The sequence below is a fragment of the Neopsephotus bourkii genome, unplaced genomic scaffold (genome assembly GCF_033783945.1).
Source record: "Neopsephotus bourkii isolate Nb327-2 ecotype Australia unplaced genomic scaffold, CSIRO-AGI_Nbou_v1 NB_1589, whole genome shotgun sequence".
Lineage (NCBI taxonomy): Eukaryota > Metazoa > Chordata > Aves > Psittaciformes > Psittacidae > Neopsephotus > Neopsephotus bourkii.
The window spans coordinates 3,953,565-4,086,774 of record NW_026902065.1 but is presented as its reverse complement, the minus strand read 5'-3'; the positions used below and the strand labels follow the sequence as shown (position 1 = coordinate 4,086,774).

Genomic DNA, 133,210 nt, shown 5'->3' with positions numbered 1-133,210 from the left:
TTATTTTGATTTAATAGCATGCATAGGCTTAATATACCTGACATTTTGAACCTGAAAATTGCTCTCAATAAGGCAAATATTTTAAAACAGTAGAGCCATGAAAATAGAAAATGTAATAAAAAGAGGGAAAGCTTTTTTTTGTGTGTCGATACCCACTAAATATGTAAAAGGTATGTTAACTCTGTGAAGCGGTGTATTTTATGCAAGGATGCCACTGTTTTCCAAATATTACATCATATCTATTCAGTATGACAGTAGATTTAGGTATGAAATAAAACTTTGATTGCCAGTATTTTAAACTTATTTGGAATGATGTTTATGGTACTGCTGGAAATACTGCATTGAATTGCACTTATTTCCTAGATTTATATTGGGCTGAAAGAAGTCATTAGCAACTTGCATTTTGAGAGCATTGTTGGTACAATATGGTGGTGTGAGTCACCAAAAGCTTAGTGACATAAATTACAGCCTGAAGGAAAAAAAGAAACAGTTTGCCCGAAGTGCAGCATCTGCTTTAGTATATTATGATCAGAGATTTGAATTGCTTTTTTATATCTTGTTTTTCAAAATATGAATTTAGTATTGGTAAAGGTACTGACTCAGATTCCTCTGTGACCTTGAACAGACATAGCACAGGCAGCAGAATTGTGATTTTCCCCACAGGTTCCATGGGATATAGCCCTAGAGGGCAGGGGGGCTCAAGACTCTTGGTTGGTCTTCAAGGATCACCTGCTACAAGCTCAGGAGTGTTGCATCCCAACTAGAAGGAAGTGCAGCAGGAGGACCAGGAGACCTCCTTGGATGGATAAGGAGCTGCTGAGGAAAATTCAAATGAAAAAAGAGTCTTATAGAAAGTGGAAGCAGGGACAGGCAGCCTGGGAAGAGTACAGGGATGTTGTCCGGGAAGCTGGGGACCAGGTTAGGAAAGCCAAGGCCCAGTTAGAATTAAACTTGGCTAGGGGTGTTAAGGATAACAGGAAGGGATTCTACAGGTACATAGCGAATAAAAAACAGATTAGGGAGAACGTAGGCCCCCTCAGGAAGCTCTCGGCTGAACTGGCTACACAGGATTTGGAGAAGGCTGAGGTTCTGAATGACTTCTTTGCCTCAGTCTTCTCTGGCAAAGGCTCTGACCGCACCATCCAAGTCTTGGAAGGCAGACGCAGGGACTGTGAGAATGAAGACCTTGGCCCCACCGTAGGAGAGGAATTGGTTCAAGACCATCTTAAAAATCTGAATGTGCACAAGTCCATGGGTCCTGATGAAATCCATCCGCAGGTCCTGAAGGAGCTGGCGAATGAAGTTGCTGAGCCACTGGCCATCATATTTGAAAAATCATGGCAGTCAGGTGAATTTCCCAATGACTGGAAAAGGGAAATATAACCACCATTTTCAAGAAGGGGAAAATGGATGACCCGGGCAATTACAGACCAGTCAGTCTCACCTCTGTGCCTGGCAAAATCTTGGAGCAGGTGCTCCTGGAAGGCATGCTAAGGCACGTGAAAATCAGCAAGGTGCTTGGTGACAGCCAGCATGGCTTCACTAAGGGGAAATCCTGCCTGATCAATTTGGTGGCCTTCTATGATGTGCTACAGAACTGATGGACAGGGGTAGAGCAGTTGATGTCATCCACTGGGACTTGTGTAAAGCGTTCAACACTGTCCCACACGACGTCCTTGTCTCTAAATTGGAGAGACATCAGTTTGATGAATGGACCACTTGGTGGATAAAGAACTGGCTGGATGGCTGCACACAAAGAGTTGTGGTCAATGTCTCAATGTATGGCTTGAGACCAGTAACGAGTGGTGTCCCTCAGGGATCAGTGTTGTGACCGGTCTTGTTCAACATCTTTGTCGCTGACATGGACAGTGGGATTGAGTGCGCCCTCAGCAAGTTTGCTGATGACACCAAGCTGTGTGGTTCCGTTGATATGCTGGAGGGAAGGAATGCCATCCAGAGGGACCTTGACATGCTTGTGAGGTGGGCTGATGCCAACCTCATAAAGTTTAACCATGCCAAGTGCAAGGTCCTACACCTGGGTCAGAGCAATCCCAGACACAGCTACAGGCTGGGCAGAGAAGAGAATCAGAGCAGCCCTGTGGAGAAGGACTTGGGGGTGCTGGTCAATGAGAAAATGAACATGAGCCAGCTTCAGTGTGCGCTTGCAGCCCAGAAAGCCAACCGTATCCTGGGCTGCATCAAAAGGAATGTGACCAGCAGGTCGAAGGAGGTGATCCTGCCCCTCTACTCTGCTCTTGTGAGACCTCATTTGGTGTATTGTGTGCAGTTCTGGTGTCCTCAACCTAAAAAAGGACACGGATCTGTTGGAACAAGTCCAGAGGAGGGCCACGAGAATGATGAGAGGACTGGAGCACCTCCCATATGAAGACAGGCTGAGAAAGTTGGGGCTGTTCAGCCTGCAGAAGAGAAGGCTGCATGGAGACCTCATAGCAGCCTTCCAGTATCTGAAGGGGGCCTATAGGGATGCTGGGGATGGACTCTTCATTAGGGACTGTAGGGATAGGACAAGGGGTAATTGGTTCAAACTTAAACAGGGGAAGTTTAGATTGGATATAAGGAGGAAATTCTTTCCTGTGAGGGTGGTGAGGCACTGGAATGTGTTGCCCCGGGAGGTTGTGAATGCTCCATCCCTTGTGGTGTTCAAGGCCAGGTTGGATGAAGCGTTGGGTGATAAGGTTTAGAGCAAGGTGTCCCTACCCATGGCAGGGGGGCTGTAACTTGATGATCTTAAGGTCCTTTACAACCCTGACTATTCTATGATTCTATGATTCTATGAATATGACTTTAGAGTAGTGATGGCAAGCTTCTGGGTTGCATGTAAAAATTGCCAGGAGTTTCCACTGTCAACAGAACACGGAGGTGCCTTTACTCCTGTGCCAGAGTTCACTTTTCCGTTGTCTGTTGCTTTAATGGGCTAGGAAGTGCAGGAAATGGACTGGCATGATGACAATGGCAGTATTAGCAGGCGATTAAAAACCATTTAGTTGTTGTTTAACCCTTAGTTTCTTTAAGAGGCAAGGTAACCCTTTAGGGAGACTGGGCATATCTCCATTTCTGACTTACTGTTTTCTCCTTAGGGAGCCTTAACCGGGAATATAAGAAGTGTAATCTCCAATGCTTTCTGAAATACATTGTTCTTTCTTCAGAATTCACTATGTATATTGAATATATGAAAGGAAAAAAGTAAGCACTTTTAAAATAGACCATCATAAGCAAAAATCTATCTTTGATTGTTTTTGGTTTAGGGTTACTGTGTAGAACTTTATTAGAATCCTAAGTAGTTCTTTGTTTTATTGCTGTTGAGAATCACCTAGGTTCTTCCTTGTGATCTGATTTTGGCTTGCATCATGGCGACTAGGGTTTGCAGGTGGAGGATGAGTTCTGTACTCATACTATATTTGAGAAAGAATCCCATGGAAAAGTTAATTAATATCAGAAAGCAGGTAAAGGGTTTAATAACCAGGGTTCATTTTTTTAATCAGCTATTTTACTTCTAGAATTTAGGAAGTAGCCCCCCTGTGAAGAGGGAAGTCAGCAAGATGGAGCTTGTGCTTTGAAATCCTTCAGCTGGTGATTCAGCTGGAATTTTCCTGGGTCACTGAAGTTTTACTGCATCTCTTAAATTATCAGCAGATGGAAGAAAGACTGTCAGGAAAAGAGGAACATAAGGTCGAGTGAGCCGTATCAAAGAGCATCTAGAGCAATATGATGGCCAAGGTTAGTCTTTACAACTCAGAGGTAGAATGAAGTTGTAAGACCTTAAATCAAGGCTCATCTTCTGCTTGCACCTGTATATGTAAGGCTTTGTATAAAGTCTGGCAGTACCTTTGGCCTCAGTAATAGTGGAAAAAGACCTTCAGACCCATTAAAACTGATCTTATTTTGGGAGGCTCATATATAATATAACTAGCCACAGACAGCGCAGAGAGGTGATAGATGTCTCTGTACAGTTGCCTCTCATTTCAGCACAGAGGGTCTCTGACACTTTTACCTGTTGTCAGGGCTAGTGAATTAAGTGTTAAAAGATTGAAACTGCAGGAGCAGTGAGATAATTCAGTGACAACAAAGTTGAAAGAGTCTTTTCTTGATCTAGCATTCAACTACTAGTGAGAACTGTATCTCAGACTCCAACAAGCTTTAAAGGCTATCTGTTTTCAGGTTTGTCAGTAATCTCAAAACTGGTTTTTGGCAAAAACTGTCGCTCTTCCTTTTTTTACCTGCTTGTTTCTCCTTAAAAAGTTTAGAATCAGTGATGATATTCTATGATTCTATGATATTGCTCAGTCATGCAGTTCATCCCATGAGTTTTGAGTAATATAAACTTGATTAAACATACGTTCAGGAATTCTAATTGTAGTTTATATCAGAATTCTAAGAGCCTAGGTGATAAGCAGATAAATTATTTACATGCCTTTTGGTGACATTTGTTCTTGGGGATTCAACTTTGTCTTAAATACATGTTCATTTATTTCTGTTTTTTACCCTCCCTTATTGTTATTAAATGCATTTCTCTCGAGTTTAGCCAATAGTCCTTGACGATTCAAATAGAGGTGATCCAAACTCTCTCACCAAGGAATGTGAACTTCTTTTCTATAACACTATTTACAAAACTATGTACCTACCCAGTGATTCACTTCTGAAACTTTTTCTTTCTATAGAATATAAAATCTATGGTTGGAAACATTTCATCATTCCCAATTTATAAGTTATAGATCTGTTCAGAGAACTGTCATGTAAAGCAGCAGTTGTAATTACTGCACATCTACATTCACTGTATGAATGTGATAAATTTTGAGAGATTCCACAAAGGATTTTAGTTCAGTATAAATGATCATTTTCTTAAAAGAAGGTGTCACTATCAATGTCAGTATTTGCATATGCATAAAATTTGTCAGTGAGTTTCAATGACTTCTTTCTTCTAAGATGTCTCAGCATCCTGTATTTCCTCCAAGGTAAGTATGATTTCATTCTCTACCATGTCAAATTATGTTTCTAATCTAGGCCAAAAAACACTGTGTAAGAATACCTTTTTTCCTCTAATGGAGAAATGAAATCTTGACTAATTCTTGACTAGAATTTATTTTGCTTTTACCTGAATTTTTTAGTTGGTTTTTTTGTTTTTCTTTTTTTTTTTTTTTTTTTTAGTGTTGACATTTTCTGTGCAGCAGGAAATCTTCAGTTCTCAATCAAACATACTTGCATGCTCTAACAGCAATTGGTAGCTCTTTCAGAACTAAGGAAGTTAGCTTTGTTTAAATGTAAGATCTGTAGCTGTCAGTGGAAATTAGTCTCCAGCAGCAGAAGTTAAGGAAAATTAAATAACTGTAGTAAATTAACTTAAATTTAAGAAATCTGTACTTGGATGTTGTCTGATTGCAATTCCTATTTCCTATGAGCTAACTGAAATCTTTGTGTAATTGCCACTAACACAGGAGTCTCAACTCATATTGTTTGGCCCTTAGTTGGATGTCTTCTAATTTCTTTTCAATTTTAGTCAGAAACCCGTTGGCATTTTAAGAGATTTGCAGCCTCTAGCAGTCATATTATACAGAACAAGAGGAAGAGTCTGTGCTTGGTCTTCTGTTTAACAGGAAGGCTGTCTTCAACAGAAGTGCTCCACTGCTATTGCTTTGGCAACATATCATTACAATCAGTATCATTTGTTCCATGCTTTTTCAGCATCTGTGAAGCAGCAGCTGGTTATTGCTTTCTTCATCATCAAAGTGCTTTCAAGGACATTGGACTAGAAACTTCTAGGAGAATTTTATTAATTTGCAAACACAGGAATATGAGTATTTTAATGTTGGTTTCAAGCGTAGGTCAAGTAAGTGTTAAAAAATATTGGGAAAGGCTCATCCACCATGGAAATGTGTGTGTTGATCAAATTTGAAAAGTCTTCTTGGAAGAAACAGTGCTTTCTTCTTAGAATTTTGATGACTTTTTTTTTTTTTTTTCCCTAGGGATAAATAACTATAAATAAAATTGGTCCCTTTAAATCTTCATGTTGAAAAAAAGTGTCTGCATTTAATACACTTCACTCCTGGGATTTGCACAGCTTTAACACAAATACATTTCCTTCTAACAGAAATCTAGGCACATTCTAGCAACCTCTAATCCTTCTATGGCGTTAAACATCTGTAAGTTCCACTTAACTAGCCTACATTTCACTTCAGTGAAGTCTGGCAATAGAAGCAAACAGATTTGGGCATCTTGATTTAGAAGACATCATGCTATTGGCATGTCCTTTGCTTATTTGGTCATACATGTAAGTGGGATTGCATTTTTATGTTAAAGTTATCAAGGAATGCATCATGAAGGGACAGTTGTCTTAGCTAATCAGTAAATTCTTTTCAGTAATAATTCAACATAAACCTGGGGCAAAGCAGATCCAGAATGATCAACACTTAAATGTTTTAAATAGGTAAGAAATGGTGGTAAAGGCTCCATGGCACATAAGAATATTATATCATATCTGTGCTAAGTCATATTCTTCAGTTATTTAAGGCCAACCCATTGCAGATCTTAACAATATCTAAGGCCTAATAAAATGAAATATGCAGCTAAAATAATTTGATAATATCTTAAGATGAGATCTGTATGCTATTTGTTATAATTACATATGCAAATTAATTTTTGCTTTCCAGGTTTGTTTAGAATGGGTGAGACTGGTGATTTTGGAAAAAGACATAACAAACTTTGTGTTCGTATTTTTCCATCAACATACTGTTGAAGTATTTGTAATTCCATTGCAATTCCTTTGGTATATATAAATTCAAGGAAGTACTTTAATTAGGTACTATAATTTCCCCCCTAGAACCTTATTTATTCTGTTCTGTTATTGAGAAATCGTAGAATGGTTATGGCAGGAAGGGACCAACCTCCGTTCACAAAGCAGGGTTACCTACAGCACACTGTTCAAGACCATTTCTAGTTGTGTTTGAAAATCTCGAACTTGTTCTGGTATTTGACTACCCTTACAATAAAAATGTCGGGTTTTTTTCTTATGATTGAGTGTAATTTCCTTAATTTTACATTCCATTGACTCTTTTCCCTTCACTGGTTGTCACTGAAAATAGGCTGGGTCTTTCTTCAATACTGCCTTGCACCTGATACTTAGACACACTTGTGAGATCTCACCTGAACCTTTCTTCTCATGGTTAGCAGTTCCAGATCTCTCACCCTCATCTTGTATGTCAGAAACTGGAAATATTTTTGGATAGGTGAGAAAGCCATCTTTTATACCTTTGTAATAAAATTCTAAAGCTTATTCAGCTCCCTTATTAGGATCCAACTCCGTTATTGTTGCACTGCTGATCCTAACAACATGACATTCTTCTCCCCCTCCTCACCTATTAAAATATCTCCTGTGACCTCTGCATGTTTCTTTAGTGTGTAATGTGAAAGGATATGTCTAATCATAGAATCATAGGTTAGGTTTGGAAAGGACCTTAAGATCATCAAGATCCAACCCCCCTGCCATGGGCAGGGACACCTCACACATATGACATCATATCACCGAAGGCTTCGTCCAACCTGGCCTTGAACACCACAAGGGATGGAGCATTCACAACCTCCCGGGGCAACACATTCCAGTGCCTCACCACCCTCACAGGAAAGAATTTCCTCCTTATATCCAATCTAAACTTCCCCTGGTTAAGTTTTAACCCGTTACCCCTTGTCCTATCACTACCGTCCCTAATGAAGAGCCCCTCCCCAGCATCCCTATAGGCCCCCTTCAGATACTGGAAGGCTGCTATGAGGTCTCCATGCAGTCTTCTCTTCTCCAGGCTGAACAGCCCCAACTTTCTCAGCCTGTCTTCATACAGGAGTTGCTCCAGTTCCCTGATCATCCTCGTGGCCCTCCTCTGGACTTGTTCCAACAGATCCATGTCCTTTTTATGTTGAGGACACCAGAACTGCACACAATACACCAAATGAGGTCTCACGAGAGCAGAGTAGAGGGGCAGGGTCGCCTCCTTCGACCTGCTGGTCACGCTCCCTTTGATGCAGCCCAGGATACGGTTGGCTTTCTGGGCTGCAAGCGCACACTGAAGCCGACTCATGTTCATTTTCTCATTGACCAGCACCCCCAAGTCCTCCTCTGTAGGGCTGCTCTGAATCTCTTCTTTGCCCAGCCTGTAGCTGTGCCTGGCATTGCTCCTACCCAGGTGTAGGACCTTGCACCTGGCATCAACCTTGCACTTGTCATCAACTAATCATCAACTACTGCTCATTATAGAGAGAAAACTTCAAAAATTACAGTAAGTTTAAGGTGTAGTGATTGGAACTAATACTGTGGATTACTAAGGTACGTTTATTTAATAGGTCTATTTCACTTTTGATTTCAGCCACTAGGAGGTGAAAGTGGTCCTTTCACATAATCAGTACTAAGAATAGGTCTTGCTCAGTGCCTTTTTTAGCCTTCCACCATTTGGTAGAATAGCAATGTATTGTGTTTGGTTTCTGTTTTATAAGTCTTCCTTAGTGTTTGCGGCTCACCGTCCTCACACAATGATTTCCTCTTGGTTGATAATGTGTTCTTCTCTCCCTCAAAATGGTCTAAAACATTTCCTCCCTTTGCCTTTTCCAGTATTTCTGCCTGACTTAGAAAAAGATCTCCAAGCTGGCCTTTCCAACCTGGCAGCCTGGTCACTGTAGCCCTGAAATCCATTGAAGCCAGATGCTTTAAGGCCACTTGAATTCAGGGAACTGAAATTGCCTGGTAAATGCCAAGATCGAAGGTTATTCAACAGATGTTGTGAGGACATCACCTCTGGTTTTTGGCTCTTCAAATTTTTCACTGTTTGTTAATACTTATGAAATTGATCTTTAATTTAAGTGCCTTAAAATTCCAGCAAAACTACTGACAGAAGCTATCTGTTTTTTTCCTAATTTCTTTTTTCCAGCAATACTATCATATTTCTAAGTAGCTTTCCTTCTTCAAAATTTCTCTACCCTGAATTATTCTTAACTTCTCATGATAAATATACCTCAATTGCAGTGTTAAACGCTGCAAGTGTGCACTCTTGTCTTCTCTCTGCTCTGTCTTTCAACAGATAAATGTCAGTGAGGGTCAAGAAATGTGATCTCAACTGAAAAAGACCAGAGAAAAGGCATTTCATCGGGCTTGAATGCAGTAGCAAGTGCTAAATGTTAAGATTTTTACTCAAATTCAGGTGCTTACTTGGAGATGTCTCATTCTGGTCAAGCTACATAGAATCTCAATCTGCAGAAATGTGTAAGAGACTTTCAGTCTCTTTATTGCAAGCTTTTACACCCACAAATGGAAACATAGAAAGATCAGCATCAGAACCATTTGCTTTTTCATTGAAATATGCCTTAAAAAGAGCCATTATTTTATGCAAGATAGACATAAATAATAAAATACAGGACTATGACATAAATCAAGGTATTGTGGTTTCATAAGGACTGAGGATTAGGGATACCGCATCCTCATTTTTTTTCCCCCATTGATTTGAAAATGAAGATATATGAACTCCATATCTTTTTGCTGTTGATACATTCCTTCACATTCTGATAGTGACTGAAATGAGGTTACTTAACCATATCCCTGCCATATGTTTTCATGGAACATGGCGAGGATAAAATAATGTAGTAAGAACTTTCTTTTTCTTATTCTTGAAGTGTAAAATCTATAGCAGATTATTAGAATTTATCATTATCTTCCTATTTTTTTTGTTTTTCGATAGTGATTCCACTTTTCCTTTTGCTGAAGTGAAGGATGTACATGCTGTAAGCAGACCAAAACAATTTTTTTTTTCTTTTTCCAAATCTTTTTAAGTCCATAGTGTCTCCCCACTCCCATGGTGGACTTTCCTATCCTTACTTTTTAAAATCACAGTTTTATGATTTCATTAAGGTTTTTAATTAATTAAATTTAGCTATGGAGATAAAGGTCTTTTTTTCTAATTTACTGGTTTCTGCCATGTGCTGTGCTTTATGTTAACTTTCAGGTAGCATTTTAATTTATTGGAATCAATTATTTGGAAACCCACATAAGTTAACACTTATATTCCTTTCCCCACCACCACCCCCCTTCCCTTTCCCATTGCCTATGTGTTTATGAGCCTTGTTATTGTAGGAAATGTTATGATGATATTATTCATGTAAAATTTTTCAGTAACTGAATGATACTTCAGATCTGTCTTGCATCAGTCTTATTCAGCCAAGATTTATGATTTCTAATCAATAAGGTTCTTGACTATTGTGGGAGTTTTGCTCAATTTAAGACCTGCAGTATTTGGCCTGTAGTTTTTCCTGTACTAAAAGATCTTGATCATGTTTTCATGTAGTACTCTTTTCTATTGGTTTTCCTTTCCAGGATCTCATTTCCCCAAAGACATCTGGCATGTAAAATTGGCTGACAGGACTGTTGCCTGGTGTATGAGCCTTGAAGTATTAGCACTGTAAAGCTCAGTGCCATGTCATAAGTGTGGTTTTCATTATGTTGGGAAGGATGAGTTTCCAGTTTCTTCTTGTGCACAGACTCAGGGTGTTTCTTATATCAGTGCCTGGACAGTTGAGTTGTTATAGGTAGGAGCTGACCCTCTAGCTGGTAATGTACAGAGAGCAATAACCTGTTCAAGTGACCAGTCTCGAGACACCAAAACTGAAAGGCTTGATTTTTCTCTCAGAATTGAATGACATGAATGCATTCAGAATGACTGTAGATAATTTTCCCCCCACTTGTGACTTTACTTCTTTGTAACCAGGTCGATGCACTGTAAAAATACTTGTTTTGCAGAATAGTCACACTTTATATTTTTTTAGCAAAACAGACCCAAACTCAAGTAAACCTAAAATCGTTCTCTGGTTCTATTAATATGAGAGGAGAGGTTTCCATTGATCATACTTAATTTTTGATAAGGCTCTTAGGCAAGCTTATAGCTGAACTATTTTTAGTTTTCTAATATAAGGAATGTATAATTGAAATGTTCCGAGCTGCTGTCACCTACTGCACATAGCATACATGAGTGGTATTATTCGTTAGTCAGACTTGCATCACATTTGAGCTGTCATACGTTCAGCTACACTGAAGTCAGGGAGCTGCAGCTTCTCTCTAAACCCTCTAAAGGTTGTGTGTCTGTCATATTAGACAGTCAGGTGAGTGCCAAATTCACTGAAGCTCACTGAACTGAATATATTGAGGCTACAGTTGCTGCAACAAGTTAGAGAAGTGAAGCTATAGAACAAGTGGAGGAGGGGTGAAAGAGAAGGCACAAAATGAGAAGCAACCAAGAAAAAAGGATTTCTTAAAAACAGTAAGGAGAGGAACCAAATCTGCAACAACTTAAGCTTCCTCAGAGATACTCTGGTCAGTCACTCCTGGTATAATTTCCCTATGCATCAGTTTCTTGGGCTGTTTAATTCTTGATCTCATGGTTCCTTTTTCTTCCTTGTAGCAGCCTGGTACTTTCTAATATGTAGGTTTCCACACCACTGGCATACTTGTCTTTCATTTCCCGTCTGGTTGTCCTTAATTCTGCATTATGCACAAATTTTGGGTTTTGGCTGCTTCACATCTCTGGAATTGTAAGGGGAGAAATCAGAATATTTCTTTCTAATCAACACAAATGTAACAGTGAAGTATCCCACTAGCTCTGAATATCTTCACATTGGCACTGTAATAAGTGTGTTTAGACTTCTAGGATTCCCATTGCTATGAAGATAGAGAGGTTGCCTTGATTTCTGTGTTTTTGAAAGATAGCAAGTCATCAAAACTATGCATAAAAAAAGACCCCAACACTTTATTTTAGAAAGCAGAACATGCTCCATGCTGAGCATAGCCTTGAGTGTCTGCTAAGAATCTGAAACAGAGGCAGAACCTAAAATAATATACCCATAGAAAGGATGGCGAATGAATTTAAAATCTGTGCCTGTTTTAATTTCAGTTACTGTTTTTTCACAAAGGAAATAGTTTCTCATTTTCCCAATGTAAAATAAGGTTTACTGTGTTACATATATGCCCAGTTTAGAGGAACTTCATTAAACCTTTTCAGGTAGTTTACTTACAATTTTCAGAAAATTAGGTAGTTTTGTCAGAATGTCATATGTGTAATGAATTTTAAAATTTACAGTAAAAAACAGATTTCAACATCTCCTATGTAAAAGTAAAAAGAAATGTGCAAAACAGAAAGAGGAAGAAGTTTTCTGTCTTTTCTCTAGTGAGTTAAGCAGGTGCGAAGGTGAAGTTAGAAGTTGAAGTTAGCAGAAATTAATTGTAACACAAAAATCAGAAATTGCTTGTTCCATGTCTCATGATGTCTAAATATCTACACTGAGGTAGGTGTGTGTTTGTTAATATGGATGACCAAAATTAGTACTTTAACCCCAAAGCTGTAACTTGACATTTAGATGTGTCCCTGGGTCGGCTGTTATTCCTCTTCAAGTTTCTACTGTGAATTAGCTCCTCTGCATGCCCTAGAATGTCAAAATCAGAATTTTGAAACAAATGTTTTCACCTGAAATCTGCTTTGTCAGTACATAAATTACACACATAGTATTTATATTTAAATGATTTTTTTAAATGACAAGTTTAAATTCTTGAAATGTCCCATAGTACATTACCCAACTATAAGTCTGAGTCAGTCTTCTGACTTGTTTTAAACTAGGAAAATATGGACTGAAATTTCTTATTTATGAATCTGATCTTCAGATCTTTCATTTAAAGTGAGATGAATGTCTGTCTTCAATCAATAGTGGGATGCTTACATTCTTTCACTGCTTTCTTCTTGACACAAGTTGCAAACACAAATTGTCATTACCAGGCCTTTAAAATAAGCAAAATCTCAGTCATTTTTTGAGCAAAGTGCATGGCAAATAATTGGCACATGAATTTGATGTATTGTCTTTTCCATATTCAAAACCTGTCAAAATCTTATTTGAATAAGCATAAAATCCCTCTGTGAATGCCATTTGGAGTATTGATGAATATTCAGTTTTTCATAGTCTCCATTTTTTTTTTATAAGCCATTGTTAAATAGCATGTTAGTTTTTCCTTTTATATGAATACAGTTTTAATCTCCAGAAACTGAAGGAATTGTTTTCACAGCAAGATTTTGTTTTAAGCACTTCCTTTTTCAAAAGTTGGAAACTGGTAAAATTAGTGTGTACTTGTTACAGCTTGTTTGTCTGATGCTCGTTTCCCTCATAAATATATTACAAGACTCTTAAATCTTACCACCCACGTGGTGATTAGAAGAGAGGTCTCAGTTACTAGTGATTCAGAAAGCATTGGTTTATTATCTTCTTGAAATGGTTCAATTTTCCTTTTTTTTCTGTTTTGAAGCTTTTGGCCTTTTGTCAGAGAGTAATGTCTGTTGTGCAGCCCTACTGACAGAAAAAGAGTTGAGAAATATGTAGCAGTTGCTAATTTCTCCTAATTTAATTATCACTTGTTTGTTTACATGATGTAAATTCTTGGTTTGGTCCCATATAGGCATCGATTTCTCAAGAGATTATTAGAGAGAGATAAAACCACCTCTTTTGGCAGCTGAGTTTCTGTGTATGTTTTTCCAGGAGACCTATGAGGCTACATTTTGGCAGAAGTATAATAAAAATAAACCCTTTAGGAGTACATATATATTTTAGATTGTAATAGAAACTGCTACACGTTAGTGTTTACAATGTTCATAGAAATCTATATGTAGTTTTGTTTGTAGGCCTTTTTAGAAGTCTCTGGTATCTGAGGACTGTACTATGTAGTGTTTTCAATAAGAATTCTGTGTTGATGTCAGGATACTGGCTTACTGTCTTTCACGTTCTGAATTTGCAGCCTGGTAGGTTCTGATATTTGACACTTCCATACTTTAAGGATAACATGTTGAAAGTAGGATAAATATATTCCCTGTGTATACACCTGATATGTTTATCTAATGCTATGTTCAAATGAATGAAATAGCTTAATTTTTCTTTGAAGTTACCCTGAAAATTCTGGATTGACTTTACATATTCATTTTAACACACAGGTTAAATTCTTCATCCACAAATACAGAATTTGAAGCAATGACTAGGAACAATTAAATTGCAAACTTAAAGAAATAGGCAGCAAGCTTAAGTGTATGAAGTAGCATTGTCCCGTGACATGTAAAAATAATCTCTTTGTAACTGGAAAAGGATGTCATAAAAATTTCAAAGGCCTTGACAGTACTTCTCATTGCTTTCAGTAGCTTTCTCATCAGATCTATCCTCCAGTTGATGCTAATTTCCCAAATCTAGAACAGTATGTCTGTAGAAGATGCTTGTTTTTAAACGTAGATAGAAAAACAGTTGGAATTACTGAGTGCTGCTCTTGGTTCTGTTATGGACTATCTGTATGTATTTTTAGCAAGTTAGCTAGAATTTGGTCTTTCGTTTCTGTCTGATGCAAAATTAAGATAATTCTGCTTCATTTTCTCCTGAAAAACACTGTGAGATGTTCCATAAGTAGAAAGAATTATTCATTCATGAACTCATAATGTAATTATCTGTACTAGTTACTGTCATTTTTGTATGTTATGCTCAAATTATATGGCATATCACCTTGATAATGTGTTCAGGCTCCAGTAATCTGAGGCACCACATGACACATTTCTAAACTGAGTTTTGGAGGGGCCTTCATCATAGAGTATTATATAATTGCTGTTATGCTTCAGCTTTTACATTTTTCCATTTGGCCTTGCAGCTTCCTGAAACTTTTGAGGTTAACATGTTGCAGATTTGTTCTCTTCCTGGGTAGTATCTCAGGAATTGCATATACACTTTGAAATAGGGCAAGTAATAGACATTTCTGTGTAGGCGGGCAAACTGGGTAGTAAAGAATCCACTGTATTGTTATAAATTACTGAATGTTGAATATTGAACAGATTTTTTTAGAATGGGAGAGACATTCCAAAGTAAAGTTGAGTTTGTGTGTTCCATTGTTTGTCTTCATAGATTTATGAACCCTTCAAAATTTTATATTGCACATTAAATCAGCTTTTTGTGCAGCTGGAAAATCCCTCATCGATTCAGGCTTATGCTGCATACATCCATGTACTTCTAATGGTTCTAACCCTTTCTGGTGCTTGAGAGAATTTAAGAAGCTAATGTAACAGGTCAGGAAGAAATCACAAGATGCTGGAGAAGCACGCTGGTGTCATTGTTTAAACTGATTGTTCAAGGTGCTGGGGACAATTTACCTGTATCTGACACTAGTGTGCTATGTGATATTGGAAAGGTTATTCTGTCCAAGCCATAATAAAATTAAAACATTTCCATTCCTTTCCCACTTTTGTGAGAGCCATAATGGGTGTGTGTGTGTTATAATATTTTTAGGAAATTTTCAGCATTAAGTAAATAAATTACTATGTTTATCTGCCGCTGGGAAGCTTGAAGTGAGCACTGCAAAGTGGAGGATGAGGTATCTTCCTCTTGGCCTAGACATACTCTCATACAGAAGCCGGATAGTGTAGCATATGCTTCCTGAGAGATTCTCTGGATGTAAAATTGCTAGAACATGAAGGATTGGGAAAGAATCGTAGAATGGTTTGAGTCAGAAGGGACCTTAAAGATCACCTAGTTCCAACCCCCCTGCCATGGACAGGGACACCTTCCAGCATACAAAAATACTCGTGCACACACAAAACAAAAAAAGAAACAGAGAAAGAAGGTGCTTACAGTACTAGTGAACGCTTAAGATATGCCGGAAAGGATAGTTTTAGAACCATGTATGTAATAAAAGACATTTCCTGAAGTAATAATTTGTCAATACATGGGAAAAATAACTTTCTGATGTAAATTTAAACACATATTTACAAAGTATTCTTATCTTGGATACATTGTGTTAGCTAAATGTGATTATATGGATGCAGTCTAGGAAGCTAACCTTAATAATGGTGATTGTAGCTCCTTAATTAACACTGTTACATGAAAAGCAAATATCCAGCTGCATAAAGAAGACCAGAGAGTCTGAGGAAATTAAGAATCTATTGTTAGGAGACAGTGAAGAATCTTACTCTTCTCAAACATCAGTGAGAGAATGTATTGGGTTTTGTATTAAATAAGGGAATTAAAAAAAGGAAGAAATAAAGGAAGAGAGAAAATAAGTAAGCCAGCATATGTGAAAAGGTCACTAATAGAATAAGATCAAATCAAGGAATTTGTATTCTGACACAGGAAAGAATCAGTACCTCATGAAATATAGGAAGCCTGAAGTTTATACTTTGCAATTTATTTAAAAGTCATGTACTAATTTTAAATCCTTAAATAGAATAAGATTTAGATATACCTCTTATAAAATATTATTTAAAAATATCAGTGAAGGAAATAAAAAGGGTACCCAGAGACAGAAATTGAAAAAGACTAAAACTCATTGCATAGCTTTCTGTTGAAGTAGCAAAAGGCATATCATGAGTTAATGAAGAAAATTTTAATAGTACATCTATATTAATAAACTTACATGGAAAAATAATTATGGACATAGAATTATAACAATATTCAGATGAAGATCTGCAGGAAAGGCAATGAAACAAATTATTTTCAGAGAAACAAGGGTTTGAAGAATGAGAAATGAAGAAAACTATACCCTTGCACAGTATGAATAGAGACTTTGGTAGGGATTCTGTAGTCAAGTAGTTTCAGTAAAATACATATGAATCCACATAATCTATTTGAAAGATTTAAGGAAAATTATATCTGAAATACCTAATAATGAAACAGCAAGAATTAGCAACTTCTCTGTGACCTGTTAGTGGTGGAAATATTTTATTTTCCCTGCTCTATCTGCTTTTAAATCTAAAAGATCTTAAGGTGATTAGAATTCTGTGGTTTAGTATGCCCAGAGCTCCTCCACTGTGCGGCAAGAATAGGTGATAGATGGAACAGAAGGAAAAAGGCAAACAAAAAGAGTCAAAACATTACTTAGTGTAGAGAGCACATGCTGAGCAGGGGAGTCCTGGAGGGCTTGGAGTCTGGTTTGAAGACAGTGCATTTTAATTTAAGTGATTGTTGCATTAAAGGTTATGTCCAAGCGCTCCTCAAACAAACAAAACCAACCCAGTGGTAATCTGGAAATCCTGCTTTAATCTTTGTTTTATCTCAGCTTGACTAACACTTTTCTTCCTGTTCAATTCCTTCTCAATGTTTGGGTTGTCAAAATACAGAGATGACAAATTACCTCTTTTCAGAAAGCCAGCAGAAAATCTGTGTACCACTGATGCATAGTGTAACATAAGCAAACTCTTCTGAATGTTAATAGCTCTGTCATGCTCTCAGTTGGTAAAACATACTTCTCAGGGGCCAGCCCTTTTCGCAGAGATGCAAGATTGGCTTAGAATCACCACTAATCTGACAAGTATGCATAAGAGAGAATCAGTAAAAATATATGGTCGTAAACCAAAAATAAGGCAATAATGTGTGAATAAAGGTTCTTTTAGGCAAATATAAAGCAGTATGAAAATAAAGGACAAAATCACATTTGGCTGAATGAAGTTGTCTAAATAAAAATAAAATAAAATAAAAAAAACAGTTATTCAGTTTAGTTCTCCACACACAATGTAAACTTTGTATTAATAAGAATTTTTTCCATTACATTTTTAACAGTTGCCGTAGATAGTCCTAATTTTTCCTGCTTTATGTTTTCTGCTTTTTAATCAGTGGTGTGTGCACATGAAGAACTTTCCACTAATTCCGTGGCTGTTTAGTGTTTCAGGGAAATTTGGATAAGGGACCTAATTTACAAGAATTTTGGGAATTTAAGGTTACCCTGATCTTCCTTGACTGCATGCTTATTCTTTCTTCCTGAGAAATCCCAACAGATTTCTGAGGCTTGACTTCACAAGAACCATCTTCCTTTACCTACGTGATACCTACGTGATATTTATCAAATAATATTTATTCACGTACTCACAGATTCTGTTCTTGAGAACAGTGTAAGTGATAGAAATAGAAGGCATAGTAATGTAGTTCCTTAAACGACCCTTGGAAAACTTTGAAAGAGGCAGTACAAATTAGCTACTCCCTAGTTCTTTTGTAGCAAAGACCTATTGAGTGAGTTGCCATATCAGAGTTCAGGTATCTTCATCTGTAGGTGAATACATTTTTTTCCTCATCATTACTATTAAGTTTATCTATAGGTTCCATAATTCCTTCTGCTGACAATTTTATCAAGGTTCTTGAACCACTGGTTAGATTTCCATGTCAGTCCTATCTTAGAAGTGAAGCCTGATCATCCTGTCAAGTACATGTATGTCCTGGTTTTGGTGTATTCTGAGAATTTAAATGTGTACGCCACAGAAGAGAAAGGAAAAATGCAATTTACTGCAGAGTCTATATGGATGAGGAATTTTCAACACATTTTTTATTAACCATAATCCTTTATTAGACCTCACAGAGGTGTAAACTATACATACAAATACATTAGAAAGATACCCTCTTAACAGTAATGCTTCACATTTTGGACCTGATACCAAGAGGGTTGCAAACATTTCAGTACATTCTACAAACCAAAGGGTGCATTAGCCTTTATGAATACAGAGTGACAAAGCCCTTTACTGAAATCAAAGTAGATAAAAGTGAAAATCAGTCAACTACCTCTTCCAACCTTTACCTACCATAAATGCATATAAAAGCCTTTAAAAGCATGAATACACTATTATTTATGGAGCAAAGTTTACTGTTCTAGACAGCTCATATAGAAAGGGGAAGAGAATGGTCAAGATGGCATTACATGAACTGCAAACTAGCAAAAATTCTTGATTTTTTTTTAATATTTGTACATATTCAGAGCTCCATTATTGATTTATTGGTTGTTACTAGAAAAGCTTATAAGTGCTAAATGGGGAGAATAGCGCAACAAAGACATTGTTGAGGTATTTGGGGGATTCTGCAACACAATGATGTTACATACACAGTATGAAATATTATTTGTCATCAAGTAGTGACATTGTATTATGAGTAAGCACAAGAAAATAGAAAGAAAGAATAAATCCAGTTAGAACTTTAATAGAGTGTTTGAATGGTTTTTAGTGAATGAACATTTAACACTTGTCACTGGTTATAATGACTTGAAATGTTAATAGTAGCATTATTCAGTAGTGAAATCAGAAATTCATGTATCCACATTCATGCTTGCATCACAGGAACCCCAGTTTTAGTCATGATACCAATTGAAATTGAACAGTGAAGAAAGGGAGGACAGTTAATATTGGAAAGGCCATCCTCCTGAAAGCCAAGTGCTATTGATCTCTTCAATGTAGCATTTTGGGGTTGCTTTGCTGATAATTCGGGAAGAGAGAAATCTCATATATAATTTGATTAGCAGCAGCAGGTGGTGCTGCTTCTTCTATTTTGTTTCCTAAAATCCTGAGTCTTGATAAACATGTTCAATATTCAACCCAAAGACTCCAAGGATTAAGAAACTGTAAAACAGAACCATCACATTCTGATAAAAGCAACATGAAGTATCAGATTACGGGTGAATCTGTTCAGGACATTATGGAGTACCAGTATGCTTTCAGTGGTGCATTTTATGACACATTTTGATGAGACTTAGTTTAATCAGGCAACTATTATCATTATATGTTTTCTACATTTTTTTTTTCATCTTGCACAGGATTTATATAGAATTCAGTTGAACTAATTCCTTAGAAATGATAAGAAGTGAAAAGGTACAATTTATATACTGTATCATGCAGTATAAGTTGCATGTGCTTTATTACATTCAAACTTGTCACTAAGTGGAAACAATGAAGAGTATTATTATGCAGTATTGATATAATTTTGATGTAAAATTCTAATCTAATCTAAAAAAAAAGAAAGACAAAATTTAGAATTCATCTCTGTGCACTAAATAAGGACACTGTACCACTTTCATTGGTAGCACTTTAGTCTATTAGTCTTGGATCCTTTATTATTGATCATTGTTAATGTGGTTTTTTCTTTCATATCATAAGCCAGGTTAATGCTAGCAAAAAAGGAATAGTGGAACATTATTTGATTTTAAAATTAGAAAGTTAAATATTTCATTACAAATTATGAATTTCATTAAATCTGTTGTAAATACAGTTATCTGGTTATACCTTTTTCTTTAACGCTTGTAAGTGTAGCATGATCCTATTTACTGTTAGAGTCCTTTTTGTTCTGCAGGTATTTTTTTGTTGCTTTAGATGAATGAGATGGTACTAATGAACATGAAGCACAGTAAGATGGAATGTCTTTAATTTAGTTAAAAAAAGGGTAAAGGTGGTTCACCCTGTTAAAATACGAAAAAAAATCCCCAACAATATTTGTGCTGTTAAGAACTTCAAACAAGTGTGAATATATAATATTGTAGATGGGTGTATGTATGTTAAATATTTATGGAAAAGAAGGTTTAGCAGCAGAAGTATCATGTTTATGCTCTTTATGACTTTCGTGATCCAAGCTGGAAAAATAAAATGTTACTGGAGAATACAGAGAGATGAAAAATCATTACAAGTAATTTGGGGTATAAGAATTTACAGTGCTGCATCTTTTCCACTTCTTAATTAGTTATGGGTATTACAGAGGGGCATGAATTATTCTTACAGAAAACACCTAACTGACAAATGAGATTATATTATTAAATGATAGGAATTTTCATTCTTCTCTCTATTATCCATTACTCTTACTTTGAAGGGATGCTTACACTTAAAAAGTCTCACTTAACAGAGCTTATCTGGAGAAGAATGATATAAAAGACAAATTTTAAATCAATGGTTTCATACCAAGGGCCTCAGAGTTAGTATTTTACATCTGCACTTAAACAGATAAATAGATTTGTCAGGTTACAGCAAAGAAGTGTCTTAAAAATCAGGTAATTTCTTTTGCTGTGAGGAACAAAGTCAGGATCCAACTTGTGACACCCATGTCATACAATGTTCTTCTAAAATTAGATTCCAATTGGATTATTGAATATAATCCAAGAGAAAAAATGTGTAAAAACAAGTTCAAATTTTACTTGAGAGGAATAAGAAAAGCATAAAATACACGTGCACACATACATGCACATACACATGCACACATTAGAACATTATATATACACATATACATACATATGTCTCTATATATGTATATATCTATATATACATACACACTTTATGCAACTAGCATAAGATTTCCTAATGTAAGCATCAGGGAGGTCCTTCTTGTTTAGGTCTCTGCTAGACTGGTATCTCTATACTGCACTATATGAAATCAAGTTTCAGATATTCCCATAACACCCTTCATGTAAAAAAACCCAAAAAAGATTTAGATATATCAGATACTGTGTGTATGGACAGGTACAGTTCAGTAGAATATTCCAATGCTGTGAGAAGAAAAATGTATCGTGTACGACCAGAATGAGTAAAAACTTTGTGTTAATAACTTTTTTCTTTCTTTCATGATACCTTTAATCTACTTGCTTTACTTAATGTTACTTCCACACATTAATTGGCTAATTAGTAATCTCATCAAGGCAAATTCTTTATTTTTTGTGGGTTTTGCTGAGAGGAAAATATCTCACTCACTTGAAAGCCTCATCTCCTCCTCCTTACCACTGCCTCCCAGTTCAGAACAAAGTGAATCAAACCAAAACACCCCCTACCCCAAACAAGGAGACAAACAGGAAAATTATGTTGTAATAGTGTTTTAACTAGGTTTGCTGGGGGGGGAGCGTGGGAGGAGGAATGAATGTTGGTTTTGAATAGAAGCTTAGTGTTCGGAAGAATTGTTTGCACTAAATAGTATCTTTCAAAGAGGGACCAGAATAGGTTGAGTCCCCAAATAAATTATTACTATTCCTTTTCAGACTAAAAATAAAACATTTTAAATATATTGATTATACCTTCATTGGAACATAAGTATTCTATCTAGCCTATAGTTTCCTAGAATCTCTATTTGGGCTTAATTTATCATCATTTCAAAACAAAACAATGAAATGTGTAACTTTGCACATTAGGATGTTTATAAAGACCACATAAAATAAAATAATAAAAAAAAATAATTCACAGACTCTTAGCCATATATTTCAACTTTTTTTCACAATTTGAAACTGGTGAGAGTTAAAAATAGCATCAGTTTCATGTTAGGATTTTTTTTTTATTCTTTCTTTATAAAATCAGATGCATTTCTTTATGCCTTTTTTTTTTTTTCCTTAAGAATTTAGACATTTTGGGGGCATGCCATGAGTGAAAAGGTAATTGGGTAAAAATGAAAGAACTATGCTCAATGAAAATTTCGAGTGTATCATGCCAATGACTTTAAGCCTAACTCAACACTGATCTCAGGCTACAGTGTGGCTTAGAAATTTTTGTTATGATAGAGAACTAGCATTACTCTGAACAGGCTTTCAGTCATATCCATTCTTCTGACTTGAAATGCTTTTCTTCACCTGTATTTCTGACATAGAATAAAGATTCAGAATTACATTTCAAGTCTGTGAATTTTTGTAGCATTTTGACTCTTTCACTCGTCCACTTCCATCTATTTAGGATTTTTTTTCTGTTGCTGAGTGACAAAAAGTTGAAAAGTTATGGCTACTTGTATTTCTATTTTAATAAGCATACCTATATAATTGACATTTTCATACATTAAAAAAATATTTATGCTTTCTTTTATATTTTAGTCAAGTACTTTCTTAAAGAAAACAATAGCACCACTTTGGCATTGTTGGCCAAATCAGTAACAGGTAAAGCAAATATGCATACACTTTTCTGAACTTGTCTTATCACACACTTGTTAAAATGGAGGGCCAAGAATACACGGTGCTTGGCCTACAGTCTTCATTAGTCAATTTTAACCATTAATAATAAGTCAACAATCAGCTCATGGGGCAGCTGAACACAGGTACTTATAGTATGTGGAATTTTGTTCTGTAAAAATCCTACCCTTTAATCTTAAAAAAGTAAAATAAAATTGATGCTGTAATCTGTCTTGGGCAAAAGGTGCCTGCTTTGATGTATCTACAAGGGCTGGATGCAATATCCCATTATTTGATTTTCTTTTATCTCTTGACAGATTGGTATGAATATGCCTCATATAAGTCTTTCATACAATTGTAAGCGTAGGTTTGTAAGCATGTTTTGAGCAGAATACAGAATTTATTCATTTTCCATTAAAACTTTTAATGATTATGGTTACGATGGAGGTGACTATCAAATTCTGCTCCCTTGGTGAAAAAGATATATTAACTTCAATGGGTTTAGATCTGTAATTATTTTTGAACTAACTGAAAATAATGAGAATTACTTCACATTTTTACTGCTGCACTTCAGTGACATTCTGTGTGGTAACTGGATTTTTATGTCTGTTCCAGAATGCAGAAGTCTGTGATTTCTGTCATGTGATTTACATGATATGGAAGGTTGGGACTGGAATTTTCCTTACCACTTAAGTGATTTATGAGAATCAACGAAATCCCGTGGGAGCCCAGTTCCTAAATATCTGGAGTGCTTTTGAAAATCCAGCTGAATCTTTCAATTTCTCTAATTAGAAGTTTTTCTAGTCAGACTACTTTGTACTTTTGGAAGGGAGATGTTTTGGCTCATGCTTCAGCTTCTTTAAGTAGCGGATTTACTGATATTATTGAGCTAATGCAGCCCTTTATCTTTCACACTGACTGGCATATCATGTGCTCCCTGCCATATGACTGGAGGTTTCCTATACAACTGCATATTTCCCATCTATGCATTTCTCAACTCTGTGGTGTTGAAGCTACTCTCCATTTTGTGGTACCATGTATTCTCTAGTAAAGCTAAGTGTTGCCTTTAAACCTTGTAACTATTCATTATTTATTGTAATGTCTTTCAAGGATTGTTCTAAATTGTTTAGACAGTTGTCAGGTTCTCGTGTTAGATATTGCTGTCTGAGTGACATTTTCTAATTATGATGTCTCAACAAGAGAAATATGGTGGCAGAAATGTGAGTGCATACATTCCAATATAAGTCCAAAATCTGAATTTACAGGGATTAAATAGCCTGATGATGTATGGCTATTTAGTTATATTCACACTGCATCTGTAAAATGTTGTCTACAAAGAAACTTGCCACCATTGAGATCTGTAAATTACTATTTGCTGTTACACCTTTCTTCCCTCTTCCCGTTAGAACTTCAGAGGAGATGGGCCAAAAAGAATCATGGGGCATGAAATGGAAATATGTATTATGTATGTGACATCCAAATAATGGCATATTCTAGAATGTGTTTCAGAATTCTTAACAGCCACTGAAGTAAAAATATTTCCCTCTCCATCTTCTCCGCTAAAAGAAAGTCAGTAAGAGCTGTGACAGATATCAGAATTGGTACCTCTGTTTATTGAATTGGTGGTAAACAATTTCATTTCCCCATCTGTTTCTCTGTACTTTCTTCCATTTCAACATAACTATCTCAGTCAGTGACAGCTGTGATATATTCTTTTTATTCATTTAGTGTTCTGCTTTTACATTGCAATGGCAGCCTATTGTGGATATAAACATGTATCTCACAGAAAACGAATGGTATAAAGAATTGCACAGGAGTCATAGAATCATAAAATACATTGCACTTTCCTTGGAAAAAAAATCTAACTTTCTACAGGAACCAAAAAGGAACTATAATTATTTGTTGGACTTTTAAGACTTAGTTTTCCTGCCTGTTTTACGAGAAACTACTTGAGTATCTGTAAAATATTCAGCCTTCAGGGATTCTTCTCTTGTGTTTCAGTAAGTCACCTGCTCCCATGGATGTAGTAGAAAGAAAGGCAGATTTGAGCCTTTAAAAAGAGATACTTCCTTTACAGCTCTGATCCAACATCTCCGTAATTGCTCCCTTTTCTCTGCCATCTTTGGGGCTGACCAAGGGATACTTTATCTCTTGTTTGAGCTTGCCATGTGCAGGGATATTTTTGGGGGAAAAAAAATTGAGTAGAACCATGTTGCAGTTTTAGACAGGGTAGAACAGTGAATTCTCTCCTGCCTTCTCTTCCACTCTCTCACCGATAAATTTATTGCTCACCTTGGAACGCTTGGCTACTTATCACTCCTTACTGTGTGGCTGATCCAGCACTGAGTTGACTTACGAAATGGAGCATAGGACACAGTGATATTCAAGGTAGAATCAGTGCAGTACCTATCAAGGTTACATGGCAGAGAAATATGTCTCCCACAAAAGTGCATGAAGGGTGATTGTAGCAGTTTGAAGGACATTCTGGTTCATCTCTTCTTGAGGACTCTTTCTACACTGTAATTTGGTGATTAGATTAGCTTTTGTGATTTACAGGATGTTGCAGCAACCTAATTAACAGTCAATTTAGTCACATCTGATTGTGGGGAGAATTAAAATGACAGAGAACTTGAGTAACCCTCTGTTACGTTTGAATAAAATGCCTATATTTCAGAAAGATTTAGGTCCTGATGGACTAAAGTCATTTGAGGGTTGTTTCTCAAACTGTCTTCTCTGGGCCTAGGAATCTACGAATTTGTGTTCCACATAACTGCAAATGAAAACACCACCATTCAAACATATAACAGAAGAAAGGTATCTGACTTTTCTTTTGGAGATGGGAAAGTTATTTCAGTGGTGGAATCTGAAGCCATTTTAGTTCATTTAAACTGAATATTGTTTAAACTGTTTTGTTATTTACTCTTTGGCTTGATCTTTCGATATTTGCTTTTGCTTATTACCATTTTGGCCAGACCCTTTCATGTAACAAACTATAAAATAGCACCGTTGTACTATAAAACAGAGATTTTTACATACTGTTTGATATATGTGTATTATTGATATGCTAAATTTTACATACTGCATTATATGGAGGAAGAAAGAAGTTACCTATACTGTTGCAAAATAATTACCTGGAAGAATCATTAATGGTTTGAGAGCCTATGTATGCTTTAACTGCTTTTAGAAATCTTTTGTCTCACAAATTGCAATAACTCGCATCTTTGCAAGAGAAGGAAAAATAAAACTGTCTTAAAACAAATGCATCTATAACCCATATTCTGTCAAAAAGCCACAGATGGAATTAATGGATGTTTAAAACTGTATATGTTACCTTACTGCTGCTGTTACTGGGAATGTCAAACTGTGCAAATATGAAGGGGTAGACAAACAATGTTATCAGACACTGTAAAACAAACAGCCTGTTGCTTGTATAGAAGTGCAAATAAAATAAAAACACCACTTAGACAAGGCTGATGAATGACTCCAGCAGCCTGTGTTCATAGGTTAATTTAGTGCAATTGGATCCATCAAAGGCCCATAAATTTGTAGGCTTTTGAGGGGCACAGGACTTTAAGAGATTTTGTGTGCAGGACATTTAAAACAGATTAACAAACAGTAATATATCAACCACAGAATTTTTTAGCTCTGGGCTTCTTAAAATGTTCTGTTCTCTAAAGACTTAGTATTGGAATGTTTAGTTGCATTGTTCACTGGGAGAATGCCCATTGGTTGAGATTGCATCAAGCTTATTAACCATAGGTTTTTTTAAGTCTTCCAATGTTTAACAAATAATTTATTTACAACAAAGTATCCTGCAGATGGCACATCCATTCTTCGTTCTTGTGGACGGCATGTTCTTACATTCTGTAGTTTCTGTTTCCTGTGTTCCCTCTACTTGTATTCTTCAAATGCACTTCCTGAAGGTGTAGAGAAAAAAAATTATTCCAGGTAGGTTTTAATGTGCTATGAAACTTTTATTAGTGGGAAAAATAGTAACAATGAATGAAGAAAACACGTATTCCTTCACTCATCTACACTGGTTTTTTCCATGCGGCAACAACAGTTATCCTGAATGCTGGTATTTCTAGAGCCTTTTTGCCAGTTCACAGACAACATAACTATACAAAACTTCTGTACACTAAATTCCTTGTTCTCCTAGACATAAACATTTTGATTGCTGTCATTGTTGATCTTGGCAGAAGAAACATCTACATACTGGAATGTGGATGGGCTTAAGCATACAGTGGGTACCAAAGATTTTCTTTCCTTCAGAACAAGGACATTTGCAAGCAGGATGTGTAGGGGCCAGGGAACTTTAGAATTGTAACTGCAGGATTTATGGAGCGCCCTGGGCTTTGGTACCCCGTGGTCAGAGGTTTGAAAAATTGCTGAGTAGGACTCTGTTACCTACATTTTGCGTAAATCACATACTAGATGTGTAAGGTTTTTGTTGGATAAGGCCGTTAGGAGTCTAAAAGGTGTGGGTTCACTGCAGGAGCTGCAGCCAAATAATTTGTATTTTCAAAAAGAGATCAGGTGATGTGCCAGGCAAATCAAAAGGGTTTTGAAATGAATAATGCACTGTTCCATGCATAGGTAAGTTTTCATCAGCAGTGCTGGATGTGGCATGTATCTTTGAGTTTGATTCCATATTTGCCATGCTGGTAAATATTACATGTTCCCAAATCTTTGCACATTTTGTACCAGACTAGAGGCAGAATTGTTAAGTGACAATCTTCATCAGAAGCTAAATTCTTAGTTAACTAAAATAATTTCTGTTGTCCTTAGAAAAGCCAGAAATAAAAACATGTCCCTGAGAAAGATGAGGTATGTGTACGCAGCTTTACCACTGCATTATTATCTGCTACTTAATCATGAGAAAAAAAAAAAAGGAAATGTGATCTCTAAAATGTATAAAGTAATGAAAGTTTTGTCTGATTTCCAACGGGCAGAAAGAAAATAGAAGCTGATTTGGTGCATTACACTGGGTTTTTAAATGATTGTCTACATAAAATACTGTTCTGTATCTAAATTTTTCATTTTCCTCCGGTATCTATCAGACATAAATCAGAAACTGGCAAAGGATCACAAAACTTGAGCTTGCATAGAGCTTATTAGCTTTCACTGGTTTGATTGAGTTCTGTTGGATATAAGTTGAATTATTCTTTTCAGAATATAAAAAACCCTCAACAAACAGTACTAGTAATTGTTAACTATATCACCAACAAGTAAGAACAGTGAGCCAAACTAAGATTTATCATCATTGACAAGACAAATTTGTTAATAGCAAAGTATTCCTAATGAAAAATTGTCTTTGTTAGGAACCTGCCATTCTAGATGCTCTTACTCTAAATGCAATACTAAACAAAGATGAGATTGACCATCTAGTCACTACTCCTGTGTTCAGTAAAGTACTGGCATGTCTTAATCAAGTTTTGCTAATATTGCTATAGAACAGATTCTTTAACATGGATCAAATACAGAAACAAAAATGTCAACAGAATTCTGCTTATCCATTCATTGAAATAGCTTTTGCTGTTTCACTCCTGTTTCTCTTCCAACTTTTTGAAAGCTTCCTTTTTTGTCTTTAGTTTTCCTTAAGTTGTATGTTAGTTTTCACCTTGAAGTACATATTCTGAATTAAACCTCCAGTTTCCACTGATTTTCACTATAATCATCATTGGTGCACTTCGCAAAAGTCTACCACTGTTAAGGATCCTGCCTTGTGTTACAAACACTTATATTAGTAATAATGAACTAAAAAACCAGGAATTCCTTGACTCATCTGCACTGCTTTTTCCTCATGGCAAGAAAACAAAATATCCTCCTCAATGCTGTTTCTAGGTTCTTCTCTTTGACAAGAGTTTACTGGCATATAGGAAAAATGATATGCTATATTTTATTTGAAAAAAGTCATATATATTTAAATGCTGCACACTCATGACCTATAAAATGGACAGTGAGAGCCTTATTATGAAACAACAGCCATTTTGCATTACAGTGGCTTAAACTGAAAATTAGCTACATGTTTCCCAAACAAAAATATAAATTCCCTCCACTACTGTTGTGGTCTGACTTTAAAATGGATTTATTATTCAAAGACAGCAAATAGTAAGTTGTAGCAGGGTTTCAGTTATAGCTTTTAATACTGACATTTAGCTTTGAGACTGGGGGAGGATGGTAGGTTATTTTCAAACACTTCCTCCTCTGGAATCAGTATTTTGATGAATAAAACTACAAAGAGGTGGCACTGATGGTGGCAGTAGTAACATGCATGCCAGAAAATGCTTTGACTCTGTTAACAGGTGTTTTCAAGTAAGCAGTGTTGAGACCATTGGAAAATAAATCAAGAAATGTGAATGCTTGAGCCAGGTTCTCAGACCTGCATTTGCACCGGTCTAGAAAAGCTTGCCTCATTTCTCAAGCCTTTGAAAAAATGGCAATTAGAAATTGAATTGTTATCTCTGATGCTTATTTCATTATCAGATACTCTTAGCTGATACTCAGACCCGTACAAAGACATAATCATTGTAAGATGACATGTAAAATGTCGACTTTGCATTAGTTAGTTAATGAACAGAGAAGCAAAGACCTTAACCTATCACCTTAAGGATGGTTCTTTGAGGACAACCCAGTCTTAAAGTAAGGATAACTACTACCTCAGGGAAAGTAAAGGTCATTAACAGAGATGGAGGGGTATTGGGAAGCATGTACCAGCATTCTTAATCCTGTTAGGATGGACGTTCAAACATATTGGCATTAAAAGATCTTTTGCTTTATTGGTAATAAGTGGAAAACCTAATGTTTATAGTAACAGGCATGACATCTTAGCTGTGAATTCTTTGGGGTTTCTTTGAAAGCTTTTTAGTTCTGTGGGCAGTGTGATCAGTAACATAATTACAAGGCTGTAAAATAAGCAATGGAAAGAAATAATTTTCTGAAGTGAAAAGGCCAAGTTCTTCTATCTGTTACACCTAAAGATTCTGTCATTGGCTTGCTAATGTGGCATGGCTGTAATAGAAATTAGGATTAGTGCCACTGTGCACATTTTGTCCTGTAATTGTATCTGTGAGTTTGATACTGAGCCAATTACAAAATAATCTGGGAATCATAGAAAGACTAATGAGAAATAATGCAACTCTTTTTCCTATTTCTTAGTGGCATTTTATTAAACTAAAAATATTAACATGTTTTCCCTCTCTCTCTTAGTCCCACGTACTATTTATTTAGATTTTGAAGAGTAGATGAAATATGAAAAGGATTTTTGAGAAAATCCACTTACTTTATTCTGTTAATCATCTGTTGATATATATTTATGTGTATTTTCCACATATTAGGCTTAAAGAAGAATGAGGACTAAAAATCAGAGGAAGAGAAAAAATATACCAAGATCCAACCCTAACTATTCTGTGATTTTATGTACACCTGTCAGATTCTTTTGCTTGGAGTGCAAGTGAATGGCATGTGCTATGGGTTTTTTGCTTTCCCTCTTGTTTATTTACTGGACTTTAAACTCAGCGTTACCAGTGTTCACATTCAGGTAATAATTTTCAAGATGCCTTGTAGCCTAAAATTGGTAAGCACTTTTGTGCCACTGGTTCTGTGAAACTGCTTCATTCAGAAAGGTCACAGTCTTCCCTCACAAACGCAATTGCTGTGGAAATAGCTCAATGAATTCCTTTGCTTGAACAGAGAGCAATTGTTTTTCCAAGTTCTATTCACTAGTTTTTCAAATTGCTGCTAAAACTTCATTCACTAAGGGTAAATAGACTAAATATTTATTAGCATTTCTCAGAAGAGAAAAAAAAATGAATGAAAGAAAAGCTAGATGGAACTCTGTACACTGAGGACAGAAGTTTAATTCCTCTTCTTTCTCCAGTTTTGCAGTTTAAAACGTTTCTAACTGCAGTTGAGGTAGAATTTTATAATGGGTTTTGTATTACACGGTTGATTAGTTTCTGGTTTTTATCAGTTCTGGCAAGATGAATACCTAAGTATCTCTCATATTTCAGTAAGAATTTTACTGAAAGCTTTCACCAGAGTCTTCAAATAACAAGCAAGTAAACAAAACAGGCTTTGGATGAGCATTATTGAGGAATGATCAGTAAATGAGTGAACAGCAGATCCTGCAGGTTGGTTGGATTTTTTCTCTTTTTCTTTTTTTTTTTTTTTTGTGACCCTGTTAATACCTCTAAGTATATAATAACCATGTGTTTATTTTTTATTTTTAATATACTTTCATATGTATTTGTGAATACAGGTCTTGGAACAGGGCAAATAATGGTCCTATAGAGAAAGAAACACTCAGAGGTTTAGCTACAAACAAAACTCTACATGTACAGTCTCTGTAATGGGCCTTATAACAGCAAATAGGCATTTTGTGGGTTCCCAGCCCACATCAATCATTCATTGTCTGGCCCTCATCATTCAGATTTGTGCATGTAGTGTAGCAATATTTATTTGTAATACAATGACTAAAGATCAGCATTAATGTAACCTATAAAAGAAAGAACAATTCTGCTCCATTGAGGTAAGTTATTCTACCAAATAGTGCACAGGACAAATTATCCACTCAAGGAATTGGGAAAGTAGAACACTTACAAAAACACTTAAACCAAAACCCAAATCCTTGATTTGTTGATTAAAATGGTTAAGAGAAGATGCCAAATAAAAACAACATTAGAAGTATGAAGGGTGTAAGCATCTGATTGTGCATGAAATCTGAGAGTAACTGTACATATTATGTATTCCACTTAATCCTGCCTTAAATCTTGTACCTAAATAAGAAAACATTAAAGAGGTCATATAGATTCACTTTAGATGTATAAGATATATATCTCATACATAGCATAATATTAAGAGGTAATATTCTAAAGCAGAAAAAAATTGCTCAACTGAAAAATAACTTTAGTATAATTATTTTTTAATCAAAATCAGTGACACACTATGAATTAGCTAAATGTGTCCATACTGTGGGACCCTATCCAAAGAAGAAAGTATGAACATAGCATTGTCTGGTTTAATGGAGGCATGTACAGCTGACTGCAAAAAGAAAAAAGGGATGAAAAAATAATTATATTTCATGTCGTTATTTTCAACATGTACTGGAGCTTTTCCAGATAGAGCTATGCTTAATGAATTCAGTTTCCCTTCTCATCCCTTCTCTGTATTTTCCTTCTATTTATTATAAAAATGAATAATAGTTTCTCCTACCCTTTCTATATTTTTGTTTCCTCAAACTAATTCCCTCCACGCACAGATATTGATGAAAATTTCAGTTTATTTTTCCCATCAGATTTTTGATATTTTATTGCCAAATTTCCATCAAGAAGCATTTGTGATTTTTCTGCTTCTGTTCACCTCTCTCCTCCTTTTCACATACATCTTCTTTGAAGGTGTTGGGATTTTTAAATTCTATTACTTTTTATTTTTTGTCCCCTTTTCTCAAAATCCTGTCTTTTCTGTGTGATACACCATGGTTCATATTTCTTATCTTCTCAGGCTCTTTCATCTAGTTCTCTTCCTTTTCTTTTCCTCTGCTCTTCGTTGTCCTTTTACTGCCCTTTTCACCTCTAGATTTTTTCTCCTTTTAATTTCCTGGATTTCTTCTGCAGCTAGATTCTCTCAATTACTACATGCTCTAATTTTTTTCTTCTTCCAGTATCCCCACTTGAGCATTACCTCCCCTGCTGCTGCAGAAAGACGCAAGGCCTTTCTTCTGCTCCTTCCTGTTCGTAAGAAAAGAGTTTTCTTGACTATCTTCTGGGAAAAGGACAGCTGCCTGAAGAACAGTGACATCATTCCTTAGCTCTCCAAGGAAATTGGTGTGGAGATCCATCAGAAAGCTGGCAGGTATCTTGTCTCCTTTTGCTTGAAGTTACAGAATGTTTTACCCATCACCTTAGCAACAAGTATGGGAAGGAGCACATGGGCCAAGCCTTTTTTTTCTTTTCCTGCAAGCCTCAAATATATGTGTGCCCAGACAAAAATAAACCACAGGGTTTTCTCTTCTATAGTTAAGCTCTACTTGAAGAAGACTCCACTTGTCTTGTGTGCCTTTTGAGATGTTCATGGCTAAGGTGATACTTCCAAGGAAGAATCATATAGCCACTACTTTAAAAAGCTGAAAACTCTTGAGGAAGAGGTGGAAGTATTCCATTCTATGGATTGACTTATGGAAAAGAAATGGATGCTGGAATGATTACAATTGTTCCTTACAGTTAGATGATATCAAGGAAATAAGTATATAGTGCTGATTTCTTGACTTTCTAGGAAATCTTATAAATTCATGCAATTCTTTGTTGCATAATTTCAGGATTGGGGCCAACGTATATGTAGGACAGACAGGGTCAACAGCAATAAAATATATCACTTGAGGCTTACAGCAGATGAATGATAACATGTAAAACGGATGCTCAGAACTCAAACAGGAGAGATAGTTGGATGTGAGCTTAATGGTAGCTTAGACTAAAATGGATTTTCTGAGCTATAGGCTGTGATGAGGAGAAATGAGATTTAACTACATATATATACAGGATATCTAGTATGACAAGAACAAAAATCTGAATACCCTGTACTCCACACCAATGAATATTTGAAGTGCTTGCAGAATATACATATAAAACATTAAATAGTTAAAATGAAGTGTGTAATTATTGCAGTGAGTATCCAGTTAATTTAGTTTTGATAAACAAATAAATAAAGCCGAAAAAACAAGGAAAGGAAAAAAAATAGAATGTTTTCATTTACATGTAAAATTGTTAGCAGAAAAACATTTTTCCCCTCTTGATCACTCACACTACCTCTTCCTGACAAGGCAGATGAGTGAGGAGGTTTTGGATAGATCAGTTGTTAAACATTCAGTGTTTGGTTTCTCTTTTGAAAGAAATCTTAGATGCTATTTATGACTCGATGATGTGAGTACTTGTCATTTACTACCCAGGACAAAGCCTAACAACTACTAGCTTAGCAATTCCATGTTTTATTCAGTGTTCTAAGAGATGAGATGAAACACATATTTTCCTACTTATTTCCTACTACAGAAAATATTTTCCAAAATTCCAGTAAATCTCAGTGTCCCTAGTAGGCAAAACACATCAGTTTGCAATGTTAGCAGCCTAGAGACAATTTTACTTCCCTAAAATAGGTAGGTTTGTTGTTTTGTTGGGTTTTTTTGTGGTTTTATTTGTTGGGTTTTTTTGTGGGGCTTTTTTCCCTTTTTTCCTTCTCCTTTTTTCCCCAGCCTGGCCTACCTTTTGTGCTTTTGGCATATCAGTGTGGCGCTGAGCACGTACAGAGCGTGCAGATTTAGGTGGCTTTATTGGAGCACAATACATCTCCAGCCTCCTCAGGTCACAACTCTGGAAGCAGCATTCGTCCACTATTCCCTTGTGGTGTAAGCGTCTACTGCTGGATCCATACCCTGTAGGCTTACCTATTCAAAACACAAATGGAAAATATTTATGTTAGAAAGAAAATGCAAAGATCTCAGAAGCAATCATATAAATTGCATTATTTTAACAGAATCACCAATGACAGTTGTAGAAGCTGCCTGCGTGTCTCAGTTCTAAGACCCCCTTCTCAGATACAGCTTTGAAAGTTATTCCTGGAAATGGCCACCTTTGATCTCTGTCTGTGGCTGGTTGCTATTTAAGCATTTGAGCAAAATTACATCTTCTTATAACAATATTATTAAAATATTTTCTTGAACTGTCTTGGCATTGAAAATGAAGCTGGAGGAAGTTGAAATCTGGCATTTAGAAGCCTTGCAAAGGAAATTTGCTCTCGGATGAAAACTGATTGTTGGGCTGACTGAGGTAGCTGGTGTTTAAAGATCATAGGTCATGCCTGTGCTATAGGCAAGTATTTTCTAATGAAACATTTACACTGAGCCACTCTGTGAAGTCAGTGTGTTCCAAAAGGGAAATAAATACCATATACCACTGCACCGGCTGTAAGATATACAAGCACAAAAGCTAGTAGGAATAAGAACTAAAGTAACAAAGTAACCCATGAAATGCAGTAAAAGTAGGAAGGTGCTTGATGGAAAATCTTAAAGAAGAATGTATTATATTCTATAGCTTTGCAGAAGGTAGGAAATGGGAATGACATAACATGTTGTTTCCTGCATTTTGAGTTTGCACTGGGCATCTGTAGAAATTACTAAATTGGCAGATGTTCAGTATTTTTCACTGAGCTCCAGTAAAGGGTGACATTTTCATTCATAGAACTATGCTTCTCTTTTTCTTTTTCTTTCAGTGATTTATGATTTCTTTAGTAACTATTGAATCTTCTGCTGTATTATGCAAAGATTACAGACCCATTATTTCCTAGGCTTGTTTGTGTGTAACCCATGTGAATGTGCAGTTGCCCTGTTATCACCAACTAGAAATGAAGGAACAATAAAGTCACAAAAATAAGTAGTTGCTTACTTACTACATCTATTTAAAAATTATGGTAGAATTTGGTTTCAGGCAGTAAAATTCTGAAAAGATTAAATGTTTTGTTTTGACATTTTCAGCATTAAGTGTTTCCATTTACAGAATGATCCACATTGGTTAAGAACACAAAAATATGGAAAAAAGGAAAGAAAACTGCACCAAGAGCCAAAAAATGAAGTAACTCAAATCAGTCATCCCTACCATTTCTTTTTTTTCCTTGCTTTTTTCTTTTTTTTTCCCCTGCTTCAGTTTTATCACTGAGACCAAAAATCTGTTATTCACAGAGTTTGGCAGGAGTTTACATTTTAAGAAATTACTCAAACTAGATAAAAGATAAGGGGACCAAAAAAAGATGAAAACTCAGTTTCTCTTTGGGAAATTATTGCCTTTAATGCTTATACAGCAAATTCTAGGTTAATATCCATATACTTGTCCTGCAGCTGTCAATTTGAAGACAACACTGCATTTTGCAGTTCTCTGTGATTAAAACATATGCCCAGTTGTGAAGAACCCTTGAGGCTTTAATGCATCTGTAAATGACAAGACCTCTAGTGGTACAGTGTGTCTAACATTTTAGCCAGCAATAGAGTCAGCTAGGAGCTAACTATCCCTATGAGCTTGGTAAACCCAGACAACAGGTTTTTAAATGTCCCTTCTTTTCAGGGACTATAAATTAAACAAAAAGAAAAACGTGCTTATTTCGTATATTGCAATCCACCAAGGGCCTCTATACTGTACCTTGTCTGCTAAACTATTTGTTTCATAAGCCTAAACAGAACGGCAAGCCAGGAGTAGATTACAGGAATATTTTGACTTGTCTGTGTGTGTGTGTTGTTTTCTCTGTTTCACTGGAAAGTGTTATAAATATTAAGACAGAGTTTCGGGGTTTTACTTCCAGACTATTTTCACTCACTAATTCACTCACTGAATTATCATATAAAGTACAAGATACTCTCTGGAGATTTTACTGGTCTGTAATCAGGTTGTCTTAGCCTAATACTTTTAAAATTTAGCAGTTATAAGAAAATGTGGAGTGCCCTTACTGTGTAGGATTTCACATTTTTTCTTACTCCTATGTAAGACATGAAAGGGCAAATTCTGTTCCTGGATATGCAGGTCTAACTCTTCCTAATAGACCCAGCTGAATGTTGAAATCAACAAACAGTTGATGAGTTAAGCTTTTCTCAGTCTGCCAATTTTTCATAAGAAAACATGCTAAAAACTACTGTTCAAGAATTTTCCTTTCAATGGTATTTCATAGCAGCCTAACAGGCATAGACATTTGTTTCATTCCTATTTTACTATTGGATACTGCTAATACTACAAATAAGGATGTACTGCTCATTGGTTAATTTAAAGTGGCTTAGCATGACCTTTCTACCTAGAGAAGAAATTACCTATTAAAAAACCAAAATATCTATCAATCCAATGGAAGATTTCAGGATTAGTAATATTTTGCACTTCTAAGAAACTTAACTATGTTAGCTCCCCATGACACAATACTACCTCTAAGTGACAAAATTTAGAATCAGCAAGATAAAATGTGTTGTCCAGGAACTTCTATGAGTTAACAACAGAACTTGATAGAAGAAATCTTCCTTCCATGTGCAGCAAGACTATAAATGTCTAATGACTGAAAGCTGCTGTTTTATAGGATCCATTCATATGCGTTATAAAGCAAATTGTCAAATGAAGTGTAAAGTTTGCAAGGTCTCAAAATTTTGTTGATTAATACGGTTAACATTTAGCTTTGTTGTGATTAAACCCAAAGATTAACTAGTTGATAGAGGTGATTTCTTTTTTTTCTTCAATCTTTCACCTCCTAACAATCTCCTAACAATCAATAGTTCTGTCCAATTTGTCTACGTTGAGCCTGTAGCTGTACAGCATTGCTTGCATTTTGAATTTTTAATTTAGCTCAATTATATAATCTGATGTTTTGTTTTCCTTAATTATTTTTTATTGAAGGCATAAGGTAAAACAGTAACGTGTAATGGGTTATATAGCATTCTACCAGATTATTGCTATCAGTTCTTTTAAAAAACTTATGACTTATTGGTAAATACAGTAATTTCAACAGGAATATATTTGGGATTTTTTACATACATAAAGTAGAGGAACTAGAGCCATTTAGTCTAACTTTTAATAACATCACTCCTTTATTTGTATGTGATGTCTTCCCGATAAGTCAAGCAGGAGCTTACACAATTTTTCTGTTGGTTGTAATCTGAAAATTCTGATTTTTATTCTTATCTAGTTACCATCTTGTGTGATTACATGGCAGTTATTTTGCCTCTTAGTGTTTACATTTAAGCACTTATCAAGTTTACAAAGTACCCATGACAAAATACCCATGACAAAATGATCCATGAAGCATTGTGTGCCTCAGTAGCAACCTTTCTCCTTCACTATCATATACATAAAGAGTTGAACCAAATCCTGAATCCTGGAATCTTTCAGATGAAAATCTCAGTTTACTTCAAAATTATATTTACAGTAGCCGTATCAAAGACATCTAACGAGTTGTTTACTTTCTGACAGAATAATAACTTTATGAAGGAGGATACAATATCTTATAGATCTTAAAAAACCTGTATGATAAATTTAACAAGTTTGGAATAGAATCACATTCAGTGATGTTGTCAGCAATGAAACTTGCTGTTTATTTACAAACTTAAATATGTATTACATGACACACTAAATTCTCATCCTTTATAAAAAGATAATATTAGTTTGGTGAAGTAAAATGTTTGATGTTTGGGCTGGTTTTGTTGTTTTGTTTCCCCAGGGTTTTTGAAAGACTAAAGTGATCCAGTATTCTTAAAATATGGATGAAATAGAAAGTGAGAATACAGGTAGAGCAAATAAATAGAAAAAAAAATAGGAAAAATTATTCTTTTTCAGTAATCGTGATTCTGGACTCTATTTCTAAGAAAGATCTGATGTTTAAATTAGTTTTAAGCTAGTAAACTTTAGATTGCTGCTGTCTTTGTAAGTCCTGCAGAATACAAAGAAAGGTGCTATCACAAAGATGAGAGAAACAATTACAAGGAGATACTGCCACTTCTACAGATATTAACAGTATTTGTCCCATCTTCTGGAATGACTGCAGGGTCAGATGGTCCCAGTTCATCGAGTTAACAAAGTATGCGCTTAGTTCTGGGCAAATGTTCAAGCTTCTACAAGGTCTGTTGGACTAAGGCACATATTCAACAGTAAGCGCATGCCTGAGTGCTGTCCTACGTAGGGACTGACGTAACTAAACACTTAAGTTGATTTCTAGACCAAACCCCTTATTTTTAGTAAATAAATGGCTGGTTGTTTTGCACATTTAATGCCACTTTTCTGTTTCTTATTTTTTTCTTATGATATTACCTTAAAATACTGACTGATCCTGCTCTGTCAGTATACTGGGCATCCATGTAGTTCTTTCCCATCTTTCTGACACAATTTGAGCACTACCTTCCAGCTGTTATCAAAAAGTCCCTTGTATTTAGTTGACCTTCAAAGTGCTGCCTGTGGACATGTAACAGTCCTAGGCATTCCTTTTTGCTGAGGTACTTTGATCTCCTTGGAGGTTACCTTCCTTTTTTGTCAGTTGCTGTCTCAAAAGAGGTTTCATATCATGTAGGTCAAAGTTCACTTAATAGAATTTTTGGCTCCCATTTAATCTACTGAACCGAACATGTGAATGTTTCCTTCCATGTGCTACAAGCAGATACGAAGTCTAGTCACACTGTTCTGAAGTCCCCTGAAAGCAGGCCAAGGTACAGCATTACAATAGTTAAACAGCTGACTTCTATACTGACAGCACTTCCTTCTAAATAATGGAAAGTAAGTGGAATAATTCAGCAGGGCTTGTTTACACTTTGTTTCTTTGTTCCCCTGCTTCCCTCTAAAATATCTCACTGGTGCTGCCATTGGTTCTGCTCTACCAATGGTTTCAAGAAGCACTGGTGTAGGTGGATTATGGAAGTTTCAATTGTTGAACCATCTAGGCGTTCTGTGGAGAATTATAATTATCATTGTAGCATTAATGGTAGAAATTACATGAGAAATAGCCCAGGATAAACACAAAGTTAATTTACTATTTAGAGGACTATAGGAAGAACTCAGGTAACATATACTGGAGCTTTTATGTGGCTCTTTATATTTGTTGTAGATACTGTTTCTTAGCCTAGCAGGAGAACCTGAGAATGCCATTTAACTGAGAAAAACATCATAAATCTGAAAACCAGGGTACTTATCACTAACCTAGTATTACAGTCAATCTTCATCTATAACTGCAACTATTAAATTTGGAAAGGCTATTGACCTGTTACTGTACTATAATATTTTACAGGGAAACTCAAAATGTTTCCATCAAAACATTTACTGCTGTGTCCAGTTCATGGCTCATAGTATCTGGATGTATGTAAGAATATTATAAGGCAGTAGGTTGGTCAAACAGAATTTTTCTGTGGCCTGAGCATCAAGGTTGAGAGTTTATGGTGTTACAGTACAATGTAGTAACTTAACAAGCACATCCTGTATGCTAGATCCAGACAGGGAGCTGGTTGGAGTGGTTTTGAGTTGCATGTACTGTCTATCTGACTTACGGTGGAAGGGAAGACTAGGAATGCTGGGTTTGAGATTCGTCTTACACAGCTGCACCACCTGAAAATTAGGGATCTAGTCTAAGATAGTCAAGTCAACAAGCAGGTGTGTCTGGAGATGGGTTTATTTCTGTTTCGAATGCTTTACTTAAAATGAAATGCTTGCCCTCTGCAGGTGCCTGTGCTCTTTCATCAACTACAGATAAAGCTGTTTGATCTAGCCTTAGCGTGCATGCACAACTTCTAGAAAACTGAACTCAAAGAAAATGAATTCCATTTAATGTGATTTGTCCTAAATCACAAAATATATCACGGTTATAGTACATTGCCATTCTCTTTTATTTCCATTTTAACAATTAAATATAATGATACATTGTTCTAAAAAGCATACCAGCCAGAGTACTGTTTATTTATGTATCTCCATACCTCTTTTACTATATTCTGTATATCAGGCTAGTGTTCTTTTCTATTTTTACATTCTAAATGTGTGTATATGCAAAATAAGAGATTGTTGATGTCACTTTTCATCTGCTTATGATCTTAGAGAAATGTTTTCATGTTATATTGGTAATACTTCTTGAGGGTTCTCTGGAGTTTCTAATCTGTATTTGGAAAATTATGAGTCAATGTTCAATCAGCAGGCAATGTCTGTATTTTGATACTTCTATGAGCTGCTACAACAAACAAACAAACAAGCAAACAACAAATCTTGTGAATTGTTGTACAGAACTGTAACAGAACTGTAACAGAAATACCTCAAGGTTTAAACGTTGCAAAGTAGGCAATCTGATTTTAATGTAAATAAGTTGCATGTGTTTTGAAGCCACAATATTTAATATTTAACTTTCATTTTCCTTGAATGTTTTGCTAGTGCCAAAAAATAATTATGCTTAGACTGATTCTTGTTTGTATTCATCAAAATGAGCATATATTAGCATTTATAAATGCTCAATGAATGGATGCTCTAGCTCTGAAGTCTAATTTAATATGCATGAGAATAGAGGATAAGCTTTATCAGTATGCACGAGTAAAATCTTTATGAAAGCATATGCATTTGTTAATACTGAGATATTTCACTAGAGCTATTGCTTTGTGGAATACTGGAGCGCCTTAATTACCAAGTCTAAGGCAAAAGGATGTTTGCTTATTGCCCTGAAGTTCTAGGTAAGACTGGGAAAACAGGCACTCCATACTGATCTATAAGAGAAATCTATCAAGACTTCACAGAGTTTTTTGCCTGAATAATTAAGATTTATAAGCTGCACCTTATAAAAAAATGAAAACTCTGTTTTTCATATAGAGGATAAAATAACCATTTTACTTCTTTAAAGTCAGTTAGCTGACACATGCAGATGTATTCCAAAAGGTGTTTTAATTTTTAATTTGTATGTTTATTTGGTCTGCCACACAGTAGTATAAGGTAAAGTTTTCCTCTAGAAATACGCTTTCAGAAGCACTTTTTTCTTCATTGTGTATTTAATTGGAAAAAGAATCTCTTCTTACCCTAAATTTATTTCCAAAGTACAACACTTGTAACAATTTCCTCTCACATATAGTTGCATTGTATCTGCCCTTTTTATGGAATGGCTGCTTTGGAGGCCTTTAGGTATACTAAACATACGCTAGAACCATTATGCTTCATACGGTAGTTCCTCAGCCAGTTGCAACGTGTGAAGAGAAAGACCTGTATTTTTGTGAGTGTTGCACTGGGAATGAAACTGAAATTTCGGAGTAAAAAAAATTCAGAAAGAGTGAGAAACAATATAATGTATTATTTTACACCAGTTCAGTGCTCTAGAGGGTGAAACTCATGCCAACCTAGCACAATTTACAAGCCTACGTCAGATTCCAGGGTTGGAAAGTGCCAGATGCTGCCAAAAAATATATATACTTTGGCAAAGTAAATGCTTTGCTGGAAAGAAACTCACTATTGCAAGAATAGCCAGGTTTATCAGGGTTTAGGACAAGATAATTAGAAACCAGAACAACCAGTATACCATTGTTACATTTGAATGTTGCCCCTTTATTGCATCAAGGATGACAACAGTAATAGTCATCCATCCGTAATGAGAATACATTCTGTCTTCTTCTTCTATATGTAGTCAGTGCTTACACTTGTGTGTGGTGTGGAAGGGTGATCAATCGTAACACCTTCCATACCCTTCTTACCGCACAGTAAATATAAACCTGCCTTTTATTTGGATTACCACATTAATAACAATGCCAAGCCGTAACTGAGTGAAATCATACCATCACTGAAAACACCAAGAAATATTTTAGTGCCGTCAGGATTATGACCTGATGAATCAGGTGCCAAAAGTTACTTATTTATAACCTGATTCAAGGTCTATTAAAATCAATGAAAAGACTTCCATTGCCTTTAGTAGGCTTATAAGCACCAGGCTGATAAGAAACAATTACTTGCTTTTTCTTCCAAACTTACAGTTCAGTGAGTAAATATGATCTTAATGGCATTTAGAGAGATTTGCAGGGAATGGATGTGGTATGATTCCTCGAAGGAGGTGAGAACAAAAGAATACTGATGTAAAATGTGAAGCCAGAATGACTGCTATGTGGTTAATGCCACTGACCACATAACTATCAGTACATTGCTTTTAACTGTGTAATCAGGATTCTTCTCTCTATAAATACTCTTTCTCAGCTGTATTCTGAGAAGTTAAAGCAAATAACAAATGGCAAACATTTACAGACAGGTACTTTTGTTCCTGCATTTTGGAACCATCATCTGGTTAGAAGCAGAAGGTATGAATGGGTGAATGGCTGTTGACTGAAGTAATTCCTGTCTAACACCTTTCACACTATCCAGGAGGGCACTTATCGACATGGTACAATTTTTATTTCTGTTTATACAGTAGTAGCACTTACAGGAGGGTAAGCAGTTGAGTGCAGGCCACTGTCATCTTCTACAGAGGTAGAGAATTTTCATTCCCTTATGAGAAACAAGTGTGACAATAAGAAAGAAGGCAGGAGGGAGAAATAAGATAACAGTAAGGGCCCAGCTCACTTGTCACACTAGTTTTGCACTTGTCTAATGCAGTTAACTTCAGTGGATTTACTTGAATGTGCTTTAAGTTCTAGAGCTATAAGCTTCATTTAGTAAGATCTGATATCATTGTTGAGGGCTTTGTCAGCAAGAAGCGTCTGACCTTGTACAATAATGCAGCACCAGAGCATAAGGAATAAGCAAGATTCAGCTTTGTATCTGTGCAAGTGTCTGAATCTTGTTTAGACTTACAGTTATTCAACCTTGCTGTACAAGTCAGGATGACATTACTTTAATTATTTCAAAAATTACTTTAAGCACGGTAAAATGACTTAATGCTTTTGAAAGAAGTCCAGCATGTAGTTTTCTTATGGCCAACAGTTTAAATGTGAATTATTTTCCAGAAAACTTGTTTTGGGTTGTCTGCTACTTTTGGCATATTGGGATACTTTTGCTTGTGAAGATTGACTTGCGAGATTCCTGATTAGCAAGGACAAATTAACCACTACATGAAGAAAGGGAATTAAGACAGAAAGACTAAGGGACAGATTCTTTGTTTTCACTGATGTTAAACAGTGCTTTATCCTAAATTAAGAGAACTCTTTGCAGAGAAAGATAGTTCTTAATTTGAGCAGTATTTCTGGAATCTACATATCAATTATTTGCACAAGAGAAGGCTGTGACAGTGCCAGGAACTGAACTTCCATCAACGTAAGTACCAGGCCAATGCTTTAACTGTATACCTGACTTACTTTAAACTTATTTTTGCATCAGTAGGACATATAAAAAAATTAATCTTGAAATGAAACACTCCTTTAAGGTCATGATGCTCCTGTTAAACTTGCCTAATGAGATAAAAGAATTGAAGCTTTCCAGCAGAGTACATGGTTGTTAGGGAGTGAGGATGAAGTCACTGGGATGAGAAAGGGACAGTAAGATGTGTCTGGAAACAAAGCCAGAACTAAACCTAGATAAAATATACTGTTATGCTTGATTTACTTTTCACTCTGGTTTTCTACCAGTTGTAGCTCTACTCTTTAGTGATTTAACACTGCAATAGGAGCTAGGAGAATCAGCTCTAGTTACAGGAAGGTAAAGAAACAGAATTCACTGCTGAATAATTAGTTAAACTATTCTTGTTACCCTTGACCATCCAGGTCACCTTTTAATTACTGAAGACATGCAGAGGGATTATAAAGGAACAGTGGTACAGTGCAGGAAGAAATTGGTTCCAGTATAACATTTAAAATACCAAATCTATAGTTTCTGTAGGATCATTGAAAATGGAAGTGCTTATAGGCAGTAAAGTTGGTTTATGAAGCAAATAGGAAGTAATAATTTTTTTTACATGGCTGACAATGCCCTCTCCAGTCACAGTTTTTAAAAGGGAATGTGCTTTCTGAGCAGCTTTTTAAGTTCTCACTTGCTAAGTTTCAATGGCCTTTTCAGGGAAGTTCAAAGGTTTTTTGAAAGTTTGTTTCCATTTAAAGAGGTTTTCTAAGTGCACAGAATTATTCCTTTCTTTTACTATATCCTTTCTAACTTGTTTAGGCTTGATTAATAGTTGAAATATCTGCATCATTCAAAGATGCTTTTCAATGGCTTCTATTTTTTTTGCAATCTTGCTGTCCTTTTGTTTCACTGAGTTTGTTTTTTGGATAATGCAGGGATATTGTAAACTGTAAAAGGGTTGTGGCAAAGTTGATCTGGCTTTTAAATTGCATGTGATCACTGACTTCTTTTGAGCCAGAACTTCGTACATGCACAATCATTTAAGCAAAGGAGTCCAGCTCACAAGAATGATGAATAAGTATGCTTACAATGGTGTAGACTTTTTCATTTATCTTATTAGTGTATTAATGTTAAAACTTAATGCTTTAATGTAAAAGTAAGCACTTTAAAATGTGCTTCAGTCTAGCAAATCATTCTCCTTAACGCTGGTCCAGTGTTGTTGCACATCATGACATCCACTTCACCATGCTGAGCTTACTCCTGTTCTGGAGCTGTGGTCACTATGAAAGAAAAAAAGAGTATTGTGGAAGAGTGAGAAAAATACTTGTCTTAAGCATATTTGGCCAGTGGAGGGCTTACATGGTATCACAGAATATGAGAAAGTAAAGCCAGATAATTTTTACAAGGGCATTTCTACAGAATCTCTTTTATTCCTGTATTGGTTATTAGAAATAAGAGACGTTTATAATTCTCAAGCCTTAACACTATCGTTCAATATTTGTTCCTTTAAATGCTAATAAATCTCAAAGCCTGGAGGACTTTGAAGAAAACTTTTGATCATCTGAAAGAATAGATTCTGAGTTGTATCTGAAGATATTTATCTGACATTGGCATCAGTATTAAGCCCTTTATTTATGTTGTAAATCTTTAGATATTTATTTCTGTACCTACAAGTTACTTAGCTGTATTTGAAATTAATAATCCATTATTCAAATCTGACATTAAAAGTCAATCTGTACAAAGGAAAATTATATTCAGGCATATATTGTTACTACCCAAAGTTTGACTTAATAAGGTAATAAATATTTTCAAATAACTATCCTTTAGTAGTTCATTATAATTAATCCTACAATTAATCTGATATTGATATAAACCAATTTGAAGAGGGTAGAAAACAATTCTTCCACACAACCCCCCGTGCCAAAACACCAAAATCCTTGTAATTTTTTGTTCTTTTCTGCTTCTATCTAATTTAATACAACTAAAGGAATGCACAAATGCACAAGGGAGGTTAAGTAATTTTCAGGTATTATGGATGTTCAATTCCAAATCGTTACTTTGGGTTTTTGTTTTGGTTTGCTTTGGTTTTTTAACATATTCAAATTACCTTTGTCATTAACTACACAAATGTCATTAAAACGTCAATAATCTAAACAATTTCCTCTGATTCCTAAAAGTGCTCTTACATATTTGTGATAGTACTTGCAACTTCCTGCACTTTTAGTATTTATACACTTTGAGTGTGGATGTAGATGCCAGGAGTATTTCTTTCTCAGCCTTTCTGCACCAAAACTTTTTAGAGTTCTTTCCATCGAGAGTGATATTTGGATAAAATATGAACACTGCTCTCACTGAATCTTTGGTCAAAATGTATACCAAATAAAAGTTCTCTGTGGTTTGGGAAAGTTGGATTAGGTTTTTTCCCCTTGTTTTTCCTTTTACATTCCTCTGTACTCCCCTTTGCTAGCCAGAAAAGGAGGTGCCAAAATAACCCAAGGAGGCTCTGCAGGCTGTCCAGAAGTGGGAATTTCAGCAAGTTCAGTGAGAGTCACTGCTCATGCAAGATTTCCAGAGTAAGCGCCTTAACCAGGACAGCACTTTAATTTTGCAGAATCATTTCCCCCATTAGTGAAAGTTTCAGGTCCTCATCCAGTATAAAATCCTAAATGGAAGTGAAATCAAGTCACTTTCACAATTCTGTTTGTATAAAATGGGCCTAATTTTCTCTTCTTTGCTTCTAAATGATTACCTAAACTGCATCTCTTGTGATTTTGCTTGATTATTTGCAGTCTCACCTCATCTGTCAGTTGCTTATTCCATTCATGCATCACCTCTTGTCTTCTTCTAGTATCACTTCATAACTTTTCAAATGAATTTCCTAAACTCATTCCAGCATTCTAGGTATTCTTTGTTTATCCCTCTAGCAGTTAGACAGCAGGGTATTCAATAAGTCGTTATCAATTTAAACTTTATAATTGTGTTGACTTTCCATCCAGCATTATAAAACTGCTATGCAATCAACTGTGATCACTCTAAAGATTAAAAACATAAGCATAAAAGATTGCATATGGTTTTCTTTATACAACTTTAGAACCATATTGCTTTTAGACTGGATAAATTTAACATATATCTCATTTAGAATTAGTGACATTAAAATACAATCAACATAAGCATCATCCTTGCTATTTATTTTAATCTTAGTGATACAAAGCAGAAACTGAAAGTTTTGATGCAAGAAGTAGCTGCATATTATGGATCTGTGGGGGACCGAATCTGTCTTTGACTCTTTACATGTCTGCCTCTCTCTACCAGCATGAATGTGATCTTTTGCCAACAACTACTACACAGTTTCTTCATAGAATATTACTTGTACCATGGAGGCAGGCATATGCTGCCTCTCCAATGGCTTTTTGTTTCTTCAACTGTACATAGTATGTGAATATTACATTAGTTGCGTGCTGTAGTGAAATGTATAGGTTTTTTTCTCTGTCATATGAGACAGAAATGGATGTATTGCAATGAAGCCATATCACTAGCAAATAAATCTCAGTGCTAGAATTTCTTGAATATTATTTATATTATAGAGCAAGCTGGTTATGCCTCTGGAAGAGTTGAGTGATCAGCACATAACATATTAAATTTACATTAGTACGTAAGGTTTACAAGAAAATCTTTCTGTCATTTTAATGATTTTTATAAATTGTACTTTGTGTCAAGGTCTACTGAAAAAAACATAAAAAAGTATTTACCTGACAGGACTGCAATTTATGTCTGCATAATTCTCAGGCTTTTTTATTCCTTTTTCTATTAAGACTGGTTTTATGGCTGCTCACGTATTAACCCTGAAATCACATTATCTGTAACACCCATTAAGACTTGTTGTAAATATTTATACTTATTTTCCTTCAGCTTTGTGATCCAGATTTTGCAATTGTTGCATCTTCTGGCCAGTGTGTGTTGCCAGAATGCCTGGAGACTGACAGGGGCATTGTAGTCATTGTTTTGCTACGTTATTTGTGTGTAAAATATGGGTGGTAGGTTCAGTTTCTTTTTTACACTAGAGGGCCCCTTCACACTTGGTTAGCAGTGTGGCAGCACCTACAAGTCAGAGCAGTGGAAACTTGCTGCAGCGTGTGTGACTGAACCACAGGATGTAACAGGCTCACAGTGTCTTTGCTTCACAGAAATTGCTTCTGCACATTGTGAAACTGTCACCTCACCTTTGATAATTTTCCTTCATTCTTACCACATAAGGTGGGAAGAACAGGAACACTATCGAACTGTTTCTGAACAAAGAGAAGTTAAGATTCACTCCCCCTTCAGTTTATGAATACACGTGAGAATGATGAATGCCTTAAGCCAGGTGGCAAACTGAAAACCTCACCTTGAAGGTTTCCTAAAATTGTGGTCACCAGGTAAGATTTTTAGGGGCTGTTGAAAGCCACTTCAACTTGTCTATCTGCTGTTGGCGTGCCTGAGTCCGTCTAATTTCAGTAATGGGATCAGTATTTGTACGGATTGAAGAAAATGCTTATGCTAGCTTTTCATGTTGCGGTAGCTTTTCCTGTCAGTATTTGGACCTTGGACTACAGTGGCTCAAATAACAGACAAGAACTAGAAAGTGAGAAGAAAGCTTAACTGCTGGAGTTAGGCACCCCCATGTGATAATTCCTCTTGACCTTTTTAGACCAGAATTTCAGATAACTTTGACCTGCAAATACAGTTCTGGGTTTTGAAAAATAAATTGGTAGAGAAGGTGTGCAAATCAGGAAGTAAAACATTTCTCAGATGTCTGTCCCAAACTCTGTCCTTTGCCCTCTTTTTTTGCACTTTTAATAGTTTTTTTAATTGTCTACACAGATATTTCTTAGTATTAATCAGGATAGGCTTTTTTAATTTCTAGTTTACATAAAGTATTATGGTAGAAAACTAGGAAATTTAGAGACAAAATAGTTGTGTGCTCTACTTCAGTAACCTTTTAAATTTCTAAAATAATTGAAGTGTATTCAGTGCAGTTGTGTAGCAAATAGTGTTACCCATTCAAGTAACAAGATCAGAAATTTTTCCCAAAACACTGAGTTATGCTGATATTTTAAAGTATTGCTACTGACCTCCACAGCTTAATTTCTTAAGCCCTTCCCTGCTCTTTGTCAGCTTCATGCTTGGGAAATGTCACTGGAGTGACAGCTGGTGGAGTGAAGGCAAAGAGGAGAGAGAAAGCAATGAAAAATGCTTGGAACATTTTGCTGTACTGTAGGGAGGAAAGATACCTGATATATATATAAAAAAAATGTAGCTCTAAAAATCCACAATATGTTCCATGCTATGTAAAAGACTGATTAATGTTGGTTGTAATTAAACTCATATGCATAATGAGCAGTATATTTACTAGAACTTCTTGTGATTCTTCAATAATGCAGCAACAAGGAAGATTATCCTTTCTCTTACTCAAGGAAGACGTCACTGTACTGATAAGTAGGACTTAGGAAAGGTTTATGTTCTTAGCACTAGAATTAAACACTGTAATACTGCTTTTAATATAGTAATTTCTAGCTCTACCAATTTTCAATGATTATCGTGCAAGATCATTAGGAAATTCAGAAGTCATTTCTCTGGTTTGTGAGCGAAAGAGTGGGGTAATCCAAGGATAAATAAGCTCCCTACTGTAATGTTCCTGTACCACTGAATCACATCTGGCAAATATCTACAAGGTTTTTCAAAATGATATGCTGTAAAATTGCTAAGGAATGCAGTCTTCAAAAATTTAAACATATTGTTAACATTTTAATTTTGAAGTTGGTAGTGATTGAGTACTTTATTTCTTTCCTAATAGAACAGACATTCTTAATTTATTATTTCACATTAGATTTTCACATTTTCAGGATAAAATATCAGTGATAGGACACTTGTTATTTCTTCTTCAGAAGAAGAAACCAGACATTATTCCACGTCCTGTATCTTGCTCAGATTCATTTTGACTCATTTCTGTATAGAAATTGCTGAAACCTCTCCAGAGTTCTTCATGGACCATTCATTTGTTATTGTCTCAGTACTCTGGTGCAATAATATAAAGTTGTATTTACTGGATGTAGAAGAAGAAAGATTAAGAGTTAGCTCTTCTGGATGGGCTATATGGCATCTGGTATAGCTCAAGCTGGAATCTTTGAGGGGCAGCCCAATCCCTAAAGAATAATTCATCCTGCCTTATTGCACAAAGTGTCTGAAAATTAAATACTTCTGCATAAGCAAACTAAATATCCTGTAACATTTTCATTAACTGGGCAGAAGAACACAATGTTTGGTAATCAAACATATAAATTATGATGGTTTGGCGCCATAATATTACCATTGACATTAACAGTTGGAGCAAATAACTACACCTAAACTATATTTTACCTGACAGTTTCTGATATTAATCTCTGCCTCAACATTATAGCTTAACCAAATCTTAACTGTCTGGGTTTTAAGTTTTGCACATTGTGCATCTTTGGTACTTTTTTGAGGTTTTTTTTTTTCTTCTAGTGCAGGAATGGGACAGAGAAAGGTGCAGCTAAAACCATTGAGTCATTTCCAACAGTAAGATTAGAAGCCACATGGTTTGTCCCTATTAAAACATAACCCCCTCTTCTTTGAAGTGTATGGCTGTTTTATTGAATAACCCTTGTGCTTCTGCAATGTGAAGGTGGAATTCAGGGAGAAGGCAAAAAAGGAACTTCTTTGGTTCAGGTATGCGCACTTATGTCCTGCATATGGAAATTCACCTAAAATTGCAAATTTCCAAGGTTCTGAGGTACTTCTCAGTAAAGGTAGGTATAGCTATTAGTCCATCATAAATATTTACCAGTTTGGTTCTCTGAAGATTCGGGCTGCAACAACTGAGATTTTTTTATACAACCCTCATGATAAGGTCAAGGAGTTGTCATCTGGCAACTCTCCTCTTTAGAATGGCTGCTATCATTTGTTACTGCTACCACAACTGAACCTGCTGTCTGATATTGAGATTTTCCCATCTGAACATTGAGATGAGTGTTCTCTTAATATTTTTTCTTGGACTCTACTGAGATTGAAGGTAAATGAGACACATCCACTTTGCGGTCAGATGATTTGATGTATTTCTATAGACATCTTTCACAGTTTTCTTCACAGTCTGCATTAACCAGGACTGCAAGATTGATACTTATATAGCTATTCCCTGACATGCAATTGCTAGTACACAGTGCAGTCACTGCCCAACCCAGATCTGGTAGGAAAAATTGGACAAAGTTGCATGTGCAGTGCGTTTGTGAGAGGAGAACTGTCCTTGAAACCTGGTTCAAACATGATTCACCCTCAAAGGAATCAAAGTCCTAGTTCAGGTAAGGTAGCTGCCAAACACAGAGCTTTATTAGCAACTTTTAAAGGCCTCTCTGTCTTAAATCACGTTTTCTTCTGACTCATCATTTTTACGCCCTTCCAAATGAAATTTTTCTTCCTTGTTTGCAACACCTTTCTCTTACTGCTAATTCTCATGTTGTTGTTTTTTTTTCATGTAATTCTGATGTATAATGTTTGTTTTTAAAAGAAATACACTAGAATATTGAGTCCTTTAAATTAATAATGGATATCTCAAAGCTCAGACTAAGAGGTTTTGGGGTTTTTTTCTATTGTTCCTGCCTTAAGAATAGTGGAAAATTTTGAACAGAGTTTCTATTAAATTTGAAGGAGCAAAACTTTTCTCAGTGTTTTTTTTCCCAAATCAAAGTTACTTAGCAATTCTGAAAAAGAATATGTTCACAGTTCATTAACACAGTATTGACCCAGAACCAACAGTTATCCTACCTACAGGGAAGTCATTGACTTCAGGAAATTAACCTCATGGGAATATTGATAGGAACAGGGTTAGGAAAACAGCATGCAAGGCAAGTGCACTCTTCTCTGAGGCGACTTTTTTGATTTATTGCCTCATCTCTGTGTTAACACTGGCAGAATGCTGTGGAGAATGAAAAGAAATTGCTTACTAGACTCTACCACTTTATTGAGGATGCAAGGAAAGTGGTGTGAAAAGTGGAATGTGTGGGGAATTAGAGTGAGAGCACAGTATTTTGTTGCTGGCAGATGTCTGCTAGGCTTCACCATTTTACTGGGGTGGTACAATTCAGTTGTTATGACACATCCAGGAAGAAAAACAGAAAACACGAGCTGGAGGCTTGGAGAAAATTAAATGATGATGACTCAGAACTTACATCCCAAAGTAAAATGAAGATTGAAACACTGCAGAGTTTAGCAGAGGAATCTGAAGCACACATGAAGAAATGAGCTTCCAATTTGCTGAAGCTTTGCACCCATCTTCAGATGAAGAGGGTAACATTAGAAAGCTAGTGTCAAGGTGAAAAGCAAAGATGATTACAAATAAACTGAAAGCTGAGCCTATGTTTTTGCTGCCATTCCCTTTCTAAATATTCTTTTTGTTCAGTGTGTAGTCAGTCCCACATCTGCTTCTGCTGAAATCCAAGGAAAAGTGTTTCAGTGCCTAGAAGTGTTATTGTTTGACTCGTTTGGCTGGGAGAATGAGTCTCAAGTAACCTATGAACTCTGTGCCATATACTTGCAGTAAGCAGAGGGCCTGCTGGGGTGATCTACTTAACTTGCCATTAAGTTTTATGTAACTGTTATAGTACTGTTTAAAAATGGTTTGAGGGATTCTCTGCAGTAATATGGCATGCATTAACTTCTAGTTTTAAAGTAGTAGCCAGTTTTTATCCCTTATGTAAATATATCTATTTTTATTGTATTTACTGAACTGTCTTCCTAAGTCAGATAGACTATTACCTATAATTTATCACCCTTACTGCACTGTGGCATTTTGCTTAAAACTTTAACCCTTCTAGTGGTTGCGTTATATATGAGTTACATATGAGCTTCTGAAAAATAATATTTCTGTGGACCTGAAAGGTTACCTGAATCAGGGGATTTCAAAAGCATTTAAGCGGTGAATAAATATCATTGCCTCATTTTCACACATGGTGAAATTAAGACAAATACAGATAAAATTGGTTTGTTCAAGGTTATGTAAGCTGGTTAGTCCCAAAGCTAGAAATAGTCATAGCCCTCCCAGCTGCTTTATTCTTTATCCATTGCCTATCTATAGAAGTACTTGATCTGTCCTCTGAAATATGAAAGGTGAGAGAGAGTTTACACCAATTAGGCTTCTCCTATTAGGAGGTCTTATTTATGGATTTGTCGATTGCATAGAAAGGGAGTGTGTTGGCCATAATTGTGCGCTGCTGGACTAATACATTTCACTAATATATTCACCTTTTTTTTTTTAAATGAGTGCAAAATTTTTAAATATATTTTCTGTGCTCATGAGAAATTGTTTAGGAACATGATCACCTTATGCGTCATATCGAGAAATTGAGTTACTATGGCTTTGATAGTGGAATAATCTGTGTCCTGAATTCTTGTGCACTTTAAGTGGCAGTTAAAACTGTGAAGTGTTGAAAGATGGGCTGGTGGTCTTGTTATTTATTACCAGAGAAATTCAGGTCCTTTAATCTTTGCCAAAGAAGCTGTAATTCAGTGTAACCCAGATTATGGTGTTGTATGGGATATATCATTCCTTATCTTGTGAAAGCGTAACCTCAAACCTCATTGAATAAGATGCATCCTACAGAAAGCCCTTATTTCATATTTTTATGTGTCCTTTTTATGTGTTAGTGGTATCCTCAGTAGATTATTGAGAGGGCAAAGGCTGCATTACACCACTGCTAATGACTGTGATCACATAAAAGAATAATCAGTCCAACATAGTGTTTTCTGGTCTACAGCTCCAACATAGTGATATTCCAAAACGACAGCTAACAGATAAGAACAGATACTCCCTACTCCATGTCACTTGAGACTAAGGGTATGTTTCATTTCCTTTAGCAGTACCTGGCAATACTGAGTTTTGTTTATCACCAGACAATTGGCAACAAAATGTATTCCTGGTCAGTGCTTTGCTGCTGCCTTGCACAGCAGCTGCTCTGGAATTTCTGCAGCTCTCAGGAATGAAGCAATTTCTGTCTCTCCAGTGAGAGCAGAAGGAGGCTAATGATTATTTGGAAGGGTGCTTATACTTGAAGAAAAGGAGAGCAGGATTACATTCCAGTTTCTGCTACATGCTGTTCTCCATTGCTTATAGTTGTCAGGCCTAATAAGGACTAAGTTAACTTGGACTGATAAATATACCATTTACTCACCAATTTGGGAGTACCATGCTTCTATTTATTGACTGCATATGTTTAGGTGTGTTGTGGTCCATTTGAATGTAGAAGCTCAAGTATATTGTCTTCTATTAAGGAGATCAGGACTAGCTGTCATAACAGACTATACAACTATGAGTTATGCTGATGATGAAACTTGTTCTTATTGTGTCTCTCGTCTGAATCCAAGCAGTGTTAACACTTACTTAACAAGTTTTAGATTTTCTTTTCCCCTTATAAAAACCAAACCAAACCAAACCAAACTCATCAACATAAAGGGATCATATTTCAAAATAAATCTCCTGAATTCTACTTGATTTAATATCTTGAGATCTTTTAATCTCAATTTATTTAACAGTTGAGATTTTAAGCTGCTGAATGCACATATTATGAACTTTTAGAAGTGACATTGCTATGGTTATGAGTTACACAACAACATGATGTCAGCCCTCTGATTGGTGCCATGGTATTTAGCAATGCCACTTGGACAGGAAAGTTCACACACAGAAGCATGTCCAGCAGTTCTAAGAATTTTATATCTTTTGAAGTATTCAATATATTTCTTTATGTGTGGAAGCACTGGCCTTCCAAACTCTTGTTTTTATTTTCCAGCGATCTCAGTGAACTTAGGGTCATTGGATTGCTTGCTTTCTCACTAGCTGCACTGAAACCAAGCAGCCATCAGCTAAATTACTGTAGTTCAAATGTGTCTAAAAAGAATTCAAAGTACTAGTTTAAAAAAACATTATGACTCTGCTTTCAACATAGTATAAGGATGTAATGGCAACTGAAGAGGTAGATGTGATTCAAAGAAAAAGTGGATTTTCTGTACTGACTCAAGAAACAATGGAACTTTTGGATTTTAACTGCCTACATCAGCCACAAACTTGCTGTGATTATAGTTGTTTCAATCAGAAAGCAATCTGCTGCTAGTACAAATTAGGTAATGACATCTTAGTTTTCCAAGACATCTCTCTGTCTCATGAGACTATAGGGAAACAGCAAAATGAAAACTTTACCAAAATATTATCAATCTATACTGGCAATATGGCAATGATAGCTTATCATTTCCTGTGTCTGAAAAGAGTCGAATGAAGTACAGTTAGGATGGACTCAATCAACAGAATCTTAATTTATCTGTTTAGGTCATTCAGAACAGTTTTCTAAGTCAGTATTGCATACAGTATGGTGATGCAGAGTGAAGAAGGCAGGAAAAAAAGCAAACTGAAATATGAAGTGTTTTTTTATTTTGTAGATTATTGTCCATTGCCAACAAAGCTTAGTATGTGAAAAACATTATGTTTTTATAGTGACTGTTGAGAAATGCACTGGTCATCTCTGTTAACACTCACATCATAAATTACTTGAATAAATTCTTGTCTAGTTGGTAGTTTCAACTGACTACCCATGAATTGATAAGCCTAATTTATGTTGTCATTGCCAAAGATAGGAATTTACTTATTCCAGCTGCAGGTTTAGCATGAATCTCTGAGAAGTATCTACATAACCACAGTACTTCATGAACTTGTGAACAGATACAGGTTTTTTCCATACCACCTTTCATGAGTTCCTTCATTAGCTGAAAAGGAAAAGAAATGGTTTATGTTCTTTCTTGTTTTTAACTTTTTAATCTAAAATCAGGTCTCCTGATCAAGAGATTTCAATCACGCAAAATTCTAAATGATCATGCACTGAATTCTATTTATCACCAGCCACTTGGCAACAAAACCAGTTCCTGGTCAGTGCATTGCTGCCGCCCTGCACAGCACCTGCTCTAGAATTTCTGCAGCTCACAAGGATGAGGTAATTTCTGTCACTGCAGTGAAAACAGAGGCTAATGAGTTTTTGGAAAGGTGCTTAGATTTAAACAAAAAGAGGAAGATTACATGGCTTTTGTTTCCAGCTCTCCTGGCAAAAGTGCTTTGTTAGCTCAGGTAGGATAGGGTTTATGCTGAAGCTGCTTTTGAGGAAGCAGCACACTTGCAGCTCCTTGGTTTAAAATCTACATTTACCTTTTTGCTTCAGTTTCCCCTGGGTAAAGAGAAGGTAATACTTCACTGTATCTCTAGGTTAAATTAATTGCCATTTGTATTCTGTGTTGAACATACAAAGTACTAACAGAAATGTTAAAATTTCTGTGCAAAAAAATCCTGGCTATCTCCAGTTGGACATGCAATTACTAAGGCAATAAAACCTTACAAACACTCAGGGAAACAGGTGAATTCTTGCATAAATCTAGGGTACAATGTATTTGTTTTAGCGTTGATATAAAATACTTTTATGATGAACACTCTAGGAGAGTTTACGAATAAAATATTAATTCTTATTTTCTACAATGTTTGGATCTTAGAAATCAATAGGGCATGAGACCATCCATTACATAGTGAAGACAAAATAAATATTTGAATGTTTTTTTCCTTCTCAGAAGAAGTATGCATCCTGCATAACCATGGATACAATTTTCATGTTAAAGACTGTAGTCGTTTACTGATGGACAGTATCATGACGTGAAACTGATTAGCCTGTGACCAAAATTAAGGCTAATATTCTCTGATTCTTAAGACCACAGCTTAGGTCACTAGATGTTTCATTAAGCTTTTCTGTTTGACTTGCAGTACATGTTTTAAAAATGCCTATAATTCATAGATTCCTACATTATGTTTTGTTACACAAACTAATACTTTTTAATAAAATCTGCAGACCTACATTTTATATTATGATGTATTTATTTGGAATTATTGCAATAAATTCAAATGCTGGCAGATGGCCTCATTCCAGTGGAGGGTAGGTCTAAGTCAGAAGTACAGGAAACTCCAAAAGAAGACACCCTAAAGAAGTTTGTGGAATTTTTGATTATATTTTTCTGGTTAGAATACAAAAAAAAACCCAATAAAATGTTCATTGTCTCCAACTTCCTGCAATGGTTATAATTTTTCTCATGTTCAATCTTTATTTGGTATTCTTTGGGAACCATGTTTAGACACTGGCATCTTGCAAATCAGGTTAGTAAAAGGGTAACACTCACAGTACTTACTAACCACTGTTTCAGGATGCCTCCTAGAATATTTATTCAAATTCAGCCTTCATTATTTTTAGCTCACTTGGGAAATTATTAGCTTTCATCTGATGCCTCACATATTTATGCTAGAAATAAGAAGATTTCATACTAAGCGTATTAGTATGTTTAACGTCAGAGAGGAAGCCAAGTCATTATGCCAATTCTTATTTTAAAGAGCTTTTAATAGTGATAGCTTTTTCACAAGCAGTCAATAAGGTCCATAAGCAAAATTTAGACAAGTAGCTAAGGACCCTGACTCATATTTCCAAAGATACTGACTCATATTTCCAAAGATACTGAAGCAACCAAAAACACAGACTTGGACAGGCCTCTGCCTAGGACCACCTCTCATTGATTTCAGTGGAAATTAGATACATGACAGTTTTTGAAAAATCTCTCGAGTGTCCATCTGCCTCTTCAGTGTCTAAAAATTGTTGAAAATCTGCCTCATATGCCTTTACAAGCCTCCAAGGTCTCACTGACTTCTCATAACGCTCATTCTACACTTTGATAATAGATTAACACTTCTAAACTTTTAGTGTTCAGTCTTTCAGATGTAGCCATCTACCTGCCACAAAATCAAGACCGGTTTAGATGCTTCAGCAAACACTAAAGTATGAAGAATTCTTAATTTTTAATAGTTTGTAACATGAATGGTAGATAAACTTTAAAATTACACTACAAACCTTTCAGGTTGGTTTGAATGAATGATAAAATTAAGTTTTTTGGTGTGCATGTACCCTTTTCAAATCAGACATAAGTAGTATCAATTGATTGCTCAAAAGAGCTTCTATTTGCTGTATTTATAATACAGAAGGAAAAATATCAGAAGTTCAGCTGGTAGTTTTAGGAAAAACAGATGACTAGTTAGAAACCAGTGGGAATCCAGTCAAGGGAAAATATTTGTGGTGCAATGACACTTATGGCCAAAAGACCTAGGAAAATCAATGATCAATGTTTTCTTTAGTAAGCATAGAGAATTCCTCAAATTAACTCACACTATCCTCAGTGCACTGAGCCTAAGCCAATTGAAGGTAACAGATAACTGTGAGTGAGTAACCCTGGACTCTTGATTGTGGATTATGAAGTGAAGAAACTCCTGACAGGACTAGCCTGGATTATGAATTCTTTGCTGTCATGTTTTCCCCTTCTTTTTATACTACATATCAGTTTTTCCTAGATAATGTCTCTTTTCTCTGCTATATGAAAATGTAGATATACACTTTTTTATTATATGACATCCTAAAAAAAAAAAGCCAGCAAAAGCACTCCCCCCTACTTCATAATTCGAAGATAATAGTTTTGCATTCAAAATCTGTTGCAGATTATTTGATTCTTGATGGGGTTCAAGCCTGATTTATTAAAAAATTTGCTCTTTTTCACAGATCTGAGCTTCACCTGTTTCATCTCAGGGTATAAATTTCTATTTAAAAAGAGCAGTGGACAATAAAAATATCACCACTTATGAATTCTGCTCATTTTGTTAGTCTTCATTTTAGTGATAACAGGAAATAATTGTCTTTTATTGCACCAAATCCCCCTGCTTTCAAAAACTAATGTAAGATGACTATGTAGCAAAAATTATGGTCGTTGGTTTAACACTACTAGAGATACAGTTGCGGAATTTCATTCCATCGTTTGCAGAAAGAATGCTAAGTGTTCAATTCTACAAAATATATCTTCCTGGGTTTTTTTTAATGGCCATATTATCTTGACTATTCCACTTCTTTAAATTATTGTACCTTGGGATAGTTATATTTTATCTACTGAATCTAATTCCTGAAATAGAGTTGGAACTCTACAAGTGCATGAAAATCAAGCATGTATCTCATAGAGGATCATGACTTTTAAATGCAGAAGTCAATCATAACTGTGAATTGAGAGAATGTTGTGGCAACATTACCTTCATTTCTACCCTATTACCCTCAAGCCAGAGCAACTGGGCATGGCACAATGAGCAATATTAAGGGTAGCCTGCAATAAACTAAATTGAATATATGTTTTTTCATAGAGAATAAAAATAATCCTTTCTGGGTTTTTTCGTGCTGTACTCTGCTTCAAAGCAATACTTACTGAAAAAGGTTTATCAAGATCTGAACAACCAAAAGTACAGTTCCTACCCTCCATAGCTGGTTTGGAAATTTTAACTACTGCACTGCTGTTCCCTGCAAAGGGGTCACTTTAGAGAAGATTTGTAGTGTGGTTGTCTTTGAAATGGCTCTGTACTGTTTCTATATTGCCTTGGATGAAGGGTTGACTTTGTTCTCTTGATTCAACTTGTTGAACAGATAACAGTTCAGGCAGGTTTTGCCTTCTGTCGTATTTCTGCTTTTATAGATGAGCTTGTTAGATCATCAGCTAATTTCTAAATCTTCAAATTGCCTGAGTATTTCAAAACTGTATGCCATTTATATCAATGAGTCTTTAATTGTACTTGAGCATCATTCTGTGTTCTTTCTCCATGGTGGTGCTTCATGCACAGTACTCTAACCGAGAAAATGCTTCTTTAATGACATATTTAGAGGTCACTCTAGGTTTTAAATATTATTGTTATTTCAATTTCTTAAAAAGACCCCTGCTGGACTACATATATCCATAGGAATAGAAATGAGTCCATGTGAACAGCAGTGTGAAAAAATGCTTCATTATTTGCTCATGGATAAGGGTACCTTGTCTAATTAGCCAGTAATAAAACATGAAGGAGTGTTACTTATTGTGGCATGTAAGAGTATATTCTATCTATCTATCTATCTATCTATCTATCTATCTAACTATCGATCATATAAAAAAAAAAAAATTTCCTCCTACTTTTACTGAGTGCTTTCTCCAACAGGATTCACACTTGGTCAGACTAAGGCCTCCGAGTTTGTAAAGGCCAAAGGAGCAGCTCTAACTGGTTTTACTACATAAGGCATGCTCTGTGTCTTTGCTTGACTGTATCATACGATAGGAGCTAAAAGAAGCTTGGATTTACTTTGACCTGAAATGTACTCTGCAAAAGTGCATGCTTATCTCCACACTGAAGTTCACTGTATGGTTTTGAATAGATTCATCCCTTCAAAATTTAAGCTCTTAATGAAGTTTCCCTTACTCAGTTGACTTAACTAACTTACGAGTACAATTACTGTAGCTTCCTGGCTTAGTTTAGTGGAGAAGAATATCCTACTAGATATTTAGTACTTAATGAGAGCTGTGAAAGTTTCTTACTCCTCTCACTCACTGTAGTAAGCTTGAGTAGGCTCCTAACTCAGATACCTCATTTAAACGCACCAAAGTAAAAGGAATTACTCTGAACCAGAATCTCCTTGTGTATATTAGGTCATATGTGGGTAAATGAAAATAATGTTTGTCACAGACTGTCTGTCTAGAAAAAAATGAATTTAAAAGACTTCTGTCTGAAAGAGGTGAAAGGAACCTTACAGTTAACAATATAGAATATAAATGAGAGCTTTTTAATGCATCTATCCTTCTCTATATGACTTGTGAAGGGATAACAACATTGCCTATTCTTTTCACACCTCTATGCCTCTATCCTCCCTTGAAAAAAACCCAGAAAACATCAGTAAGAAATATTTTGATATTACTGAATTCCAAAATATAAGTAGGGTCATAATGCAAATTATTACAGTAATACCTTTGTTTTTATTCAATGCCCACTGTTTTACAGTAAAATGCCTGAAACAATTACAAAAACAGAAGTGTTCTAAAGGCAAATATGTATGGTTTTGCATTTAATCTTAGCTATATATTTCAGGAATAAACATGGCTTTTATTCAGGACATGTATTTGCCAATAATACATCTGATTAAACTAGGAAAATTAGACATACTATCAGTAGCTTGCTCCCAAATTACACAAGAAGAAATTAGATACATTTTCAGTAGCTTGCTCTCAAATCTCTTCACTCTATGAGTCACTGCATTCTTCCTGCCAAACTAAATATGTCTGTGAAGGGCTGGAAACTTTAATGGAAAGAAACATAAAACTTGAAATACGTAGGAAAAACTATTTTTTTTTCATGGAAGACCTGTTGACTACTAATTCAGGTATTCAGGGGATGTAGAAACAAATTATTACATCTTACTTGTCTACAGAAGCCTCAAGGTAGGAAATGTATTTAGATTAAACCTGCTGTGTTAACCTAAAATAGATGTCCTTACTAGCTTACAGGTAACCTAATCAATTAAAACTTGCAAAAAGAAGTTGTAAAAATTTCAGTATAACAGTAGAAGCTCTTATCCAGTCATTTTGATGGGGCTGAACTAAAAGAAACATTCAGTATTGTTAATGTAAGTCTGAAAAAAAAAATAGAAATATTACAGAATCACTGAATCAGCTAGGTTGGAAAAGACCTTTAAGATCATCAAGCTCAACCATTCCCCCAGCACTGCCAACCCCACCACTAAACCATGTCATTAAGGGCCTTGTCTACATGGTTTCTGAGTACTTCCAGGAACGGTGATTCCACCACTTCCCTGAGCAGCCTGTTCCAATGCCAGATCACCCTCTCGATGAAGAAATTAATATCCAGTCTAAACCTTCCCTGGCACAGCTTGAAGCTGTTACCTCTTGTTCTATCACTTGTTGCTTGGGAGAATAGATTAGCCACCTTCTTGCACTATAAATTCAATAAATCCCTCTATTGTAAATTGGATTTGTTCTACATACTTTTGATGGCTGTGTTGTACTAATTAGGAATGTACTGATCTTTTCAAATCCTCAATAATGACATGTTCTCTACCATTTTCTCCACAACACTTACACTTTCTCTAGCTTTGCATAAGCAATACATTTGCAAATAATCTTTAGAACTTGTGAAATGCAGAGTGTGTGTGCATAATTTAAGCTTTTATCCATTGCCTCAGTAGGATGCGGCTGTTAATTAATATACCTTTGAAGTCAGAACAATTTTCAGTAGTGTTTACTTTCCTTAGAAGTTGCTGTTTATAGGAGCTGGGGGTGTTACCTAAGTGCTTTCTTGTTTGAAGATAGAAATACTTAATAAGTATTGCTAGAATGTTTATTTTAGAAAGAAAACAGTTTGTTCACTGAACTGGTCTGAGACAACCCCTTCCTTTTTCTGCGTACTCAGCCTTGTGGAAATTTCTGCCCAACACACAAAGACAAAAACATTATAAACAAATAGTTCTGTATCAAAAATAATAATACAATTTCAGGTTTGGGTGTAAGCCATAATTTCCTAATGGAAGTGTTTCAACAAGACACTCTATTCCTTCTTCCACTCTGTTATGAGCACATAGGGAAGCAGAAGGGTTTGATCTCTGAAGACATTCTCTTACTCTAGAACAATCATGTTATATAGATGGGAAAACTGCGATCACAGTTGAATTTCTAAGTGAGATGAGAAATATATGAATATGCTGTAGACTTAGGAAAAAAAACCAAAAAACCCAAACAAACCATGAACCCTAAATTGTTTCCTTGATAAAAGGAAGCTATTCCAGTTTTCACTAGCAAACAGTTTAACATTAGGTAAATAAATAACTTCCACTCTTTCTTGTAAGATTAAGAACACTGAAAACATTAAACTTGACTGCACATGGGATTCAAACAGAAAATACAGCAAGTATTTCAGATTTGCTTTCCAAACCAGTGTATGAGGAATTTACATTGGAAAGGCAATCAGGAATTTAACCTAAAAGTTTCTTAGATAAAACTGACAAGAAAAGCACACCTATGTAATTTGTTTAATACTTAAAGAAGTCTGAAACTTTGACTTTGCTTGCTTTAATAAAGTAAGAAAATCAATTTATCTCATTATTCTGAAAGTTATGTGTTAAACAGTGCCTAAGGTACAGCCTTTTGGTTGAAATCGGCATTTAGTATTTAACAGGATTAAATTTTAAAGCTTACTTACAGTGACAATACAAAATTTTCTATAATTTGGAGTGACTATCTGGTCAGTATACAGTGTGCCTCTCCAAAGGCTATGGGTTTGTTAAAATTCTTGTTCTCACAACCTCATTCACCGATGTAAACATGAAATATGCCTGTCATTACTGAAATATTAGACCCAGTACTTGGGTATGTCTTGCATAGTGATTTTGCATTAAATGTACCACAAAGAAAGTATGAAGAAATGGCTTTTTCTTTGTTCTGACATGGAAGTTCCTGTGGTTATTACCAGAGATAAATTTAGCATAAATTCTTCAATAAGTATACATTTGTGGTATTTCTTTTGTCTTGATTTCTAGACTGAGAAATTACTTAACTGTTGGTTACCCCTTTCATCCATTGTCATATATTTTAACAAGTAAGCTTGTATCATAGGGAAATATTGACATTTGGGTATGGTTTAATAAACAAGTTCAGATCTTTTTTTTTTTTAGCAGAATTCTGAAATGGAAATGGCTCTAAGTTTCTGATTTTCAGTGATGTGAGAAGGTTTGAAACATGCATAAGAACTAAAGTGCTGAATAATCTCTAGAGAAATGGCTGTATGAACTTCTTTCTTTGAATGAGCACTTTGTATAGATTGCCCTAGATGCTCAAGTAGTTAAGGCAAAAGTTTTTAATTAAGAGACTGTGGATTCTGCTAAAATGAGTAATTTGCTTTACAACTCTTTCTGCTGTTGATCAAATGCATTATTAATAGCAGAACAAATGAAGAGGTCCATATGCAAAGGTTTTGGCCAGTTGCATAAAGCCTATGCCAGAATTGAAGTCAGGGTTTTTCTTGGTATTTAAGATTCAGTGGAAAAGTAAGAGGGGCAGCTATGCCAAGAATTAATGCTGATCTTGCCAAGTGCTTCTCTGAGTGACTTTATCCAATATGAGACTAAACAATGTATTAAATACACATATAGCAGTTAGGGAATCAAATGTCAAATAACAGCTTTCTGCTATTTGCAACCAAATTTGAAATTTGGTCTAGTGCATAAATAAAGGCAAACACCATTAAAGAGCATTTTCATCTCTAACATCTAACAGTTAATAGGGACGCATTCAAATTAAACTTATGGAGAAACTGTACTTATTTTGTTTTGGTAGTAGCCACTTTTTGCAGAGATGTTCCTTGCTGAAATTCTGATCAATGATTTATTTCCAATCACCTCATTAAAATGACCATTACTACTACAGTCGGTCTTAATGAAAAGGTTGAAAAATCATTAAATCCTTGGTGACCTGAGAACTAGCTGTAGAGGAGTCCTGTTTGCAGTCTAAATTTAGTGTGTTTTAGAGCTAAATCCTCCCAGACCCAGTGTGACCCATAGAGAAAGAAAGCAGAATATCTCCCTCTATTATTACAGAGCTAACTTAAGAAGATTAAACTTACTAAACTAAGGTTAGTCTTTATGAAAATTCCGTAGCCTTATTTAATGGGTAAAAAAGGACAAAATTCATTGAAAGACTGGCTTATTTTAAGAACTTCCTCAATGATTACCACCAGTGGCAAAAAAGCACACACCAAACTTAGGTATCGTTTATTTATCTATACAGTGACACCATTCCAGAAGCCAGAGCTGTTCTTTTTCTTACAGAGGTACAACTGCCTATAGTTCTGGTTTCCTGAGCACTGACGCTGCAGGCTTGGCTAAAGCACATTTTAGCTCATTTCTAGGTTAGCTTTCTTGTAAGAAGAATCTGGAGGTAAAGGAATACACTCAAATCTTCAGTGAATACAGGATTTGGACATGAATGGGGCATGTAGCCAGACCAAGGAACTTAAAAACACTGTAAGATCTTGCTATGTGAACATAGCCAAGATGACCAGCATTTGTTTGCAGAGATTTGTAAGATTGTCACTGACACCACAGGCTGTGTGTGTCCATGGCAGTTTTTCAGCTTGCCACTCCTGGGCTTGTAACATTAACAATCCTTTCAATCAGGGACCCAGCAAGATAATGACTCATGGCTCCTACAGGTATGGAGTAGTTAAAGAACCTAGTGTCATGCTATCTCTTGTAATTATGTTGATAGGTTTGACAGACCTAGAAACTTTAATAGCGTCTTAAAAGCAGACTTCCTGAAGTAAACAAGAAGCTATTAAAGGGAAATGGAAGAAACAAGCTGTAATTTCCTAGCACTATGTCATTTATTTCATGCTTTGAAAGGCATGAAATTCTCCATATATATCTTAGTTCTACAAAGCAATGAGACTTGATGACAGTTCTGAATACCAAAAGTTACGTTCACTGTCTTATCCTAATTTTCTGATGATGTATGTGTTTGCTTTTTTTTGGGGCGGTTGTTTGGTTGGTTGGTTTGTTTTGTTATTTTTATTGTTTTTTTGAGTAATCTACAAACTAAAATTCCTGTAATAAGACAAGACTACCTCTTGGCTATCACTTCCGTAAGTTTCCTGTAACTTGCACTTTTAGGTTTTCTAACATTCTCTGTCCTCAGCATTGTTTTGTAATAGCAATGGCATGGTAGAGCTTTCTAGACATTCAAATTCAAATGAGCATAGCAGACATCTCACTATGCTCCATGACTGTTGAATCCAGAGGTTTTGAGACCAGAGAAGCATTTATTGAGAAGAGTTGTGTAGCCACTTGTGTAGCTCTGGTCAGACTCTGTTGGCTTCTCCTAACAGGAGCTAACACACAGGAACCTGAGTGGCACAAATTTTGCTAGAGAGATGTTACTGGATAAAAGATGGCAACACCCTGCTCTTCAATGGTGAATCATGTGGGAGAAAAAGCTGTCCAACAAATAGCCAGTGTTGGCTGTGGTTTCATGTGACTAAAGGAAAAAGCAGATGCTCCATTTTGGGATTTCTACAATGTTCTCCCCTAAAAAACTTGGAGAAATGCTCCTTGCCAGTCTACCTCATGAAGAAAGCAAGCGGTAGGAACCACATTTGACTTCCTCTTGAAGTCAATACTTCTATTTCTGTGTGGTAAGCAGCTGGGACGTCTCTTCAGAAGCTGTAAAGAATATCCTTTTATACCTAGGAACTTGGGCAGAGTAGACTATAGAAAGGAATTTTTTTTCTTCCAGTCCTAGCCATAGACATAGCCTTGTGGTTGTGGAGTACAGAGTTCCAAAAGAAAGTAACTCAATTATTTCTATATTCATTTCCACCCACAACTCCCAAGGAATAGTCAAAAGCTTTGACCTTGAATCTGAACCAGGATTTCCACCTCAGCCGAAAGGTATTCTTTATATTTGTAGTCTCTAGTGAAATACAGACTGATGGAAGAAAAACCTTCCCTCAAAGCTATTTCCTGTGCAAGTTAAAGGCAAGCATTACTATTCATTACATTTTGTATAAAGGAACCAGACTATGAGAATACAAAGCTTAAGATACAATTTAAACTGACATCCTCTTCACAATGAAAGAAAAAATTTCAGTGTTTTTTTACTTCTGGAAATTATGTGGGATTCTTAAAGTCCCAAGAAAGGAGCAACATTTTTAACTTCCAACAATATGCTACATTCTGTAATGCATTTAATATGAGGATCTCAAGTTGTTTTACCAATGTTACTGGACTTACTTTTCTACAGTTCTGTATTTTAAAATAATGCTATCAAATAAGACGGAAAGGCTAAGAAGATTAAATTGCTGCCTCATGAATCAGAATAGTCATGTAGAGGACACACATTTCTTAACATCCAAGGGCCACATATCAACTTCATAAAATTGATGTTGAATATTTCAGTTGTAACCTGTTGATTACAGTCAAGTAATCAACAGTGAAAGACTTTCCCAACACATGGTGGTCATTCATTAGTAAAACTTTCCACGGTCTTCCATACAAAACAAGCTAGACCCTTATGGTGTCAACAGTTACACTATTTCATGTGAAAACTCTGAATGTAAGAAAACAATAAAGTAAACTAGAGAGAAATTCTTTGCTGACAGCAGATAAAACTCAAGATTTCAAGGCTAAAGATCTTCAAAATTTCAGAAACCTACCCTGGTATTTTAAAGTAAAGGTGATTTGGCTTAGGGAATATAGAGATTTGAAACAGATCATGCAAACTTAGAATAACTGACATGACTGAAAAAGGAGTTATTGCTGATTACTAGCATTTCACGTGTCCTCTTACCTTGAGGAACACAAAGAGTACACGTAAGTCTGATTGCTTGGCAGTAAAAACCATTCTTGTAAGCAAGCGTGATAGTTTTCTGAACAAGCAGCAAACATTTTGCCAGGAGAAGCATGACTGGGAAAATGCCTTTGGACACATTCACTGTAAAAACCAATTGTTGTGGTGTTCTAAGGATGAAGTATATTGTCTCATTGTTTTCTGGTGCAGAAACAGGAGGGAGAGATGAAAGTCTTCCTTTACATTTCTTCCAGCTACACAGAGAAAGTGTTTGTATGACTCAAATAGCCCTTAAGTGTAACTCAGCTACTGATAAACGTAAGGGATTTGGGTGTTTAAATGAACACATAAAGAGTTGGTAGAAAAAAATAAATTCCTTTATGAGGGTTTTCACTATTTTCAATGTTATGTTTAGCACCAGAATGCTAAGTTAAACACAACCTAAACTAGATGCTCATGAATGATAGCTAAATTGTTAAATACAGAAGAATTCTTCAGTGAATCATTTTGCATATATAAAAAGTAGGCTGCCAATTTCAAAGATAAACTTTAATAAAAAGTGCCAAGAAGACAGTGGAAATGTCTGCAGCTTGCATGTTGAGAAAATCAGTATTTTCTGTAAATTAAAGGTGTGAGAATCTGGATTTATATTTTTATCTCAAGCAAGGAGAAAAATATCAAAAGCAAATACCCTATTAATAGAAATTAATAAAATGGGGTGGGTAAGATCAGAAAAACAAACATAATAGCTTAGAAGGCAGGAAGTATTAGGATAAAATGAGGATTACATAAAAAAAAGGAAAATAAAATAGCTAGACCTTAGAAAGAATATAGAAATAAACAAACAACCCCCCCCCAAAAAAAACAAACCACCAAACAAAAAACCTTCAGTCAATTTCTTGTCTTTATAGCCTAAACCCCCCATATTTCCTTTTCTTAGTTATATTCTTGTTTAGAGCAGCAACTGGGGCCCAGAAGGAGAAGTAACTTCAGACAAGAACTTCATACAAGCACATAATATAATTAGGAGCAAACACTAGCTTCAGAGGCTCTAAAAGCACAAATTTTTACATGTTTTGAATAAACATATTAAGGAATGAATACAGAATTAATACATTCCTAGCTAAAAGTTCCATTAATTTTATGTTATTTGAGTGGCAAATAGGTGAAAATTAGAAATATATTTCTGTTATTTAAAAGGTGTGTAGTTCTCAATCTTGACAGCACTTGCAACATGCTAAGATAAAGGAGTTACTTTTCTAAATACTTCAGCTTTGCACAATCTAAAACACAGCAAAGGAAAATTATCATGCTGTTCAAACTTTAGGTCTTTCTCCACAAAGTAATTTGGGTACTAATATATCCACACTGTTGAAGACTTAATTTTATCTATTGACTGTGCTGGTGTTAGTTTTTATTATCTCACCATGCATGAGTTTCCCTTCACCTGGATTTAACCGGTCACTGAAGATTTTGGCATCTCCAAGATAGAGGATACTAGTCAAACTTGGAGCTTGGTCTGATCATTTCTAAGCTTGCAGAGCAGCTGCAAACTCCAGTGTATTACATGGCAAAGTTAGCAGTTGAATGAAAGAAAGGGTTGACTTACTGAAGTAAAACCCTCTGTCTCCACACACAAACTGAAGAGCATCAACTAGCTCAGCACCACAGAGTGTTTCTGGGCCAGCAGCAGCAGAACTGGTTAAGGTAAGCAAACACAGGCCAAGGTAGAAGAAATGGATGTAGGACACAGTGTGCATCTTCACCTGCCAAGGAAGCAAAAGCAGTGTCAGAATTTCCCAACAGAGCCTTAAAGAGAATGCTTGCTGCAGCCTTGTGAGTTCAGAATGCATATGTACTGTAATTTGTTAGACAATAAACACAGTATCGGGAAATGCTTCACCATAATTTTGCAACTGTCCACATATTCTAGTCTGTGTATTTTGTAAGCAGATTATTTCCTCTGGTGAATATTCCTGGTTCACATTCACACACAGTTAGAGAACCTTGTAATAACTATGATTTATGGTTGCTCCTGCAACAGGAGGGGATGGAAGAGAGCAATAGACAGGCAAAGGGAAGCCCAGAATTATGAGTGAGGAAGACTAAGCAACATTGAATTATTTTGTCTCAGACCAGATAGGCTAAGAGAGAATATGACAGTTGCTTGCCAATGTACTGTGGAAGATGGAGGTGGCGTATGACAGAGAAAAGCTATTTAAATTAAAGAGCGAGCACTGGCACGAGAATAAATGGTTATAAACAGTGTGGAAGGAAATTTGGCCCAGTACAAAAAGGGTTCATGATTAGTTCTCCATGGTTCTCCAGCCACCTTAAAAATGAAAATATCAGAGAAAAGCAAAAGTTTCAAGGTAGACTTTGCCAAAGTTACAGAAGAGTTGATGTGGGATCTTCCATAGTAGGAGACCACATTCTAAAATTCTCACAATCCTCTGTTACTAGCAAATTAACATTTGGAAGCATTCAGGAAATTAAGAGAAGCACTAGTTGGAATGATTGTATCTTTACTTGATGGAAGCAGCTATACTTTCACTGACCTCCATTATATCCTCTTAGGTTTGGGTATGAGGTATACACAGACGTGATAAATCTTTCCTTATTTACATTTGGTTACAAACTATCTTTTTCCCGGCCTTTTGATTAAAGAAAGGCCAGTCCTCAATGAGTGTAAATTTGCACTGTTCCTTTTATATCAGTTTATATCCACAAAAGGTCATACCTAACATGTCAAAGAGAACATTATTTTTTTTTTAAGTCCAGGAAAAGCTAATTATATTTTGTAACAGGAGAGTGAAGAATGTGCTTAATGCATGTTCTAAACTGATTTAGATGACTTGCCAAAAATGCTAGTTTTGAAAGGTGCAAATTTTATTTACTTTCAAGGTTAACCCTAGTAGTGCAGTCGGGTAAGAAGTTACAAATTTTTCTTGCACACACAGTTAACCTTGACTTAAAAGTGCTTTGTATTAGCAGACTAGTGTAATGTAATTGGAGTAAAATGATTAATCTTCCCTAAAGTTTATTTCAGGGTTTAAGGGACCATTTAATTATATATTTTTTTACTGAACTTTTGAAAAACCGATAAAATAGTCTGCTCATATAGGATCTGATCCAGTGGGGTATTGAGCCATCTCTAGTTAACAATTTTTAAGAATTCTTATTTTCTTGGCAAAGGATCTTAATACTTTGCTGGATGAGTCCCCTATTTCAATGTAAGTCAAAGCTGAATAACAGACAAATCTATAAATAAGAGTTTATCCCACTTTTTTTCCCTGATATTTCCACTGTGACAATAATGAACAAATCTAGATCCCATGATGTAGCATAAAAAGAAAGAATAATTATTTTCCCATTCACAAGAGTCTTTAGCCAACTTTACCATCTACAAACCAACAAGGTTTAATGCATGGACATGACTTCAATGGCAGATGGAGGAAGATTGGGCTACAAATGAATGACAGTGACTCAAGACATTGTTTCCTGTAACGATTCTGTATCTTAACAGCATCAATGTCTTTTTACCCTTGCCATATTTTTGAATTTCTAAGGTAAATGTAATGCACCTGCACTTTAAGATGGTTCCTGGTTCTGAGGAGGTAGAGCAGAAAGCTGTTCAGCACACGCCTCAGAAGGCTGGAAGACATTACAAATACAAGAACATTATGTATTTAACACTTTGTTCTTGTATAACATTTGGGCCAGAAATGAACATAAATCTTAGATATTTAACAATTTTGTATTTTTCAAGACTTTTCAGCTGGCTTGCATTTTCAGATAAATATCAGCACTGAGCTACAACAAAACACATTATCTACTGTTTTTCCTTTAGTGGAAGCCAAAAAGGCTGCACAGTATAAACCACAGAGAATTTCTAACTTTATCTCCAAATTTAACAACAGTCAAGAACTTTCAAGCAAGTAAAAACTTTGGGGAAAAGAAAATAGACTCACATGTTTCTAGGGTTCAATCAATTAGTTGTTAAATTGAGTGCTGTTTCATCAAAACTAAATCCAGAACATAGTTTAAACCTTTACTTCATCATTTTAATTAAACATAACATTAGTCGATTCAATATGTTCGTGATAAAATCAAAGTTCCCATTTATGTCTGAGGGGAATATTCTTAAGAAAATACGAAGTTGTAATCCAATTTTGCTTCAGGTTCTTTACAAACAGGCAGGGTGCTTGCAATGTCCCAGATTTGACTAGAAAGTTGAGAGCTTAAAAGAAAACGCTTTGGCATGTGGGTGGGGTTTATAGAAGCATCTAATTACATTTGGAAATTGAATACAGGTTCAGGATGAGCCTAGTTAAGCACTTCTTTCAGTTGCATAGAATGACTGACCATATTTTCACAGCTGGAATTTCCTCTTTTTTTAGTAAAATAACCAGCTTTTGCTGCATTCCACTTTTAATAGTCCAGAAGAGTGGCACCACAGAGGAATGTCTTATACGAATACTCCACATCTCTTTTATTTCTTAATTGTCCTATATAAGTCCTCTTTGGCTAACAAACTATCAGTTGGCACAAGCTGTGCACAAGAATTCTTCACATCCTTGGTCATTTTAATAACATATAAGAACATCCACAATAATTATAAATATCTCGAAGGGGGAACATTTTTATGGATAGCATATACTATAGGTAAAAAAACAAGAGTTACATGCAAAATTACATTTTGCTATATAGAGGTTGGACCTGTTAACCAAACCATAGTAGAAGTGTGTAATTAGTATGTAATAACAGTATTCATTAGTTATTATTATACAAATAGAGCATAGATACACTTTAGAATGGATCAAGATCTAAATACTGCTAACTTTGATTAAAGTATCTGGGCTACTTCCTAACCTAAATCAATATGTTCTATTGATTCCAAGGAAGCTTGGCAGGATGTACCAGCTGAGGAGCTAGCACATTACTTTTATGTCTCTTAGTGCCTTCCACAGTACTTAAAAAACTCCATCTTTCAAGTATGCTGGAAAGGGTGCCCATTTATACATTAAGAGAATGGTTTCACCCATAGCAATTACAGACCTGGTGTTTTGAATCACATTAAGGAATGAGCTGTGTTTTAAGTATAAGGCACTCAAAAAAAATGAAAAATTAGGCCCTAAACAATTAAAACAGGAGAATTCTGTCAGCTGCATAAGTGTCCTTGCAAAATATTAAAGAAAAAAGTTCTTGAAAGGTATAAATTTGCTGATAATGGAAAGTTGAAATAGGGCCAATTGACAGAAACAGAGGTCAGTGCACCTACTGAAGCCAAATTCACTTAAAGACAGCTTATATTAATGTGTAGAAATTACAGGGTCATAACATAAAACTTCACATGCAAACTTTCCTGAAACAGCCCTCCCTAGAAGGGAAAACTTGGAGATGAACATGTAGGGCAATTTCCATTTTCTTTATGTACAATTGCTTAAGCTATACAAATATGCAAGGTCAGCAAGAGTCGCAGCTGGTTTCTAATGTAGAAAACAAACTGAACTTCACATTTACTTTTCATTTATGAAAGCAAAAAGCAAGTAAATGCTACAGTGCTGCCAGAAAATTGCTGCAGTGACAACATCCCTTAAAAGTTTCCTTGTGAAAGCCTGAACATTTTATCTATCATTATGTATAACAAAACTGCAGAAACTTAACATGTGAATAATACCTTTTTCTATAAAACCCTGCACCTGCAGAAAATAGCTAAAAGTTCTTATTTTCAGAAGCATTAATTAACAGTATAGACAATGATGTAATTGACCTCTTAATAATGACATAACTGAAATATTGCAAAGTTGTCTCAATAGAAGTGAAAATCAAGACATGTATCTGCAATAGTTTACCCTTACAGTTATCTATGTAATTGCAACTATTACATACAGCCATTTTCCAGATCACATAAAATTGCATGTTCAGCAATTTATAAATAATTCTCAGTTCTAACATAATGTTATTGAAAAGTGCACAATACTCTTCAAACCAGAAGCAGACAACACACAGTAAAATAACACTAAAAAATTATTTGAAATAGTAATAAAGATTTACCTTCAAGAAATCACACAAGCAGCACTTAACTAATTGTGTTGAAAGACTGTTGATTTTTTCCATTGCTTCTTAAAAGTGCAAAGTCTGGAAATGAATTTGTTAGCAGTAATGATGAGAAAAAAGAAATCCAGAGAGATGTGAGATGTTGAGAGCAATGTCACATTTCAATATTGAGGACTTTATTCCATTGCGCAGGCTCTATCTGCTCTGATTTTAGCAGTGACAGTGAGATTTAGCAAACAGAAGAGGGATTTAGAGAAAATCCTCACATTTATCTACATTACACAGACACTGTAGACAGGAAACAGCTGGGGGAGCATTTGCCTTCTCTCTCTCTCCCTCTTCTGGCAAAGTTACCGAGTAAGGACTTTTTTGGGCATGGTGACAAATAACATCATACCTTTGCATTTTAAAACTAGAGCACAGAAGCATATTTTTTTCCCTTTAAAAGAATGTGAATTAGTGACTGAGGGGTTAGCAGACAGAAAAAAAGCTTGTGCTGCCATGAAAAATAAGTAAATGTATTCTGGTGAAGTATCAAATAGCTATGTTTGCATTTGTATTTACGTGTGTGTGTGTCTGCATTTTAAGTAAGTAAAAGCTTATATATGTATGGGCATTGTTTTTATATATGCATACCTTTGTATACATGTACTCATTTTCTTTATGCACAGACGCACAGGTATTTTATTTATATAGTATAGAAAGGCAGTTGGTTATATACTTTTTTCTTAACACATCTTTACATTATTAAACTTGGCAAGCTTATATGCTGACTAACAATTAAAACCTCCAACTCTCAGTGCTATTAACCCTAAAATAGCAGTTTGTAATTTACTAAAAATAACAGAATTGTTGAGCACTACTTGTAAATAGGGAAAAATAGCTTTGTGATCTTTTAACAACCACACAGAAGACATATTATTTCCTAGGATTTACAGTGCTATGAACACAGTACCACAAGTAGCCCAGTTCGGGGGGCTTCCACGACATTTATGGTAAATGTGCTGTTGTATTTATAAAGTGATTTTCTCCCTTTTTAGTAGTAATCTGCATAATTACTCTTGATAACAATTAAAATTACACTGGGAAAGAGAGAATTCAACTTTGTTACTTCTGCAATACCTAACTTTTGCCTTTTTATTTTTTCCTCAATTATGAGTATATTATAAATAACACCAGCTGGCCAGCAACATGCTCTCACGGGTTATGATGTCATTCAAATCCCTCAACTGTGTTAGTGGCTTGCAATGTGCTCCAAGCCAGCTGTTTTTCTATTTATAATGTATGCTTGCATTTCAATAGTTGGCTATTAAGAATAAAGTTGTGATGCTGTTTTATAGATATAATTTGTACTTGTTATCCTTTGGTTTTGGAAGATGGCATTTAAAAGTAGGGGAACAAACAAGACTGTAGCTCCACAGACCAAATACCTGTCACAAACTGTGCATGCTTTCCATAAGAGCTGTTTCAGAACATTGCATTTTGTCCCTGTCCCCTACCACACGAGCGTTGCATGCTGAGGTTCTAGCTGTACTTTATTATTGAAAATAACAATTGAGATCATGTTGGCCCAGGTCCCTTCTCAGTTTTCAGATCCACCTTGAACTATATGGTGCTTGCCAGGCAGAAAGGACACATTTAGTTTTTTGTATCCTCTATGAATGGCTAATACTCTGCTCTGTGTAGTTTTAAATGCTGTACATTTAGATAAGCTGATTAATCTTTGAAAGGGATTTCTTCTAATGTAGCATAATAGCAGAATCATGGGGGCTTTGAGGCGGGTTTGTTTAGTTCAGATAATACCTGTATTTCAAGACCTCTAATACACCTTTCTACTGTAGGTACTGTATTTTAATATTCTGATCAGTTTTATTCTTCCCTCTGTATTTCAGAGGCCACTGAATAGTGGAACCATTCTACACATAGCTTGACATAGCTTGCTGCAGCTTGTCACACATGTATCCCTTATTTCACCAGCCTAATAGAAGAATGTGGGAAGTCAAATTATCAAAGATCTGATATTCTTTATTTTTTACTTTCCCAGTAGTACAGATGGGTGCACATACTTTTTCTTCCTAAATAACAGAAGGAATCCACTCATTCATCGCTTCCCCTCTGCCTGAGCTTCAAACCCTCATTTCACTCCTCACTGCTTGATTTCTCCCAGGTTTCCCCAGGCCTGTCTTGATCATGAGAGCAGCATGCAGTAGAAGATGCAAACTTTAGTGTTCAGGCTATCTAGCCAGAGAATTATGGTGTCTCTACACAACTGCTAATAATTTTTCTTTCCATGGATTATTTCCATTCTGAACACCTATCCTTATTCCACCTGACCAGCCTAAGTGATGCATTTCACTTCCTTCTTTTAGTTCTTGTTTTAAAGGGGTATTGTGAAAAAGGCATGAAAACAAAAGAGATTCAATGAAGGTTTTTTTGTAGTAATTTATAGACTGTTAGTGCAGTGCTTTTCCTCACTAATAAGTCCACTTTTTTCTAGAGTTCCTCAGGACATATTGACCTCGGAATCACTGCTTTCCTAAAATACAGCTTCTATTCTGGTGATAATATTCTAGTCAGTATAACAGTCTGTTAAATAATGGAGATTTTTTCATTTCTCCTTTGTTAAATGTAATAGCTCTTACTTTATGAAACATTTAGAATAAAGTAATGTATGATAACTACTTTATGATTGAGTGCTTATGCCATTACATGCATTCTCTTGAACAAAATGCACCTGTAAACTACAGAGTATATGGTAGCCATCAAAATAGTCACAAAAGATGTCAGGTCAGAAAAAAATATTAGAATGTATATAATAATTCAACATTAAAAGGCAATAGCCTATATATCTTTGTTTGGCTTCTTAAGTATAACCTGCGGTGATACGATATCCACAAAGATATATGAAATGTGTGAGATAGATAGTAAGATATTTAGGAATTTATGTGTTCTGATACTCATCTTTTGCACTGTAATACTCCTATGAGTTCACTAACACCATAATGATGTATAGCTCATGCATCATTTTTTTCTGGGGAGTACTCCACTTTATAGAAGACAGTAGCAAAACTGCAAGTAATCAATTATCCTAATTAATATATTATCTCTCCTTAAAACCTTTCTTAAAAGGTAGGAATGTTGCCACAATGGCTAACAACTGTTATGCCATCCTCTTGCATTCTTCTGGATCACTTTAGCTACATGCAGTTATTTGTTACCTGTACCTGTTGATTATTTTTCTTACACTGGGATTATAAATTATCTGGAACCAAGATAGAACCACTATAATATATATCACTTGAGAGGGTTATAGGGCTGACAGCAAGGTGGCAGGCAGGATGGAAGGACACAATAATCACAGTGGCTGCTAAGCAGCTGTTTTTCATTATATGAAAGAAGCAGAGGCAAGATTTTCTATTACCATGGTGTCTTTTTAAGGACATTCATCCTGCACAGGGCATACACAGATGCAGGAAGATCCATGCAGTGTGAAGAGATGATTGAGTTATATTGAATGCATAAATAATGTGTACCCTGTGCTTTCCACCCCCCACCAAAAAGCAGAAGAGCCTTTTGAAGGTTTGATGGCTTACCAGTTTTCCTTTAGCTTACTGCCTGGTCACTGAATTCAGTTCACTGGGCAAATGGGAAGTGTATTTTTTCTGTCCCTTTTTTTTTTCCTTTTGAGATTTCAGTTATGATATAAGACATTATTAATTTGAATAAATCTAGGCAACTGGTGTTACTTTTAGTGCTGCAGAATATTCTTCATGCCCCCAGCTTCCACTACAGAGTGATACTTATTTCCCATAAGTCTCTGTGTCCTAGCTGCTGACCTCATATAGATATCTTGCATACTTTAGGGCATCTCAAATGGCCTTCAGCACCTGCAGGTAACTGAACCCCACCATAAGGCCTTCTTTTGGCATGCTGATCTGGGATTCTTGTAAGTGCAGACTTTGGCCTGAGTATTACCTTTGGCTTCTTCATAAATAGAGATACTCTGTCTTCTGCCATTTACTATTTTTGTGATCCATTTGTGAAGAAGTTTTAAAGTGGAGAACATGACAATTTCCATTGAATTTCGGCATGGTCTGAGTGTATATTTTCTGTATTCTCTTTTGCATAGCCCAGCTTAAGGTGTTTTGGTTTGGAGCTGTCTCTTTTTATTTGTTTCATAAATCATCTTGCTTACTTTTGGATAAGGCAAAATGTTATTTACAATGTTAGTATTATTTCCTGAAACACACAAATGATCGTTTAGCTCTTATGGTCTCTAGTGAATTATTTGTTAAATATTGTATGTTTACTATTGGAGAAGATTGGCTTCCTTTTCTAGGAAACAACTTTGGAGAAAAGGGCGAAAGTGCGTATTTTATTAATATGGAATGTTGTGCTGAAGTTAGTGATAAGTCAAGTATACAGTGGAAAATTCCTTTCATCAAGTTAAAACTTAGGAAATCAAGAAATAAGTAATTTTACTAATTCAAGTTAACGAACTGTTTAAAAACAAAACCAAACATCTTTTCTTATGGTGGCCTAAGTAGCATGAAAAACAAGTAAAAAAATTGATGGGTTGGGTGGGGGCATGCAATTTGAGCTGTCATTATGCTGCCAGTATTGAAGAGACACCAAAGAGAACACAGAGCCCTGAAAAGCAGTTTCTCACTTCAGCAAAAAGGGGAAAGTGCAAGTTTCCTGATTAAATGAGGATCAAGTAAATCAAAACCTTTTGTATTTGCTGATAAGAAAAATGAGTGTTTAAACAACAGGATGGATGCACGAGAACCTCAGTGCTGAACTACTGCTTATAGGTAGTAGTGTTAGAAACAATTGGTGTTAATAACAGGTCAGAATTAATCTATGGACTTGTAAACTGAATGTACTCAGTACTTTCATTGTGTGGAGTAGGAATAGTAGCTTTGCTCACAAAAAGGCAAGGACCTTATTGCTTGCAACTCAGATACAGAGAAAGTGTGTTGTTAGAATGCTGTGATGAATGTAATGAAGTACTATATAATTTTAATTTATGGTAGAAGTTTAAGTAGCCACCAGCTTGAAAATCCTTGTGTTTGTATGCTTTCTTCCACTTTTAGGAAGTTTTAGAAACAATTGTTGCAAAAAATAATATAAAACCAAATAATGATCATATTTTCCTACTCAAACAAAATATGCATCAACTACTGGATGCATTTTTTCATTATTTAAATACTTACAATTTAAAATATATTATGCAGATGACTTAATTATTAGTAAGTGGCATGAGATGATGTGTAATTATAACTTAAAAATATATATTAAATATGAAAAGTAGTATTAAAAAAGACCTAAAAAGCTCAAACACAATGTGTTTCAACATTTTTGAAAGCATTTCTTTAGTTTTTTAATTTCAGTTTTGTGGAAAATTTTGAAATAGTTTGTTCTGATTCAGAATAATCAGAATACCAGAATTTTCCATTAAACTGGAAATTCCCAGTTTCAGCTGTCTGTAGTCTTGCTCTTCCTTTCCCAATGTTAAGAACTGAATAGATCATCTTTGTTCCCAAAAGTTCGTTTCTTCTTCACTCCTAAAAGAAGCAAAAAGCCAGAATTAACAAAGAAAGAAAATTAGGAAATGTAACAGCATAAGCTCTATGCTTGCTGCACAGAAAAAAGGCAAAACAAGTAGGAATTGTGGCAGGCTGGGCTTTACATATGTATGCATAGCTTCCTGGTAGGTGAAGGGTGGTGATTTCCACGAGTCACTTAAATGTCTCTATCACAGGAAGAAAAATTCATGGCTTTACATGTTCCCTTTTATTTCTTAAAATATTACCTTCTTGTTTAGATGAAATGTAGAGATATATTCATTTTTTTCCTGAGTCGTCTCTGGGTTTTACTAGATATGTTTAATGGTGTTTAATGGTATTGTGCTTTTTCTCTAAATTAGACAAATGATTGCTAATGCATATGTTTGGCTGTTTTTTGTTTGTTTATTTGCTGACTCAGAAGGAACAATAGGACGAACTGAATCCTGTCAATTTTATCACAAACAGGTTGCATATTTCCATACAAAGCAAACAGTGTGAGCTCATGGCAAAAATGCCTATTTATTTTGTCTTGGCCTAAAGAGTTTTTGTATGAGTTACAGTAAGGAATACTTTCTGAAGTCTGTACTTATAAACAAACACTATTTGGAGATGACATTAAGATGTCTCCAAACCGAAAGAACATCTGCTTAGTCCATTTTTAATTTCTTTAATTTACAATTAATCTGGCTTCTATTGCACTGCTAGAAATCTTTCTTCTGGGTTAATTTTTCTTCACTGCCATGTTTTACTGCACTGAAGGGGCTTATCTCAAAATTTATATAGTGTTTTATGGACTGAAGCCAATATGCTCTCCAATTTCAAAGGCTAAGCCCCCTCATTGATATCTTTATTTCTATTTTCTTCAAATAGAAGTTACAAATACATTGCTCACCTCTAGTTTGGCCTATTAGTAACAATGATTGGTTTATTTTGATCAAAACTTTTGATGTTAATGAAAAAAATAACTCAAACCCATAAACTACCTCAACTAATTGTAATTTTTAGATTTTGGTCAACTGTGCTGTCATTAAGTAACTACTGAATAATTCATTTAACTACTGAATTGCTAAAAAGTACTCACAGAATGACAGAGTTGCCCCAAATAAAAGTTATATTCTGATTCTCTCTAATTAAGACTTAACTACTGTCATTTAAAGCTCATTCCTCTATCTATACTGTGGTCCTAGGATATAACAAGTGTCTCTTCAACTGTCATTTTAAACATTGTTGTCTGATCAACTGATGAAATAGGATTTCCTTCCCCTATTTTGATCTTAAAATACATGTTGGACTATAGCAGAATGAGGCTCTGCATTCAGTGAAATAGGAGTGAATCTATCTTAACGCATGTATGGATTCTGTGGTTCTGAACAATATCTGCTTATATGGGGTTTTCTGGGTTGCTTTTTTTTGTTGGTGGTGGGTTTTTTTTCATCCTTTATTTTCATCCACTTTGGTTTTAGTCATGTTATTTTGTTACTGGATATGTTTTTAGGTTTTCTGAAAGGGGGTGGCATCTTAGGCCATTGAGACTGAATTTTCAAATCTGTGGTTTTGGATTTCAGGGCATCCAGTCTGTGAAAGCATTAAAACAAACAAAAATGCACCTTTGATCTCTTACAGACCTTAACTACAATTGCACTTAACTTGGCTCTTATGATTTCTACTTCTGCACTATCTTGAGCTTCTTGAGCCATTTCTCCAATCAGATTCATATTTTCCTATCTGTGAAACAAAAATAATAGTTCTGAAATATTTTGTGATGTACTTTGAGATTCATAGAGGGAAAGCAAAGCAAGCCATGTTATGTATTTTCTGGAAAATACCATTGTGGCCAAAGAAACACCTCTGTATGTTTACAGGAAGTGACAAGCTACTGTATTATCCCTGTGTGTATTATGTCTCTGTCATCTTCCAAAAGTGTTATGCATAGCTGGAAGAATTCACAACAGATGCTTCCTTTTACTTATTTTCTTATTTTTTCTTTTACACCATTCACAACTGTCCTTGTCAAAGACCTTCTTTACAAAAACTTTCTAGAATGATTGCTTTTTTTATACAATACTAATATTAAAGTATGACAAAAGTTTGTGCTTCATTGCCCTGCTGTTTGAGAAAGCAATGCTGTTGTTTAAATTTATGTGAGGATACTATGTTTGAAAACAATGAAACTGGAACAATGAGAAAGAGGAGTGCATCCCATGAGGTGGGAGGCACCAGTGGTTAGCTATGTATTACTTGAGATATAAAGCAAAGAATATAATAAATAATCCTGTGCCTAAATATGTACACATGGCTATGTGTTCTTTATAGAATAGGGTCCTGATTCTACAAGCAGACTTATTAGCATGAAACATTTTTTTCAGTCTTGGAAGCTGGCAATGGGTTAAGCCATGCCCCTATGCAGAAAAAGAACTGCTGTCAAAGAGACTAGTTTCTGGGCAGCTTTTCAGAGATACGAGCACCTGTAGCACTGAGTTGACTTCTTTTGGTGCTAATGGGTGTGGTTACTAGTTAAAATTTGTAAGATTGATTTGAATCTGTAATAGTTCAACCTCTTTTCCTTCAGTGCTATGTAGAATAATAGATATTTTTTAAAAATTAAATATCATGAATATGAAAAGTTTCATCACTTGAAAAAGCAAATGAAGAAGATATGCTTTATCCTTATTAGAGAGGCAAGTTCTGTGAGAAATATTATAGGTTGGAAGTTTAGATGATGAAAAGAAATAAAAATCTAAAACAAATAATTTGTTTAGAATTTTAGCTTTTCTCACAATAGATCAAGAGAACACATTTACTTTAGATTCTGTGTTATCTATTTAAACAGGGGTTTCCTCTTTCCGTGTCTACTTTTAAAGCTATCACATCCGTAGCTTGCTAAATCTTTATTTTGTTTACATGATTTTGGGGTTTATGCTCAATTGGATATTTCCTAGATCAAAAATTATTATTACTTCTTTAGAAAAATGTTACTGTTTAAAATCTTTCATTTTATGGGCAACAGCATCCTCCTGATGGTAAAGAATTGAATGTTGGTGCAGTTTAGAGATGCTTCCAAACATCACCAGTTTTTCAAAACACTCCTTCAAGATTTGAAAAGTGTAGCAGGCTGTGTAGCAGATTTTATCAGTGGAACGAAAACCTTTGCTTACGGTTTGATTTAAAATGTTTTTGTTTCTTTATAGATCTATTTCCACTATTTTGTCTTTTGACAGAAAGCATATGGGCAGGCATGGTATCTACCTATTCTTTGCAATGTTTGTGGGTTGTTTTGGGTTTTTTTATACCAATCTGTCTTTTGGTGAATGATTCATATTTTTAATAGATTTTTAAAATGTTTCTATAATGACTAATACTGGATCTACATGCTACTGGGTCATTCAGAGCACAAGTCTGAGCCATATCAGCTGGGAACACAAGATGACATTTCAGATGAACAAGGTACAGCAGAATTCAACACTGATGTAGTTTTATGCTGGTTGCAGGAGACAAGGTATTTATTCTTTGTAATATTAGAGGGGTACAGGCAATCATTATGTGAGCTGGCATAAAGACTGCAGATGCACAATTAACCTGTCAAAACTTGAGCAAATTTTAACAGGCACAATGAGGGTTTTTTGAAGCGTTGTGTCATGCATGCTTGGAATATTTTTATATAGTATTAGAAGCCCTAAAACTGAGTGTACTCATCATTGAACCATGGACTCTATCAAGATTAGAACATACTGGGTTAGAATAAGTTGCATTTTTTTTTCAGAAGATTAGTGCTCTGATAAGCATGTTATGTTTCTGTTTCTTTTATTCTAATCTTTACTGATAACTTCTTATCATTATCTTCCATCAGAAGAACCTATAACTTTTCTACAATATAAAAGTAACAGTCCCTCCCCTCTCAATTAAAAAAGGAGATTTTATGGTTGAATGATAAAGCACATGATAAAAAAAAAGAAAAATAAATAAATTTACAGTTTCACATAAACCCTTTCATCAGCACCCACTGTGAATTCAGTTTCTTCCCTGAATGAAAAAGGAATTCTTTGTGATAAATATCTGTGGTCATGTAATTACAGGTTAATAAAAAGATGGACATTAGGCTACATGACTGGTCACATGTTTGGCATTTCTGAGACCACTTCCCAGTCTTGCAAAACATATGTCAGAATAGCTAACGTCATTTCTTGAGCTTTGTGCATGAGGCTCACTCCTTTTGCTTGTGCTTTAGTCCTCTTGCCAGAAAAGTGGTGTCTCATTATCATTTAGCAAAATTATTATTGCTTCTCTGTGGCTGAACATGACATAGAGTGCTCAAAGATAGGAAAACCAGCCTGTATTATTGTGTTCAGTGCCATTATTTAGCAGCAACATTGTTTTTGGAGGCAGTGTCTAGCTTGTCACAGGGTGGGCAACCTAGGCACCAACTTTCTTTGGAAAGTATAGCAAAGAAGGGTGCATGCTCAGGTCTTGACTCAGAGCTCAGGATGTGGACAGGATGTGCACTTCGACTAGGGAACTTTGAAGTGCTTCTCAGTTTCACTCTCCATATGTTGACATGAGAGCCTCGTTGGCTATATATTGCCTGGTGAACAGCCTCCTAGAATTTTAATGTAGCTCAGTGTTCCTGGAGGCAACTATTACATGATCTTATATGTCAAAAGACCTGACACAATTCAGATGTATACTAATTACTTGTACTTGCTAACTACTACTGTGTTTTCATGGCTGTCAGGTGAGTTGGGAAGTCTAGAGCAATATTCATTCCAAACACATGAAATCTCTTTTCTATCATCTCAGCAGGCACATGGCCTTTGGCTACCACACTACTATATATGACAAACTAACAAAGGTGTTCTGATGATTTAGTTGGGAAGCTCTGCCAAGAAAGTGTGCTTAGCTGATACTATTATTCTCCATAAAGGTGTGAAGGCATACACTGATGCTGAAAGAGAAGGTTTTAGCAGATGCTAAGGATAGGCTTTATCCTTGTAGTCACAGATGGTTGTGTTTTATTTTCCTTCCTGTCTTGCACTACATGCTGTGCGTAGTAGGGGAAAAAAAGGTCTGTCATGTTCCACTGGGGCTCTATACAGGGAAACATTTTTAACATTCTAATAGACCCTTCAAGATGCATATAGGTTGCAAATATTTATTAATTTATTTCAAAACTTATGAAATGTGTATTTGATTTTGATCATGTGTGACTGGTTTGAAGACAGTGTTTGAATAACAAGTGAGACAGAATCGGTTGGTTAAAAAAAAAATATATGCTGTTGTCTCTTCCATCCAAACTGATAGGTGTGTTACTAGCTACAGAACTGTAAACATGTATACTTTTACTGAAATACTCTTCAGTGTGATATGTGTAGTGAAATCAATTCTCAAAATAACTGCTGGAACTGGTAAGTAATCCTACTATTAATGTTCTCAAAATCATGTTTTACAATACAGTATTTTAAATATGCATTATGTGAACACTTCTGGTTTGAGTTGATTCATGAGTTATAAGAACCAGCTGAAGTCCATGATGTAACCATGTTAACACTTTTTAATAGCTTTTTGAGAACGCAGCACAATTGTGTTAATGATAATCAGTTAAAGACTTTATTTGTTCCAGATGTTACTTTCCTAGGGAAAAAAAAAAAAAAAAAAGAAAAAAAGATTACAAAAAAGCAATTCTTCTATGTCCCTGCTTAATATCAGTTGCTCAGAAAATTCTTAATGTAAACCTAATCTCTTTCTTTAGATAACATACTAACAAGCCATAGCTGGAATTGGATATGTGAATACAATTGTGAAAGAAACCGAGATGCCTAGAAAAGCATTTTCTTTTTCTGGCATGGGCCTTCAGTTCCCAGTGGCATTAAGTCCCACACCACAAAATCACTATAATTGGCATGGCTGGCAACATCTTTTCTCATTGTCAAACAGATCTTTTACAGTAAATTTGTAGGAAGTCTGAAATTGAGCTAATACCAAAAGTATCAAAAGGAAAAAAGAAAGCAAACCACACACAGATTCAAGCATACCATGAAATGACTGACTTTTGATAAACTGTAAGATTAAGTAACCTATAGTGACAATAAGAAAAAAAAAGGCATTTATTTATTATTTGCTTATATTCCTCCAAGAGAAACTTGACATTTAATGCCTCATTGGCAACATGGGATATATTTTATTAGACTTGTGTTAGATAGACATGTCCAGGCTTTTTCATAATGTTAAATAAACATTGATCTTAATGGTTATAACTTCAGAAAAGAAGGAAATCTGCATCTTGGGAGACGGTGAAATATTATGCATATATCTCTGTGCTGCAGTAGTAGCTGGAAAATAACTTTAGTCAATAAAATATGCTTTAAGAAATTCCTTTTTCTGAAACTTTTATTCTCTGTATAAAGTAGGAAAAGATATGATGGCCCAGAAATTCTCCTGCACTAGGACAAGCTCGAGAAAGGAAGGAAGCTATTTATGGGTCCTAGATTCCTACAGTTACATAGCTCCTCTATATCACTCCAGAGGATCTCCCAGATAAGGATATTTCAGGCAAAAGAAAATGTACAAAACCACAATGAGTATCCAATGATTTTCAACCACACCATCCATGTTCACAGATTATCCTTTGGATACAGTTTTTTGTAGCACCTCTTATAAGGATACTTGCTCTCTTCTTTGCTCTATACCGCACACACTCTGTGGCCCATTATACTGTTTTTCATAAGAATCCTCACTGTTCCCCTTCAATGTTACCATTGATCTTTCTGTGACTGCATGTTCTGATTAGTTATAAATAACAAGGTTGGTAAGGAGTGAGGAAAGAGGCAGGAGGCTCCAAAGAAGGAGATGAACCCATGGCCCAGAAGTAAAGCAACATTCTTCTGCCCTCTGCACATACGGTCAATGTATCTTGAGGAGTGCGTCCTTTGCTTGTTCTAGTCAAGTCCCAGTTTCTCTTTGCTTCATCAAGAACATAAGAGTTCTGGCCAACTGTGTCTTGGTTGTTCCGGACATGAACTGTGAGCATCCTTGGTACCGTTATACCATGAGACTACAAGGGAACAGCTGCCACCTATCTATCTGCTGAGTTTTCCTCTTGTTCACTCAAAGCACAAAGGCATTGCCTATGAAGCAGGTGGACTGGCAGCGTGGAGAGTGCCATAAGGATCACTCAGGACTAAAGAGTTCTTAAAAATGCCTGTAGGGAAAGCACAGACTGTCACTGTTTATTCCAATGCAGCGAAGTCCTTGACCTTGGTAGGTACTGCTCTTGCAAGGTAAGGGAAATATACCATCTGTATCAGCATATACCGGGCATTAGGCCAAAAAAGTAGCTGTTTTTGTAAACAGCGAAAACAATTTTTTTGTTAAGTGTAAATGTTATTTCTGTTTTCCAATTGAAGCAGATTTTCTTAGCATTACATGAAGAAAAAAGTCTTAAAACATAGCAAAGCATGAAAGAGACCTTTTTTTGCTCTGTTCTTACACACAAACACTCACCCCCACAAAAGACAGAAAATGTTCTTTTGCCAGTACAGTAAGAATCTACATAAAAAGGCTACCCATTTTAATCACAGTCAGATCGAGCACTGACTTTTTACAGAAGCACTGTGACATGTTCATGCCCTTGATGGGCTGCCTTATTTGGGTGTTTTCATAGTGTTAATGAATTTTTGCAGTTTGTTCAGGGAAAAGCAGAAAATTCAAATGCAAGTCATGTAGTGACAAGGTGTTGGCTTTTTTTTAAGTATTTAAGAAAAAGAAGCATCCCATAACAGCAACACATTTGTGAAAGAGCAATGAGCGAAAGGGAGTGCTATTAACCTTCTCTGTCATACAGACTGTTGAATTCTCCACTAAGTATTCATAAAAAAATGCCTAATATCACAGTTACTGTATATGACTGAAAACAGGATATCCTGTCTCATGAAAAACAAAATCAAGAATCAATAACAGCCCCTTCCCCACATCTGTCAATAATTCTTTGTGAAACCTGTACCTAGCAGTCACTTTACTGCCCAGTGTTGAGGATATTATGGATTCCTCCTTTTCTTGGTCATGTGGGTAAAATCACTTGCCTGCATCCCCTGGTGCTCTCTGTTTAATCCTATTAACAGCATCCCGTTCAGCCTTCACTAACTGTTTATTTCTGCAGAATGGTGATCCTGCTCCCAAGGCTTTGTCCCTTAGAGTAAAGGAGACTGTAGCCGTATGGACAGATGTTCCACTGGCTTTATCTGCATCCTTACCATTGTAGACCTGAGTATCTGCCTCATTACATTTCCCGTCTCAGAGAATCACAGAATGGTTTGGGTTGGAAGGGACCCTAATGCTCATTCAGTTCTAACCCCCTGCAATGGACAGAGACACCTTCCATTAGACCAGGTTCCTCAAAGTTCCTTCCAGGCTGATACGATGTCCATTCCTGTTGCTTGTCTCTGAGGTCCTGATCACCCCCTTATAATTGTTAACATTTTGTCTTCAAAGGAAGAAATCATTGCCTAAAGAATTCTGTATGTTCAGCAGGGTTTTGGAAGGGACATATCTTTGTAGAGCTACAGGGGTTAAGCTGTCTGATATGAGGTGGGGGCAGCATGGGCTATGCTGTGTTATGTGTGATGTTTTGGAGTACTGGTGTAGGCTGGCAGGAGTGCAGATCATCTAAGCTTTGTAAAGAATTCAGAGCATGCTGGAGGAGACGTCTCTTAAGTTTTATTTCTTGACATTAAAACTGCAGTGCTCTCGGTTTCACAAAAAGGAGATTCGAAGTGCTAGACAATGTGGGCAGTCAGAGAATCTGGTCTGGAGTGCGCTGCTGAAAGTGTAACTAGACAAAGTGTAGCTGCAACACAGCAGTTGACTTGACTTGTTCTGGCCATAGCCCTGGCATGGCTGTTTTAACATGTGCCAAGCTGATTATAGTCTGCAGGAGACTATGTGCCAACTGAGAATTGCTGGAAGGCAGGCCAACATCAAAACAGTTAGAGGGTAAACTGCTTGTTGACTTTGTGAGTGACTTCTGGGAAGAGCAGCAGCCTCCTGCAGCCTCTGAAATTGCTGAGAATGGAAGTAAGTAGTGTCCTCTCAGAAATGCATTTTGGGGTGGTTATGAGAAAAAATAACCCTTGTGCCTCTTTGAGACAAGAGTTGTGGGAAAGACAGAGTGAGTTCATAGACTTAGTGTGGGGGAGGGGAATGAAGAAACTTGCTGGTTTTGTTAGGAAATTGGTTAGTTTTTCCTTGCTCACTCCAGTACAATCCAGAGCATTGGGACCATATATAAGCCAATAAGTCAGGATGGTTTGGAATACATTGCTCACACTGGCCACAAAAGCCCCAAAGGGAAGGTGTTTAGGTCTACCTTTTTAATAAAAATGGGCACAAATCCTACACATACCCCTGGACTCTATAGTCTGCTGGTAGCAGGTTGACCAGCACCCCTAGGTTGATCATTGCCAGCCTTCTTAATAAGGACTGAAATACATGAACCATAGTTGTGTTTCCTGGTTTTGGTTGCTGCTTAGAAGCCTCACAGATGGAACAAGATTTGATAGGCAAACTTGTGACACTTAAATCCAGGCACTTATTTATGATAAAATGAATTTAGTTTGTTAAATCAATCTCTCTCTAAGCATTTTTTCTTCTGCCCTCAATTCCCTTGTATCGCTACTACCGAAAGGAGTTGTAGTGTCTGCATATTTTTTTTAAATAAACAGAAAAATCCTTGATGGTACTGGACTAGATGTTCCTGATAACGTGTTGCCAATAGAAAAGTTCTCATCCTTGAAGAAAGTTTTTCATGTGGTCATGACACTCTCAATCACGTAAGCCTCTCTTCAGAACAGACATTCGGTGCCCTCAAATGACTCTTCAGACTTGGCTCAGAAACAGGCTGACACAAAAGGGGCTAATTAACACACACATTTTCATGTGGAGGAATCTGGTTTCCAAACAGATTTTTACCAGTAATATAGCTGACAAGCGAATCTGCTAGGGATGTTTCTTCCGTCCAATTTGAATGAAAATGAAAACAAGGGGTAGGAGAAAGAGACATTTCATTCCAGTGATGATACAGACATGATGAGTTCCTTTCAGCCCAACTTCTGTCATGTTATAATTCTTCCTAAATGAGCCAAGGCAAAAGATATCAGAGGAAACAAAATATACATAAAGGTTACATGTGCCACATACGTTTCTACAGGAAATATGGGTACGTACATTTCTGAAGTATGTATGTACTTATGGAGAAGAGTCAGAAAGAGGGTAGAAAGGTGGTCCCGCATTATACAGCACTGTCCTAAAATCATAAAGCCAACACTTCATGTTTTACTTCTGCTATAGACTTCTTATCTTCTAATTCTTTTTTAATGATTGCAGTAGTATATAGTCTTACTCTGTATGAATGTTTTAAGGCTGCATGTCCATCTGTCCAGACAATTGAGACAAAACAGTGTGACAAATTTGGTATTTTTGGTAAAACCCAGAGATCTGGTAGTGCTACCAGTAGCTCTACTCCCTCACACTCCCCAAACACCAGTTAGGAGAAGATGTCCTTAATGTACAGTGCCTCAGGCTCTCCTACTTACTTTCATATGCTCCCTGTTCTTCCTGGATTGATTCTGAACCAATTATTACTTTACTGTCATCATTATGGGAAATTATATATGTCTCTCAGCTACCAAGAGTTGATAGCAAATTACTCCAGACTAATGTACTACATGTACCCTTGCATCTGGCAGGGTACTGTAGAAGCTGCTAGTAAAGGGCTCTGGAGATAAGAACAGATTTTCACATGTTTTAGTGTATCACAAGGAAACCATTGTAACATTGTGCCCTTTGGATTAGCATTAAAGAAATGATTTTTTTGCCAGTTTATCAAAGGAAAATTAAAGTTCCTTAGACATCAGTTACATTGAATCTGAGCCTTTAATCGTACTGACAAGGAAAGATAGAGAATTTGAGCTAAAGAATGTGTTCATAGCTTTAATCTTGGGTGGCTAGTAGTTAACTCTGTGTAAGCTACTGATATTTACAGGAAAGAGTTTTATCTCACTAAAGATATATATACTCTATCATTTCAGTGTAAAATATTCTACCCACATACCTCTATACATTTACCCATGTTTACTTCTTGTGGTAGATGGGATTTTTTTTTCATTCTAAGGCATATTAGATAGATTTATAGAAATGGATTGTTCAGAAATCAGTTTGTTTTGCATCTAGCAAGACGAGGAACCCAAACAGAAGTTTAGGAAAAAAAATATCACAATTCTCAAATGACACAGCCTGAGCAGCCGTTATTTACAATATTACCAAATAATTACCAAGATACTTAAAACTGTCATAAATTAATACTGGACCAACTCTCAGAAAAACCTTTTGGAAATGCGTAATGAAAAAAAGTGCTGAACTTGAATCTTCTCTGTAAGGAAGTAAGAGAAGCTAAATAAAAATCATATACAAACAGAAGGTTATCTGGTTAGTACATGAACTACTGTACAGTTCTTTGGGATTATAAGCTTTTCGACATCTGACCAATAGAAAAGTGGACAAACAAGTTAAAGTTCTAGAAAGAAAGCGTCCTAGATAAAGAGCTGGGGGGAATTATAAGACCATGACCAAGCCACATCAACAGTGTAGGTGTTACATTTAATTTGGAGCCAAAGGGAAAAGGAGGCACTTAAAAGCATTCTTTGTGGACAAGGAGTAGGAAAGAGCTGTAAACATAATATAAATGAGCACCTTAAAAAAAAAAAAAAAGTAGTAGCAGTAAGTAGATAGCATGCTAAGAATAGAAAATATACACATTCAAGAGAAAAGCACAAATTTAGAAGCAGACCCCCCCAAAACAAACAAACAAATAAATAAATAAATAAATAAATAAATGAATAAAAGTTTATCTAATTTTGTCTTCTCATCTTTCTATGGTGAGCTTATGGCACCTTTTTTCTCTCTTGCTATATAATTTTCTGTTTTCTCCTTCTATATATTTTTGCAGTGCAGCAAATATCCTGTAGTTCTCCTGTATTATGTGCTCTTCTTTTTTATTACTGTGTACATCCATGGGTTGTCTGCCTTCTTTAGCGTAAATTCTCTTCACTGGTGTCTATTTACTAACTGCAAATATGTTGAGCATATGGGATAGCAAACTTCAGCTGGTAGGTGGTATACAAGAGGTTTTTCTTGGGAAAGCTTTGTTTTAATTAAACGGTAGGTTTTGCTACAAAGGATGTTCAGTCATTGAATGAGTGATAGCTTGTACCAGCAAAAGTATTTTGTTAATATTAAGATACTGAAGCTCAAATCCTAATGGGAGAAAGATTTGTGTGGTATGATCACTGAAGAAGTGATAGGTGAAATCTTGCAAGACAAAAGGAAAATATTGAGATGTGGGATGTACGGTGGAATTAGCCTAGGAGGAGTATAGTTTTATGTTGCTTTAAAATAGCATAGTGTGTCTTTGGTGTCTTGCTGAAGTATCAGTCAAAAATAACATGAAAGAAAAATACCCAACAAAAAAATTAACATTATTACAGAGAAGGCTGCATGGTGACCTTGCAGCAGCCTTCCAATATCTGAAGGGGGCCCACAAGGATACTGGAGAGGGACTACCTTGCAGCAGCCTTCCAATATCTGAAGGGGGCCCACAAGGATACTGGAGAGGGACTCTTTATCAGGGACTGTAGCGCTAGGACAAGAGGTAATGAGTTCATCTTAGACAGTGGAAGTTCAGGTTGGATATAGGGAAGAAGTTCTTTACTGTAAGAGTGGTGAGGCACTGGAACAGGTTGCCCAGAGGAGTTGTGGCTGCCGCATTCCTGGCAGTGTTTAAGGCCAGGTTGGAGAGAACTTTGGGAGACATGGTCTAGAGTGAGGTATGTCTGCCCATGGCAGGGTTTTGGAACTAGATGACCTTATGGTCCTTTCTAACTCTAAGTATTCCATGATTCAACATAATAGCATAGGTATTCACTGGAAGTCTACCATCTACATTTTGGATGGATGCAGTTGTACATCCATTTTATGTTTCTCATTGTCTTTACTCAACAGAATAGTGTTACAGCCAGTACCACTAAATAGCTGAGAGCTGATCCTCTAAGTTTCCCTGTAAGTTTCCATTTACATATGTTCTGCGGTGATGGAAGATGCAGAAAGATATTTATCAGTTTTGCTGATTCAGAAACAGTAATATTTTCTGTATGAACCCTTAAAAATGTGAGCAAGACGGACCAGTTCCAGGGTCTGGAGGAGCTGTGAGATGAAACTCAGTCTTTCATTCAGTTTCAAAGAAAATAATGATGGGAGAAGGTTGATATGCATCTGTAAAAAGAACCCCAAAAAAACTGGTAATGAGAATGAAAGAGGCTAAGACACCTTTCTGACTAAAAAACCTCATCAGAAACACTTTGTAAAAGCAGACCGGTACCTCCCTAATTTTGTTACAGTTTAATTAAAGTACAGCTGAATTTTTGTTGATTTTGAATTTTCAGACTTTCTGATACGTTCCCCACTGCCAAACTAGGGTTTGGGTTTTTCCCCCTTTTGTAAATTGATTGCCTGTTAATATTGTGCAACACACTTTTTACCTTTGGAACTACTAGTTAATGATCTGGAATTCTGATTTATTATTTGAATGACACTGAGAGGCATTAGATATAGGTTTGAGCATTTCTTTTGTGTAAGTTCTTGTGGAAAGCACTATATAAACACCACAGAAGCTTTTGACAATAGATGTTGAAGGCTGTTAAAAGAAAATGTTGAGACACAGGAAACAGCCAAAAAAAAAAGAATGTGCAACTTTAACTTGTTGTGTTGGTGTAGACTAGGCATGTATTCCTCTGTTTGGGAGGTGTCAAGTTGAGCATGCCATCTAACCACAGCCTTTTATAGTGGCTGAGGTCTAAACTTGACCCAAGTGCATGTTTAGCCAGATGTCATTTGTGATTACAGGAATTTGGAATGACTTTCAGCTAAACCACAAACCTGGATGAATGAATGTTGTTCCAGATGCATTATCTCATAATCCTAAAGAAAATAAGATCTCAGATGAAAGGACTATAGAACTTTCCTTTGTATGAGCTTTGAAAGCTAGGGCTAATCCTGAGATCATTGAAAAGGTTTAACCTACCACTGTGTGAAATTTTAACCAAACAGCATTTAAGAGCTTTAATACTTTTAGAACCCCCTCAAATTAGTAAAAGGATATTCAAAATCAGTTGAACTGGTTCAATGATCTTGAAATGTATAACCATTTCTCACTTTAAGACACTTCAACATATTATTAAAGTTTTTTTATCTTTCATAGTGATAGTGACATCTCGATCTTGTATGGAATATTCTTCATTGTGGGGAAGTCCTTACACATAGTGTTATCCAGAGAGACCACAGAGATCCTATAGTTCAATAATACTTCAACACAAAAATTTATATTGCATATCTGGAGACAAAGGAAGTGGGAAAAGGAGCATGAATATTTTTAGGATCTGTATTTTATCTCCAATAAATAAATAACCACTGTATGTTGCTAAGATCGTGTGTATATATATATATATATATTTTGCATGAGTATTGACACTCTCAGTTTTACTCTTCTGTGCAAAAGACAGCAATCCAAGCTACTAATTTAACTAATTAAAAATATTGGGTGACACCTGCTCCCCAACAAAATATTCCAGAAGACACAAAAATAAGGAGGACTTTCAAACAGCAGTGAAAGCCCTGTATCTTCTGTACAGCTGAAGGTCCAGTATTGTTACTGCTGCTATATCACTCTTGATTTCAGAGCAGGTTATGGTGTGTTAACATACTATCACCTGTCAGCTGAACTGTGGCAAATGTAAGTGGGTCTTCTTATCCTGTAGCATGAGCAAAACAAAAAGAGTATTAGTTTAAGTTGTTTTCTTTGTGGACTGAACTAAGTAATAGTACTTTCCTTTTGTTTCTGGTTAAGAGTGAACTAGAAAAAAATATCATGTGTTGTATGATAATTTGTCAAGCAACTTGATAGTGTATCTGAGTGCCTTATTGAGAGATATCCCAAATATTCTAAAAAACTTTATGCCTGGTAGAACTTACAAAGCAAGCTGAATTATATGCAGATACAAGAATTAACAAAAACAGGCCCATATTCTTAATGATGGGAGATTTTATTGGATTACTGAAATCACAGTGTTTAAACAGGAAAAAGAATATATATCTCCCTAAAAGACTATGAATATCGTTGATTTCCTTGGTGTCACCAGAGCGATTAATGGTTTTTTAACTCTAAATGTGGCAGCAGCCAGAAAATGAACAGATATAGAGGTATAGGAAACAGTGACACGGAATAAATGTGCAGGAACTGGAAATCAGTTATGCTGAAGATATTACTGTTAATACCTTGGAAAAATAGTTGGCTCTGCTCACAGTACATATGTCTTTGAGATGTCTGCTCTATTAACTTAATAATGGATTAGTTCTTTCTTGTAAGGAGCAAATTCGTACAGGTTTGTGTAAAAAAAAAAGAATTTGTTTTGGGAATTTGACACCTTGTTATAGATAATTTAGAGTGTATGAGAGAACTATCTTTTTGATGCCAAATGGCAAACTCCAATAATGCCCAGCACTGTCTTAATGAGAATCACAGATCTGAGTAGTTACTCCTTCCTACCATACCCTTTCTGGATCAGAAGTGAAAGTCTGCTAACATGACATTCTATTATTTACTTACCTTCTTAATGTTTAACCTGCAGCAGCCAAGTTGGCCTTATCTCTTGTCTGCCATTTACATAGATAATACTTTCCTACCATGGGCACTTAAAAAACATGACACCTGTTTAGTGAAATTAACTTTATTCGATTTTTGTTTCATGGTTTATTTGAGCTCGGGTAATAATCACATCATCTTGGGAAGACTAGAAAGAATGAGTGGCTTTGCTGAGACTGGCTAGTGATAGTATCACCTGAAGTAGATTTAAATTCTTTACTTGTGCAACATAGATCAGAAAGCATATCACAAAATTAAAGATATATTTTCCATGTATACATTTCAATTAGCTACCAGAATGCTTTGATAGTGTTTTGTAAGTGTGTTTTAGCACTGCTGAGGAGATCAGCATTTAACAGTGCTGAGGTAGCTGGCCAATGTCATTGCAAATCTGCTCTACAAAATCTTTGAAAAGTCATAGCATTGGGTGAGATTCCTAAGGACTGGCAGACAGCGAGACACTCCTGTTTTCAAGAAGGACAAAAAGAAAAAGCAGCTGATATTGTTTATTTTGACTTTAGCAAGACTTTCAACACTGTCTCCCATAATATCTGCACAGACAAACTGGTGAAGTTTGGACAACATAGACAGTGAGGTGGACTGAAGACTTGCTGAGCTGCTGGGATCAAAGGATAGCAGCATGAAGTCTTGCTGGAGGGTAGTTACTATTTGTGTGCTCCAAGACTGGATACTGGAGCTGAAACCGTTTAACATCTTCTTAATATCTGGATAAAGGGACAGAATACACACACAGCAAGTTTGTGGGTGATGCAAAATTAGAGTGATTGATACTCTAAATGGTTGTGCTGCCTTTCAGAGAGACCTTGGCAGGCTGGAAAAGTAGGTCAACAGCAATCTCATGATTTCTAGCAAAGGGAGATGTAAAGCCCTGCACCTGGGAAGGAATAACCTCATTCACCACCACAAGCTGGAGATGAACCAGCTGATTATCAGTTTTGCAGAAAAACACTGGTGACCTGCAGATCCTGGTGGACAAGCAAACCATGAGCTAAGAATGTGCGCTTGTGGCAAAAGGACTACAGTGCCCTGGACTATATTAGGCAAAGCATTGCAGCATATGAAAGGAGGGGGCCCTTTCCTTTATCTACTCCAGTCCTGGACTTCCCTGTATACATAAAAGGACACTGACATACTGGAATGAGTTCAGTGAAGGGCATGATGATGACAGGGACTGGAGCATCTGGCATGTGGATGAGTAACAGAGAGCGGGGATTGTTAAGCCTGGAGAAAAGAAGGCTTAGGAGGATCTTAGCAAAGTGGTTAAGAGGAGAGAGAGTAAAGACAGTGAAGCTAAGAGAAGAGGCAATGGAAACAAACTAAAACACAGTATATTCTGCTTAAACATAAGAAAAAAGGTTTTTGTAGTGAGAGTGTTCAAAAGCTGGAAGAGGTTGCCTGTAGAGAGTTCCCATCCTTGGAAATATTCAAAATCTGAATGGGTGTATTACTGAGCAACCTGCTTTAGTTGACCCTACTAGGACTTCAAGGGTTTTGGATGAGGTGAGAGCAGCTGATATTGTTAGAGGATTGATAGACAATCTCCAGAGGTCCCTTCCAACCGCAATAATTCTGTGATTCTGTGAAATTACTTTCAAAAACTACACCTTCCAAACACTATCTACACACTATGTAGACTAGTATGTCTGCAAACAATGTCATGACACAGACAAAAATCAGAAGACATATCTGATGGGCCAAAATGTTATTTTGTGAACCACAGTGCATGAGAATTCATTTTTGACCTTTTCCCTGAGGTTCTGAGGAATTGGTTGAGTGTACAGGTATCAAAGAGGTATGGTTAGGGTACTTCATTGGAAGAAGCCTATTTTATTTCATTTTCTAGCCCATGATGAGGTTTTGGCAGTTGTCTTGATATTCAGTTGTTTATAGGATCTGTAATACAAAAGTCAGAAACTCTTGAACCTTCTTCAGTTTTCATGAGCCTGCAGTCCTATAGGCTAAATAGACCACATATACTGAATAAATAATAAATAAAAAGTTTAGTATTTGTCTTTTGATAAATAAGATTTCTGCTAAAGTAACATCTCCCATTCCCTGTGACATACCTAACAAGGTATTTCAAAAGTTGAGAAAAGCTACCTTTCTAGTTCTCAGAATTGTTGGGGAAAACATATTTATTTCTTGTGTGGATACAACTAGCTGGGAAAAGCATACTGTTATTATTAACTTAGCTCAAGTCACAATTACATTTTGAAAATGAGACATTACTTCCACAAATATCTTGCATTTTTCACTTTCTGAAGTTTTATATTTTTTAACTTTCAGCAGTAAATGTGTCACTCATCCAGAATCTTCATCCAGAAGTCGTAGTTGGCACACACTCCATTATACCAAATAATACTAAATAATGAAGAAGAATGGAGACTGATTATTAATGCAAAATTACTTGAATAAGCAAATGAATAGAATGACAAAAATAGATTAAATAATTGAGTCTCAGAAAGGGTGTTAAAATGTACATCTTACATAAATCAAAAATGAAGTGTGTATGACACGGAATGAGTCATCGTGTGAATAAGGGGAAGATGAATTCAAATGTTATTTGCCAGTAGTAATAGATGGTACCACTCTGGTTCTGTCAATCTGCTAAATAATAAAGATGGACCTAATACAGGAAGTCAGTAGGAGTTTTGCTTGGCTAAGGAACGTAGCATAGAGCAGTAGGAAAGTAATGAATTTCAATAAGAAGTATCTATTGTGCTGGCCTACATTCTCGTCCTGCCTCTAGTGAATTAAATAGCAAAATGTTTATTAGCATCACTGGGAACAGGGAAGACCCCCCTCTCCTCTGATATAAATTAATTCCTCTGTTAGCAGCAAAGTAAAATGCAAGAACCTGCAAATAACCTATCACGTGTTATTTTTGCTCAGGATAATAAAAACTTCAACAGACTTTCTTCAGTAATGAATGAAGGACAAGATAGGGATGTTCATTTCAAAAACAGAAGAAGCATAAAATTTTATCATATGCCACACTATACATGAAAGAATCAGCAAGTCTATAGGACAAAAGACTTGTAAGAATTAGCACGCAGATGATGCGACATTATCAAATCTGATTTATATAAATAGGTATTGTTACAGGCATCATTGAATATTTCATGATTGAATTAGAAACTGTAAGTTTAAAAGTAAATGGCATTTCCATATGAATTTCTGACTATGGATAAAATATTACAGAGGTCTCTTGAAAGTTTCTATTGTTTTTAGTAGTGTCTATATTGGATCAGTTTTTAAAAGCCTCTCTCTTTCTTGCATATACTAGAGTGAAAAATATGCAACAAAGACTGGTATTTTATTGTGCTTGCAAATCCGAATTCTCAAATTTTAGTTTGTCACTGCTAAAGGGGGAAAAACAAGAGGCATGGGTTTAGAGCGCTGGGAGTAGAAAGAGCAGAGAAATAAAAAGAGACTAGAAAGACAAGGGAAATAAATTTGGCAAAAAATATCCTGAAGCGCAGGAAGGTCAGAACAGGAGAGAAAGCTTGGAGGAGACAGATGTACTTGGGAACAAAAAGGGTAAACACACATTCTGGAGTTGAGCGAAGCCTTGGACTCATTAAAGCAGAGCAAAACAATCAAGAAGGAGACTTTGGGGAGCAAGGAAAGCAATCACACCTTGGAAGGAAAAAGAGAAAGAAACTGGGAAGTGGGCCTGGAAGAGGAGAGCAGGGGAGAGTTGAGAAATGAGGCTCTGGGAGAAGAGATAGGGCTTTGCTAGGATGGAGTTAAGCAAAAAATATTGCTAAAGGCTCTGACTCTCTGAAATGTCAGCCAAGGTGGCTGTCTGTAAATCTCTGGGTTTATTTATTTGTCTTGCCACAATATATAAAGGAATTTATTTAGTTAGTGAAACACTTTTTTATTGCATTCTGCAGAGCCTATTCTCCCTTCAGTGTACATGCTAATGGGAAATTGTTGAATAAATCGATGTGAGAACAGATGTCTCTAAGTAGTTTTCCATTAACAACTTTTTCTTGCTATTTAGAATTTTTAAGAATATGCAAACTTTTAGAGAAGTCCACATAGAATATTCCTAATTCTTGCAGGCTAGAAAAGCAGAAATTCATATCCAGTTGTGAAATATAGAGGGCTGATAAATGGCTAAATGATATAAATCTGAATCACTTAACCACTAATATGGTCAGATTGTCAGTGATGTTACTCCAACAGAAAGCGCTCCCCTACGTGAAAAACAATTGTACACTGTATTCCCAAAGAGTTTTTTGGACAGTGAATTAAGCAGTCCGAGTGATTAATGGATTCAGCAAATACTAGAATAGATTAATCAGTCTTTAGTTATGCCTTGTCCAGAGAAGTAAAGAAGTTATGGATTAAAAAAGAAAAGGGAATTCTGCTAACAATATAGTTGTTTCACTGAAAACTACAAAGTTTTGTAGAATTTGTCAAATTATACATATTTAATCAGAGATACCACATGAGTAAAAGAGTCTGCTTCCTTTGCTCTTATCCATCAGTATGCCACTTTTCAGGTGGGATATCGGAAAGTAGCAGAAGGCCTTGAGAAGTACTGTTCTTCATATAAAAATAAAGAGGAAATAATGTGTTAAAAATCTTTTTTCATTATTTTTCTTTTTTCATTGTGTATCAGCACAGTGTCTTGTAAAGTTTTTTCCCTTGTTTAACCTGATTGTTGGCTTATATCATGCTGCAGCCTGAGCTAAGCCAAAGTAACCTAAACCCAAATGGATCTGCAGCATCTTGTCTATCTTGTCTACATTTTTTTTTCCACAGGTTTAAAAATTAACTAAATACATAAGAATGCTGTTGTATGTTCTGAAGACAAAAGTGAGGAAAGCAAAATGTCTTCAGAGCAACTCCCACACTATTTTTCTTCTAATATGACGTGCCAATTTTTGTTCTACTTTGTTATATTTTGGGGTGGGTTACAAAACATCTCTTGGTTTGATGTGATGTGGGTAGAGAGGACAAGCCATATTAAAAAACTAGAAGAAGGGTTTTATGCCATGTCATTGATTGGAGGAAAGGGCAGACTTAGATGCACTAGATGCAGGGATTATCAGGTTGCATGTGTTGAACCAGCTGCCATGAACAGAGTGTTTTCTGGCATTTTTTACCAAACCTGCTGGTGATTGGTATATGGAGTCATTAAAAAGAGGGAAACTGTGTCTGTTAGGAGTACCTTTAAATGCTGACTATTGTAAAGGGTGTTTGCCTTTATCAGAGATTGCAACCCAGGATGAATAGAGTCGTGAACCGTTAATTTAGATCTTAACTGCAGGAAAGTTATTTTTCATTTTTTTTTATTAGTTTCAGAAAAGTTTGGTACAAGCATTGTTTTTAATTTCAGCACCTTGAGGTACTCACCTCAAAACAAGACCCAGCAATTTATGCATCGTGTGCATGAGAGTAAGTAACTGATGCACAAAAGAGGCCTGTATCACAAGAGCTGCCTTGCAATTGACCTCTCTGAGACTTCATCCACAGCCTCCCATAGGGATCTGAGTGAATACTAGACCCCCTGCAGGTCAGAGAGCTCTGCCAATTTGCATCACGTTTACATTAAAATAAGAAAGGAAAAATAAATTCTCAAACCTTTCAAATGGAAAAACCTTTTCTTGAATTAAGATTTATTACTTGGTTTCAAAATCTGTTACTTGACAGAGGCTGGCTATACAAAGTGTGAAGTCTATTGGATTAGTTTATGCAACAGATGGTTCTGTTTTCAAATTTACTCCAAATGTTCAGACGGTTTAGTAAATTAATATTTCCCATCTGATAATACTCCATGGACTCATCTTTAGTCTTTGGTCTTTCAACAAAAAGAAGAGTTAATAAAGGCCACTGGGAATCACTCACCCTGGGGAGTGGCAAGACCAGGGTAAAATGCATAAGCAACAGCAATAAGAATACTGTACTGAGGTTTACATACATGTGATATGATGCCAAATTCAATTGCATAGCACTTTTAATTAGGCAGCCACATCCCACTTTTCCTGCAGAACTCCAGCCTCATTAATTGCTATGACAAATGGTGCTCATTTGAAGACTGGTCTTTATTCAGTAGTTCTTCACAGTCTCATTTTTCAATATATGACCCTATGCATTATTTATCATGGGCCATGCAACCCCTGTTGTGAATATAGAACTTCTACTGTGTACAGAAATATGTCTACTGGGCTCTTGCATTAGTGCCAATGGATTAGTTCAAAAGGAATATATGACCTTAAATGGGATTCCGGAACCCTGGAGTTATGTGACCAGGCTCCATATGTAGTGTAAAGGGAGAGTAAAGGTATGTTGGAGGGTACGTGGGTTGTATCAAGTTGAGTAGACTGCTGCCCAGGAATGATACATAGAGGATTATTGAAAACAACAGAGCAGTTTGTCTTTCCATCATGGAAACTTCAGAATCTTACTCATGGAATAGAAAGGCACATCCTTGTGCTATCCCTCACCCTTGGTGAGGTATCTAAGTTCTTGCTTTCAGTAAAGAGCAGGAAACATTATTTCCAAAACTGACTGATGATGTTGGTGATGCAATAGTTTACTAGTTAAGCATTCACTTGACATGTTAGAAAACCAGGTTTAGTTAATTTCCATCTCTCTTCGATGTAGGTATCAAATGTGTACTCAACATAATTTCCACTGTGCACAAACACATTCAAGTTTTACTTGATTTAGGCAAGAAAGAGGACAAGGTGAATCATAATTCCTTAATGTAATGGCTTGAACAGGCAGTTGAGAATGAGGGAGGAAATGAATGAGCAGCTGTTGTCTAAGGGAATATCTATTTTGCTTGCTTCTTAATATGGAATCTTTTGAAAACATGAAAAGCCTACAACGGAGTGCAGCCCTGCTGTGGCCTGGAGCCTAACATCATGTCCAAAAAGTTTATTGTCGTTTTATGTTGTGGCACATTTTCAAAAGAAACCAGTTTTTCTACCCTCCCTTCCTCGTATTCCCCAGAAGTCTATTGTGCGGAAGCTCTGAGTATGACTCACCTCAGAAGAAGATGGAAATTGAGTCTATACCTCCTACATTCCTAAGAAATGTCATACTGACTAGACTATTACCTAATAAGAGGCACCACATTCTTGGCCAGTTAGGCTTTAACAGAAATCAGTGGGAGTAAGCCTTTTAATAGGCATAGATGGGAGTTTCTAGATGCAAGTCAGGCTGAGGAAAGCATGTATATTGAAATAAGCCCTATTTACAGTGACATACCTCTCTGTGGATATGCAGAAGAGTTTTATATTCTTGTTACACTGTGAGTTAATTGAGATTCTTATGGAGATGTTTCCAAGATTGGGTGGAAGTGGGAATGGATGTTTGAGGGTCTCAGAATTAGAAAGGCTCTGGCTTAAATTTACGTGAAGACCTGTCACTATTTTAATGTCCTTTCAATCTGTCCGTAGTACTTTAAAAATATTAATGATTTTATTTTAGTGACATTCCTGTCCAGTAGAGACTATTACCATTACACAACTATGACACACTATAGCTAAACCAGCGAAAGAACAGAAGGTGGTCAGTCTAACATAGACTCTTATAAGAGGTTCTTCTTATACGGATCAGGTTAGAGATCATCTTAGGAACCTGAATGTGCACAAGTCTGTGGGACCTGATGAAATCCATCTGTGGGTCCTAAAGGAAGCTGCTAAGCCACTGTCCATCATATTTGAAAAATCATGACAGTCAGGTGATGTTCCCTGGAAAAAGGGAAATATAAGCTCCATTTTCAAGAAAGGGAAAATGAATGACCCAGAGAATTACAGACCGGTCAGTCTCAGCTCTGTGTCTGGCAAAATCTTGGAGCAAATTCTCCTGGGAGGCATGCTAAGGCACATGAAAAACAACATGGTGGTTGGTTGACAGCCAGTATGGCTTCACTAAGGGCAGATCATGTCTGGCAAATTCTATGGCGGGGTTACAGAACTGATGGATAGGTGTAAAACAGTTGACATCATCTACCTGGACTTGTGTGAAGCTTTCGACACTGTCCCACACAACATCCTTATCTCTAAATTGGAGAGATGTCAATTTGATGGATGGACCACCTGGTGGATAAAGAGCTGGCTGGATGACTGCAAGCAGACTTGTGGTCAAAGGCTCAATGTCCAAGTGGAGAGTGGTAGCAAGTGCTGTCCCTTAGGGGTTGGTACTGGGACTGGTCTTCTTCAACATCTTTGTCAGCGACATGGACCATGGGATTGAGAGTGCCCTCAGCAAGTCTGCTGATGACACCGAGCTGTGTGATTCAGTTGATATGCTGGAGTGAAGGAATGCCAACCAGAGGGACCTTGACACGCTTGAGGGGTGGGCCAACATTGGCCTCATGAAGTTCAACAAAACAAAGTGCAAGGTTCTACAGCTGGGTTAGGGCAATCCCAGCCACAGCTACAGGCTGGGCAGAAAACAGATTCAGAGCAGCCCTGTGGATAAGGACTTGGGGGTGCTAGTTGATGAGAAACTGAACATGAAACTGAACATGGCAGCAGTGTGTGCTTTCAGCCCAGAAAGCCAACTCTATCCTGGGCTGCATCAAAGGAACATACAATGACAGGCTGAGAAAGTTGTGGCTGTTCAGCCTGTAGAAGAGAAGGCTGCATGAAGACCTCATTCATGTATCTGAACGGGGGGCCTACAAGGATGCTGAAGAGGGACTCTTCATCGGGGACTGTAGTGGTAGGACAAGGGGTAACGGGTTTAAACCTAAACAGGGGAAGTTCAGGTTAGATATAAGGACAAAGTTTCTTTACTGTGAGGGTGGTGAGGCACTGGAACGGATTGCCCGAAGTGGTGGCAAATGTTCCATCCCTGGCAGTGTTCAGGGCCAGATTGGACACAACCTTGGGCGACATGGTCTAGTGTGAGGTGCCCTTGCCCATGGCAGAGGGGTAGGAACTAGATGATCTTAAGGACCTTTCCAACCCTAACCATTCTATGAGTCTATAATTCTATAATGTCAACTTCTCTAAGTGAAGAGTAGAGCTGATCTTGAGACCTCTTTGGTTTCACTAACCTCACAGTGGTAAGAGTTCAACACATTTGCTGTGTGGCTTCAAACTAAACAACAAACAAACAGTAACTACCTTGTCCACTTCAGAAAATTTCAGATAATTTGGCTTTCCCATCAGTACAGTTACAGCTGGAGCTGAGACAGAATCCGTTTACTTGGGGAAGCTTTAGCATCTTTAGGCTTGAGAACATTCCTCTACCTCCTGCATGTTCTAGTCTCAATGTTATGCTATACGGCAGGACTCCGGTAGCTCTTCTCATTCCCAGATATCCTGGGGCACCATGCACTAAGTAAGGTCTGGCTTCACTTGAAAGAACTGTATTGTCATGGACTTCAGTTGTATCCATGTACATATGCACAAGGGAGGCACAGCATAACTTCATAAAGCAATTTACATTGCAGTACCAACACAGGAACAAATATCAGACAAAAAAACCCCACTGAACTTTCAATCCTGTGAAATATTGTGGATGCTCACATGGGTCATCAGTGGGCCTGGGCTCTTGAAATATGTAACACAGCTGTTTTGCACTTGAGCTAACAAAGTAATTTATAGCAGCAGAAGGCTTTTGTCTTCCACTAGGGGGGAATGGATGCACATACTTTGATGGTGAGTTTAACAAATCTTTGCTAGCTCATGAAGAAATTATGAGGCTTGGGGGTAGTAGGTTAACTGGCAAGGGATTACTAAGGTCATAGTCTAAAAATAGAAACACACCCCAATAATGATGCCTAGCTTCTTTTTATTATCTGGATTTCTGAGAGCTTTGGGATGTGCTTAGGTCAAATATTTTCTGCAAATAAGAGGAGAAAAATATTGAAAAGTATTGAAAATACTTTAAGAAAAACATCAAATATTATAAGATGCACAGTAAAAATGTCTGAGCATGTAAAATATACTAACATATTTGGTGACTGCAAGCAGGATCATCAGCTCAAAAGTGCTGAGCTATCCACCATAGGCATCAGTTCCTGTGCTCAGTCTCCTGATCCTACACTTCATTCACTACAGTCAACAGAGGTTTACCTGGCAAACTGTTCCAGTTATCTCTGTATCAAATTACTGTGAAGCAAAGGTGACAGGACCTGACATTTGGTAGTAAAACTTTCCAAAATCACTAATGATGAGCAAATCCCAGTTTTGGGATCTTTGCCTGCTAAAGTTGTGAGGGCTTTTGTATTTGGGTCTCAGCCAGGCCCTCAGTCCTGTGAGGTGCTGAGGGTCTTTGTCTCCCTAACAGCCTTGCTATAGATGCTCTTCTGACTGTGTCACCTTGAGGCTCAATTACTGCTCTCAATTTTTATTTTCCCTATCCTTTTTCAGACTTCTGTTAATGCCAGTTCTCCTCCCTTTCCCTCCCTTGTGCAACGAATTTTCATTCACCATGGGCCTCTCCAGTTCCCCCTGAAGTCAATGAGTGCTTTGCCATCAACTTCCGTGGGAAAAAGATCTAGCCTTTCCTATTCTCTCTCCTCACCCACCCACAGCTGTCGTCTATCTGTTCTTATGTGGCTCCTCCAGATTTATTATTTTTTTTTAATTCTATGTCCAATATTATAAACTTCATATTTTTTTCATATTTCTCTGGCCTCTTCAGGCACTGTAATATGAACCTTTTACTTTTTAACGCCCCTAACATTTCACACACCCATTCCCTTGTCCCTCTTTCATTTTGTTTCTTTTCCAGGTTTTATCTTTCCTATATTAACCTCTGGCTGAAATAGGAAACTGAAAAATAAATGAAAGTACTAAGAATTTTATACAGTAGCTGGGTAAGGTGGTGGTTTGGATTCATCAAAGGTATTCGTTTTTCAAATTTTAATAGCCTAGATAGGAATCTTGTTCATTATTCATCTGTCTTAGAATTGTAATGAAACACTGCAGTGGGGGGAATTAAATTTCTAGACAGATGCTTCATAAATAAAGAAGAATTTCATAAATATCAAATTATGCCACTATCTTAGCATGTGCAGGTTCTCTGTCAGTACAGAAATGTGATAATTATCTCTGATTATTTTTTATAATTTAAGAATGGATACTGAGCAGAAAACATATGCATGAAGGAGGAAAATACCTGTAGCACTAATATTTTACCTTTTCTCTTTATATGTAAGTTTTAACGGGGTTTGCAGTATTAATTCAGCACTCATTTCAGCAGAGAAAATTAGTATGTGGTTAAGTAATATCCCTGTTCAACAGTACATTTAACTGTATATTTCACCAGGTGCTGAATAGTACTTTATCCTTTCAACAGGCTCTTCCATTTTAACACTACTCTGTTCCCACTGGTGTTTTCACATATGGTCAACATGAAAACTCATTTTGTTGTTTTATTAAAATATGTTTATAAGCAGAATTAAATAATTATATTTTCCAGTTTTCTTTCATATTCCAGATGGAAACAATCTATTTACTTCCAAAATAGGGTCATAACAGGCAACAGCAATGCAGAATTCTTGCACTCTTTCATGCTGAAGTGCCTCCTTTTTACCTCAGAGGACACTTGGAGGAATGAGAATTGGGACAATTGGCCAAGGTACAGTCATTTTGTGAAATTTCTGTAGAAAGGGTTCTAGTCATGGTGGTGGTTTTTGGCCTGTACTACTTGTGACAAATGTTTGACAGACATTCCCTAAATTATTTGACAAAGGGAAGTGAACTGCTCATGGGACATTATTCGGTGAATAATATGTTCGTGAATAGTACATAACATATACCACCTACTTAATCCGGATTAAAACTGTGGTCATATTTAAGAGATATATGGACAGGTAATAAGACTGTAAGTAATAATGAAAGTTCATCTCAGCAGAAAAGGAAGTTGCGTGATGGATGTAATTTGTATGGATTCCAGAAAGTATGATGCAAACCTTAATGGTAAATGAATAAGAGATGACCATGGTATAGGTAAAACTTCTCTTTTCATACACCAAGACGTAACAGAATGCTAACAGATCTGCTGTAGCTCAGATGAGTTAGCACAACCAGCACACATGACAAAGTAAAAAGAATAAGAAAGAAAGAAAACAGGATGCGCATGACTCTTGGACTTGGGTGTTCTAGAAAATCAGGTTGGAAGAGACTTCAGGAGAGCATCTTATCATGTCTTTTGAAACTAGGAAGAACATGCCATCTTGAAAGTGCTCTGAATGGCAGATGAATCATGAAGCAGTTTTAGGACTGCTAATTTAAGAGCCATGCTGTATCTAGGCACAAAGGAATTTTTTAATAGAAGTGAGGTGTGAACTAAAGAAAATTGAGAAAAAATGCATTTTAGTTCAGTATTCATTTCTTCAGCAGGTTTCACTATCCCCAAATTATTCTTGACAGTATCACAGAATCATAGAATGGTTTGGGTTGAAAGGGACCTTAAATGTCATGTAGTTCTAACCCTCACTGCCATGGGCAGGAACGATCTCCACGAGACCAGATTACTCAAAGTCCTGTCCAACCTGGCCTTGAACAGTTTCAGGGATGAGAGAGCCACAGCTTCTCTGGGCAACATGTTCCAGTGTGTCACCACTCCCATAGTGAAGAACTTTTTCCTCGTGTCTAATCTAAATCTCCTTTTTTTTCAGTTTAAAGCCCTTCCCCCTTGTCTTGTCACTACATGCCTTTGTAAAATGTCCTTCTCCAGATTTCTTGTATACTATACAAGAAATATAGTATATTGCATCTATAATTAATAATTGTAATGTAGTTACTACTTGTAACAAAAAGTATTGTTCCAATAATTTACCTTTTTTGCACTGATTATATTTTTATTTAATAGCAAAAATTCTTATTTCTTGTTCATATAATATCTCAAATTTAATGATATATTTTGCACTTTAATTAGAATGGTTACAGAATAACAGTCTGCAAGTCTTACCATATGCTGTAAGATAACATATAGAATCTGTATACATCATACGGTCAGATAGACTTAGGCTATTCATCATTAAATTACTTGAAAGCAAACAGAAATATTAAGAAATTCTTGTCTGCAAAGTGCCATAATAGTTGGGTATTACCAAAATGTCACAGTAAGGTCCGTTTTGTGAACTGAAGAGAGTTATCACCTGCATGCAATATTCCTGTGTCATATTTGTATGTAACTATAGCAGTAGACTTACCTCTATATTGTAATAATGTTAGTATTTTGTGTGTGCAGAGGTGTGCTTAGTTACTATATCTGAATCATGTGGTAAAGTCCAGTCAACACTCCTCTGTGGATTTAAATACAAATCAATGAGTTCTGGCATTTAATTTTTATTAATCACAAAATACTCTAAACTTTCTCAGAGTCTGATCTTTTCATCTTTTCATCAAGCTTATTTGATCTTCATCCAAATAACCAGCATGATTCAGTATTCTCCCAGGATATAATGTTATAGTTTGCAAAGTAATTGTTAAATGCATTAATAATTTCAATGGGATCATTAATAACATCTCTTGTCAGTGACCTAGCTGGGATAATAACTTTCTTGTGACTTGCATGAAGTAATTTTGTTCAGTTGGGGGGGGATAGGGTGTCCTTTTCCAGAGGTTTCTCTATGTCTTTCAGTTGTTCCCCTGTGAATGAAATAGCGTTTAACTGTGGTATGTCTTGAAGTTTATGCATTCATTTCTAAGAAAATGTGATAATTGGTTAACCAACCATTTCTCTGTAGTTGGCCTGACTGCTTAACCTAACAAATCCACCAGTATTTGCTGTAAATAACAATAATTATATGTATTCTTCACTATAATGTCATGTTGTTACAGACTAAAAGGCAGCAAGTGTCTATTGACACAAGTCATATAAATCTATTAAAAGAGCATGGCAAAGAAATCTTTTCTGGACTGAAAATTAATTTGGCAGAATTTCAATTTATAAGAGCAATGTACCATCGTTGTTAGTATTTTCATGTCAGGATAGTCACATGATTGCAAAGGGTAATTGGCACATCATTAAGAACCCCAAAATGCACTGTAACTTGGAGAGAAACATTAATCATCTTTGTCTCCCTATTTACCCCTGCCAGTTTGATGAATCACTGTCTTGCAGCATTCATCTTGCAGATCACCATAGCCTACTGCAACAATAACAAGCTATTTCTATATATCTCTACATTCTCTATATTGCTCATTTCAGTTTTTCACATGGAGAATAAAGTTGAACTACTTGTTGGCCCTACAAGATAGTATGATGTGTAGAAATGAAGCTAAGAACCAAGGTGATATCCTTTACCAATAAAAGTAGGTTAAGAAAAATGTTCAGTTGTAGCAACAGTATAGCCTGCTAAAAAAAATTAAAATAAAATCCCTACCAAATCTGACAGAACTCATCAGCAGCCAGTCCCATGAGTAGTTGCCACTGTGCATTGTCTAGCATGAGAAAGCCAGTTTTCACTGTCATAGGAAAATGAAAAGGCCTCAGGTAAATCTGCTTGTAACTGTCCTTCACCGAAAAATATTCGGGTTGCTTTTCTCTGTTGTCGCCTTCCATATGATACATCCAGTGTGGTACAGCTGAGAAGCAAGATATATAATGTACTGTCAACAGCAGTCCAACCTTTGACTCTTCTACACATACATAGAAAAGGCAGAATGGGATCAATTGCAGTAGACTACAATGTTTACTATGCCTGATGTTCTATGAACAGTGCATGAAGCAACTAAGCTAGCATGAAGCTAATTATATGTGCAGACCATTCATTTTACTGCATATCTCCTGTCTTTCTAGACCTAGAAAAATTAATAACTTTTTTTCAAATGCATATTTTTATTTCTGAAAATTTTGGGGATCTTATTCCTCAGTCCATTCCATAGGTCAACTTAGAGTCACTCATAAGAATCTCCATCTTCAGTCAGCAAACAGTGGGTGTTACTGAGCTGTTTGTAACAGCTGGGGAACACAGGCATTTATATGGCTCTGTCATTGTATGCGTTGGCATGAGTACCACTCTAGGAACTTTGCCCTGTTGTGCTTACCCTCTTCCCTTACTTTCCTCAGAAGAAAAAAAAAAATAAGTCCACCATTGACTAGTTTGGTGGGTCTTCTGAAACATACTAGTGAAAGGGTCCCCAGATTTCTAAAGGCAGAATTTTCCCACAAATGCTAGCTAGGACTATGATCAGTAGAAAGGAAAGGAGGCTATTCAGTCTGGCCTTGTGTTATGCAGGTGTCCCCGTATGTTCTTATAGGTTTCATTGATTAGCAAGATACTAATTATGTATTGTAGTTTCAGTCCTGTAAAGTCCTGTGTCTTATAACTTCAATCATTTTCTGTGTGCAGGCAAACTGGGTAAGTACTTACCTTCCCTTTTTCAGATGAGAGGCTGAAACTTACGTTGTTAGCATTACAAAATCATAGAAATTAAAGATGGAAAAATTTTATTAGATCATCTACAGTAGTTGATCATCTTGCCAATACAAGCATTTTACTATAGAACAACGACTCTTTGCCCAAAGCCACAGAGAGAATCAGTGTCAGAGCCAGGATTAAAACTCAAGGAGTTTCTGGCTCCTTGTCCTCAGACAGCAAGAGCATACTGCAGAAAAGCTAGGTTGTCCAAACATTAACAAAAAACAACAGGGATGATTTGATTAATTCAGAGTCATTGCTAAAAGGCCTGTAGTGGTTTTGATTAGCCCTTAGGCCCTCATCAGGCTTAGAGGGGTGTGTGCGTGGTAAATTTCCTTTTACCAGTATATAACCTGGAAGTTCTTGAAATGATATGTGTTCTTTAGAATCATGCAATTGAAACACTACTTCAACCAAATCCCTGCGAATATCTGGAGCAGCATTTTTATGATAAATAGGTCAGACTTAATCCTGTAAGTCTTGAAGGCAGGGGCTGTGTTTTCAATATGTCCATATCATGCCTTACTGGGCACTCTAAAGAGTGCTGTGAAATCAATGAATAATAATTAATATTTGTATATTGGACATGAGAGCTAAAGTTAGAAGTTACTTCTGAGGTGTTGCTTCACTTGTTCATAAGCAGCTGCACCATGATAGTTATATACACTTAGGCCACAGGGCTATTTGTATCAGTTGGTTTGTATCCCATCTCTATTTGCAAGGATAAGTATTACATGGGACGTGCTTATTACTGTTGTTATTATTATTGCATAGCACTCATTATGCATCTTTCTATAGACACTCCTATAACACTAAAAACTTCAGTATGTGCTGTACAACTTAGTTTTCACTTCAACACCAGAATTTTCATACACAGGTTTCTACAATAAAGGTATTATTATTGGGACTGGAAACACTGTCTAGTATTAAAGTTTTCAGGTATGTCTCATTATAAAACCTTGCTTTTGGTAGCTAAACTTTAACTATTTGAAGAAACTTTTCAGTGATATGTATCTGCCTCAGACATGATTTTCTTTTTTATTAAATTTTATTCTGAATAGTCCATTTATTGCTAAGAAACCAAGAAAAAAAAATGCAGCTCTTTTAGTGAGAAGATCTGAATCCTTGCATTTTGGGGCAGAGAATATAAACTTTGTCAAAACATGGTCTTTATGTTGAATATCTATTTCTGTTTTGAACAAAAATTTCAGGATGAGTTGTTCTGGCAGCAGGTTTTTTTCACTTAACTTCTTCCCACTTAAAAATGAGCATTTCCACTGATCTGATTCTGTTTACTCTTGAGCACCAAGGTTTTTACCTCTTCAGTGCTCTTTTGGTCCTTCCCCAGTTGTCAGATGACTTCTCAGACACTAACAAATGACACTCAGTGTTGAGTTTTACATTGCATTTTAGCAGGAATCTGAGAATGAGTGGTTACACGCTGTGGCAATGGGGAAGATAATGAGAATTAGCTCTCTGCATGCAGCTAAGGTTGCACTTTCACAATCACTTGAAGATGATCTAAGTAGATGCTTCTGCCAAAAGTGGTGACCTCACCTATCCTCAGACATTGGTGGCATATTCCTGCTTCTTGACTTTTAGAGAACTAATCCAGATAAAGACTACTAACTTTTTGGCTGACTTAGTTCATTGACACTGTAGCCATGCAGATGTTAGCACAGGCTTGGGAATAAGACTGCTTGCCTATGTCAGGGACAGAGAATGCTAACATTTATAGTCAGCAGCTGAAATTATCTTAAACTAATAGTTACTAGCAGCCATGTCCTCCTCACCTTTCCATTGACTATATCTAATCTTTTCATTCAGTCAACAGTCTATTAGTATAGAGATTAGTTGATAAGACATGGCTGATAAGCATCAGCAACTTTTGAATATCCCACTAGCAAAGCTTACCTGCTACTTAAAAATTATTAGGGATAATTATACAGGTTTTGTTGTATGCCTGTACTTCCTTTATTGAAGTAGAGACCACTTGATTTGCAAATTTGGCCCTGAAGGATGGAATTCATTTTACTTAACTTTAGGTTTCCCTAATCTAAACTCTGAAAACTGACCTGACTACCCAGATTCCCTTTAATCATCACTGAAATGTTATTTGGACTGCTAGACTGGGACCTGTTTCAATAATACGTCTTTAAAAGGATTAACCATGCTCTAGAAATGCTTACTTTGCTCTATTGAGTAAATAAAAAATCCTGTGCAGATGAGTACTCACATGGTAACATATACACTGTTATGAAATGAAGCCAATCAAAAACCTGAACTATCTAACCTGGTAAACTCAAGGACTGGTTAGGCAAAGAGATTTACTCAGAGAAGGAGTCACATTGGTTGGCAAGTTCATGTTGCGGGTGAGAATAAATGGGGCTGAAGGCAAGAACAAGCAGTAAGAGCAATTAACTACTAGCTGCCTTCCTTTTCTAAATGATAGTGATCGGTGCCATGAACCAAGATATATCAGCCCTACTTAGGACATGTGGGAACCAAAATATTGCAGTTTGATGGATGCTACCAATTTTCTACTTTGCTGTTTCAACATCATAGGCATTTCTTCAAAGTCAAGCACTCAAAGTGAGAGTTGCCATTACTTTCATCCTTAAAGGATCATCATCCATTTCAGTTTACGTTCTTCATGGGATGGAGATCTCAGGTGGGAGTTTACTTTGTTCCTATTCAAGATCAGCATATTTCCCTCAATTTAAAAGGTTGTACATGCCTGGGTAAAAAAACCAAACAAACAAAACCAGATATGCACGGAAGAATGATATCAGTAACCCCTACCCGCACTTAAAGGGGAGTTAATAACACACAAGTAAGACTATAAGGTGGTCAAGCATGCTATTCTGTTACATGCAAATGACATAAGGATTTCAACAAGTAGAAAAATGGTTTTTAGAAAAAACAAGAAATGGTGGGGAAAAAAAATCCTTGCAAAATGTAAATAATTTTTTCTAAGAGATTTTAAAGTATTATTTTTGGCTTTAAACTAAATCTGACACCTGGCTGTGTACAGGTAATATTGTCATGCTTTGTTTGGTGTCATGTATTATGGGCCAACTGAATCGGAGGTCTATCTACATAATAAATATTAGACAAATTTTGAGTGTTTGGTGAACTGTGTCCAAAGCAATGATGTTAACCCACAGTTCAATTAAATAAATTATGTTTTAAATATAAAAGGTAGAAATATATTAACTGCAATTGAGTAATACATAAGAAATAAACAGCTAACTTTCCAGATGGGCATTTGCAACCTTTGGCACGTAACTAACAGTAACTTCAGTGAGATTTAGGTGGTTAGGTTAAGAACTATACATAGAAGCATGAGGCATGAGAACAGCATACGATAACTAGAGGATGGTCCCAATGAAAAACACATCTGTAAGTTTCATATACTGTGAATTCCCTGGCTCCAGTTGCAGATCATGCTATTGTTTCTAAGTAGCTCTGAGATTCCCCCTGTGTCAGTGCAAAGCATTGTTAAAGTTTAATACTGCTTCTGTGCCACTTAGTTTTTAGTTTTCTTGGCACACTCTACTAAGAAAGATGAATGCTTAGGGCTAAAACTGAATAACTTAATTAGAGTAGGGCCTTCTATTATGAGGCCAAATTCTGAGTCCGTCAACTGAGCAGAACTCCCACTAATTTGAGAGGAACTTTTGTTCAATTGACTGCATAACTCGAATCATTGTCCCATGTTAACCTCTAGTAGCTTCATTAGTTTCATTGCAAGATGTACAGAGAAAGCCATCTTAATCCTGAGGAGCTAAGTCTAAAACTGGGTCACTAACAACCTCTTCTAAAAGAGCTTTTATGTGCTAGCTTCAGCTAGATTTCATATTCTCAACTGCTGATGATGCAGAGCACCTCTTTTGCAGTGGCTGAGGGTTTGGTTTTGAGTTATTACTGCTACATTCTAGGAAAGCAAGAGTAAAATTCTAAATTTTTTTTCAGTAAAAACAAAATCAAATTGGAAATAATTTGCGTATTCTTGAAAAATGATTGCTAAACCAGCTACCTACCTCAAATTCTTCTTAATTTCAAATGAACAGACCACTGCAAAATTTTGTTGTGCTGCACTCGATGATGGTTATATTTCAGTGACGGATAAAACAGAGGTTTCTCCTTCTACTTCTGCTCATGGCAGTTAGTAAACAATACAAACTAGAATACTTTTGGAAAAAAGGAATAGTGTTGCAAGAAGTATGGCTTTAAATATTACTTTCTAAGGCTTCTAATATGGCTGCATGCATTGTTATTTTGTTTTCAAAGAGAAAGTATCTTACGGAAAAAATATTATTAGAATCTTTATTACTTAAAGAACTTATTTAAAGAATGTAAAGAGAAACACAGCTTCTTGTCAAGTGGCAGCTTTTGTGACACTAAGTGTAAAAATTTCAGAAGTCCTCAAATTTAATTTACACTACAACTTTTCAAGTCAGAAGGAAAAATTGTATTAACTTTGATGGAATTTAGACCAGAATGAAAAAAAAAATTGCAAATTTCAGGGGAATAGAAAATTTCAACTTGCGTTGTCTGTTGATCTCATATACTGACATTTATGAGATTTTTTTCCATTCTGTTTTTCATCACATTGTGACTGAGTTTATCACAATCTTATTCTAAATCTTTTCTTAATAACCTTAGTATTAAGCCCCTTTTGATGGATTTAGGAAAAATAGCTTAAGACATTTCTTTTTTATTCAGATTTCAAGTGGACAATAATTTCACCATAATGCTTGTAAATTACTTGTTATTATCTTCATAATCCAAAAGATGCAGATTATTTTTAGTCTCAATTTGTCAAGCTTCAATTTCTACTTACTAGTTCTTTTTTATTATTATCCTCTTTACCTTAAAAAAAACAAGAAAACCACTATCAAGTCTTCTTAGTTAATCGCATAATAATAAATAAACTATTAGCAGGTCACATAGTTAAATTATCTTGGATAAATTAACTCGACTGAGCTTTTCTGTCATTCTAGGACTAACTTTCCACACCATGATTCATTCTTACACTGCTTTCCTCACCCATACACGGTTTTTTAGTATCTTTTTTAAAGGGTGGGTATCAGAACTGAGCACACTACTCCCGTAACAGTCTCACTGGTGAGAACTGCATGTAAAAATTGCAACACAAGATATTATTCAAATACTATTGCGATACGGGCCAGATGGTACCTAGCTACCCTGATAGATATAAAAGCTGTAATAACATTCCATTCCAACTTTTTCTTTGGTTTTGGTTCCTGTGGTTCTATGCACTCACCATTTTAATTTTACTTTAAGTTTTTGGTTGCTCCAAAACTGTAAAGTGAAACTCATCTCAGCCCACAGTTCTTCCCCTTCTGCCCCCTCAATTTTGTGCTGAAACTATGCAAAAATGTGCCTTTTTGTTATTTTTATTTAAACACAAAAATAGTTTGTGCTGGCACAATTGTGCTGAAAACTGGGTCATGGCTTGTTCAGAATATTTGCAGCCCTTTCAAGGAACATCGGTTGTACTTAGGGTTTGTAATGAATTCTGTATTTAACAGCTTCAGGTGCCAGGTGTGAACATTGTTCTGAGTTAAATCATAGAATGGTTTGGTTGAAAGAAACCTTAAAGCTCATTCAGGTGCAACCTCCTGCCATGGGCGGGGACACGCTCCTAGACCAGGCTGCTCAAAGCCCTGTCTAACCTGGCTTTGAGCACTGCCAGGGACAGGGCACCCACAGCTTCTCTGAGCAACATGTGCCAGGGCCTCGCCACCTTCACAGGGAAGAATTTCTTCCTAGTCTCTAATATAAATGTCCCCTCTGTGAGTTTAAATCCATTCTCCCTTGTCCTATCACTACATGTCTTTGTAAAAGGTCCCTCTCCAGATTTCTTGTAGGCCCCTTCAGATGCTGGAAGGCTGCTCTAAGGTCTCTCCTGAGCTTTCTCTTCTCCAGGCTGAACAAGCCTAACTCCCTCAGCCTGTCTTCAATAGAGAGGTGCTCCAGCCCTCTGATCATCTTTGTGGCCCTTCTCTGGACTTGCTCAAGCAGGTCCACATGCCTCTTGTGTTGGGGGCCCCAGAGCTGTACGCAGCACTCCAAGTGGGGTCTCACGAGAGCAGAGCAGGAGAATCACCTCCCTCAACCTGCTTTCTCATGAAATGTATGTATGTTTTTGTGTTTCTCTTTCCTTACAACTTCAGCTCAAACTAATGTAAGGCATAATCTTCATGGTTGTCTAAGAAAAACCTTCTTAAACTCACTTCTATTGCTAATTTTCTGCTTTAGTTGCTTCTTGAGTTCATCTCTTATCCTGTTATTACTTCTTAAGTGTCCTTTTTGTTGAATATCATAACTTTCATCAAATGATCACATTTTCTCCATTAGGTATTCATTGATAGTTATTCATCCATTTAGCTGCATTTGTGTTTTGGCTGCTAAATTCAGCATATTCAAATATCAACCACTGTGATCACCTGCTCACTCAGTCCAGACCTAGATATGTGACACAGGCTAGCTCACTAATCATCAAATGTCTAACTAAACTGTCAACAAAATAAAATGTCTCCAAAAGAAATCAACTAGCTGATGTGAGGGAACGTGGATCGCAGAGTTAATCAGGTAAAGTGAAGTATGCATTCTATTATTAACATTTAACGCAGAGATCTGGTTTATTCATCACATAATCTTGAAGTCCATGAGAAGGCTTTGTCAGCTCTAGCTTAAATGGCAAACCCTATCCAGCACAGATGAAAACCAAATTTTGTGCTAACCCCTGTAAACCATCATGTTTCATCTAGCTCTCTTCATATCTGCTACAATACCTAAACAAAATGGGGTGAGTTAAGGACAGGGTTGCAGCCCTAACTCCGAATTTCCTAGCTTTTGTGGGTTTAAGTCATACTCTTAATGTTATTTGAAAGTATTTTTTTGTGGTTTAATATATACTATAACTTGTTCTTTTGTGACAACTGGATTTACACTGGCTTCATCCCTAATACCACTGGAAACTGGAAGCACGTCATAGTGAGAACCTGTCTTCCAAATATTTTAAACAGAAAGTCACCATTCTGCAGTCATTGCTACTGTTCTTCTATAGAAGTTCAGTTTCATATTAACTAGAATGATACCTCTTATGTCAATACCATCCCTAATACCACTGGAAACTGGAAGCACGTCATAGTGAGAACCTGTCTTTCAAATATTTTAAACAGAAAGTCACCATTCTGCAGTCATTGCTATTGTTCTTCTATAGAAGTTCAGTGTTTCATATTAATTAGAATGATACCTCTTATGTCAATACCACATCCAGCCTGTAGACTTTTTTCCCTTCTGAATGTTAAAGGTGAACAAATGAACAAAAAATCTCTTTCTACTTTTTCTCCTTTCTATTTTATTCATATGAAAAGACATGATCTTAATGAAAAAGGGTGCTTTTTTTACACTAGAAATTATTTTCTTGTCTTTTAATTTGATTTTCCTTGGCTGATTCCATAGCTGCTCTATTCTACATTTGACCATTTTAGTGCTACAGGCTATGTTCACAGTAACAAAAGTCTGCCTATCTCTACAGAAAAGTGCTCTCTAATATGTCTCCATATTAAAACCGTAAACCTAAGTTGTCTGAGTAACATTATGTCACAGAAAAATAAGTTCATGTTTACATGAGGATGTTGACATAAGTCCTGTGTTGAAGTCCTGCTTCCCAGTGGCTGTTCAGGTCACAGACCTGAACTCTGTTGCTGGAAGTAAAATGACTTCCAGCAGATTATTCATTCTCCCACATACTTATATGAGGTTTTTTTTTATTTTGAAAAGAAAAAAAATAATGTATTCCTCTTCTTGCTACACCAATCCTATGCAGGATTGACTGACTGCACAATAAAATATGAACCAAACTCATTTGCTTCTTATTTGAAGAGGAAGATGTTGGATTTTCTCCTATAAGGATAGAATCTAGTTTCATGACAACCAAAGGAATGGAGGCATCTGCGAGAGGAAATGGGTGAGGGGAGAAACTGGAGAAGAAATAGAAGATCCTGAAGAATCCATGGGCACTACTTGTGTCCCTATACAAGCAGAGAACGGGAAGTTCCAAACCCAAAAGCAAATTAACATATGAGCTAGACTGGAAAAGTATGGAACTTCACCCTCTGTTGCGTTAATAAAGCTTCATGGGTGGCCATTTTTTGTTTGTTTCAATGATTTGTTTACTGTGCAGCACCATAAATATTTGAGATAAGAATGAGGGAAGAACGGACAGGAATGTTGTAATCCTACTTTACCACTGAATGAACTGTAACATTCACATTCATACAGCATTCATTCATACAGCATGAGTATGGCCACAGAAAGAAGCTGGATAAAAGAACGTATTCCAGAGACAGAGATCAGAAAAAGCCCTGAACAGCTAATCAGTTATGTCTGACCAAAAAAGAATTTGCTGCACTATCTCAGAAGCTTTTGTTGTATATCCAGAAACTCAATAATAAATACTGACTTATTTATAAAGGCAACTGTTAGTAAATTACTTTGTTGCTTATCTCTTCATAAAGGTGTAAGTCAGCATTTCAAAGCAGATTGAGACAACAGATTTTAGAGGCTGTGATTTTCAGGCCTGTTCTCAAAAGACCTGGAAGAACTTACCCTTGTGCCAGCACTGTCTAGAAAGGATTGCTTAGAATATTGTGTAAGGGCTATATTTCCAAGGGAAATCCCTTTTACACAGATTTGGGTCTCTGCTCAATACTGCCTAATTTAATTAAGGAGCACTTAAGAAAGCTTCATTTTTGCAGCTGTCTGAAGGTGTTTGCTTTTTTTTTTTTCCATTAACATAAACCAGTACAAACACCCTCTTTTTTTTATTTATTGTTTGATGTAGCTTTAATTTTGCAGAATATCTGTAATAAGTGGGTGGAACAATGACTTTTTGGTCTTGAAAGTCAGAGTTGTGAAATATAATAGTAGAAGTAGATTCTTTGGCAGACCAACTGCTAATTTTTTCTCACCTTATTGAACACTACTTTTACTCACTTATTCTGAGGTCCACATACTTACCCTTTTATCGCTTCCTTGTACTTTCTGACAATGCAAAGGAATCAGGCCGTTTTGTTTAATATGGGGGAATTCCAAACACATATGACGCTGTCATAGTAAAACACATATTACCAGTTCTATTTTTTCCACTTTGCTTCAATTTTGGTAGTTAGCATAAGTGTGCATGGTGCCCTGGCCATCCCAGACTGAGAAAATATCTTCTAGAAACATTTTGCAAGCTACATTAAACTTAGGTGCTCCATCTGTATGGTTTTACTGAGAACAGCGAAAGTTCACAAGACTGTGAATTTGCCAGAAATAAGGTGACATCCCATTAAAGGAGATATCTGCCTTGACTTTCAAGTTGGAAGACCTTACCAATTGCTAGTGGTGATGTTTCTGCAGGCGAATAGTAGTAGGTCATTGTCTTGCTGCTTCTACAGGAGGTTGATAATCTCTTTATTATTATTAAAGATGTTAAAGTATATGCATGCAAGATATCTCCATCCTTTTGGGCTAGACTGTAAGTAGCAAAAGGATTTTGTGTTTGCTATCTGAAAATACAATATGGAGAAATGTGTGTATGTACGTACATACATAAAAGCACACATAAATGAACAGGTGCAGGATAGTTTTAATTTACTTTAAAATGCATAAGTGTATTTGTGACATGGAAAGTAACAAAATCCATAAATGAAGTCTCAGCACCTCCTAAGATTTGAGAACAGAAAGTAGTTTTCCAAGCTTTTATATATGGAAATACCAGATGAGTCAATGGGTGTTCTCAATAGGAGCTTCCAGGGCTACTTTCTCTATGTCAGCAGCATTGCCTTATAACTTGTTTTTAAAGGCTGCCCAGTATCCACAGCTACCACTGATTTAACTGGAACTTTGGGTGCACTTTAACCCTGAAAATGGGCTTGTGGCTTCCATAGTACTTCAGGAAAGTCAGTCACACAAAAGCAGCTTAAAGAAATTAACATCTGGCATTTGGGTTAATGTAAAATTTGCTCAAGGTGACAATTCCTGGTAAAAAATTACACTGGAGAGGAAAAACAAAAAAAGAAAGAAAACCTGACTTACTCATAGTGTAATAACACTGTGCTTTCAAAGTGCTTTTAACCACAAACAGTTTGGAGCAACCAACTGCAATCTATTCAGTTTCAGCTCACAGGGATTTTACTTTTTCCTCAACCCTTTCTTGTACGCTATACAAGTATTTTTAGGAAATTCACAGTTCTTACTGAATGTAAAGGGAACATCTAGCTTTATGAAGAGAAATAAACTAATATCTATAGCTACTAAGGTAGACATTTGAAACTAAGGCATATTTATCACTGTTGATTGATAAATATGTTCCATAGTACATTACTTTTCTTTATACTTCTGGGATTTATTACATTTTAACTTCTGGGGCAAATACAGCCTGATTTATACAAGCATCATTATGCAGAATACTGGAACTTTTATCACATTTCTTGTTTTGTGAAGAGGAAAGTAAGCAAAAGTTGCCTTAGAGAATGCATCTGTTCCAGAGCAAGATTTTTTTCAATGTCTAGCTTATATGGGAGAGATATTTACATATAATCTACAATTATCCTTCTTGAATTAAGTAACATAAGAAATATTTTAATACTATACTGGTACCTATAATCACAGTAACTGTTTCTTTAGCCACATAGACCTTTCAGGATTTTCAAGCAGAACTGAAACCTCTTCATCTTGATGGTGATGGAACTAACTTATTTTTGCAAATTAATAAAAAAATCCAATTAAATTCTTATTGGAATAACATCCACACATATTTTTCCATCTGAGTTTTAGGATGTGCTTGTTCTCTCCTGATGTACAGTAGGCTATGCTTTTTTGGATAATATGTTTGAAAAGTCAAGAAGCAATGAAATATAATGACTAAATCCTACTTTTCATGGATTTACTGGTGTAGCTCATTATCTGCTATTCTACCTTTCTAGATTTATTAAATATTTTATGGAGAAAGCTTATTTCACATTGTATCAGATTATGCTAGAATAGCAGTACATGCATCCAAGAATAGAAGTATGCTTAAGGTAATTAAAGACAATCACCATTTGCCTTGGGACTGTCAAAATTTTAAGCCTTATTATCTGTTGAAGGGACAGAACAGCCCAGCACAAGCAATCCAGAAGGTTCCTTGATTGTGTGGAAGACTTGTTTCTGCAAGTAATAGAGAAGCCGACTGGAGAGGTGCCATGCTTGACCTCGTGCTCACCAGGAGGGAGAGGCTGGTCGGAAATGTGACGCTCCAGGGCAGCTTTGGTTGTAGCGATCATGAGATGGTCAAGTTCAAGATCCTCAGGACAGTGAGAAGAGCTCACTGCCCTGGACTTCAAGAGAGCAGACTCTGGCCTCTTCAGGAACCTGCTTAGTCAGGTTCCATGAGATATAGCCCTAGAGGGCAGGGGGGCCCAAGACTGTTGGTTGTTATTCAAGCATCACCTACTACAATCTCAGGAGTGTTGCATCCCAATTAGAAGGAAGTGCAGCAGGAGGGCCAGGAGACCTCCTTGGATGGATAAAGAGCTGCTGAGGGAACTTAGAGGGGAAAAAGAGGCTTATAGAATGTGGAAGCAAGGACAGGTGGCCTGGGAAGAGTACAGGGATGTTGTCTGGGAAGCTAGAGACCAGGTTAGAAAAGCTAAGGCCCAGTTAGAATTAAACTCGGCTAGGGATGTGAAGATAACAGGAAGGGATTCTATAGGTACATTGCGAATAAAAGACTAGGGGCAACATGGGCCTTCTCCGGAAGCCATCAGAACTGGCTACCCTGGATTTGAAGAGGGCTGAGGATCTTAATGATTTCTTTGCCTTAGTCTTCACTGGCAAACGCTCTGACCACACCTCCTAAGTCTTGGAAGGCAGATGCAGGGACTGGGAAAATGAAGACCTTAGGCCCACTGTAGGAGGGGATCTGGTTCAAGACCATCTTAAGAACCTGAATGTACACAAGTCCATGGGACCTGATGAAATCCATGCATGGGTCCTGAAGAGCTGGCAAATGAAGTTGCTAAGCCACTGTCCATCATATTTGAAAAATCATGGCAATCAGTGAAGTTCCTGATGACTGGAAAAAGGGAAATACAACCCCCATTTTCAAGAAGGGGAAAATGGATGACCCGGGGAATTACAGCCCAGTCAGTCTCACCTCTGTGGCTGGCAAAATCTTGGAGCAGATTCTCCTGGAAGGCATGCTGAGGCACGTGAAAATCAACAAGGTGCTTGGTGAAGCCATGCTGGCTTCACCAAGGGGAAATCCTGCCTGACCAATCTCGCGGCCTTCTGTGGTGGAGCTATGGAACTGATGGACAGGGGCAGAGCAGTTGATGTCATCTACCTGGACTTGTGAAAAGACTTGTGAAAAGCATTCAGCACTGTCCCACACGACATCCTTGTCTCTAAATTGGAGAGACGTCAATTTGATGGATGGACCACTTGGTGGATAAAGAGCTGGCTGGATGGCCGCACGCAGAGTTATGGTCAATGGCTCAATGTAAAGCTGGAGACCAATAATGATTCGTGTCCCTCAGGGATCAGTGTTGGGATTGGTCTTGTTCAACATCTTTGTCGCTGACATGGACAGTGGGATTGAATGCGCCCTCAGCAAGTTGCTGATGACCCCAAGCTGTGTGGTTCGGTTGATATGCTGGAGGGAAGGAATGCTATCCAGAGGGACCTTGACACGCTCGTGAGGTGGGCTGATGCCAACCTCATGAAATTTTAATCATGACAAGTGCAGGGTCCTACACCTGGGCTGGAGCAATCCCAGACACAGCTACAGGTTGGGCAGAGAAGAGATTCAGAGCAGCCCTACAGAGAAAGACTTGGGGGTGTTGGTCGGTGAGAAAATGAACATGAGCTGGCTTCAGTGTGCGCTTGCAGCCCAGAAAGCCAACTGCATCCTGGGCTGCATCAAAAGGAGCGTGACCAGCATGCAGAAGGAGGTGATCCTGCCCCTCTACTCTGCTTTTGTGAGACCGCACTTGGAGTATTGTATGCAATTCTGGTGTCCTCAACATGTAAAGGACATGGAATTGTTGAAACAAGACCAGAGGAGGGCCACAAGGATGATCAGGGGACTGGAGCACCTCCCATGTGAAGATAGGCTGAGAAAGTTGGGGCTGTTCAGCCTGGAGAAGAGAAGGCTGCATGGAGACCTCATAGCAGCCTTCCAGTATCTGAAGGGGGCCTATAGGGATGCTGGGGAAGGACTCTTCATTAGGGACTCTAGAGATAGGACAACCGGTAATTGGTTAAAACTTAAACAGGGGAAGTTTAGATTGGATATAAGAAGCAAGTTCTTTACTGTAAGGGTGGTGAGGCACTGGAATGAGTTGCCCAAGGAAGCTGTGAATGCTCCATCCCTGGCAGTGTTCAAGGCCAGGTTGGACAGAGCCTTGGGTGACATGGTTTTGTGTGAGGTGTTCTTGCCCATGGCAGGGGGGGTTGGAACAAGATGGTCTTAAGGTCCTTTCCAACCCTAATTATTCTACGATTCTAAAACGTTCACCTAGTATTCTTCCTGTCTCCATCTTTTCTTCTTTTGGTTATGCAGAATATAAACAACTGAATAATTTACAAGATGAAATTTATGAACCAAATTTTAGAATGGTTGCTGTCAAAACAATATTCAGCAATGGAGGAAGAGATGGGGATGGAAGGGTGAGAACTGGGCCTTTCCTCATATGAAGGAAATAGTGGTCTTCAGGTAATAAGTCTGAGATGATGCAGAGGAAAAGAGCTGCTTGGTGAACCAAGTGTCAATAGTCTAGTACCTTGGAGAAGGAGCAGTAGGAAGAGGAGACAGATCTTGGGAACCACTTCTGATATTGATACCTAATTCAGATTAAAACTGTCTTCAGGTTGTCATTTCACGCAAACATTGATAGGATATAATTTGTCATGATGGACATCTTGCCAAGTGTATAGTTTGGGGTTGTGCTAGAATCTGTCTCTTTTAAGGCTAACTGCAAATATCGTTTTATAAACTGGATAACTGAGCAGTAATCATCAGTGTCACACTAATGGAAAGCTAACTTTCCTCCCACTTCAAGAAGCTGAAACAGTGTTAGTCTGTTGCAGAATGGTCAAATATTGTATATACTATGCATTATACTTTGAAAATGAAAGTGTATTCTTGAGTTTTAGAAATGAATTAGTAATCCAGTCCTCACACAAAAATCTCTTGATATCAATGGGAATGCTATGCATAACAAAGTAAATGGATCTTAAGCCTTCACTTTCCCATCTCCTTTTCTACGGATAAATTCAAACAGAAGTATGTACGTCTAATACAGTCTATGAACAATCAGGAATTAATACCTTATTCAGCATTCTAAACTCCCCAGATTAAAGCTGGTGCATATTTTGATGAGAAAAAATGGCAAGTGTATATTAAAATTATTATTACTACTGTAAGTTATTACATTAAGAAATTAATTTTATAAAAATTATTCTAATAATGAAGATATTCTAGACTATTATATTGTCTTGTAGTTCATGGATCTTGGTATATTGAAGAATGAAGCCATACTTTGGAAAAACCATACTTTGGAATACTTTGAAAGCATGGCATGTGCAGAGCATCGTATTAATGCTGTAAAACTTATCAAATAACTCAAAGAGATTTCCAGAAACTATATTCCTGCATAAAAAAGGTAGTAAAGGAGCATTATCTGCTGGTACTAAAGTTACTGAGAAAGGGGAAAGTTCATGAACTCAAGGAAGCCGTCAGGATAATCAACCTCAGTTGCCAAGGGTGATTCATATTTCTCTGAGAAATAACCCATACTGGTTTGATTAAAGAAGTCTGGCAGATCATGATCTTAAAACTGTCTGTACCAACACTTATGGATGAAAAGTTGACATCGTATTTTCCAGCATAGGACAAGAGTCTGTAGTGGACAATGAGACTGGAGAAAAGATCTGAAGGAATTTAATCAGGGTCTCCCAATAATGTATGGCTTCTTGATGTAGAAGATTGCCTGCCTGACAGAATCATCATAGAATCATCACAGAATGGTTTAAGTTGGAAGAGACCTTAAAGATCATCTCGTTCTTGCATAGAAGTTCTTCATTGTTTTATGAATTGTTTTTTCTGAAGGTTTTATTGTTCTAAATAGATGGTAATTAGCACTGTTACAGATGACTCTGCACTTACCAATCCTGACATTGTCCCAGTGAGAACATGGACAGAAGTTTCTCCCTCAAGTCAGACTTTCATAAATCATCTCAAAGACTCACAGACTCAATCTCCTCCGGATGGGAGGAAAATAAAAGGCTCTTTACCAAAAAAACATGTCATTTCAAGGTTTTGAGACTTAATTAGGACCACTGAAAGAGAAACAATGGATTAGAGATGCGTTGTACGCAAAAATTGTAACAAAGACACTCTGGAGCACAACAATCCATAAGGATTTTGTAAAGAGGAAAGATAAAGGAAAGGTTAGACAGATCTTCAGTGTGCTGAATGTGCCCCACATTTTTTATAGAATAACTGAACTGTGCTTAACTCAATTTAAAATTTTACTTTGTGGTTGACCTTTTCCAGATTAATGACACTGTTTCAGCGGTAGGACACAGGAGACGTGCCAGTTACAGTGATTGAATAAAAACATCAAGAGAAACTATATATACTGTTGCCTAGTAGAGAACCAAAACATTTTTTCCTGAAAGCCACATGAACTTATTTTCCAAGTCTTAAAAATGGCTGTGTGTTGAACATCAATAGAAAGGAGCTGGAAGAGAGAGGTGATTTGTAGAAGTTATGCTTCGAACAGTGATGATAATTATTATAATGACCCCATATTATTTCTGTATGAAAATAAAAATTGAATTTGAAAAATAGTGCCAAAGAATTAAGGTCACACTCAGCTAGGCAATTTAAAATGTGCCTCACTTTGCTGAATTTAGTTACTGTCTCTTTAAGATCTTTCTACCAATTTCCAGATGTTACCTCAAATCTGATATGAATAAACAAAGACTCTTAATCTTTTCCCTTTTAATCCCTTTTACCTTCTTACAAATCAGTATGAATAGTGCTAATCTGTTTACTCAGTCCCAGAAGCCAAGCGTAACCTTTGGTTTGGGCTTTCCTCCAGATCTTCACATCCAGGCTCTGCATGTGTCTTTGCCATCTGAGACCTCTGTTCTGGGCTGGGATGAATCTGTCTCTGAACATGCTAGTCTGTGTACTCTGACTATATACAGACAACAGAAGCAGGTAGTTTGGATTAGCCCGTAGCTGGATAAAGTGAATCCCCATTTCAGATGATGAGGGCCTGGATTTAGCAACATGGAAGAATAGAAAAGGTGGAATATGAAAGATTTCTGGAGTTAATAAGAACTTCTTCTGCCTTTTTTTTTTTTTTTTTTTTTTTCCCTGGAGAAAGGCAGATCCATGACTTTTGTTCTCTTCAGAACAGAATTAACATACATGTGTTGGTGGAATATTATTGAAAAGAAGTTGCCCAAAGTGTGAGTAGTCAAACAACAATGAGCTTTGATGATGGCAATGAAAACCACAGTGTTTACACTAGGCAAGGAATGGGTGCAGTAAATAAAACCTCAGTCAGAGGAGGCTGTTAACTTTTGCTAGAGGGAATGGGCTGAATGTGACAGTTCATGTTCTCTTTAGTCCCTAAAGACTTGGAACTGCAGAAGTAGGCTACCACCCGTGAAGATTGTGCCATGTTCATGGCCTAGTATGCAGACTTATTTTCTTATGATTTGAGAATTGCTTTTGAATCAATAAATTTTGTAAAGCACCAGGGCAATTCCTTTCATTTGGTGATGCTGAAAGTTAATAATCTGTCAAGGCAGCTATTTAATTTTCAAAATATGGAGTAATTTGGCATATGAACTGTGTGGATTTTTTGTTTGTTTCACGTCTATGAGATACAAAGGCTGAATCTGTACATGACAGAGAGAGGGAGAGAAAGACATCTATTTTTTCATGTTTTATATTTTAAATGCTCTCTTCTGTTTGTGTGGGAAAGAAGCAGTGCTTTCAATAATAACTTTTTTTTCTATTTTTTTTTCTTTTGTAAATAATCAAAATAGAGACTTATTTTTAAGCAGGAAATAATCATTTGAGCTATCTTCCCATTTCTTTAAAACTTGATTCCAATATCAGCTATCTTTTCCTAACTGGTTTCCTTCTTTTCTTTCTATTTTAATTTTGGGCGACTGTTCTGTCTTCTCAAAAAAATTGATAGTAAGCATACTAGCAATAGTGGTGTGCTTACCAGACTGAAGATACAGCTGCTGTATCCCTTATGGAAGTGTTTCTAGAATGCCTCCATACAAGGAATATACCTAGCTTGCATTCATACTATGAATATATTCAGTGTACATCCATGTACCTTGCGACTGGGTGATGTGATTTCTTTTCAAGTGGAATGTTTTGTGCTCTAAGATTACCCCATCAATACAAGATGAGGTGATTAGAGATAGTGATAGAGCCAGAGACTTGAATTTCTATGACACCAGGACTCTGTGTATGAGGTATTGACCTCCATTTTCAGATTATTTTTTGGTTTGCTGGTATGGATTTCAGTTACAATTAAAATGGATTTTTATTTATATGAAAGAGGGCTAGGAATATTAATAGGCTATATGGATGATACTTCAGTTAATATAAATTTTTCAGGCAGACAAGGCTCATAAATGTACTCCATGTTTCTAGATCTTTTTCTACTTCTCTGGCAATTTGAAATACAAAGTTCTCATCTGCCTTTTTCAAACTTACTGGTTTTTTTTTCAAATGAATATTCAAACAAGCTGTGCAGTCCAGACATCCAAAATCTCTGTGTGGTATTCACTGCAAAGGTTAACTCAATTTCAAAAAGACTGTAGTTAATAGATTTCATGGGCATTGCTTATGTAAAATTAGCACCTAAGTGAAATGGGAAAACATCACATGAAAAACGAACAAAACTGTCTTTCAAAAAGATGTCTTAAGCCCAAATGAAACAAGAATATCTAGTCTACTTAAAAATCGAGGTGAAAAATTGGAAGAAATTTGCAGGGAACTTTGCCATTTTGTTTTACAGAAAATGAATGGATGTGATCCCATTTCTGTGGAAAATTTTGGAGGTACCTCACATAATTTATAATTGATTTTCCACTAAACTGTTGAAAAATCTTATATGCTTTTGCTACTAAAGTGCAGCTCCAGCAAAAACTTGCAGAATATCTTGGCAAATTCTCCAGAAATTAACTCTACCTCAAAAACCTGAAAGTATGATGTATTTTTTTGTTTTGTTTTGTTTTGGTTTGTTTTGGTTTGATTTCGTTTTTTTGTATTTGAAAAATAGAATGCCATGAACGTGTGGAATATGTTAGTTCCATAGTTCAGTAAAAGGCAATAGTATTGTAGTTACAGCAGTACATTTTAGCAGAACATTTCAAATGACACTGAGGTAAATTTTATTCTTTGTAGATCTGAAATGTAATAGAATCTTTATAGAGCTCTTGGACTTAACCTGTGACTTAAGACACCATACACCAAAAAGGCCAAAACTGCAGTCGGTTTGCTGTTTCCTAGATTTTTAAAAGTCTGGATATTAGAACTTCTTAAAGAATCATCTCATGGGTTTTATTACCGTGTAATGAGTCTTTCACCTATGAGTTGCTGACTGAATTTTCTGTAACAGCAAAAATGCTTTATTATCTGGAGAGCAGTTAAAGGAATCGAAAGTTTCATTTACTGTGTGAGAACTTAGCCTACAACTTGAATGCAGTAGAAAGAGCCATTAGAATTAACCTTAACTGAGAAGTTCACCAGAAATCAAAGAGAAACAGTTTTTTCCATTAAAGTATAGTTCTATCTGCCCTGATTTGATGTCTCATATTCAATATAGATGGGAGTTAGATGTACATTTTCACAGCTCATTTTATAGTCATGCAGTGGAGGAAGAAGTCTTCAACTAAAACTGGCCCTGTTGAATTAAATATACATTTACTGCTGCTGTCAGTGGGACCAGAATTTCACGCTTAGGTTCCATAAAAATCAACCTGAAACAATTCCCATTGTGCTACACTGTTTTTTCAAAACTATCTCCACAGCACCTTTTGCAAAATTACTTACTTAGTAAGCTTTAGAAACAGCTAAATTAAAGGGTTACACTTGCACTCCCAAGCTACAGACAGTAAGCTACCATTTATATCCTAAAGCTCTTGAGAAGATGGTTTAGTTTAGCTGTGGTATTAGTTCTGATCATAGCACTGATTTGAAAAATAATGTGTAAAATTTGTTTCACTGCTAGTAGTCTTAAATTTGCTCTGGTAAGATTTTCAGATGTCCTTTAAAAAGATTTCTGTCACTGTAGATCCATTATAGATCTTAAAAAGTACTGCTTAAGAAACAGATCTATACTTTTTTGCTCATTTCCTGACAGCTAATATTAAATTATAGATATTAGATTACTAGGACATAGTTTTGCTCAACTTTATTTTGAAAATGCTTATTTCTCCCTCGATAGAGAGTCAAAGCTGGATATTGCCATGATTTCTGAAGTGAAAACCTTCAAATGCATACTTGAATATTTACTAAAAATTCTCAACTAAAATTCTACTTACCTGACAATATTGTTACCACATGATGTCCAAGACAAGGTTAATAACCTTCTAGATGTAAATGTTTAAAGCATATGAATTATAGCCTGTTCTGTACTTCAAATAGAGTATTTCTGGTTTTGATAAAATCTAGAATTAAGCAGTTGATTCCTACCACTAATTAAAAAAAAAAATCTTGATCTTTGACACAGAACTTAAGGTGGATTTTCTTGCAATGGTCTTCTACACTGGGTATATCTGTTATTCCTACTTTAGTAAGCTTTTTTGGTGAAGATTCCTGATTTGCTTAAGCTCTAATCACATATTTATATGATGAACATCAACTGAACTTCACTGTATTCAAGGTAACACCTGTCTGTAAGAAACTAAAGGAGAAGTATGAAATCTGACTTTGGGTCAGCAATCTATTCTCACATTATTTCAGGTTTCAAGCTAAATGTCAGAGAAGCATCCACCCTCTAGAATCTGACACTGATTCAATGCTTCTGTGCTCAGAGATTTTTGCCACAGTGTACTTTGACTGTGAAGCTTCTCATGATGGTATTTGTGAGTGTGACATGGCCCCATTTACTAAAACCACCCTAGAAGTTTATCTGATGTGAGTGATTTATAATTATTTAGGATGCTGATTTTACTTCTTTAAGTTTGATGACCTGCAAGGCTTGACGGATACCATAAAAGAGTAATTTTTTTTTATTAATTGATTAGTTGTGTAATAATCTGATTTCACATTTAATGTTCAAATTTCTTAATTAAATTGTTCTGTTTGCTCACAAAGACAGAACTGTATGGGAAATTAGTGGCAAAAAAATTCTCAGCCCTTCCCCTTCTGTCTAAAAGAGAACATTATATCCATTTTCAAATTAGGATATCCCAGGGGAAAATCGCTATGTAACTTCTATTCTCTCTAAAATAAAGCTCTTCAGTCCGTTACAAAATAATGACCAAAGATTTATTCTATAGCTTCTTCAGTGCACAGAAAACCAAAATTACTTAAGTACCTTACTAAGAGCTGAATATTGGTGTTAATTTCACTCTTTTGTGAGTTCTTTTTAGTTACCCTTAAACTGATTCAAGCAGGGTGATTTAAATTCAAAATCCTCCATGTAATTTGTGTTGGCTTTTTCAAAAAGACAAACTTTATAATGTAATGAATTATATATGGGAGGAGACCTTTGACTCATATAAGTAAGCAGCTTCAGAGTAAAAAAGTGCAATCAAATATAGGAATTAATAGTGTTTGGTGTGATCCTCTGCTACTGTACAAATACAAATACAGATGCAAATGGGTGAAAATTATCCTGGATGTAAAAGTGGTAATATGAGCTAATCCACTTCTTTTTAATTTTAATTCATAAAAACCTCTGTTGTGCACAGAAGGGGAAACATTCCAAACTAAATTTTCTTCCTTTCTTAACTCTCATATTTTCGTCTTCTGTGATACCCCTTAGTTGTTCAATGTAATTCTAATTCAACTGACCATTTTTATCTTTCACTCTAATTTCACCTTGCTTTCACCTTTGTTACTCTTTTCTGTCATAAAATCTGCAAACACTATTTATCTTTTTGGAGTCAGAGATTCTTGTTAAACCAAATTGCTACCCAAGATACTACAAACGATGAGCTGCAATAAATATCAAATAATACAGTATTAAATTCTTCACTGATTCAAGATATGGACGAAAAAATATTTGTTTTATACAGCACCAAAGAAATTATTGTTCCTTAGTAATGTGCTGCAGAAATTGGAAGCTCAGGTAGCTTAAGATCTTTTGACATGTTAGAGTTATTATAAGCAGGAAAATTCTGATATGTTACATTATAAGTTACTTTTAAAAACTGTTCATAGCTTTGCTAAAATTAAACTGCTTGGGTTGGAACCTCCTTGTCTGACTGGAGCTGATTTTATTAATTTTAAGTTTCAGTTTCTCAGAAGGTAAGTTTTGCACATTGTCTTATACTTGTTGCCATGACAATGATAATGAGTCTGATCTTTTAATTAGGGACTTGTTATGTGCGAGAAGAACAGTTTGAGTTTTAGGGATGGATCATTTACTTGCCCTTGAAAATTTGACCAGTTTTGACCAACTTGTAATTCTTTGACTAGTGTTTACACATCCTCAGTACAGTTTTGTTAATGATTTTTTACATACATTTCATGAATATTTCCTATGTCTTAGGCATGCCTTATCCTCTCAGAGATCCAACGGACAATTAAAACTGAAACATTTTAATCTCATTAAGGAAAACATTCAAATTGATTCCCTATGAAGTTTTTCTCCAGGATACTGCATGAAGAAGTGTCTACACTATGCAAAATTTAGTGGTTTCCATGTAGCTTGAAATCATTGGGGTTGACCTGCACTGCTTCTGATTCAGGGTTAGGAAGTTAGGGTTTAAGTATCTCTGCATTTCCCTGCCTTCCCTGCTGTAATTATGCCCACATCTTATCTGTATTCTCCATAATTTTGTGCTTGCTCCTGAAACATCATGGAGAAGGTAAAGAGGAGAAAGGGTGTACAAGAAAGAGAAACAGAGGCTAAGGGTGTACAGCCAGAATCCTGGAGATCGGGAGACAGAAGAGCAGCACAGGGGGAGCATGGAGATGTGCTGAGCAAGGAAGGGTCTGAAGATTTAGAGAGAACGGACAGAAAACACAAGAGCAAATATTTTTGGAACTCTAGTCCTTGCCTGCCATTTCATGTCTGTTAAGTAGGTATGGAAACCCTTAGCACATTTTATTTCTTAACATTCATCAATGTCAGGATCAGACTGAGGGTGATAAACCTTCTACAATAGAGCAACTACATCAGTGGATGACGTAATAGCCACAATGCCATCCACCTAGACATCTGTAAGGTCTTAAATATGTTCTGCAATGCTATTCCTGCTGCTAAATTGGCAAGATACAAATTTTGACTGTTAGGTAAGGAATTGGCTGATGGCCATGTCAAGAGTTATGTTCAGTGTCTGAGTGGAAACCAGGAACAAGTGGTGACCCTCAAAGATCAATGCTGGGACCAATACCATTTGATATCTTCATCAATCACATAGGCAATGCACTTTCAGCAAGTCTGCAGACAACACCAAGCTGAGTGGTGCAGTTGATTCACTAAAGGAAAGGGATGCCATCCAGAGGACCTTCACAGGCTTGAGGAAGATGTCTGTGTGAACCTCATAAAGTTCAACAGGGCCAACAGTAAAGCCTGGTTTTGGCTCACTTTGGCTGGGGCAATCCCCAGTATTAGGTCAGACTGAGACATGAATGGATTGAAAGCAGTCCTGTGAAGAACTTGGGTCTACTAAGAGATAGAAAATTGAAAAATTGGACATGAGCCAGCAACGTGCACTTGCAGCCCAGAAAGCCAATTGTAAGCTGCAGCAAAAGAAACACGGGCAGCAGGTCAGGAAAGGGGATTTTCCTCTTCTACTCTGCTCTTGTGAGACTTCACCTGGATTACTGCACTCAGCTCTCGAGTCCTATGTATAAGAAAGACATGGACCTGTCAGAGAGGGTCCAAAGGAGGTCACAAAGATGATTAGAGGGCTGGAGCACCTCTCCTATGAAGACAGGCTGAGATGGGCTTGCTCAGCCTGGAGGAGGCTCCAGAGAAACCATATTGCATACTTTCAGTATATTAAGAGAGCCTATAAAGAAGACCTTTTACCAAGGTCTGTAATGACAAGACAAGGAGCAGTGGTTTTAAACTGATAGATTTAGATTGCACATAAGGATGAAATTTTTTAAAATGAGGGTAATGAGACAGTGGAACAGGTTATCCAGAGAATTTGCAGGTGCCCTAACATTGGAATTGTTCTAGATTAGCTTCATGGGGCTTTGAGCAAAGTGATAGTGAAAGATGTACCTTAGAGGTTGGACTAGATGATCTTGATAGATAATTTCCAACCCAATCATTCTATGATTCTAAGAGTCTAAGTTTCTACTCCTGCTATTTATTGTGTAAGCTCAGTGTCCTGGGTTCAGCAGTAGAAGTCATTTTTCTCCTTCTTGGTAGCTGGTGCAGTGCTGTGTTTTGACTTTCGGCC

General features: G+C 36.3%; 1 protein-coding gene across 1 annotated transcript; it reads right to left on the bottom strand.

Moving 5' to 3' along the window:
- Positions 1–22,881: 22,881 nt before the first annotated feature.
- IGF1 (insulin like growth factor 1) lies at positions 22,882–73,144 on the bottom strand. The gene is made up of 4 exons (XM_061371893.1): positions 72,826–73,144; positions 68,378–68,534; positions 33,952–34,133; positions 22,882–26,616 (listed from the first exon to the last, which is right to left on the bottom strand). The coding sequence occupies exons 1-4, from the start codon at positions 72,886–72,888 to the stop codon at positions 26,557–26,559; spliced, it is 462 nt and encodes a 153-aa protein (XP_061227877.1). The 5' UTR covers positions 72,889–73,144; the 3' UTR covers positions 22,882–26,556.
- Between the last annotated feature and the right edge of the window lie 60,066 nt (positions 73,145–133,210).

Excerpts from the sequence above, each read along its gene's own strand:
- IGF1 (XM_061371893.1), bottom strand. The coding sequence starts at position 72,888 with ATGGAAAAAATCAACAGTCTTTCAACACAATTAGTTAAGTGCTGCTTG. Across the intron at positions 34,134-68,377 it reads AGACAGAGGGTTTTACTTCA|GTAAGCCTACAGGGTATGGA; the intron begins GTAAGTCAACCC and ends TGTTTTGAATAG. Across the intron at positions 26,617-33,951 it reads ATATGCCAAAAGCACAAAAG|GAAGTGCATTTGAAGAATAC; the intron begins GTAGGCCAGGCT and ends CTACACCTTCAG.